Source organism: Nesoenas mayeri (genome assembly GCF_963082525.1).
Source record: "Nesoenas mayeri genome assembly, chromosome: 2".
In the NCBI taxonomy this organism is placed as follows: domain Eukaryota; kingdom Metazoa; phylum Chordata; class Aves; order Columbiformes; family Columbidae; genus Nesoenas; species Nesoenas mayeri.
Window position 1 is genome coordinate 109,068,427 of NC_137543.1, and position 144,179 is coordinate 109,212,605.

Sequence of the window (144,179 nt, forward strand, 5' to 3'; positions counted from 1 at the left end):
GCAACAGAAGCAAAAAGAAGATCTTATAACTCAAATAATTACAAAGACTATTTTTTTTAAACAAAATTTGATACATTTGACAAAAGAAAAAAGCTAACAAAAAAGGCTACAAATAATAATGTGAAAATGAAGAGATTTTGCTAGAGACACAGCAGTAGGAAATAAAAGACGGAACTCTGAGTCCTTAAATATTAAAGGCAAGCCATGTCCCTTTAGACCATAAACAATAATTGAAAGACAGATGCATTCTTTAGACAGCTGGTGGCCACAACAGACCTTGAAGCATTCAAATTGTTTCACTTCTCCCAGTTTCATTAGGATACAAAACTGCAAATAAATTCCGCTTCTTCATTTCTTTTCCTGTTTTCCGGCAGAGGACAAAAAAAGGTGAATCCCAGTGCATTTGAAAAACAAAACCAAACAAAACCCCAAAGAAACAAAAACCCCACAAACAAACAAACCCACAAAACCAAAACCAAATGCAACTGTATCAAATATCCTATATGTCATTAGACGGTACTTGCTTTCTGGAGACACAGAAGTATTAGGTTGCTATCTGTGTGCTCTGGCCTGAGGGTAAGCTAACTAAGCAGGACATGGAAAACCACTGGACACGACAAGAGAAATTGCTGAACTTGACAGAGAACAGCCCAAGAAGCTGACAAAAGGGGCAGTGTTGTGTAGAATGGCTGGATCTCCCAGAGGGTTATGGGGGAGTTATGCAAAAAAAGGCTGAACTTTATAGACAGTCAGAGGCAAATATTGGGGATGCAGAGTCTTGAAATGCCAATCATCACAACTCTTAATACCATATGAGGCTGAGATTAGCTAGAAAGCAGTACAAGAAATACAAAATGTGGGTACATAACTTTGGGTAGTGCCCCTGGACATGACAGCTGGAGCAGGACAACACATCAAACCTGTCAGTTTAGACCACACACAGCAGTCAAACCCATTTCTGCAGTCATGAGAACCTGCTGTTCTCCTTGGCTAACAGGACAGCACTCAGAGGTTAAAAATGTTACTCATTTAAGTTAAAAATCATATTCTTTAAGGTTAAATTATGCTCATTGAGGTTAAGAACTATATTCGTTAAGGTTACATTATGATCGTTGAGGTTAAAAATTATATTCATTGAGGACTGATCTCTTTGAACCATCTTGGCAAACTAGCATATACAATACAGGTGATGGTTATTGATATGGCAAGTATCAAAGTAGCTGGAGAACAAGTTAAATTTACCCATACTTGCATACCACTTCAGAGGATCACAACTTACATGCCAAAATGACCATTATTCAAAAGAACAAAGATATATAATTTAAAACTTTTAGAAAGCAAACTTCCCTTCTTGCTATAGTCTCACGCCAGTGCCTCAGCTCACCATGGTTCTGTTTCACAGACTGTGATCCCTTGAAAATGTGAAGGTCTCCACTGACTTCTTACAGCTCAATGTACTTTGAACAGCTCTTCTTATGAGAGGAATTTCAGCCTGGAAATGTCTCAGCTAAGGATGTCTCGAACAGAAATAAGAACAAAACTGGTGGATCCTTTTAGAAGAAAAATCATACCAAAGAAGTTCCAAAATTATACAGTAAATAAACTTTATTTTATCTCAGCTCTTGTCAGATTAGTGCTGTCAACAGTCACAGATCAGCATATGATACTGTTATGTATTAACTATTTACAATTTACAGTAACGTACTTTTCCTCCAGAAAATATAAGTACAAAAGCTAGGAGTAAACAAATGAGGTACTGCAATCTGTATTTATTGTAGGCAAAAGCATATAGAAGTGACCTTTAGCAAACAATCGTAAGATCAAATCGGGAGAGAGTAGTCATCAAGAGTGCCTAGTTCATCAGGAAAATCACCTCAACTGCTATCCATCCAAAAGTGTATTGCACAATTCATTCAGAAATAAAAAAATAAATAGAAGAAACAAACCATTTATTTCAACTCTTAAAAAACACCCAGTAAAGCCTGTATGGAGATACAGTAGTGGGCAATTCCTTCCTAGGATAAAGTCTTTTCTCTCCTTTAAAAAAATAACCTTTAACCCAAAATAGAAGACAGTGTTCAATAGAAGAGAAAAAAGACTCATCACCAGATAACCCCTGATTAGCGTTTCTTGTCAAGGCAGTTTTAACTATATTCATGGTCCAAAGGTGGTGCTGAGTTTTGGTTCTTGCTGTTCCATTTGTGACCTTGAATAACAGCTTTTCTTCGTGTCCCTTACAAGGGACAACAACAGAGATATGAACATATTTCTAAGCAGCAGTGCTATGAGACATTCTCATCACAAGTTCTTCAAGATGGTCGTAGCCATGACTAGAAGAATGAAATGAAATGAATAAATGTCACATTATTCAGAACAACTTAGAAGCACTTAATATTAAAATAATAAAGACATTATTGCTTATTAATCAGAATAGGAGATGGAAGAATTTCAGATAAGTCAATTTGCCAAATTATTAACTGATTTTGAGCAAATAATTCCATTGCAGTATCTGCAAAACAGTTGAGGAACTGGTGAAAATGAAAATAACCTGTAGGAATATGGTCAGGAGACTCACTGGAAATATATAGTCTACTGCATCTTAATCCAACAAAAACCAATGTTGTCCTCTCTGCCTAAGGCCTATTACCAAAACTGAAATGATTAAGTAAAACTTAGGGGCTAGGGAAAAGCCTCCTCTACCAAGAAAATATTTAGTGCTTTCACAATGAAGTCAGCATCATCAGGAAGAATATTATGCCATTTGGTGGCTATCTATTGACAGAAGTCGCAAAAATACTTGAGATAAAATAAGAAACTACAATCCAAAAATGAGGTTTGAACAGTTTCCATACACATTTGTTTAAGTTATGAAAGTAAAACAGGTAATTGCTGACATCAAGGTGAAAATCAAGCCCTTCTGTGACATGCTTCAAATGTGGCTGTAAAGGCCTGAATTTTTGATGCTGGTATCACAGCATGACAATAATTTAAGTTTCAAACATGCTTCCTGCAATAGTGTTGTAAACAGCTTTGTCCTATCACTCCCAAAAATTCAATTATTTTCAACAGAGCTGCTGATTCTGTCAAGATGTGATCAAGGCTGGGAGGCAAACAGTCCAAACTCTGTTGCATTTTAAGTGCAATAAAATGAATCTGCTACTGCATTCAAAGGTTTAAAGGAACACAAAATAAAGTAGAACCCATGACTGCTAAGATGGATAGGTTTTTTTCCTTTGAAAACGATATTATTTTGTACTAAAGGCTATATTTGGATGACTGCAAGTGAGGAAGATCGCCTGTCAGCTGCACAGTGATAAGTGTCAATGGAAACAGCCCAAGTCAGCCCATTTTGCCCCGGCGGTGGTGCAGGACAACGGCTGCATTTCATCCCACTGATAGCGATTGCTTCACCTGCACCGAACCAATTCCTGGCAACTGTGCAAAGGAGAAAGAGGAAAGTTGGGCTGAGTGTTTCCTATCTGAAGAGTTCAATAAATATCGTACACCACTAACAACTCAAATTATAATTTTATCATGCAGAGCAGAAGGTTTTAACTGTGAACTTCCATATCCTTCTCCTCTCTCAACTGTTACTGCTCGTGTGCTCCTTCTTTAGCTTGGCTAGTCTAATGCAACCTGCACCTCTAGGCCCAAATCAGCTGCTGCTTTTCCGTCACACCACAATTAGTGTCACAGATTCATAATGAAAGTAGCTTAATAAAACCTGAAAAAAGGCCCAGTAAACTGAGAGCATAAAGCTCCCCAAATTGTTCTCCCTTATTTCTCTGCTCTAGCTTCCCTTGGTACCAAGCCAAAACTCTGATTCAGAAAGTCACTGCTGTTTAAATGCAACCAAATTCTAATTCCTCCACATAGAATGTCTCATGAATGTTTTTAACATAATCCATTTTCATATTGATAAGATGTAATAATTCATTTCAAGCAGTATGGTGTATGTCTCCTATATATCTGAGGGAGCTCAGAAAGTGAATAAAGAGAAAACAAAGCCAAGTGCAATAAAATTTAGTATTACAGATTAATTGATTTAAAATTTGATTTGATTTTTCTACAACTGAGATTTCTGTAGCTCAATCAACAATTCAAGTTATGCTTGTAACTCAAAAAGATTTGTTTTGAATCAATATTTACCATTTTGAAACTTGGCTTTGTAACACAAAACATGATTACGAGTAGAATAAAGTTTATCATATACATATAGAACCAAAAAATTATTTTTTAAAGGAACAAAAGCAGGCAAGAAAAAAAAAAAACAACACAACAAAAACCAGAAGAATGATTAATCCATAGGTTTCATCTTTCAATAAAACAAGTATGTATTAGGCTTCACTCACCCACATGCTAACTAAGCACAGACTGATGGGATATTCAGAAGATACCACTGCGAGGTGAGGCAAACTACAAAGCCAGGAAGAAAACAGCTTATTTGACTACTTTGTTAATAGTGTAAATGAGAACTCTGTGGACATCTACTGCTTACAGATGAGAATGCTACGGTTAGATCACAACAACTATGTAGTAAAATCTAGATTAGTGAAGGAGATACATTGATCTAGCACATATTTATGGACCTAGGAATTTGTCAAAAGTTTTCAGAAACCTGTTAAATATATGTCCACTAAGAGGGTAAATAATTACTCACAGATACTTATTACTACACACACTTACTCTTTTCCAGTAGCACAGTTAATTAACTATTTACCCATTAATATTAGTTACAGATGTTTTGGCCATAAACTGAGATACAGAAACAACCAAGCTTTATATTAAAAAATGCACATTTATGTTGTAGATCAGCACTTTATTGCTCAGATCAAAATACTGGACATTTTAAAACACTAGCATCACTCCAATGTTAAGTGTGGAGAAGTACTAATGTCACGTTAGTAAATGTCAATAGACAAAAAACAAAAGCACAAGCATATTTCTTGATAGAATATCTTACTGAGACTCCTCCTACTTTTCAGTCCTAACAGAACTACAGAAGACTAGCCAGAAATATTGATTTGTGCTTCCGTAAACAAACTCAGTAACTTTGAAAGTGAAGAAACAAAATAATACATCCTCCATAATATGCCTACCATGCCCTAATATTTGAGTTTCCATAAGATATCTCATTTAATCTCTTGGTGGATTTTGAAAGGAGAAAATTCATATGTTAGATCTGAGCCAAGCAGGGACTGCTACATGAAACCAAAGAAGATTCTGATCAGGACATGAAGCTCTTTAAATTACAATATCCTTAAGAATCTAAGCACTTGCAGCCTGTAAAAAAACTCAGTAGCTAAAATGTTCTAGCCAAATTTAATACCAAGAACAAAAATCTGTTGTATGAATTCAAGTTAAAGTTTTATTTTGTAACAGAAGTTGGGAATGCCTGTTTGAAGGAGACCAGCTTTCAAGTATCGAAAAGCTGAAGGGACCGCAAACAAAGGTCCAAGACACTCCCAAAACTACTAAGTGTACAGGAAATTGCTAAAATATATACACTTTCCTCCTGTTTGATACTTCAAGCAAATAAATGCTAGAATTTATATTTTTTTTAACTGTTGTTTCAATGGATCAACAGGTCTTTAATGTAATTGCTTCAACTAAAATCTAAAAATGTTTAAAATTTTATCTTATTCTGTTTCTGCTAGTGTTAAATAAACATATATGTAGGCCAGTAAGAGAAAGATAATGCAATTCTTCCTTTCACTTTAATGCCTATGTGTTCTACTAAGCTGACTCACAAAGAGAGGGATTATTGTGTTGACTCCAGATACAATGCAGAGAAAACCATTACTGCAGTTTTCATCTTAATAAGAAATAGCTCTAATACATAAAATAGTAACAGTAATAGCGAATAAATGTTTATGCTCATATATTCTTCTTTTTTGTGTCTGCTTCTCAAACTCAAATTCATCTTTCTGGTAAACAGACCAAAGTGGAGAGAAGATCCTTTTCTTAAATTGTTTTTTAGAAGTCTTGTTAGGACACTCGCTTCAGATAGAATGACCTAAATCTACGTATCTCACTTCAAACACACACGCCCCAAGTGACTGAGCTAATCAGTTTTCTATTCTACAAGCAAAATGGCTATTGTTTTTGCCAGAAATTTTATCCCAAGGCTGAAATATCTCTCATGTTTTTAATGAAAACTGGTATGACTCCACAGAAACTTCTGAATTTAAACACATTTTTTTCTGTCAGATTACTTTTTTCATCAGAAAATTAATCTGAGGAATAGTAGTGATGAGTAAACTAGCTTTGTTCTGTTGTACCCAGAGTTATCAGAAATATGGCTTAACTGATTGTGAGAAACACTAGCTAAGAAAATATGCTTGCTTTTTTTCTCACTCCTCAAATCTACATCTGGAATGTGACATTCCACTGAAGAAGGAGGAAGGAGAGAGAAAAGGAGTTTCCTTGAATACAGACACAGGGAAAAAGAAGACTTAAAAGAAAGTTTCTAATTCCTTATTCTTGCAACCTAATCTCTTGCATAAACTTGATTTACATATATAACTTACCAATGGTCGAGCATCTTCTCGTTCTAGTATCTTCTGAGTCTGATCTGCTGGGAACTTCAGCACTGTTGTTATAACCTTGGCCATCGTCTAAAAAAAATATATCACCTATAAGTAATTTCATATGCACTAAAATGCTTTGTAATATTTTGAAAAGCATTTCACTTAAGAATACTATACAATACTATTTTAGTAATGTCAATGGAAAATACAGTGAAACCAGTACGATATCATCCCATACGCATAACATGTTACGTGAATTATATGAAAATCATTAAGAGTCTTCATTTCACATTGTCACAAACTGCAGCTATTGTAATACCATATAAGCTCTATGGTATCTGCTCAAATACTTGAAGTCCATTAACAAGCCAGTATACTGTTACAAATACTGCTTCTAGCACATTCGATCTTAGCGCGGCCTTTCTGAAAAGCACATTTCAAGCACATGGCACTTGAGAGAGTCCTTGTGGATTCAACTATATTCACATCATCCAAGTATTTTGTAAAGAAATGAAACATTGAGAAATCAGATCCAATGTCAGATGTGCAACTCCAGTTGTGTAAATATTTTTAGCGGATATGTAATAAGCCCATATTTAAACAGCAAATCATTTAGACATCCTCAGATGCAAGAATGTAAGAATATCAAAAGCTTTGTGTAGAACAGGCAATGATTATTTCCATTTTATCCCAAGGCTGAAATATCTCTCATATTTTTCATGAAAACAGATGAGTGGGAAGAAAAAACTCCAAAAGGCACAAAACAAGGTTCAGGTGACTTTTACAATAAAGGTCAAAGTAAGGGCTGCAGTTCAGCTAAAACAGAAGGTGATTCCTACAAACCCAGGAACTGCTGCTCTTAAAGAATGTGGATGAGATAAGATTGCTGCTCTCAATATCCACTGTTTACTACCAGTCTCACATGTGGAATGAAGAGGGAGGCTGCAGCAACAAAGCAGCTGCAGGACCCAAATGACTGCAGCTAAAAGTAAGAGGTGAAGCTTTAATTTGCAACAATTCTTTCAGTATATAACTTAAATAGGGATAAAAAAGAAAAGAAAACAAACAAACAAAAACCCAAGCCCTGTTGAATCCTTTCAGCTCAAAAAGGTTAATTTTAACATATTAATAGTTCCCGTAATTAAGAAGTGCCTCTACTGCAGTTCCCAGATATATGAAGGAATGTGCTCAGCGCTACAAACTAACATCACACTTTCCTAATTTCTCTTGCCAGAATCCTCATTGCCGTAATTCAGGACTGAAAGATTAGAAAGCATTGACTTTACAATCTGTTCAAACTGTTTGCAACAGAGCTATGAAGAAAGCCCACTCTTAACCATTTTCTGCAGGACACAATGGTATGCAACTGTTAAAGAAAAAATCTACAGACGCTGCAAATACTCCAAGAAAGTATGGATACTTATGTGCCAACCTAAATAGGGGCTATCTGAAACCTTATTTCCTGAAAATGACCATTTTGTAATTTATCACTAGCAGTGACTTGATATCTTCTCCAAGTTTTTGAGGCCACTAGGGAGATTTTGAAGCAGAATTATTCAACACTATTCAGAGTTGCATAGTTAATAAACAAGGATTGCAGATCTCAGGACAGTATGTTCAACACAGGCTTCTCTAACAGTCTATTCTACTATTAAAAACCCCTAATAACTCATTAAGTGTGTGAGTACACATACATGTTCCCAAGTGTGCATCTCTATTTCTACCTATAGAAAGACCCTGAGCTTTCCCAAATATAATAGTTAGTCTTGCTATAAGAGCTGATAGTTTGCATTCCCATTTCTTTCTATGAGGTTGATATATTCAGATATGTCATCTCTGAAAAGAATACTTTTACAATGATACCAATCAGTCCTCTCTATAATTCAAGAGCTGCTGGTCAAAGGCAGAACCTTTAAAATCCAAATTTTACAGAAATATCCCTTGTTTTTCTGCAGTGCACAAGAGCATGTCGAGGTGCCAGATAAAGATCTGCATAAATGTACTATCTCCGACACAGACGTATATTCCATTACATTCTTCCATGTACCTAGCTGGTATCAACACACACATTTACTATATATACAAACTTCAGACTGACTTTTCTGGCCTCAGAACAGACTCCAAAGAGCATAATGAATTTACAAGCAGAGCATCTAGGATTTCTGCAAGACTTAAGAACCGGTGTGCAGTACAGCTGGACAGTGCAACTATTCATGTGTCTATAGAAAATATTATTTAATTTGACCTAGTGGTGTATGCCATGTACTTCCAGATTCAGATATTCTGAACAAGTTGTGTGCTAAGAAAAAGCTGGCAATCTCATTTTGGTTATCCTGCCAAGGAAGAGGCAAAAATAAAGTTGGTCTGCAGGGCAAGACAGTAAAATCCCCCAGCAAAGACACATACAGTTTACAGAGAATGTGGTAGCTTACAAGTCTCACATTAGGACCATAATTCCTGACTCTTAGATACTGAGCCACGATCAACCCTCAACATTTTTCTTCTGTCTCCAGCACTGTATCACAACTGATGCATTCATTAATGTCTACTTAATATGATTCCAGGATCATTTACCAAGCTGCATAATTGGCACCGCCTCCCCTCCCCCCCCCCGATAATTTACACAGATTCTCTTGGAACTCCTTTCAGTAAAGGTGAATTAATGTCCATAGAGATCACTGATTCCACTGCTTTTGAGATATGGCATATTTATTTTTACTGTAAAAGGAGATTCTGCACAGCGAAAGGCCACCAGAATGATCTTACAAGGGAAAATTAGAAAAAAATTGCCTTGTCTGATCCAGGAAAACAAAAGCTGAGAGAAAGTTATGTCTGTACCATAGAGGCAAATCTCAACATAGATCTCTTAACTCGAGGAGTGTGCTGGGGAAAGAAGCACATGTTAATACTGTACTAACACACTTAGACTCTGTTTAAAAGATTTTATCAATCACATTGTCATTGCTCATGGTGCTCCAGCCAGTATAGCAGGATAAAACCAGTAGTTGAGATATGGTTCAGTAAATTTAACATTATACAATACTATCTCTATGAAATCAGACACTAAGGTCAGTGTCTTCTAGCACCACACCTAATTGCCGAAAGAAAACCAGCATATGAAATCGGCTTAAAAGCACTTTTTGAAGTCAAAGTGAAGACACCAAAGTATCTCTGTATTTACATTAGTAAAAATGCTAACATTCATTCCACTTTAATTTTCCATTAGTAAATGCCAGTACAGCTACAATCTTGAGCAGTTAGTAATAGCAAACTAGACAATAACAGAAATTCTTCCCTTCTTCCAATACATAAGAACATTTACCCTTGAGTAAGAATTGCTGAGGTAATCAAATTTGTATGAACACCCAATAGAGAGGAATACAATCACATTCACTTTTAAGAACTCTGTCATTCTCCCTTACCTATCTGCATCTAATTTGCCAAAGCTAAAAATTGTAGTGCTTTGATAATCATTTCTGCTGGTTGTTTGTTTAAATATATTTCCCCTTTCAATCATACAAACTTTTAAACTACGCCTTCCCAAGTTATTGTAGGAATCTGATGTTTCTCTTTTCTGATTTTTTTTTTTGTCCCAATATTCATCTGCTTTTAGGAGCCAGTGTGCAGGCAATCTTGTAATGGCATCCTCTGGTTAAATAAAAATTAATCTCCAGAGCAAATAAATACATGTATGGGTATACAAACATACAAATCTACACATATAAATGCATACATACATAAATTTATTACGCTCATTCATATAGCTTTTAATTAAAGCCACTGAAAGAAAGAGGAGAGACCTAAAGTCAATTTACTTTAGCAGCGATTGTTGTCGCTGTCATTGAAGAAGTCAACTGCAAATTTTAGTATATTACTGTTAAAAAGGAAAAAAACTCTCACAATTTTGCATTCACAGTTTTGAGGTAGGCATAGTAATGTGTTGAAGACCAGTGAGAAATAGCCTTAACGAGTGACAAAAGAGGTCTCAAACTAGGTATTCTGGTACGCAAATTTGTGACATCCACCACCTATTTGCAATAGCCATCTACTGCTGCCTCAAAACTTGTTGGAATGGAAACATCGCTGACAATGCTGTTTAGAATTTTCTCTTGTCCAAGTCCCTCACAATTCAAAATCATAAAATCATTCTTTAACGATTTCAGTTGTTTTTTATTAAAGTAGCAGAGGCATCCAATGAGCCACAGGCTTGCGAACAGCAGCTAACTTGTGATTCTAGGTTTTCTGGATCAGGGATTTTTATTTTTAATAAAAAAGGAATTAATATCAAAGTGAAAAATGAGATACAAAGTGAAAGGAAGAGGAATCTCATAAGGACAAGATGTCCTGCACAAACCAAGTTTTATTCTGCACAGAACGCAATGAGAACCAAGATAATTAATGTAGAAACCTGCATAAAACCTCTCTGCTTAACAGTAGTCCAAGTTGAAAGCAGTGCAACAAAGAATGGAGGAACTCCAGGAAGGAGAAAAAAAATCATCCACATAGTATTTATTGTCCAAGAAAAATGTTTGTGTTATGACATACTTTTTTTGAACATGGTCAATCTCTAAGCATCACTGCTGTTGCAAGCTAGTAAAATGTCAATGTAGGAATGATTGCACAAGCTTGCAGCATACAAGAAGCTGCCTACTGTGCAGTTTTCCACTGCTTTTAAGAGTAAATTTATATTATCTAGACAAGGCATACAGATTTGGGAGCCCTATAAAACATTTTTAAGAAGCAATTAAAGAGATATTTCACCATTTCAGAGCTACTAACAAACTATTATTTAATCCAACTGTTACTTACCATGTTTGCAACAAGGTGATAACAAATGAGCACTTTTGCTAGTATTGTGCATACCAGATTTCACAGTTCATAAAGTCTGACTGGCAACAGGGTATTTGCAAGTAAAACCATACCTACCTATAAAAGTTTTTGTCTCCATAGGTATACTAGTGAGAGATATGACAATGCCCCTTTCCCCTGTCAGTCATCTTGGCATGCCAACGAAGTTTTTAAGGTAGGGATCACGCTCCTTTGGAAAAAAACCTGAAAACCTGTTGAATCCCAGTGTCAGTAATAAACAGCATGTAATGAATCACAAACACATGGTACTTCAAATTTATAGAGCAAGGATGATAAACTCTGTTCTAACCTGAATCACATGCCACCATATAAAAGTTTCCATACCTTTGTCTCACGACCCATCATATATTCAAAGAGCACTTTCCTCAAGTATTCAAACTCAGTAGGCTCTCCAAAAAGGGAAACGTCAGTATGGTGAAGGTTTCCATCTGTGCAAACAAAACCAAGAGAAAATTTATACTGACAGTCACTCATATTAATCTAAATTTCACTAACGGCATGAAATTGAACAAGAGCAAATGCCGGATTCTGCAGCTGAGATGGAGTGATAGTGAACACAAATCTAAATGGGGAGAGGAGTGGCTAGAAAGCAGCCCTGCAGAAAGGGGTCTGGGGGTGCTGGTTGCCAGGAGGCTCAAGAGGAGTCAGCAGAGAGTGCCCTGGCATCCAGGAGGGCAAACCCCATCCTGGGGACATCAAATACACCATAACCAGCTGGTCAAAAGAGGTGATTATTGCCCCGCATTTAGCTCTGGAGTGGTCTCACCTTGAGTATTGTATGCAGTTCTGGGCCCCACCATTTAAGAACGATGTTAACATACTTGAACATGATGCCCTTGAAGGAGGGCATCAAAGCTGGTGAAGGGGCCAGAAGGCATGTCCCCTGAGGAATGGCTTGGGACATGGGGTTTGTCTTGTTCAGAGAGATGGAGGCTGAGGGGCAACTGAAAGGGTTTTGGTTTCCTCTGCATAAACCTAGCAGAAATGTAAGGAACAGGCAAGATTTCCACACCATTCCTTATCAATGCACAAAGGGACATTAAGTGACATTTGCTACTACACTGTTTATGGTGAGATTTTCTTCTTGGAAAAAAGTCCTGAACTGTTTTGTGTTATGCACCACATTCTTCCTTGCACTTCAGTAGGTCTTCTCCTCCTTTCACGAAAGTCATGGTAGCCCTCTCAGCCTTTGTCCTGCCCCTTCTATAGGCCATCCATGTCCCTGCTCAACTGCTTAGTCTTTGTTTGCATTCATATTTAAGAAACTTCTTTACTTTGAGGGTGCCAGAGCACTGGAACAGGCTGTCCAGGGAGGCTGTGGAGTCTCCTTCCCTGGAGACATTCAAAACCTGCCAGAGACATTCCTGTGTGATCTGCTCTGGGTGAACCTGCTTTAGCAGGTGGGTTGGACTAGATGATTTCCAGAGGTTCCTTCCAGCCCCAACCATTCTGTAATTCTGTGAAACCAATGTACTTAGTCCTGACGGGCCTCAACTTCTAGTTTTCTTATTTGTTTATAAAATACCTTATCTTAAAAGAGTGGAAGGATAACATGGTAAAATAGGGTAAGAGCAGATATAAGAAAAATGAAATATTATTGCAGTGTTAATATTGTTTTTTTCCACTGAAATATTATTTATCTGTGCTGCCTACAAGGTTGTCAAGGAATCTGAACAACTGTAGAACACGAGACAGAAAGACAAACTTTAGATACCTTTCAAACAACACATAATACAGGAGACGGAGGATACAAGCAAACAAGGAGTCCGGAGTAAACCAAAACACTACTGTTGAATATAATAGGCAGTGGAATACCAAACTTTAACTATAGGAATTGGGTTTTGCACTGACAACAGTGAAGGAAAATTTTGAGGAGAAACACCTATGGAGACTAAAGTTACTTGTTTTGCTTATTCTTACCAAGTAGAAATATGCATAATTTAATGAAAGGCCAGTAGCACAGGTCAAAAGCAAACTAAATTAGGTATTAGATTAATATGGGGAGTAAGGCCTTGAGACTAAGAGGTCTTGTTACGAAGAGGTGGTCTACAAGAGGTTAAAAACAACAATAATAATAAAGTGACATGGCTAAAGTAACACAGTGCAAAAAATATTTTTTATTGGAGTATTCTAAAAAGATATGAATAGAGCACGTATTAAACCAAGAAAAGTAATATTATTGTGATCAAATGTCAGAGCAGGGTATCTTGGAAAGGAACTCTAATCACAAGAAGGGTAAAAGCCCAGACACGTAACAAAAGAAAGGTCTCTAAAATCTAATATTTTTACAGTTAAGAATTTTAAAGAGTTATGAAATGTATATTTAACTAGCCAAGACAAATGGGTAATTCCTCGCCACCCACTTTCTAGTGTCGCTTGCCTGTAGCACACCCTCTGGGGATACAGAAAGCTGAAGAACTCTGATACAGAGCTATTCGAACTGTATGACATAAAACCAAACATCAAACAAAATGTCCTGTGGTTTGCTCATCTGAAATCACACATCAGCTCTCTTAGACAGGATAAAACAAGGGTAAGATGTCATAAAAACATTATATGAGTGTTTTAAAGAGACTGATATTTTCATAAATTGTCTAAACCAAAGCATAACTTTCAAGCAAACAAAACATTTATTTGTGTACTTACCTCCATACGGTGTTCCAACTGATGTGACATACATATTCTTCTCATAATTCTTCAGTCGGTCTTCCAGTACATGAATCTAAACCAAGAACAGTCAAAAAGACAAATAGTGTTCACTAGCAGCTAAAATAAGCATAACTGAGACACTTTTTAGCTAAAAATCATCACCTTCTATGAAAGCAAAATACATTTGCTTTCCGAGGAAGGAGAACATTGCAAACTGTGTTATTAAAAATTGTCCCGGAGCTACTGAAGGTCATTAATGTGTACACGTGTATATACACATAATGATATCCATAGCAAATTATATCTATATAACTATATCTATATATGTATTTTTACACATATATACATGTCTATTTTATACACATAAACATGGGTAAAAAATGACAAAAATACTACCTAACATCAAAAAGATTCAGTTTAGAAAAAGAAGAGATCCTCAGTTTCATGAAGACCACTGTTCATTTTTCACTGTGCAAATGTGCTAACTTGTATCCCAAGCGTGTGGTATTTTCATTTGCAGGCGACAGAGGAGTACTTGGAAAAGCGCACAGATCGCCTGAGAACAAGTCTGAGTCAAAACCATTTTAGGTGCATATTATTTCCATACTACCTGTGTGGAGATGTGCTACGTCATCGCTTGAAAAGAACAAACCGTTCAATATTGCAAACAGTATCAAGAATAGTTTTTTCTTGTTCAAACAGTGCCCTTACCTGCTCTTTCAACTCCTGCTCTTTCAGTTTTGAATCATTGACTAGTGTTGTCTTCTGTGCAATCTGTGCCTGCAAGGACAGCCACATGGAAATCATCAGGAAACTAAGGATACCTCATGGCTACCTTTTCAATAAACTTCTTTCCCTCTTTTAACACAAACTTATAAGCATTATTTCAGTTTTCAAACTGCTGTGAAACAGAATTACCCAGACACCAAAATCAATAAAATACAAGACCTACCTGAAGTTCTGCTACTGTGACCTAGAAAAACAACAAAAAAATTATATTACTATGTATGAAAAATACTGAATATATCAAGCACTGGATACAGGTATAAAAAGAAAGAAATATCAACCTCCTAGTTCCAATAGAATATATTAATTGAGGATGATAAAAATTGAAATAACCAAATTAAACATGTAAAAAATAAGTAGTCCTATAAATACAGTTTAACTTATTTGTATTGACAGTACATAAAGCTTATATTTAAATTTCTCATTTGATCTTTAAGACAATTATGAATATAACTTGAAGAACCTCATGTTTCCAAATATTTACAAAATGCATATTGGAGGTGAATGATAATTGAACAAGTACGAAGCACATGCCAGAAAATCCTAACTACTACTAATACTTTCATAATACTGTATCTTTTTCCTTCCTTCTAGAGGTTGCATTTGGAAATGTGAACATTTCCCTGAAAATGGACTTAGCTTAAGAGCTTCATGAGCTCTATATCTTGCAAAGACAACAATGTTTATGAAGTACAGAAACAATTCTCAGCTCAACTTTCTAGCTTTTCATGTTCCAACTCTACGGAAAATAATGCTTTAGCAGTCATATAGCTCAAGGTTGTAAAATCATTTTAACATCAAATAATTTGTGTGTGATTTTTTTATTTAAGGTAACCTAAACCTTAACACGGAGGTGGTAAATATTACTTCTTTTATCTTGACCCTCTTTGGAGTTCTCTTGAAAACTACTGCCCATCTCAGTAGGTTCATAAAACCTGTAGGTTTTCCTACACTCTGCCAACAGAATATAGGTGAAAATAATTTCTTTACGGAGCTTAAACCTGTAAGCACAATTCTTGCTTCTGGAGATCTCAATAATCTGATCAGATATTTATTTCCTCATTAAGAGAGAGAATTTCTGATATTTTTACACTGAACACTAACACTTAAGGATGTTAGTGTTTGCCAACTGCTTATCATAGTCAGACAAATATTGTTCAAATGTATAGTTATGCTTCATTGTCAAAGCAGATACGGTCTATGTGATGTTTGTCCTAGGCTGACAAGAAGCAGCACAGGAGCTTTTATAACACAAGTTTCTGTGAATTGGAAGACTCCAATGCTCCAACTTCAGACAACAAATGTATCAATTGCCCACAAAAAGTTGCTTCCAGACAATGAAAGACTTCTGAGCTGTTTTACTACTACTGCTGAAGGAGGGAAAAAAGGTGAGACAAAAGATACCATGGCAAATATGACAGAATTCATTTGAATGCACATGTGAAAACCAGACATGGATTTGTACACTTCTGCTCAGATATGTGGACAAGCTCCACAGGGCCCGTCCCATTTTCTCATTTAGCTACTGTATCAGTTGCAAATATATGCTGTTGTGCCAGGTAATAGCAAAATTGGTTTCCTACAAACATACTGAAGACAGGCAATGGACAAATTAAGACAGGTACGACTCAAGAAGAAGAACAGACCTTAACTTCTAAGGAAGAAAAAAGAAAACTACCTACTGACCCCAGAGGAGAATCTGTGACAGTGAGAATCCAATCCTGAAATGCTGATAAAACAGGAACTGGAAGCCCACTTACAGCACTCTAAATACATGAGCTTTGACTGGACCAGGAGACCTACCAGGAACTATCTGCACATTTAATATAATAATCTGACTATTAGAATAGTTATATTGTTCTGAGATGAAGTCACCTTTGTGAATAGCATGAAATATGAAATCTACATTCAGTTAAATCAGAGCTACCCAAAAGAAAGCTTGTGAATGAATTGTTAAATTTGAATTTACTTGGAATTCTCAAAATTACTCAAGAAAGACTGATGTCTGTATGCCAGTGAAATCATGGATATTTAACTGCCTTACACTCACCAAAACATCCCATCCTTGTTCTGCAAGTACTTTGAACCTCGATGTTTTAACTGTACTTAGGTACACACACTGATACACAATCTGGTTTTCCTCCCCTCCAAGTGAGACATCACTTCTCATTTAAAACAAAGCTATTTACCGGCAATGGAGTTCTCTCAACTGGTTTATACCAGCCAGAAATGGAACAACTCCCTTGAGTTTCTCCAAAGTATGCCATGGAAACTCCAAGGAGTAGAAAACTGCAGACAAGATTCCAAAGCCAGGCTAAATTAGCTGTTTATTTTGTTTCTTGTAAGCAGATTCATCTTTACATTGAGATGTATTATTTGCAATATTCAAGTATTTTACAGCTCCATGCTGTCATTTCAAATCTGTGCAATTAAATACCATTGCTGGTATATAGATTTGGTAAAACTTCCATGTGTTATCAGTTAATATGTAATCCTGAAGATGCATGCATAATAAGATACTAAGTGACTGCCTGTATTTATAGGAGACTTCTATAACAAAGTAAGTAGGGAAACAGTTAACACAGAAGTCCCAAAGTACTCTTCATACTTTTCAGAATCATGTTTTAGGGTTTCTTAAGGAATTTTCCTCCAGATAATAAGATTATTAAAGATTAATTTCAGTGGGTGGACAAGGGGTGATTAAGAATACAAGGCAGTCTGATACAAATACTTCTCCTTTTCCTGTTATGAAAACAACACTCATGTCATGGAATAGTTACTAGAATTAATGTGAAGGGTGTTGTAAGCAAGTGCAAGGGAGAAGGGACAAACATTAGGACAATGAGGTAATTTGTACCCTAAGTTTGTAGTGTCAAATAAATATATTTAGTATCCCCATTGCTGCCTGTTCTCAAAATGAATAATTTAAAAACAAGGTTAACATGAATTCTCATCAATGACTCAACACCTGATATACTCTTCCTCTCTCAGTTTAATAACTAGTAATATTTTTTCACCAAAGAATTCCTCAAACTAAAATGTGGCTTCAGAAAGAGAAAAGCATGCACTCAATCTTCTTTTAATGAAGACCTCTCAGTCAATAATTGATGTATTCAAGGTACTGTTTCAGAGTCCTTTGGAATTAAAAAAAAAAAATCATCACACTAAAAATGATCCAGTGTGACTTCATTTCCTTCTAAAGGGCTTCCAGTAAAATCAACATAAAGAACATACATAGGGAGGGAAACACTCCACCATAATAATCACAACAGAACTGGACTTTTTAACATACCATTTAAAAAGTAGCACCAAATACTGCAGATTCTAAAGATGTTCAGTTTTGAAGTTAACATCTAAAAGGACAGAAACTGTATGGGAAAGTGAAGGCCAGATATACAAATAAAATGCAACTAAGAGCAAACCACAACACTTTATGAAGGCTTAGCATTTCACACCTAAAAATACCAAAATAAATGTTAGCTCTAGCTCACCTTTTCATTGTGCCAACGTTGCTCTTCTGCCATCCTTTGTTTGTATTCCTTTTGCAAGTCTTCTAGCTGTGCCTGCAACTCATGAACTTTTGCTGTCATCTCTTCTTCACGAGCCTTCAAAATACAGGAAAAAATTTACTTACACAATCATCTAACCACTCAAAACTTCACTACAGTGGACAGTAAGCAATCAACAGAAGAGCTATGCTATATACAGAAAGAATATGCTGGAAATTTAGTATCAAGGCTAGTTATACTACAGGACTACAGAAAAGAGCAAGAGACAAACACAGGAGCTACACAAGATTTTGCAGGCCTTCAACAATTCAGATTACATAGTTAGGATTACAGTTAGCTTTTCAAAAATGGCAAAAAAAAGAGCTATTACTACCTCGCACTAAACCAGCATTTGAGTATAATCCGGGAAGTGTATGACTGCAGAGATTGTCTCTGCTCAGATGACCTTCATGAAAGGGACACATTAGGATACAGAGTTACTTCCTGTACTCTGGAAGTGACAAGGACTTAAATCCTTTCCTCAGTCACTCTCACAAAGATGTTCCTAAAGCAGTTTTAAGCACATTTTCAGAAACAATGACTTCCTCTTCACAAGGGTTTAGGGGGCACTAAAGAGCATGGAGACAAGGAGCAGCAGTGAGAACAGCAGAGTCATAAAATGGTTTTGGTTGGAAGGGATCTTAAAGATCATCTAGTTCCAACCCCCCCACCATGGGCAGAGAATCCTGCTTGTCCTCTGAAATGTAAAATACCCAACTACAGCTTAGTGCAGCTCAAGGCAACTGTCATTGCCATCATTAATGAGATGCAAAAAGTAACAGCATTCACGTCCTCCAGTTGCAAAGAAGTCAAATTAGCCTTAACCTTCAAGATCATGCATTGAGTACAGCATGTATGTTTCAGACGTATGCACAGATCGAATGCATCAGAAAACATAGAGGACTTACATCTGCATGACTTCAAATCACAGACCCATTTGGGCCTGTAGAGTAAGGACCAGAATGGCAATGCACTGCACATTTAGGTAATAAAAATAGAAATCTTCCAGAAATGCAGAATTTAGACCAATGATACAAAACCAACCAACCAACCAAACTCAACAATACACTACCACTATTCTAGTAAAGCTTAAATTTACCTCCCTCACTTTCCTCATTTTAATCTGGAAGACAAACTGCTGAAGGATAGAAGGACCTAACCGTATAATTTTTATTGACCGATTAGAGCTCGGGCTTAATTTTTGGTGTTCTCTCATGTTCATAAAACACAAAAGCAAACATTTTAATTGCAAGCTAAGTCACCACATATATCAAGTGCAATTCAAGCAGTAAGGTCCTCACTAGAAAGAATTATAGTTCTCTGCCTAGTTGTGCAATGAAAAAAGGGCAAGAGTTATTTAGAAATGTACATAGTCATATCACTTTTCAGAAAGATACCTCAAGGATTTCTTCATATTTTTTCACAGTTCTTTTTAGATCATCATCTTTTTCAGCAATTTTTTTATGCAACTGTGTTGTCTCTATGTGATGATTTTCTATCAATTCAGTTTCTACCTCCTGGGCTTTACCTGTAAAAAAACGTCAGGTGATATAAAAAAAGAGAACATATTTATTTTGCTAAATTATGTGACAACAGTATTTAAAAAAGCTTAAAGACAACTTTGGAAGGCATTTGTAAGGAAAACTTACCAAGAACATTCATTTTTCCACACTGTCAGTGACAATTACGAAGTTTGCTGTCTGTAGCTGGGTATCTGGAGCAATTTTTTTCTACCTGATGCTGGAACTTTTCTCTAAAAGTTAAGATCACAACCAATATTTATGAACTAATTCTGTCTCCTACTCTATCTAGAGAAGTGATTGAAACATCTGCAAATTTTCAGAAATTCATCACTTGTAGGTGTACCTCCAGTAACTGTGGTGTCAAAAGATTGTTCTGCCCACTTTTCCAACCTCCAGTTTACACTATGGGGACAAAAGATGGACAAGAAGCTGAAATGTGCTGTACTCTAGTTATAACCACGTGGTGCAGCAATCAGACTTCATATCCAGTTGGTACTTGGTGGTGGTTACAGTGAATGAAGTCTGCAAGGTACAGCTACGAAGATGCAGTCCTGATGCCCAGATGGATCTAAGTTTCTCTAAAAGGCATCCTTCAGTGTCATATATTCCATAATGGAGCACGAAAGGTTTGAACTGCTGAAGTCAAAGGAGTATTATAATGAAAACTTACCAATGTGCTTTCCCCAAAACAGCTGAAGGTTTGGTTTCTGGCTATTTTACTGATTAAAGTTATATTAATATTTCACTTACTGATCGTCTCTTTTACTGCTGTTTCCAATTCTCTTTCTTTTTGAGCCAACTGCGTATTGAACTCTCTCATTAACTGCTTTAAGGCGGAGTTGTGCTTTAACTCAATGTCTTCTTGTTCACATCTGTACAGAAATGTCAAAAAAACACAGTGAGAAAATAAAATGTTTAAAGACAGCGTGAGAACAGTTTAGCAAGGTAGGAAAGCTGGGAATGCCTCCAAAACTATTTTAGAATGGGATGGTTTTAAGTTATATGAATTCTGTGAGATTCATGGAGGGTTTTTGTTCCCTTCCTATTGAATTCACCTGGAAGGCATAGGTGTTTCATTTAAAAAACACTCCAGAACTGAACCCTTCCAAAAGACACAGAGTTTTAGCTGAGGGAGATGAAGAACTGGACATAATGTATGTGACACAAAAAAGCAGAGTTTTTAGGGAATTCCTTGCTTGAGAAGCCGTTAGAGCTGAGCAGTACCACATTTTTGTTCAGTACTTATGAACAATTTTTGATATCATTTGAACACGAAGATCTCACTGCTAAGTTTTAATAAACTTTGTTTCAATTACCTTTGTTTCCTGCTTGAGGAAAATAAAACTATATTTTATGTTCTGGCAATACTGAAAATGACCATCACTAAAACAAATCAAAAGTGGTATTTGCCAAAAGACAAACCACCTTTTAAACTGATGACTTAAATAGTGCTTTATGTGTTCATGAAGTGCTACTTTCAAGTAGCTCTTCTCTTGCTGTTTCTCTGAGTCTATTTAGAAAAATGACAGAATAATACCAGTCGTTATTTCATTGTTACAAATTGACCTTTAAAAAAGTATTCTTGAAGTTTTAGTGGTTAAAGATAGAGCAAAGAAATGGTAACAAGACCAGGAACAAATAATTTACCTGATTTTCTGCTCCATTTCTTCTAAGGACTCCTTCTTTATTATGTCAAGCTCTTGCTGATGCTCTTTTCGCAGAGTACGTAAGTCTTTTTGAAGATTATTTACTTCTTTGCGTAGTTTCTGTTTCTCTCTTTCTGTCTCTTCCAGTTTCGTCTGCAAGTCCTTTTGCTGGTTCTGCATATCACCCAGTAACTTCTGCAGCTCCAAACCAGATTTAGCCTTTTCTTCAGCATTTTCCTCAAAAGCTTTCAGACGGTCACTCCTTTCATCCAACTGTTGCTGTAAACTTTTTAGCTTTTCTTCATATCTCAAACTTGTATCTTCCATCTCAATCTTATGCGCTTCATTTTCCTTCACTAGACTATTTTCCAACTCTCTTATCTTCTGTTCTAAAGATTGACTGACTGCCTCCTTTTCCTGCAATTTTTTCTGGAAGTCTCCAACTAAATTCTGCATATCAAGATGTTTTTGTTCTTTAGCTTTTAATTCTTCCCTACTGCTTGCTAAATCACCACCACCACGAGCATGTTCATCTGCTAACAAGGAGTATTTTTTGGTTTGCTCCTCAAGTTCCTTCCTGAGGCTTTCAGTCCTACTCTGCTCCTCCTGATGGCTCTTCTCAATACATTCTAGTTTTTTAAGGAGTTCTTCCTGGGCTTTTTGCAGTTCTAGATGAGAGTTATTACTCTGTTGTTGTTCCTTTTCATACTTCTGTAACAATTCATCTTTTTCCGTTAAGCCCTTCTGTAGCACATGCATTTTCTCTTCGTATGTCTGTCGGACACTCTCAAGTATGTTATTTTTTTCTTGTTCTACAGAAGCTTTAACACACTCTACTCTTCGCAGCATTTCTAATTCTGTCGAATCTCTTGTTGACTTTATTTTTTCTTCTAAGGACTCAATTTTGGCCTCTCTCTCCTGCAGTTTTTGTTCCAAGTCTCTCAATTGATCTCTATCTTGCTTAAATTGCTGTTCTTTTTCTTCCATCTGACTCAGCCATTGCTTTTTAATAGAAGCGATTTTTTGCTCTGCCTTCTTTTTCAGATCTGCCAGCTTAGTGCTGTTCTCTGCATTCAGTCTCTCTTCTAATTCTTTCAGTTCTTGCTCTTTGCTTTTAAGTATCGCTGACTTCATTTGATCGAATTCCCTCTCTTTTGCTTCAATTTCAGCTTTCAGTGAACCTATTTGCTTCTCAAAATTAAGTACTTTTTCTTCAGCCTCCTTAAATCTATTGTCCTTTTCAAAAGCCGCCTTCTCTGCCTGCTGGAGTTGCCAAGCTATCTCCTTTTGCTCTGTGTCTTTTTGTTCATTATACTTTCTAAGTTCCTCCATCAAGGAATCATTTTCTGAAGTTTTCTGAGCAATGTGTTCTTCTAGTTCTGCAATTCTTTCTGTTTGTTTTTTTAACTTTGCAGTGAACTCACTTTCTTGCTTTTCCCTTCTGTTTTGCTTTTCTTCCAATTCAGTTTTTAAACTATCGAGATTCTTGCTTTGTTCAGCCAGCTGCTCCTTCAGGTTATTTAGCTCTTCATCTTTTTTGTTGGCTTCAATATTGCTTAATTCCAGTTTGCCCTGCAAATCTTTAATAGTGTCATGATTTTGTGTAAACCTGGTTTGTGCTTTTGTCTTCCACTCTGACAGCTTGGCAGTGCAATGATCTACTTGCTCAAGAGCTGATGATTTTTCTTGACTCAGCATCTCAACTCTGGACGATAACTCCTGTACCTGGTTTAACAACTGCAACCGATCCTCTTGATGTTGCTTGCTTAACAGAGACATGGCTGCTTCCTTCTCTGTTATCACGCTTTCAAGTCTAACATTAAGGTCATTAATTGTTTTGTTGAGAGCAGAGACCTCAGATTCTTTTTCCTGGAGTTCCTCCCTCATTGAGGTGACAGCATTGATATTTTCAGATAACTCTTTCCTCAGCTGTGTTATGCAAGTTTCTTTTTCCGACGCTGCTTGCTGCTGATGCCCTCCCTCTTTTTGCAGTTGTTCCTTTTCTGTTACAAGTCCTTCAATGTCAGCTCTCATAGACATAATTAAGTTGTCCTTCTCTTGCAGTTGTTGCATTGACTTTTGCAAAGAAGTACTTGCAGCAGAATGATGCTCTGTTACTTCTCTAAGCTGAGCTTCTAGTTCAGGAACCTTACTTGTTTTAATTAACACTGCTTCTTTAACTTTTGCAGTTAGATGCTCGCAATCTGCAATTTTGCATGTTATTATGCCAATTTTTTCATTACATTTTTCAATTAATTCATTGCTTTTTGTTTGCAATGAGGCTTCAACATTCTTCCAACAAGCATCTAACTGGGCCGCAAGTTCCTCTGACCACCTTTTAAGCTCAGTTTCTTTTAGCTGAACTGCCTCTATTTTTTTCTCATAATTTTCATGATCTTTAGACTGAGAAGACTGCACAGTTTGGAGTTTCTCTTCAAGTGTTTTCAGTGTATCAGCCAGCTCGGTAATTCTGGCTTTGTCTTTTTCTTCAACTGCTTTCTGTTTACTGAGCTGTTCCTCAAGTCCCGACTGCTCTTTCAGGGACTGATTAAGATCACTTTCCAGTTTTTTCACCTGTGTTTTCAGGTCACTTTCCTTATCCACCGACTGCCTTAGTTGTTCTTCCAATTCCTTCAGGAACTCCTCCCTTTTCACCTGTTCTTCCTTCAGTCGGGTTATTTCTGTTTGGGAGCTCTCCTTCTCCGCACTGAAGGTGGCAAGTTTCTGTTTCAGGTCTCCAACTTCCTGCTCTTTCTCTTGCAGTTCCATTTCATGTTTTTCCTGGAGCTCTTCAACCTGCTGATTGAGTTTCTTTTCCCAAATCTGGGTAACTTCTTCCAGCTCCCTCCTGTGAGCGTCAGCAAGGCTCTCCAGTTGCTCTTTCTGATTAGATTCCAGTTTTGACACAGCATCACTGATTCCGGCTGAACTGGCATGTGCCATTTCCAACATTTTCGCATTGAATTCACTCTCTTTCTGACTGAACTCCAACTGCTTGTTTTCAAGCTCTTTTTTCAGCTTAGCTTCCTGCTCAGCAAGTTTCTTTTTGAAAGCTTCCTGCATATCTTTTGATTTCTGCTTAATTTTCTCCATTTTGTTCTCCTGACGTTTCAGTTTACTCTCATATTCTCCTTGTAAAGCACTAATTCTCTCCTCAGCAGCTAACAGTTTCTGTGTAAGCTCTTCCACTTGCTTGTTTTGCAACTTCTTCATGTGTTCAATTTCATTTTCCTTCTCAGTTAGACTTCTCTTTGCCTCATCAGCCTCTCTTTGTAGATCCTTCAGTTGACATTCATATTGTTGCGTTAGAGAGGTTAATTTTTGTGTATTTTCACTGCTTTGCTCTTGTAAATGCTGCTTCAGATCATGCACCTGAGAGACGTTTGTCTCTAACTCATTCTTAACTTCATTCAGCTGGGATTCAGCTCTTTCAAGCTGCTCACTAAGTTGCAATTTTTCACCTTCAAGATCTGTCAGCTTTTGCTGCAGCTTTGCTAATTCCTCTTCATAAATCTTTGTCTGCTCATTTGAAGTACTCCGATGAGACTCTGAAAGCTCCTCTAGCTTTGCAGACACTTGGGCAAGTTCAGCTTTAGATCTTTCTGCAGATTCCTTCAGGTTCTGTTCATGTGCTTTTAGTTCTTCTAGATGTCTGTCCTTTTCCTCCAATGACTGCTTGAGTTTGTTGAGTTCCTCTTTGAGTACCTTCTCAACACCTTGAATAGACATTTCGTGCTCTTTTAACATCACTTTAACCTCTTCATTGTGCCGTTTCCTCTCTTCTTCCAATTCTTGCTTTGCTTCACACGCTTTACTATTCAATTCTGAGATCTCTTGTTCTAAATCATGACGTATTTTTAGTGCTTCTGATAGCTCAGAAGACAGTGCTTCTAATTCTGTTTGTTTCACATCAAGTTTTTCTAATGTTTTTTCATTCATCTCTTCTATGTGTGCACGGAAAACTGTTTCTTTCTCTTTCAAAATTGTATCTATCTCTTGTTCTTGTTTTTCTCTCATTTTTTCTATTTCCGTTACTTGTTGTTGCTTTAAGATTTGAAGTTTTTCTGTCCAGAGCTTTTCCTGCTGCTGTTTCATGTTCTCCAATTCTTTCTTGTGTTTTTCAACTATATCATTGATTTCCTTATTGTGCTGCTTTTTTTCAGACTCCATCAGAGTACTTAATTCCTCTGATGGCTTTCTGTCATCTTGGGAATACTTTGTAAGAGTGCTTTCCAGTTCAAGAATCCTCTGTTAGAGAATACAGTTTTAAAAGAATATGAATATTCAAAAGGTAACAAATTGATTAAATTTTTAAAAATCTCACCAGGCTCACAAAAACACAAGTAATTTATTCCATTATTTTTAGTGAATATTAACTTCATCTAGTTTGTTCTCAACTTTGCTTCCATTATGGTGAGTCAATTATTTAATAACATTTTCTCAATTTCACTGCAGTAAAAATAGATTCAATAAAAACGTGGAAAGAATTTAATTCAGATAAAATAATCCATATTCCATTTATGAGAGATATGTTCACATTTTCTTATTAAGCTAAAGTACCAATATGCGAGATGAAAGATATCGGGAGTCTACATGAGTATTATGGAGCTTTGCACTTATCTACTGATTTATCTAAATTCCACCTCTCATGGAAATGCTGCTGTAAAGTTAAAGCGCTTCTGTAGTTGAAACTTCCAAACTAATATTTGTGAAGTGGTAGAATAATGTATAAACTTGCATTAGCAGATAATACAATCTTACATACATAAAGCAAAGGACACTTCATAATTTAAGCAAATTTTTTACTTACTCAGGTGTCCTTATAAGTGTTTGTACAGTAGCAGTACCCAGAAGTTAAAGAATTTAAAGTTTAACTCTCCTGTATAACATACATAAAAATGATGTAGATGGATACAAATTCATATCCCATGAAATGATATAAAGTTAATGTATTCCTTGTATTTCTATATTTTGCCATTTAATCTTGTAAAAAGCTAGGGGCTGCAGCATACCATGGCAATACATTAAATTCCTGTCACTACAAGAAGCATTGTGAGATTAAAACAACTCACTCACAATAAATCTACAGTATTTGTAAACCCGTTACAGTTAAATATATGCTGAAAGAAAGTCTCATAAACCTTTACCCTTTTGGAATCTTTACTCACAGTTCTAAAAGTCTCTACTTCTTGATGCATCTTCTGAACTTTCTTGTCACACTCTGACTGGATTGCTTTCTTCTGCAGCTCTAATTCTTCTAAGGCTAGAGATTCTTGCTGCTCTTTTTCTTCCAGGGTTTTTAAACACTCGCTCTGATTTTTTTCCTGTATCAAAAATTACAATTAAAACAATAAACTATAAATATAGTCCATCATACCTTCAAAAACAGCGTAACAGGATATTTACAAACCAGTTAAGAGGATTCATATATTAGTCACCTGCATTTTCGACATACACACACACAGTTTGTACTTCTTGTGTGAAAATAAAATTGCTATAAATCATTTCAATTTTCTCTTATTGGGAATCCTTTGTCTTCTGCTTCCCTTTTTATGAAAAACATAATGCAATACAGTCCTTCATTTTGGTTTGTTTACCATGATTGAGAGCAACACCTTAGAGGAACAAAGGTCTGTCCTCACTTGATTCCACTGTTAATGTATTTTTAGGCTTCTATTCCTTATAATTAAAAAAAATAACTTGAGAAATAGGTAGAAAAATATAATCAGGAAGGGACTGGCAAAGTCCTTCAGTCCTGGTCACAAACCATGCACAAAAGTGAATCTAATATTTGTTAGGTAAAATTATGTGATGTTCTAAAGTGGATTACAGCTTATGAAAAAGAGCAAAGAATCCAAATGATTCCTCCCAGCCTGACCTAGAAGAAAATTATTTTCTGAGGTCAAACACTATGAATAGCTAACCCTGTTCACATAAGACAGCACAATCAGACATCATGATATCAACGCTTTCCAAGTAACCGCCTCAATCTTAGTACCTCTTTTACTCTAGTTGCTGTGGCTAATCACCAATGATCCAGAGGAAGAAATTAAATTAAAAAAAAAAATCTTAACAAAAAGAGTTTTCACAAAAAGAAGGCTTTCCCACAAGATGCAGCTGTTGGTGAGCTGTGATAGTGATTAATTATCATTATTCAGTCTGGATCTTTGTAGCTGCTTTCCCTTCATATTGCTGAAATTTCTGAGCTCTTTGACTTTTGGAGGACACTCGTGTCTTTGAGCACAGAAGGACTCTCATTGCAACACAGGGTCAGATTAAGACTTCTAGTCCCACCTCATACTTAGAGAATTGTTTTTCTATGTGCTTTAGGAACACTCACAAGAGCTGCCTTCATCTTCTCCTGGAACTCCTTTTCTTGGGCCTGTAATCTCTCATTTAGCTCCTGATCTTTGCTAGCCAATTCTTTTTTATGGCATTTTTCCAGTTCAGCAACACGCTCCTCTGAAGACTTCTGCGAAGCAAAGTCAGAAAAAAATAATTTTGAGATATTTAATAGCAAAACACTTTTATTTCTTAATACGAAAAGCAGTGCAACAGAAAGAGGAAACCAGAACCATCTCTTTGCCTCCTTTGAATAAGTATTAATCACTTGGAGTGCTTAATATTAAGCCCTGACAGTTCTTATTTTCAAGCCTGAAGTTATTCATCTTCCTTCTCAATTCTTTCATGGTTCTACTAAAAGGAACATCACATATTCTAAAGACACTTCCGCCAAGGTGAACTCAGTGCTTTCAGTTTCAGTTCAAATGTGATAATAAATTGGAAAAGTACTTCTGTCTGTAGCTTTTCCTGTATTCTTCTTATTTCATGAGCCAGAATGTCAAGTGGTATTTCTCTATGTAGACAGCTACCTACAATCTACATACTTTCTTTAAGAATAATGTAATGCAAGTTAGTCATCCCCCTAAAGCATCGGTGTATTTTCTTAGAAAAATTAATATTATAACAAATGTCAGCACAAGAACTGCAATTTAAAAGTGTTCACATTTACAGCTTTGCAAGGCATGTGCACTATTCCTGAAATTCCTACCTGAATATGCCAGATGAAGCAAATTTTAGTGATTCTTAACTATCAAACAGTTTGGCAACAAGTTCTTAAACATTTACAAATACTAGGTTAGCATAATCATTAAAAGTACTTAATATTAAAACCTAAAATCCTGTTGGAGATGTGTGAGCTGAGTGCCATTAATTTCTTCTCCTTGACTTCCTTTAAAGTTTGAAGTGTACTTTTAGTAACTAATTTTATTAAATACCGTGAAACAAAGAGCAATACTGTTCTTTTTTCACACGCCTCTAACATACCGATTTTAAACTTATTAGAGATAGACTGTATGGGGAGTTTTCTATTTTCACTTAAGTAAATCTTTAATCCCAGCAATTAATGTATATAGAACTTATTAAATAGGAAAAAATGTATAACAAAGTTCTGATATACTAATGCATTTTACAACCATAGTTTAATCATAACAGAATTAGATTAAAAGCCAATAATACAGGGTTTCAGCTTTTACCTTCATAATCTCAACCACCTCTTGTTTCACTCTGGTTAACTCCCGTTGAAGATTTACCCTCTCTTCCTCACTTGCCTTTTCTACTGCTTTGATTTTTTCATCCATTTCTGCCTGCAATTTTTTCCGGGCTTCCTCTGTCTTTTGGGCAGCACTCAGAGCCCTCTCAAGCTCCTCAAAAGCTGCAAAGAAAAAAAAAGTATATGATAACCGAGAAATATCTATGCCACATCATAGTAGAACAGAGTTCTCAGTAAATGCAAATTATACAAGTAACAGAAGAATGAACTTAGGAATCCATCAAGAATTCACATGGGTTTATTATCCAGAAAGGAAATAGAACTGACAAATAGCTGTGAATGTCTTCCAATACATCCCATAGCTTCTCTTTCTGCCCCTATAATCACTATAAAATACACAAACCATATAAACAAACTATGGCTCCTCTTCTGGCTATATGTGCTGAATAACTTTGAAGAAGAGGGAAAAAGTTGCAGGAAGAAAAGGCACTTCACAAGTTGTTCTTCCACTAAACCAAGCAGACACAAGCATAAACCAGGAATGACTGCTATGCGAGTCAGTTTATACTGAATGATGAGAGAGTTCCTCCTGAATATGACACTGAAGTATAAGACCAGGCAGTCTGTTTACCTAGGAGTTGTTCATTTCAAGCTCTACAACTCAGATAATCTCTTTAAACTGTGGGTTTGGTGCAGTCCATAGAGATGGCTTTGCTAATTTAATTATTTCACTTTTTACTTTTAATGTAAACTACTATCAATGCAATTCAGAGATACTGGAAAAAATGCTCGTGTGTCACAAAGACTGTCCTGTGCTTCTGAACTTTGCAAAATAAAATGTAAGAAAAAAATATTAAGGTTTGCTCCCCAAAAACTTGAATATCTACAAGGTGTTTCAAAAGAACACACACAGTGCAGTGATGAAATTTATTTATACTTGCATAAGATGCAAAAGTCTGCTGAAACATTTTAATTTACAAATGGAATGCAATAATTCCACAGCTTCTTCCCATGCTAATAAGCAGTATTCTCACATACTTCATTCACGGTATAGATGATCATTTAGATATAAAAAGAAAGCAAATAAATTCCTGTGTTGTGAGATGGTTAATAATAAAAAATACCAGGAAGTGAGTTCCTTGCTGAAACTGATGGTAGAATTTATAAAGAATTACACAAGACTAGAATCTGATCAGTATTAGTGAAATCTCTTTTCCTGAACAGATCGTGAATGTGGAACACTCCTGCTACATATCAAAGGAAAATTCAGTCTCAGAATAGTCTACTATATAGTTAATTTTTTACATAAAAGAACTTTGGCAAAATACCTCTGTAAAATTCAAAATCACAGTGCCAATTTCAAGACTGTAAATTATCAGAGCAGAAAAACCCTAGAAGTATATTATTCTACTATACCTTGGACACTTAGGTACTGTTCTGGAAGCAGAGAGAACAAAACTGATTTTAAACTGTTATTTAGTATGTTAAACTTTCTTCCACTTAGTTCTGTCACAAAAAGAAAATCCTAATAGACACACACATCTCTAGTTTCCTTGATTCACTGTTACTCAGCAGGCATTCACCGCAATTCCTGTAATCCTTGTCTTTTTGATACTACCTTTAATTACATTCAAGAATGAGTTTGAGAAGTGAATAGTGATTTCCATTCTCCATGTTCTGATAACATTAAAAACTGAAGCTTTTAACCATAATTTATACTTCTGAGTCAATGCTGCAAATACGTTTTCAAGCAACTTAATTCCCTCAAATTGCATTCACCCAAATTCTGACCTTTTCCAGAATTTTCTTCTGTTTTCTGAGGAAGACTTTCTCTGACTGCTCACAGCAACAATCACGTTTTAGGGCAAAACAGGGTTTTTATTTGCCCTGGCAATATCAAAGCACATTATTGTATCCATGTTTTCACTCCCAGTTCTACTTAAATAATAAATACTGAAACTCATGACAAAGAATTAAGAGAAAAAAAAAATAAGAGTTTATTTCAAACAGCAAAACAGTCTAAAACATAACGACAAGCATGCACAAGGTTTACAGCTCCTTACTTTCCAAGTACAGCTCCTGACAGTCCCCATTAAGAGAGGCATTTGCCACCTGGGACCTGCAGGACTCAAGTCACCCCTCCTCGCCACCTCGGCACAACTCGGTTATGAACGCAGCCTGCGCAAGCGCGTCCAGAGAACGGCACTGGCTTCCCTGATGCTCCTTTCAGCCCTAACAAAAGCACGCGCAGACAGCAAAATTGGCCAAGTCCTTCCGTATCACAGCATCGTAAATGGCTTAAAACAAAACAAAACAAACAAACAAAAAACCCCCAAACAGAACAATACAACCAAACCTACAGATCTGTACAAACTATAGCCTGAAAATAAAGCCTGCAAGTAAAAGATTAAGTCATTTCACTTTTCCATAAATGTTTTCCGATTCTTGTTCTGAGCGACATATATTTTATTTTCATTAAGAAACCTGTTACTTCTGCGAAAGGAAAGAGAATGCATTTGCCATAGCCCACAAATCTGCCAAAGAGAAGATCCAGGTTCACGCTAGGATTGACTACAGATATGTAACAGCTGAGCAACATGCAGTACAACAGCTGCATCACCGTAATCGCAAGCAGGATGCTAATACAAGAGCTAGACAAAAGCTGATGGATAAAAGGCCAAAGGGGTATGAAAGCACAAAGAAGCAACACTTCACAGAAACACACTTAGCTCTCTCTAAAAGTTAAATTATATGCATCTCAGGCACTTTCAGCACTTAAGCAAAACAGATCATTTTTATTCACAGCTGTTAATTCTAGTGTAGCGTGACACAACCACATTTCAAACCAGCAGAGGGCTACACTATCATCACGTTGACAAAACACAGTCTAAATTATTATTATTATTTTTTAATCTAACAGAGATTTTAATTCCAATGTGGAGAAAATCCTGGAATAAAAGTCTGTGATTTTTTCCAAATACATCTATTCTGAATGCAAAGAGTCAAGGCACTACTTGTGTTCTTCCCCAACCAGCAGAGCTACTGTTGAGAGAAGCTATTTGAACCAGGGTACTGGTTAAGTGAAGTATCACAAAGGCACAGCGGTAAATCGGGAACAATAACAAGCACACAGAGTCTCAGGTAAGTCTTGCACAATCTCATTTACATGACCAAGCTAGACAAGCTGGAAACCTTTCTGTGCAGTATGTAAGTTATACAAAATGAGTCTGAGCAGTTTAAGAAATGCAGGGTTGCAAACCTGATTTTTATAAAGCATGTGCTAGAGAGCTGACTGCTCTACATACGCTACGCTGAAGTATCAGTCTCGGTTCCCTTCGCCTTGCCTCTCCTGCCCAGTGTAACACCAGTTTGCACTGCAAAGTGTTGCTCACTCTCCTGTGCTGCAGATGGGTTATCTTCAACTCTAGGGCCATCTACTGTTGAAAATTGTGAAGAAAGCACTAAACAGGATGGCAAAGGAGGGATGTACATGTTTTCTTACTAAAGGCTGAGGGTGGGCATCTTGTCACAAGTTTGAGAACCAAAAGCTGAATTCACTTCCTATAGCTGATTTGTCCATCTAGGCAGGATTTTTAATGCACAGTCCAAACGTTTTGTTTCTCTCTAGAAAGGTGCAGAGCATACATTAACTAAGCTTCCAAAAGAAATGGCAAAGTAAAGCAAAATTAATTTGCTTTCTACAGACTTTGATAATTATTTTTTACTGTACAGAATGTAAATAAGTCAATAATCGGCATCCTGATAAGTCAGAAAGGACTTACGCCAAGTAGTCTCAGGAGGAACAAACTTCAGTTTACCAGTAAATTTACAAGTACAAATACTATAAATAGCTTTGTTGAAGTATAATGTAAATAACCTATGTATATTGCAAAACTTTGAAAAAAATCAGTTGCAGTTACTTCAAGTAAAAGTGCCTGAGAAGCACAGAATTTACTTTTTAGAGCCCAGTTCAAGCACCCAATGTGTGATGTAAGAAAGAAGAGCCCTTACCCCAGTCCTGTTCATACAAGGCTTGGGAAAGGCACCATGATTCACTTATTGGCATGTGTGGATGCACAAAAACAAAATGCTCTGTGAGATTTCAACATAAGGTACCTCTAGCTACAAAAAAAAAATGAACTTCAACTGGGGAGACCAAGTTACAGTTTACACAACACGCACAAAATAAGCATACGTATCTTTTCGCTGTTTCAGTACAAAAAAATGCATTAACTTTAAACTAAACACTGAAGCACTTCACTAAAATCACTAAATTATAAAGAAAAAAGCCAGACATGTAACTCTAGGTACGTTAAAAACATGAATGGAAAAATATACTACTTTTTAGCTTACAATATGCACTATGAACATAAATTCCAAGTAAAAGTGTATTATAATTCTCCTTATTTTGCCAGAACGTGAACAAAATTAACATTTCTACAAATACAATATTCCATGAAGTCAATTCTTCACTAAATCATCATATAGAAAAAGAGAAGTCTAGAATTTAAAGTAATCTCACATTTACTACCCAAGGAACAGAACTTTTAACCTGTTCACCTCAAATACATGAAACTGCCAAATTCTTAAAACTGGTACAACTCAAAGGTTGCGACCTACAAGTGATTTCAGGCTCCTCCAATACTGATGGTGGTTTTCTCAAATGCCGGAACAATTTAATTAAACTGTATTGAAATACACTTCTGCTGTACATTACAATATTTTTGAAATGCATAAAGCCAAGGAAGTAATAGGAAAATCTAAGAAAGGTCACCTTACAAATCTGCCTATGTTAGAAGTAGTATTAACTAATTTTCCAAGGGTTCCAACATTTATATATGCATGATTAACACAGTACAAAAATAAATGCACTCAAAGGCAAAGTAGATGCTTATACATCATAAAGGTTAGTAAAAGTACTTAAAAAATTTATTTAAGAGAGCATATTTAATCTCTCTCTCAGACAAACCTCCCCCTAGAAAAGTGCAGTGTACTCGATACATTGTTCATAAGTGAAATTACTTCTCACTACAATAGTTAAGTTTTCCAGGTATCCAGAGCATCATCTCTAACCCATTTTCAGCTTCTGTCTATGCAAACCCAAGGAAATTACTGTATTAACCAGAGCATGCAGATATTAGTTAATAATTAAAAGGTTTCTGCTGCTTAAAAAAACACTGTTTCAAACAACTATGACAATAATTCTGTAACTACAGAAGTATTAAGATATTCTTCAGCTTTCTTTTTTTTAATCGTGAAGAAAAGCTTCCTAGTCTCCAAGAAATAAATAAAGTTCAATTCTAGCAGGACTGACTTCTGAAACACAAACTTCCAGAGCTAAAAGACCACATGGAACCTGAAAGGGTAGGAGAGGAGGGCACCTAATCAAAATGTTTGCTAGTTTCCTAAGATGGATGTTCAAGATGCTTTTCTCTATTTCAGCAGAACAATCTACCCAAACTAATCTTTAAAATTGAAAATTCTGATCTAAATCTATGCAGATTTAAAATACACCACTATGAACTGAATTGTTTTAATTAGTCCTTGCTTTTTAGAGAAAGAAAATATACTTTATGTTTTGTGCAAATTAACCACATCTGAGCTTCTGCCAAAAGAGTGAACTCTTTTAGGTGTCCATGAGAGCAAACTAAATTCTTCTAAAACAATTTTCATAGATACAGCAAAAAACAATTTCATTGTTTAAAAATAAAGATGGGGCAGATCGACCTTCTAATTTAGTTTTAAGCAAAAGGAGAACTGCAAGCACACATAATTAATGTTACCTAATTTCCATCAAAAGCAAACTACAACATTAGTTACATAGCCACTAGGTTCCAAGCCTGAAGCGAAAGGAATCATCACTGATGTTTCACTAAAAATAAATCAGAAAAGCTTCCACTACAATTCTTGAAAGAAAATGCTTATTATGGTCACATCACATCCCCTTGTTTCTACTTCTTCCCAAACTCGTGCTCACTCACTACTATGTTTTCTATGTAAAATACCGGTGACATTACAATAATTTATAGACAGTTGCAAGTTTCCCTCCTAAAGTTTTACCAGCACAAAACTCTATCAATCTTTTCTCCTACAAACAGGAAAGTACAGCTCCCCTTCAGCAGTTTCCTTCCTAATTCCAGTTAAATTGGTAAAGAGACAACCCAGTCAAAAACATACCTAAACTCTGCTGAAGAGAAGTGAAGTTAGTAATAATGCTAGAAAGGGTGATATGTAGAATATTAGGAAAACTAGCATCTCTTAATATCCATTCCAAACAACAAGAGATGAAAGAGTGCAAAAAGACCATGCTGAAGCTTTCTCGTGTTTTAATGTGAAAGCTAATAATCTCTAGAATTTCTTACCAGCTCTTTCAGATTTTTCTTTCTGTTCTTTTAATTCCTCGCCTTTTGTAGTTATTTGTTTGATCCGAGCACGCAGTTGGGCTATCTCCTCCTCCTTCATTTCCAATGTTTCATGCATTTGTCGCTTTGTCTCTGCAATCACCATGCCCTATGGAAAAAGGTATTTGTGATAAAAAGCTAGCAAATAAACCATAGCTGAAACAATTTCAAGCCAGGACACAATCCTTGTCAGGAATAAACTTTAGGCTGTTACTACAAAACCAGAGATCATGGTATTTTTCTATGTCAGAAAATGCTAACAAAAAGAAGAACAGGAATTTTTTTGAAGAGTAGCCAAAATTTAGGTAGAGGTGAAAAGAACACCTCCAGCAACTAAGAACCAGCAGAAAACTTCCTCCTTCTGGTAAAGATACTTTTCTTTGCATTCTGTAAACAAACTCAAACTAAAAGCATTGTAGTGTGAGTGCTTCACCTTAGAGAACAAGCAAATATAATGAGCTTTAATCATGTTACTTATTACACCACCAGAAGATACTCCTATTGAGACTGAAAAGGAAAAGAAAAAACAACAAATAAAACCCTTTAAGAAACAAAAAACAGTGAGAAACTCTTCATATTCCTAAGAAATTACAGTTACTTTTTCTTCATTGATCATTTTTTGATTAATTTACATTGTGTCTCAGCTTCATTAGTGGCTAGGGGGGACTTTTTTAAGCTGGCATTGAGTAGTGTATTCAGCGTAATTGTTTCATCCTATAAAAAAGATCATCCTGCAGTATTAAGTACAATCTAACAGGTAAATACCCTAAAGTATCTATACAATAAAATTCTCAGGTAGCTTAAATTATTTGCTCATTAAAACATGAACCCAATCACATCAGACAACTGAGAATGGCTTCTACTACCAAGAAGCCAGATATTTTGAGTTTTAAACAATCTTCTTCAAAAATTATTAATAGTTTAAAGCATTTTTTTTTTACCTTGTCTTGTTCTAGCTGCTCAATTGAATTCTTTGCATCACGCAGCTGCGTAATCAGTTTTGTCTTCTCAGCCATGTGAAGGTCCTAAAACAAGACCGCAACCACAAGTTTAAAGCACTGCCACCTCTAAGAAAATACCTTCTTCTGACAAACAGCTTAGGTTTGGCTCTTACCCTGCACTATGCCTTGGAGGAAGAGCACAAACAGAATCCAGGGATATTAAAGTAGGCAGCTCTAAATTACTTTTAAATCTCCCAGTGCTAGGGCTGCCTCATGGCTTCCATAATAATTCAGATGTCTGAAGGCTTTGTTACAGCCTCCACAGTTCTCTCAGGGATCAGAGCTGCTACAGTAAAATGGGCGAGAAACATGCCTAAAGTACCTGCTCTATCACCTGCATCTTGGCTTACAAGAGGATCTCAGCAATGCAAGATAACTGCTAATTACTGGCCTTGTTCTGGAAAAGGTCCTTAAAATACTCAAGTCTTTCAGAGCTCTTTCAAACTGGGCTTGTGCTTGGAGACCAAGACAGAGAAGAGAACCTGATCTCCAGAACTGAAGCTGAGTACTGCTATACTTATCACATTTTCATGTTTTCATTATTATCAGCCACCTTACTTCTACTCCACACTCAGCATTAATGGCCTTAAAAGGAAAATTACGCAAAATATTAATTTAGCTTTGGCAATGCACTTATATTATCTTCACTATATTGTGCTCTCCACTGTCCTGCATTTCTGTGTTTTCTGTTGACTTATATAACTGATGCTTCTTCCTCTATGTCTTAAAGGTTTAGCTCCAGCTCCACTTTTCTTACTTTATCACCAGTGTGTCTGTGCTAGGACAGTCTTCTCCCCACTCCAGCATCCCACAGCTACTTTATTCCAGATACCATTTTGATGGTTATTCATATAGTAAAGTTTCATACCCTTCTTTACAGCTGAGTAATTGCTCAATGTCTTCATTTCAGGTGCAGTTTGCACCTTTAACTCCAAAGAAGCAAAGGGACAATTTATTTAATGGTCTGCTCTATTCATAGATTTTAGAAATACTGGCATTCTTACTGTGTTCTAGTAGCTACCTTTAAAGTTAAAAGCATTTTCCATACCTTCATTTTCTCCAGTTCTTGAAGCCTCTCATCTAACTGTTCTTGAAGTGCCTCTTTCTCATTGGTTAATTGGGCGCAGCGCTCTTTATGTGATCGAATCATCTCTTTACACCGTTGCAGCAAGTTCTCTTGGCGCTTCACCCTCTGATTAAGAGTTTCCAGTGTTTTAACAGAATCTTCATTACCCTCTACAAGAACACATGCCAACATTATCACATGCACACTGTTCCCAAAATGAAGATCTGCGTTCATCATTCACATTGTGGGCGACTCCCAGGTCTCTAAAAAAAGTTGTGCAAAGTCTGCAAAACTTCCTAGTGACTACTATAACCGCTAGAAACATGCTACACATACACAAAATATACAGTCTTTCACCCCAAATTAATTAAAAGACCCCCAGTTACTATACAAGCTTCTAAAACAAACTATTAATCAACAAGGTTTTCTATGCAATCAATAAGTCATCACCATTTATAAACCTGCCTGTTGGTACTAACAGAACAATCACAAGCAGGAAAAAACATGAAGCAAAGCAAATCACATCTCTCAAGCGTCAGGCACACAGATTCCTGCTTTTCCAGAGTGGGGTGTGATGTTAATTCTTAAATCTTCAGGTCGGCAATACTACATTCAGCAGCATAAAGGCCATGTCTAGCATCTTTCCAAGATGTGCGCCTCTCTGTATAACTAGCACACTGGGTTATATTTTACTGTGTGTTCTGCTCTGATGCTCTGGACCCTCAAAGAGTATTTGGCATGAAAATAGGATCAGACAAATTCAGAGGTTCACTTCATGACCATAAGTCTTATACACTATAGCCCAGAAGCAGATTCCAGCACAGGAAACATATTGAATGCTGATTCTTAGAGACTGGATACTCACATTATTTCCTAAGCACTACAAAAGATATGATGCTGGATGAGAAAATCTCTGATCTAACCCTTCATTCTATCATACAAAAATCATGGCAGATCCTGAACAAAGATAATTTCAAGATTATTTCACTTCCACCTAAACCCTGTCTTTATCAAGGATATCAACAAATGACACCTTCATTCTGTTATCAGGATTATAATGTTCCTTGCTCAGTAATTAAACACACATAATACTGGGAGTCCCATAACTCAGATAACCTCCTGATGTGAGGAACACTCAGATTATTCAACAGGATGAATATCAAAATCGATCTTTGCTTTTTTTTTTTTTTCTTACTTTTTCCTGAGGGGAATAAAAGAGAGACAGACAGATTGCCAGCTGGTCTCCTCTCTAAAGTCCTGGCATAGGTCCTGGCTTATTTATGAGGGATAGAATCTCTTAATCATATTAGGCCAGACAGAGTAACAACTCCTACCGACAAAAGCAAAAGTTGCAATAATATCATCATTATTGACAAAGCTAAGACACAATTGTCTCCTTCTAGAAAATACACCCTTGCTATAACATGTTCAGCCCACCATAAATAACAACAGGCTTACTCCCCAAAATTCAAGGTCTCTTGAAAAACCCACAATACCTACCATTGCTTCCTGGTTCCACAGTATTTTCTGTACCGATTTCTTTTGCTGGACTTTGAACTTGTGGTTCAGATGGGATATTTGGATCAGGCAATTCAGTGCCTATCTGACCGTTCTGTAACCTCTGTTTCAGCAGCGATACCTAAACAAAACGTTATTTTTGTTAAGAAAAATCTAAGTAGATCATGTTTTCATCTTCAAAACTAGAGAGAGTTAAGTAAAACTGATACCAGCAAGGATAAAAAAAAAAGGAAAAATCTGTCTGAATTTTTTTAGCTTTTTTAAAAATCAGAATTATGTTTCCAGGTAACAAAAATAGTATCTTTACGAGTGGAGAAACAAAGACCAATTAACCAATACACATAAATTTAGCCAAAGCCATTTTAGTGCAAACAGCTGCTAATGTTATGTTCTTTATAACAAAGACGTTACAAAGGTATTAAAGCACAAATCAAACAATCCTATTTAACGTGAGTGTTATTTTGCCAAGTTATCCTCTACTACAAAGACACACTTAATTTCTAGATAATCCTAAATTCTCAAGAAGCTTTACAACATCACAGCAATTATAATAAAACATGGACATGAATTATAGGAAATACGTAATTTAAAAATAATTTAAAAACACACAAAAACCAAGTAGGAAGAGCAGTTTTAAAGGACATCTTTGGGTAAGGTATCTTACCTGAGTTTGCAGGACACTAATAAGTTGATCCTTCTCTTCTAAGGAGGCATCGAATTCCTCTTGGAGATGTTTCTTAGCTTGTTGATCCATCTGGAGCTCCTGAAAACCATAAACAAATGCATCCCAAATGAAAACTGGAATGTGAATTTAAAAGGCTTGTCAAAATACAATGAAATAATATTAAAGATACCTCTGCACAGTTGTGACCCCAGAATAACACCATACAAGGGATATTTCTTTTACTGTCCAACATTCCACACAACAAAGCAAGAACACCCCATTATAATACCAGCATTGAAACAGCAAAAGTCTAGATTTTATGCAAAAGTATGAAGGATTCTTTCTTCTTGAGAATAACTTTGTGTATGGATCACTTCAAGCCTCCTCCTGAAAACTGGTTTCCATGAACTCATTTCTCCTGGAAGTTGAAGGCTGCACTTTAGTAAACCAGTTTCTTCATTTAGCCACCACATTAAGTCAACACAAATAGCAGAAATTTAAATTTCTCTTACGCTCATTCAATAGGCTAGCATTCCACTATGACAAATGGCATTTGTAAGAGCAGAAAGTTGGCTTTTTTATTCCTCAACTATGCCTCAAATGAGAAAGACAGAGAATGCCAAACAAGTTAACTACGTGGCTTTAGTTCCTATTTATTTGTGTTTATTTGGCTGAACCTCTTTAGAAACTTGCAGATGTTGCATTAGTAGAATCTACATAATCTTATAAAATACTGCCTTAGGGAGGTTTCTTTTATTTACTTCCAATGTTTTTAAAGTTTAAATACTTTAATTTCTCTAAATGATTATTGTTCTAATAGAAAATCAAGGTAGCATTAAAGTTACTCACATTTAAGCGCTTACTGACAGAATCAGAACCATACACATTTCATGCATGCACTATAAATAATTTCCCAAACTGGTATTTTAATTTTTAAAAATGTATATACTTCATCAATATAGATCTTCTCATGAATTCACCCCAGGCAAACAATGCCTCTGTGACCATTATTCTGCAAAGATTGCTCATATACAAGCAAGCACCACCCATAAATATGGGTTCTGTTGGCCAGGCAAAGAGAGAGGACAACAGAAAGAGGGGTGAAGAAGCAAATGAGACAAAACACAAGGCACTGGATGCTTCTTGCATTGCTTTCCTCCAACTCTGAATCTTGCTTGCACGCTGTTTTGCAACCCATGCCTCCCCTCCTCGGTGAATCCCAGCTGCCAGAGCTGGGCCTGACACCAGCTTTGGGAACTGCAGCAGCATGAGCAGAGCCCAACCAGTCGTGCACAGGCAGGACAACGCTGGAAGGTGCCACTGGGAAAACCATTCCTCAAACTTCCCAAGTTGCTGTATCCACTTTGACTCTGCATTGCCTCACGTTCTCAACAGCTGCTCATCAAGCTTCTGCCTTGTGCTCCCAAACTTTAGAAGCAACTCTTTCGAGCAAAGCAAAGCAGCACAGTGCAAGAATAAGTGCCAAAGAGATTTACTGAAAACAACATAGAAATAGTCCCCTTTGGATCCCTAAGTCCATTCTGATCCTTGTCTAAGAAGAACACTGAAGACTCCTTGAAGACTGCTGTTGAGGAATTGCTCTTAGCAGGAAAAAACTAAGGTATGCAAAAGACACATTGGTTTCCAGGGACTATTTCGCACTGTCAGCTTGGCCTCAAAGGAGACTTAGTTTATTCTTACATGGTCCTCGTAGAATAAACTTGTCTGATTCAATATATTTATGGGGAAAAGGGACTCTACGATGAGGAAAAAAATATTTTAGACATTCATTTCTGATTATATTACATCAATGAATGATCTGTTTTGTGCCATTTAAGCTTTCACAATGGAAATGTACCATTTTCTTTGTATTTTTTCTTTTAAGCCTGATTCACCTCATGCTATAACACTTGGGCTTCCAAAAGACCAAAAAACTACTTTTAAAAGTTTTTTAATTAGTATAAAAGAATTTTAGTGTTAGATTTGAAGGAATCTTTAAACCTACAAGATTTGTAAAAACTAACTTAAATTTTACATCAAATATATATACAAATCTATAAATATATCACAAATATATATATATGAATCAGAAAAACTATGAGAGAAGAAGTTAAAAATTAGTATGCACATGTCCAACCCTTCTTCATCATCAAAAGCTTTAACTCTGGTATGTGTATGCCTTCCAAACTGCACCAAGTACCAATAAGCTGGAAAACTAAGCCTACTGGAACATGCAGATATAGACTTAACACAAAATGAGCTTTCATTTGACCTTGCAATGAACTGGAAAAAAAATACTGGCAAGCCACTACTGTAACTAATGCTGCAGGTTTTCCCCTCCTATGGCCTGGAGTTTCGCTGAGGACAGAGCGACAGCCCACGCACAGGCTCCAGCTCAGATGAGCACAGATTCAAGCCAAAATGCTGCCCCCGTGGCACACTCAGCCTGCTCACCTGGATTACATCCCACATCGGTGAAGCAGAGCATCCCCCAGTTGGCCAGTGGCCTTCACCGTGCAGGTGAGCAGGAACCCTGGGTACTTGCACATTCAGATGCTCAGAGCTGCTGCCCCTTGTCCCCAAGGGACCGGCCTTGGCCCTTGTCTGGGCGTGAGAGGCCTGACTGTGGGGAGCTAGTCTGCCTTTGGGCAAGGTGGGACATCGCCATGGTTTGATGGCTCTGGCAAGCTCCAGGGCAGTGCTGCTGCTCGGCATGGCGTACATCAAATACAGGAGTACAGCCACAAAGGAAGCCCGTGGCTTTGAGCAAGCTGGTACCCAGCTCCCAGGCCACGTAAGAAGAACATGGGCAGAGAGGTCCTTGCACACCCATCTCCAAACCTGATGCTGCACTGGCTCTTGGGGCACTAAAGAGATTCACCAGGGTTTGTTGACACTATGGCTTTTGTGAACTTGCCCTTTTACTTTGCTCTGCCCAGTAATTTGCATATGTCTTTTCATTAATCCAAATGTGCGTATTATCAACACCAAATACATTAGAGCTTCTCCTTTTAATTTCACTATAACCTAAGGAGATAATAATCATAACAAGACCTACCTGATCTTATGACTGAAATCAAACTATACTGCAAATCCATAAAAAAATTGCAAATATTGTAACTGATATCAAGATGAGTATTTTTAAAATTTTATCCTCTTTTTGTATTGATAGTCATTAAAATCTTTCTTAAAAAGTGCCTATTACCTATATTTGCCTATTGCTGTATGATAGAAAATATACTATAAAGTGAACAAACGAATCAAAAGCTAGGCAAAGAAAGTTTCTGTGTATGTGTGGTATAAAGTAAATATTCAATCAATAAAGGAAAGTACCTCTCTCAGTTCTCCAATTCTGCGAAGTGCTTTATCCTGACTTTGACTCAGAATACCCTTAAAAAAAAAAAAAAGAAAAAAAAAGAATAAACACCAGGTGTGTTGAATGTAACTTTGGAGTATAAATAAATTCATAGAATTGTATTTCAGCAGAAGAATTAAAGACTGGTATTTCTCTTTCAAGTCAAACTCAATGTGTATTAATAATAAACTGCCACCTGCGGGTTGCCAATCTATCATCTGAATTCAGCTGATACAATTCAAAAGCTGGAGTACAACAACTTCACAGTTATTTTGACAAATCAGTATTAGCTTGGCTCCTTCAAAATTCCAACTAAGAAAGAGTATTTTGTTATACACACACACGCATATATACACAACATGTTGTGTAAACACACACACACAATGCACTGATATCAAATTTGTACTTGCACTATGCATTTAAAGGTTTGGAAAACTATTAAGGTAAGAGAGGACGAAAAGTAATGCTTACCTGTAGCTTCTTCTTCTCCCTCTGGATAACTTGATATGCAGACACTAGCTAAAATACAGAAATTTGGTATAATGATGATAATGCGTCTGCTTACAGCTATCAGAATAATTTGCCTAGTTGTATCACTATCTCAATTTTCAAACCTTTGAGCAAGCTCTTTTGACAGAAACATAGCTAAATATTCTCCGTGCTTCTTTTTTTTCAATTTATAAAATATCTCCAATGTGTTAAAAAAAATAGAGCCTACATGAGAAAACAATGAGGTTACTCAGCATTCATGCACAGTTTTCCCTTTGCTAAAAAGACTTCTAAGAACAGTCATGCTTCAACAAAGGCAGGGAAGAAAAACACTGCATCAGAAAGTTACAGCCCAGACAGATACCCTACAGAGACACACGTATAAGAGTACACATCCCAGAGAGCTTAACTAAAATTAATTTACAATGAGTAGGCAGTAAAAAAATACGCTTACAAGTGTAGTGAAAAAATGGCCATCTAATACTGAATGTTCTCATTCCATGTGCTTTGCATATACCCAGCAGACAAAGAAAGACTAGAAGTGAGTGGACAGTATTTCTCTTTGTAATCTGACAAAAGGACTTAATGAGTAACTGCAGAATTTAGCTTAATTAAAAACTTGACCACAATTGCCTAAGCTGTCCAAAGCTGAAGTAGCATAACGTCACTTGGAACTATAATATTCCATTTTCAAACTGCTGAAAAATTAAAGGAAAACAAATCCAAAACAACAAAACCAGAAATCTCTAAGTCAAAAGATAGCTTTAAACTATTATTTAAATTAGGACTTTTTTTCAGAATACAAAATTACTTTTCATTTCAGAGTCATACTTATTTTTCACTTAAAGAAAAAATAAGATGACTACGGATCGTTTCCCTTACAACACTTTTTGAGATGCTAACTCTGTATCCTACTTTAAAAGAGAAAAAAATTTTACATCCTAAATTCTCATTTTAGATTGAAACTACTTTCTGCCAAGCTCCAGCAAAACTATTTTTTCCAACTGAACTAAAGAAGCTCACAAAACAGAAAAAAAAAAAACCCAGACCTTTTTGACAGATAAAATTAAGACTTACTAGAAAGACTACACTAAACCAACCAACCAACCACAAAGAACCACTACAAACTGAATAATTTTTTGGCAATACTGTTTACATAAACTTTTAGAAAAATATATCTTATTATACTAGCTGGATGCAAATGAAAAAATAATGGGAGACAACAAATCCTAATTAAAAGAAGACAACTGTTTTTGCAGGGTTATGCTGAATACTGTAATTGTCATATAGTTATTTTAGATTCCAGAGATTTTGACAGTAATAGCCAAAAGCCTGCACAGGAAGTTTTGTATTTGAGGGTAGCAAACATTTAAAGAACTGCAAAAAACAGTGCAAATGCCAGTTTTAAATGGCCATACTTTTAAAACAAACAAACAAACCAAAACTAAACACCACCACTTGCAAAGCTTTACTTTTCCCAATTTGGAAAATTCAGTGGGAAAACTAAATAAATCATTGGTTTTCATTAAAATAACAAAGAAATAGTCTTTGAATGAATTCCTTCCAAGGAATATCTGGAAATTACAGCGAGTATAAATTATTAATTGAAAACAAAACGCTTGCTCATTGCACGTACATGGATTATAGACTGTGTACTACAAGAACAAGTTTCAGAAGAGAAGTAAATTCGCTGTTATGCAAATACAAGTCATGCCTACCTCTGAATTGAACTCCAGCCCTTGCTAAGGGCTTTCAGCAGAAACAATCACAGGTCTACTTTGTGTAACTACTACTTAATCTCTATTGCTGACAACACGAAATTATTTACAAACTAGAGAAGAAAGGGATTTCCACATTTTATTACCAGAAAAACATTCGGCCCATCTACAAGGCCAAAAATAACTAGTCTTGACTTCCATGTTAGCTCTAAGTTGAGCCATTTGCTCCAAACACAAAACCAGAAAGATTATCCACTACTGCAGTATCTGTTGGCCTCATCTTTTTCCCCTCTCCACCTCGGTAAGTCAGTAACAACATTGCCTACCTCTGCGTATTTGCCCCTGTAGTTGCCCAAACTGCGTTCCATTCTGCGCAGTCGCTGCAGCAGCTGCTCTTTGCTGAGGCTGTCCATGTTCCCCGGAGGCTCTTCTGTTTCACTTTCTATGTCGGAAGGTGGATCAAAGGTGGGACCAGCTGCATCCAAATCCAGTCGATTCAAGGAGTCTCTTGAAGAAGTTCGTACCAGGGACTCCTTAGAAGAAGAGCGGAACAGCGACTCTTTTACTGGGCTCCGAAACAAAGACTCCATGGAGGGAACTCGGAGTTGAAGCCTCTGGGCAAAAGATGGAGTGTCACTCAGCTGCAAAAATCCAAAGCAAGTAATTACTTCTACACCTCTTTTAGGCAGAGAGACGCATTAAAGCCCAGGAAAGAGAGACCTGACCTGGGCAAAGGACAACTGCTGCCTAACACATGCGTGACACCAAGTGGCTACCACTCCCTTAGAAGATTCATCTCCTTGTGCAGAACCATCAAGCATGCAACTACCAGATGTGGGCAATTTCCAACAGCAACTAAATCCAATAAACTACAGCTCTGATTTAAAGCCCTAAAAGAACATACTTTTGTGTATCCCTCTTAAAAAGTGAAGAATATGTAACTAAAATAAATAGTAAACAGTGACTCACTTCTTGAAGTATTATGGACTGTATTTATCTCAAAGACACATTTTTTTTTCCTGTGGTTAAAAGAACAAATTTATTGTAAAAGTCCTTGTATGATAGTTCTAGCACACCATCTTAGTACTTTTTAAAATTTTATATTAAATGGCTTTATGATTCTTACATAAAATGCAATTGTTGATTTATGCAGCTACGGTACTTATGTTGCTCTAAAACAAAAGGTTTTGGGCTATGGTACCATGTATTGTTGGTGCTACAGAAGTGACTGGAAAGCATGACTGCATGACAGTGCCCCCACAATCAAATGTTGGACGCACATGCTAGGAGCCACTGCTAATCCCACTCCAGAAAACCAAACTTTTTCTGAAGAATGACTTCCACTTTATCACTAGTGACAATTTTTTAAGCCTATCAATTCTTCTCCTTCAGGCAGAAATTAGCTTTCTCGCCATGCAAGATGCCCTCTACTTTTGCAAGTGAGGTTAACACTTTGCATCCTGTGTTGGATGTATCTGTGAGTGATGAGACGCAGCCCAAGGCAGGTACCCTGCAGCACGCCAACAGATACTGCCCACCCATCCCTACAAAAAAGCTCCACTCATCAGTGACAATGCACACTACCACCTAATGGGATGATACTTAACAAAACACCCTGGTGAATCCTGACAGGTGAGTACTTGTCATCCCTACTCCAACATGAAAATTTATACCTGCCACTCAGGCCAACATCTGGTAAAGAAAACGTGGCCAGTGGAGGAGGGAACAAACCCCCATATCTTCCAGTACCTGTGGGGAGGCTGATCCGCTGCTGTTGTTTTCTGTGGATCTGGGAAGGGGCTGCGTACTTGCATTCTACAGGAGGAAAAACAACCGTTAGAAGGACTAAAAGGACTGTAATTCTCCAGTTCCTGCTTTTTCCTTCACTGTGTTTTTAGTACTTTCTTTTCAATGTTTATTAAGATGTCTTCATGCAAACAAGCTAGTTTGTTAAATTCAAAACAGATTGCTGCAATATACAGAACTACAAAGCAGCTATGTGTGCATGGATTAGTAGGAGACATCTGCCAAAATGCTGACACCTCCAATTAAATTATTCATAATGATTATTTATGTAACATTTATACACAAATTAAAAAACAAAACCAAACAAACACAAACCATCAAAGAGGACAAATTGATAGCAGGAAAAATCTAATTGATGACCAGTGTCGTTTACAGCCAACATGAGTAACAGTGGAATCACACTGTTCTTCTCTGTTTCAGGACATTTTGGAGGGGTGTAAACTACCTGGGAAAAAAAAAGTGCTAGTAACAGGCTGTTTAAGACACCAAACGAGCACAGGGAAAAAAAATCAGGCTTTCTGAAAAAACATCCTGTGCAAAACTTCACACGTACATTCCTCTGCACTCCCAAACAAAGAAAATAAACAAAAAAAAACTCACCCAAAACAAACGCAACAGAAAACAATAGGAAGTGGAGGGGGGGAAGTGTGTTAGTGTGTTTGTTTGTTTGTTTGTAACAGAGTTCGGACATTTCTGTTACTAGTCTGTCTGTCCTGCTTGCCCTCTGTCCTGTGTTCATGTGTTTTCTAACCTGTACAAATCCAGATGACTTTGTGGTGTTTAAACCAGCTAAAACTGAAGGAGCAAAACATGCTAGAAACCATCTGGGATATGAATTTTTTCCAAGAGAACCAAAGCACTGAGACATATTGAACAAAGTATGAGGAATTCAGCTAAAATAAGTGTAACTTTTAATTCTTAATTAAGACGTACCCTTAGTTATATGAAAGCTGTAAAATCTAAGGTATCTATACAACTAAAGTATCAATCATAGTCATCCAGGTATATGCTACGTGATTACATCCACAGCTTCTACTCTGTGTGGATATGCAGATAAGCATCCATAAACATAAATGCAGAAGAGGAATGATTCAGTGTAAAAGGGCTTCAGAAAGGTTTCACATGGAGCAAATTGAAGGCAGTACAAAAATACCACAGAAGAAAGAGAAATCCAGACATTTATGGAAGCCAGAACAATGAGCAGTCACCCGTCCGGATTCAATAACCAGCCATACAAGAAGTCTGTTTGGATTTGGAAATTGCGCTTCACCTGGCTTGAACAAAATTTGCATTCTGCTTCAGAGCATTGCCCTGTTGCAGTGGATGTGTTCTTTCCCAGTGGATTAAGAGCTCTTCTTGGGTTTTCAACTAAAGCACTCCTACATTTATTCTTGGCTGCGTTACCTGTTCTTTTTTGTTTCCTAACTTGAAAGTTAATAAGAAGGGTAATCAAAATAAGAATTTATCTTCTGCTTTATAATTTACAGAGCACCTACCATGCTAGTACTTAACTGACAACAGAGGAAGGCAAATACTTTACCAGGAATTACAAACTAATTATAAAAACTTGTTTCTAAAATCATATATTGAGATACCCATGAAAAGAATTTAAGGAAACTATGGGGGCTTATATATCTAATTCATAATTTAATAATATTTAAGATCTATTTTAAAACACAAGATTACGTAGATTTATTAAATCTAATAAGGTGTTTATGAATATAAAAAAGTGGATGCTGTTCTTTTCTGTGAAGATCCTTAAAAAGCTACCATTTAAGGATCTATGAAAATCCTTAGAAAATGGCATTTCAAAACTACAAGTAATGTCTCCACTTCTAATTTTTTTCCTATTAATTGTACTGATACCTTTGTATTCGATCTCTGTGAAAAAAAATAGAACTTTATAACTTATATTTGGTATTAGACTTTCTTTTGACATAAATCATTAAAGGGATATACTGGCTAGATACCACCACAGGTATCCAGCTGCTGCAATTCTAAGTTACAGTGCTGTAGGGCAAAGGGTCATATTCTGGTGCCCACACAGTGAAAGGTAAGCATGAATGGAAGTTGCTATATATAAGTACGGATTCAAGAGGCTTTGAAGAGCTTAGAAGCCCGAGGCTTTCATAAGCCTGAAGAGACGTTTCAGCAAAACTAGAATCACAGAGCACTGGCTGGCACTTAGAAAGTCTTAAAACCAGCAGAGCTATGTCAAGGTTTCTGGAGACCAAGAGAGGACCAACAGAAGTATTTTCCTCCACAGAACATGCAAAACTGTATTTCTCTTCCAAGAGAGTGATACTTACAATCTCTAATTTAAAGGTTGCTTTTTGTTATTAAGATGTATAAACCAGAGCCCAGTTTTAACTGCAGCACATTAGGGCATTCTGGTGACACTTGTGCATCCTTATTTCCCTATTTCTGAAATGCAAATGAATCCATCTTATTTATGTCTCAAAGGTATAAAAAGAGTCATATGCCTAAAACTTAAGTGTCTTCATTTAAAAACATTTTACCGTTCTCCTTCCTTCTCAGCTTTTCCAAAAGTGAGTAAATTATGGAGGAAGGAGAGCTTAGTACACATTTTCTTCCCTCATTTTACTTTTTCTTTAAAAAAACCTCTGTTTCTTCATGCAACAAACCCCATCCAGCTTAGTTAGTTAAGAGTTTATATTAACCTCATCAGTGCCATTACAGTGATTACAATGCTCACTCTCTTAAGATCACATACCAGTTGTGCATGCACACAGTTAAAATACTAGTCTGTTTTAGCAGAATTAATATGTATTTGTGTGTGCTGATTAAACTTCCACTCTCTTAGATCTTTAGTTTACCTAGGTTTCCCAAGTCTACATAATGGCGTTTTTTAATATATATTTGTATATAATCAGCCCTCCTCTTCCCTATAAACTTTTATATAATTGTTTTCTTCCCCGCAATTCTTGCTGTGAGAAAACAGCTCTAGAGCTTTCAAAACGTTCAGAGAACAAAATCAGTTTTACAGGTAAGGTATTATTAATACACATTGGTAACACATTAACAGTAACCCTTACATTATCAGTCCTTCCTATGTATGCAGTCTTGTATGTAAATATGCGAGTGATTTCTGCCACTAAAGTTTATACTAAAAGATAACATAAAGACAACATTTGGGCATTCATAGAAATAGGTTTTTAGAAATGCGAGTATATCAGGGATATTCTGTAGTGTAAACAGCCCACAACTGTTTACTGCTCTAAGTGTAGAAAAGCTTAATTACATTTGCAGTGAAACTTTAAGTAGTGGTCACTGGACCTGGAATATGGTCAACATACCTAGAACTGGAAAAAAAAATAAATCTAGTGACTATTTCAAAACTACCGATTTTAGCAGAGTCTGAATGTCCTCTTCACTCCCCATCAAAAAGTTCAGTCTTGAGAAAACAAACGAGGACTTTCAACAGATCATCTTTTCAATCACTGTTTCGGGCCAATCTTGCTTAGCTTGAGAGAGTAAGTTCAACACAACATGGTGCGCTGTATTATGTCCATTTGCTGACCAAATTTGTATCCTGTTACAGCTTTCAGTGACTTGTCATTTTCGGCCTAAGCATGAGCAGCAAAATAGCACTTGCTAAACTGGAAAACCAAAGTAATTATGAAGTACAAGGATGACCTGGGACTCTAAAAAACACTGTGTTTTGCATCACTATGGACTCAGGAATGCCAGGCCTCTGCAGCATGTGAAAGATGCCATCCCAGTCCTGTGACAACAATCAGAAGATACAGCTTTGTGTGTGCATATGCTAGAAAGCAGAAGTCTGCTTTCCCCCCCTGTGCCTGCTTCTTTTTCCCCACATATCCTCTTCTCACTGAGCTTCTCCACTTGCATACTATGAAATGGGCAAATAAATATATATTTAAAATAAAATTTAATCATTAAAAAGGCTATTTATCCTCACAATAATAGCTGCCAAGTTACCAAGTAGAAGTAGCTGAATTTCAGTGTCCATGTGAGATAATTATTTCCTGCTACCATTAGTAGTAAATGACATTGTGAGGCTTTCAATGTACACAGCAAAAGGTTTTAGACAAAAACAATCTCAACGTTTATCACATTCATTTTTCTCTGAATACATACAGACATACATAAAAGTGCAGAGGAAGACTTTCAACACCATTCATGAACTCTAAGCAACAAACATACAAACTTGTGCAATTATTTAAAAGTTGTGTAGAGTACGGTTACCTGTATAACAGAAAACGTGTTAATTTTTTGATGTTACAGTAAATTCACATCATACAGCACACCAGCCAGGAGCTACCAGGTACTACCTCCAGGAAATTTAGTGCGGGGTTAGCAGCAGGGTAGTTAAGATAGATGTCTTGGTGAGAACAAGCCACAAGCAACACTAGGTTTGCCTTCTAGTACAGTGCTCTCCTCCCCCTGCTAAAGGCATCGCTAGGAGGGGTGGGAGGACTCACCACACCGTCACTCTGTGGCTTAGGTTGCTTGGTAGGATCCAAAGCAAAGATAGTATACTCAGAGAGAAAAGCAGGTTCTGCTATCATCCCGGCTAGCAGCTGTCATTCAATGCAAAAAGTAGGAAAATAAAAATAAATGAAGTAATAAGGTAAAGAATGTTGCACGATTTTACTCAATTTTTCCACACTATTAAAAACATCATCAAACAATATAGCAGTTTGTGAGACGACAGATACTGATAAAGGCAGAACATGACCCGAATATATGCATTACATAATTTCACAACAGCCAAAATACAGTTTTGATTATTTAGAAATAAAGAAACACACTTTAAAAAAAAAAAAAAAAAATCCTAGTTTAGCCAAAGGTAAAGACAATGTTTCAGGCACTGATATTGTAAATTTTTAAAACTTCTATGGATGAAACCTCCAGATAACACTGAGCCTTCTGTGCTCTGTTACATGTGAAAAACTCATTATTCTAAAATTTCTATCAGTATGTCGGTTATAAACAATATAAATTGCATGCTTTTGACTATTTCTCTTCTAGTGTTCTCACACACTAGAATTCTAACCACATTTAAAAAAAAATCCTTACAAAATTTTTCAAACTACTAGCAGACTGCTATTTTGTAAAAAGACCGCAAGTTCAATTAATCATTTATCAAGTCAGTATTGAGGAAGAGATTTACATTCCTACAGACTAAAAACATGAAGAGAAGATTCTGGAATTTGAATTCAAACTGGATATACACATATAATGTAATACAATCTAATGCTGTTAGGATGCTGTAACAGATTTAAACAAATATTCCTCTCATGATTTTACTTACACACAAAAGTTAATGGTTCCACTTTTTTATAGCCTCAGATTTCAGAACTGTGATCTCTGCTGACTGAACCAAAACACAATAAGCTTTTTCTTTCTCATTACTGCAGAACAATTTTGTTTTATTTTAAGTTACTAAATAGTATTTTTAAGAATCAAAGTGATTACAATATAAGTTAGGGATTGATTTTTCCTTTGGTGACTGCTGCAGTCACCAGTGCCCCAGCAGATGAATTACAGAAATTCAAATTGAAAGAGGAAAAATATTTGCATGTGTCTGGAATACTACATGACTTGGAATTTGTGTCCACCAAACCCTTTCAGAAAGTATATTAAGTGCATAATGTTCAGTGACAGCCATACACAATAGTTTCTGAATGTTGGTACTGACTTCTTATGTCTTTTCTCTCTAGTGTGTTTTTACGCAGGAAAAAAAATTACTGAAAAACAATTCTGAGATAAAGAAAGAAACAAGTTTATGAATATAAACTGATGCAGAACTGCTTGAGTCTGCAGACATACAATTCCAGGGTCTCTTTAAATAAAGGCAAGCACAAAAGTGAAGGAGCCAGCCCTACAAATCACAGAATGTCAGGGATTGGAAGGGACCTCAAAAGATCATCCAGTCCAATCCCTCTGCCAGAGCAGGAACACCTGGATGAGGCTACACAGGAATGTGTCCAGGTGGGTTTTGAATGTCTCCAGAGAAGGAGACTCCACAACCTCCCTGGGCAGCCTGTTCCAGTGCTCTGGCACCCTCACTGAGAAGAAGCTTCTTCTCATATCTAAGTGGAACCTTTTGTGTTCCAGTTTGAACCCATTGCCCCCTGTCCTATCATTGGTTGTCACCGAGAAGAGCCTGGCTCCATCCTCATCACACTCACCCTTTATATATTTAGAAACATTAATGAGGTCACCCCTCAGTCTCCTCTTCTCCAAGCTAAAGAGCCCCAGCTCCCTCAGCCTTTCCTCATAAGGGAGATGCTCCACTCCCTTAATCATCATTGTTGCTCTGTGCTGGACTCTCTCCAGCAGTTCCCTGTCCTTCTTGAACTGAGGGGCCCAGAACTGGACACAATATTCCAGATGTGGTCTCACCAGGGCAGAGTAGAGGGGAAGGAGAACCTCTCTCGATCTACTAACCACCCTCCTTCTAATACACCCCAGGATGCCATTGGCCTTCCTGGCCACAAGGGCACAGTGCTAGATCATGGTCATCCTGCTGTCCACCAGGACCCCCAGGTCCCTTTCCCCTACACTGCTCTCTCATAGGTTGTTACCCAACTTATATTGGAACCTGGTGTTGTTCCTACCCAGATGCAAGACTCTATGCTTTCCCTTGTTATATTTAATTAAATTTTTCCCTGTCCAACTCTCCAGCCTGTCCAGGTCTCACTGGATGGCAGCACAGCCTTCTGGTGTGTCAGCCACTCCCCTCAGCTTGGTGTCATCAGCAAACTTGCTGATAGTGCACTCTAAAATAAATAAAATAAATAAGATAAAGAAGGGCAGAAGACAACAATAGTGGGGCATAACAGTAATCACTGTATTGACATGAAATGGAAAATATTTGCTCCCCAGCAGCCAAGACAAGAGTTTCACACTTCAAATAGCTACCAAACACAGAACATACTCAGTCATGGTCCCAGAGTGGTATTTCCTTAGCACATTTAGAACTTGCTGCATCTTCTCATTAGCGAGTTCACCCTCCATTCTCAGATGTTGGGCACCCAACAATGAAAATGTTTAAGTACTTGCTCACAGTACTTCTGTTACTCCAGCAGCTCATTACCTGCTATATTTTTACAGCTAAATTATAGGCAGAGCTGTCTAATGAGTCCTGTAATTACATTACCTAATGCTTTCCAATATATTTTTATCTGCACTTCTAATTTTTTTTAATCAGCTATTCACTATGGCTTTAAAACTAGCTGTCTAGCTAACTTGAGGGGTGCAGGGGGTATTAAAAGTTACTAAAAATTATTCCCCTTTGCCCAGAAAAGAGGTAACAAACTTGCTAGTCTGCCAAAACTAAACAGATATAAATATTTCCACAATGGATTCTTGTACTTCAAGATTATCTTAGTAGCTTCAGAAACATTAAACATATCTAGTGCTATACTGTCTAATGTATCACTAGCACCACGTTAGTGCTATGCCAGTAACTTGATCAATAAAATTACATGAGCAGGGACTCCAGCTGGGCTGAAGCATACTGGGAACAGACAGAATGTGCACAGATGTAAATAATCTTTTAACTAACTTTCTCTAAGCCTTTGAATGCCATCAAATCATACTTGACATTCACTATAGAAATCCTACTAAAACCTTCCAACATTGTTTCAGGCATGCTCCCATACTGACCTTAATCTCAGGCACAAAATTAAGGCTATGATATTGCTGATCTTTTGTCACAATATTTAACACCTATTCTTTTTGTTGCAAGTAAAATTTTACTTTACTAACTAACAAACATTCCTATCTTGGAGAGAAAGTTATAAATTAGGTAAATTAGGTGATGAAGCCAGATACCAGGTGATGCTGTTTCCTTCAGAATTATCAAAGAATAATATACGAAATGTTTTAAAGAACCTTTGTTTTCTCAAATTTCGAAACCATTTTTGTAGCCCTCAAGTTTGGCCAAAGGGAAGCAGTCTTACTTGTTCTTCATGGACTTTCTGAACTCCAGAACCAGCTGTGTTCATATTGTTCTTGCTATTCCTCCTCCCTTTGAAGAACTGCCACACTCAAACCTTCCTTTGCTAAGATTCTGATGAGTGAGGCACAAAGGCCAAAGTACATGTGATCCCTAGATCAAAAGGCTTCCTTAATATGCTGTGAAACAAATACCAGAATTTAACAGGGCTTAGAGTCTGACCCAAGTCTCACGGCTCTGGAAATGGCAGTAGTTGAACCAATGCATGTTGCATATGTATAATACATGTTCGACTGCCAAAGGCAGTAATTTTTCACTGTCAGGGAAAAAAAATCAAAAATCAGTGGTTCCAAATTTCAGATTAAACGGATATCAAGTAAATTTGAAAATCTGTCCATTTTGTTAGCTAAGCGCATCATGATATATATGCATTTGTCGTGTGTTCATGCTTAAAAGGTTCTATAATTGTACAACGACAGTTTTGCTGTTATATACAGGCACAGTAAGTTAGAGGAAAAGGGATCACACCATAAGGTCAACTAAGGGACAAGCCAGTATTTGGTCATCTAGTTCAAGGAGCTGGAGATCAGGCTAAAGGTTTAAGCTCTTACAGACAAGTACCTCATTCCCTACAGGAAAATAAATAAATACATAATTTTGGGGAATGCCAGAAAAAAGTTGTGAATAATTCAGTAATTTGCTGATTTACACAAATATCTATTTATAGAAAGTTTGTGCACTCTGCAACGTAACCTTTTATGTCTCATCCCTGCTGTGCTTGGGGAATAGGAAAAACTGAAGAGCTGAAAGTTCAAGGTTTCTCTCTTCAGTTAAAAAAAGCCCCAGAATCTAATAGTTCAGAACTGCATTTTCAGAAAGAGGTAGTACAGAAACAAACCACAACTCTCTTCTGGTTTGTATTTCATTCTTATGAGCAATCAAAACATGCTGGTGTATGCATCAGGAGTTGTAAAATCCAAGCTTTAGATACAGAATAGGTTATACAGCCCCCAAAATTTAGTTTTAAATTTGCATGTCAGAAAGAAAAAAAAAAAAGACTTATCTGAACCACTACCATCTTTGCATGGCGATGTCTATTTAAGTACTTCAAATTAAGTATATGAATACAGGAAAGATATAGCATCAACCAAGGTACCGGAGGAATATTATTTCAGCTTTGCATCTCCTGCTTTATTAATAGCCCACACTAGAAAAACATTTCAATTAATTTAAAACCAGAGTCGTTACACAGGACTAAAGTGAGACTGAAAACCATCTTGGCTGGTTTATCTTCAGCTCTAAGAAGCACTATCTATATTGTGCTCTGCTGTCATTTCCATAACACTCACAAGGATGTGAGTGATATTTGGATCCACATGCTTGGCAGGTCACTGAGAGCACAGCAAGCTGTTCACTGCTTGCTCGCAGCCGATGGCTCTGAACTGTAACAGCTTTGTTATCTTCTGCAGCTGGGTTTGACTTGTAAATAAGTATATTATAGAACAGAAAGAAAATTTTGAACTTCTAGGAACTGTATTGAACGTAAGTAATGTATTTCACCTCATATTTTGTTTAAGAGTTGAAGCAGTAACAGTCTGAAAACCAAACACTATTCTTCCCTAGGGATAGCACTAAGTACCCGTTTTTATCATCCAGGGCTGTTTCAAATGGTACCACGTCCAACTCAGAAAGCATCTAATGTGCAAATTGTCTGAAGGAAGGTACTTCTGTAGAAATACCAATATATGCTTTTATGCCACACTGTAGTAATATTTTATGAGCTACTTACAAGAACAGAACATGGAAATAGACAAATTTCTGCTTTTTCCTTCTACACGAAAAAATTATGAGTTTCTCTGTAACACTGCCTCTGGAGATCCACAGCTCAACAAAAACAGAAGGAAGAAGTGGGCACAAAAAAGAAACTCACCTCATATTCCACGAATGGACCATACAACTTTGTGCTTTGTTGTGGTTTTACTAACTGAGAATGTTTTGGAATTTTGGAAAAAAAAATCTTTTAAATGCAGAACATAAAGCAAGAATGTTTGCCTGTATGTTTTATTATAATTCTTCGATCAGACCAACCCTGTCATTTACAAGTGTAATTCACTCTGAAGTTGTTTTTATTCTAAAAATGTTCTGAATATAAAATCAAAGCTTTTGCATGGAATACTTGCAACTTAGATATTACAGCACTAAAAATCCAGAAACCTGACCTATTGAAGACATTTTAAACAATGACAGCCCAGACGGAGGGCAGAGAACATACAAAATAACTACGAAGCACTGTGATATTCCTCAGCTTTCAGTACCAAAAGGGTTAGCAATTATTCACATACTATAAGAACGTTTTAGTATATGATATTCTTCAAAACCAAAACATCTTCAGTTTGTTAAATGGTGTCTAACTTTAGTTCATTATCATGCCATTGCCACCTGTACACAAAACTTCTGCCCGATCAAATGAGAACACTGCAAAAAAATGCCCCTCAAAAGACATAACACACCCATATAATCAGGGCATATATTTTCAAGCACAATATGGATTATCTGCATCTTTTTAATCATAACAATACTGCCACTGAACTGAATTTTATGGAAATCTAATCCAACAATCAAGTTTCTAAAATAATTTGATTTTAATCATTCTGTTAACATTTATAAGAAATACTTGGAGAAAGGAGATTTCATGGCTTGATCATTTAAATTTATCTTCATTTTAGTAAAATTTTCCATTTGACATAAATACCATCCTTACCAAAAAAAAAGAAAAAAAAAAAGAAAAAAAAAGATCTTTTCATTCCCTTAGCAGCTTCACTACTTTCTGAATTTCTAACTACAAGATATGTTTCAAAATTAAATTCTCAGAGCAGCTGCCTAAGCCCAAGGATAACTATAGATCTGAGGTCACTTTAGTACTGTTTCCACTCTTAATCTTCTTTCTCCTTCTGCCTCTCTGATCACTTCAGTGTAATCACTGTATTTAGAGCATAATGCTCTCCCAAGACAACTTGGTCTCTCCTGCAGGGAATTGTTTGCTTCCCCTGTTTGTCTGTAAAAGTAGTCTGAAAAAGAGTCTTCTGGTGGGCAACATATATCTAACCAAGTATTACAAGACAAACTGTAGTTCTCCATAGAAATTATGAACATTACAGAAAGCATTGATACATACAGCTGACATGGCAGTAGCACCCACCACCACTTGGAAATGCATTTATCTTTTAAACATGTTATCCAAATTGTAAAGAGATGTAGTACTTTTTACTAAATCAACTGACAAAACTGAAAAAGAGATAAGCTTACAGGCTCACAAACCTTTTTCAGAACTGGAACAGAAGTAGACATCCTTGAAAATATATACAAGAAAAGTATTGTCCCTCTCATTCATGCTATTTTGTTCATGCCTTTCATTCAAGCTATTTGAGCAGAAAAACAGTTGGTACTTTTATAATAAGAGGGATAACGTGTTAGCACTTAATCTTTCCCTTTATTTACCACTGAAAAGAGACAGGAAGATTTCATCCTTTTGTGTAGGCAGCACCAAGTTAACAATACACAAAAAAAAAAGTGAATGAGCTGCACGGAACATCATATTCCACTAAGCTTTTGGTGCTTAAAATTCTGAAAACCTTGGCCAAATCAGCCCTTTCACCTCCAGTACCTGCTACAATGGATACATATAATGTAAAAAAACAAAACCAAAAACAACCAACCGAACAAAAAACATCAAACAACCACAAGCGATCAAACAAACAAAACCAGCAAACTCTCCTTACTGAAACACTTAATTTATCCTAGGCGACAGTGATTGCTGACATTTTAGAGCATCGGTTAACAGAAAATCTCTCTCTGGGGACTGAGGGAAATCATTACATACATACATACATACGTACATACATGTAATAGTAGAGAAAAATCAGCATTTATTAGAAAAACTCAATACTGTAGTTCCAAAATGTGAACCAAATTCACGACATACTCTTTTATTTTATATTATCACTGCAGGAAGCAAACTACCAAGCTGTAATCACTGGAAGCATTAATAATGGTATCTAAGACAAATTTCAGATATAGCTGATCATCTCCTGAAGAAAAAGTGGTGTAAAAAATTTAAGTGGATTGTCCTACTGCAAGAAAGCACATATTTTTTTGTAGCAAAACCCAGCAACTGAATTTCTGGTTAGGAATTCAACATTTCCTTTCACAAAGTTCACAGAACCACAGCAGTCCTCTGCTTTACTCCACCAGCCTGTTTTCACACTCACAAAGCAAGGGCTTATATTGTCTGTTTGTTTTTTACTTTTTAATCAAGCCACTTCAAAAAGGCCACAGTGCTCAATATGAAAAAAAGTGAGAGTGGATAATCTCCTCTGTTTGTTCTATTATGCAAGTCACGGTTACCCATCATCCTGATCGTGATTTTAATGATATTTTACATTTCATGATTTAAACTCAGTTTGGTTTGTTGTTGTTTTTTTGTTGTTGGTTTTGTTTGGGCTTTTTTGTTGTTGTTGTTGTTCATTGTTTCATTTTGATTTGGTTTTTGGGGGGCTGTTTAAATTTAATAATTACTTGTATGATTAGAAACACCTAGAAGAGCTCTGTTTAAGCCTTTAGGCTCATCAACCTCAAGTTACCTATGTAGTTAACAGGATTCCACCAACTTTTCAACTGAAAGAGGAATAAAAAGCAAAGTTACTGTCTCTGACTGTAAATTCTGTCCCACTACCTCCCTGAGTTCAGTTCAGGGGTAAGATTTTTAAGACCTAAAGAATGACTTAAAAGGTTTCCTAACTGGGGGGTTAATCATTAATGCTTAAATGTCTGTTTTACTTAAACACTTCAGTATTTAACCTAAAAAATAGACTACTCATACCTATAAATGCACAGAAAAGAGTGAGATTAAGAAGTCAAAAAAGCAAAGTTAATAAAGGACATAAAGTTCGACTTTTCTTTTATTTTCTTGAAAGTTGAAAAATACAGAAAAACGGTTCTCAACTGACCTCTTTGTCTGGTGTTGAAGTGCTTTCATCGTTCTGATCTGTAAATGAAGATGTCCTGCTTCTGTTGCCAGTTGGTGGAGGGGATTTGGAAGGAACCTACACAAAGATCACATATATCAAATATTAAGTCCAGAGCTAATTATTCTGTACCATAATTCACTTCAAAAATTCCTAACTCTAACATCTCAGTAAAGCCTGGTCTGGATCATCCTTTTAAAGGAAACAACCAGTTCTATGTACTGTCTGTGACAAGTTCTACCTTACTACAAAGTCCCAGAAAGGAACACATCATGAATCCACAACGAGAGCATGCAACAAAATTAGTTATTTTGATTCTTTGCAACCCTGGTCTACTTAGACCAAATTTGAAACTCAAACCTCCTAATACTTCAGTACCATTGTACAGTTGCTTAAGGTTTAAAAGTTTTTCAAACTGACAGGGACATTTACATACAGAATATCAACTGATTCCCTTAGGACATAAACAAACAAAAAATGACAAAATTAGAAAAAAGTACGTATAAAATTGAATCTAAACGAAGAAAAAGAGCAAAATAAAATGACATATTTGATTATAACAAAGTGAACTTGGTCCTGTCAGCTGTGAACAGATATGCAAAGAAATTTCACAACTTCATGCTGAGTGAGGTTTCAACAACCCACTCCAACCCAAACCAACTGCAGTTTGCCAGGCTCATATTTCAAAATTAAAATATAAGATTTTAGTGTAAATGTAATGAAAATTAAAATATTAACAAACTTTTATGTACAAAGAAACTAATTAAGAAGATCTCTTGTTAGGTATATTCTCTAATATAACAGGAATGAACAGTGTGTTGAAAAAAACTCACAAAACCAAACAAATAAAGAACAACAAAAACCTCACAAACAAACAACTACAGAAATCATTTAAGACAGTAACATCATTAAGGCTGCATACAGAAATTCTGCCTTGCAAATGCCTGTCTCACAAGACAAGAGTTGGATCTTGTAAAGTATGACTGACAGAGTATCAGACCACTGAAAAGATATTACCAAAACCCACAGTTTTTTTGACATTTGCACTCACTTTGTAGCCTAAAATAATGAGTATGTTTAGTAAAATTTAGATACAAAGGAATTAACTCCAATATCATACGAAACACAATATTATTCTAAATCAGTCAGTTACAGGTCTCGCCAACTGGATCCAATGTTTCCACCTCAAAATTCAACTTCAAAGTCAAACACCTCACCGAGCACCAAGTAACCATTCATCTCTCTATATCCTGCTGAAAAACTGCACACCAAAACTGTTTCCAGGGTTTCAAAGAATCATAGAATGTCCTGAGTTGGAAGGGACCCACAAGGATCATCAAGTCCAACTCCCGTCTGCATAGGACAACCCCAAAATTCACACCACATGCCTGAGTGCATTGTCCAGTCTCTTCTTGAACACTGTCAGGCTTGGGGCCGTGACACCTCCCTGGGGAGCCTGTTCCAGTGCGCCACCACCCTCTGCAGGAAGAACCTTTTCCTCATGTCCAACCTAAACCTCCCCGGCACATCTTCCTGATGTTCCCTCGGGTACCATCCCTGGCTGCGTGAGAGATCAGTGCCCGTCCCTCCACCTTCCCTTGTGCAGGCCCTAATGAGGTCTCCCCTCAGTCTCCTCCGGGCTGAACAAGCCAAGTGACTTCAGCTGCTCCTCATACGGCTTCCTCTCCAAACGCTTCACCAACTTCGTTACCCTCCTCTGGACACTCTCTGGTAGCTTTATATCCTTTTTCTACTCTGGTGCCCAAAGCTGCAACAATCTACTCATGCCAGTAGTGTACTCTACTCCTTCCATTCCTACTTCCTAACCTAATGCCAGTGATTTAAAGAAGATTGCTTCTGGCGCTCACCACACAGAAGGGAAACGGTTTCCAAACATTCATCACCGCTTTCCTACTGTCTTAAACGAGTATGAAGGTATCTCTTGGTCCTGTCCTTAACAGTTCTCCAGTTTTCACTGCTGCATTCAGACCTCTTGTCCATTTAGAGCCAGGGCAGTGGCACTAAGCACTGCAGCACGAGTATTCGTTGACCTCACGCAACGAACAAAAAGATTATGTAACTGAAGTTGTCTAGAACAGGGGAGATGAAACAGGAGAGCACAGTTCAGGTCCAAGGGTCCTATGACAACAGCTATCTAGTCCAACTGCCTGACCACTTCAAGGGCTGACCGAAAGTTGAGACAAGGTAGTAAGGCCTTTGTCCAAATGTCTCTTCAACACTGACAGGCATGTGACACCTCCAGAAAGCCTGTTCCAGGGTTTGACCGCGCTCGTGTTAAAAAAGTGTTTCCTCATGTCAGTGAAGGAAGAGTTGGTACAGGAACTGCTACAGGAGCTCGACCCCTACAAATGGATGGGCCCTGACAATATTTGCCTGAGAGAGGCAGCTGACATTGTGAGGCTGCTCTCCAAAACCTCTGGGAAGTCATGGAGATCAGGGAATGTCCCAGAAGACTGGAAGAAGGCTAATATCACCTCATCTACAAGAAGGGCTTAAAGGAGGATCCAGGAAATTACAGACCAATCAGTCTGACTTCAGTCAGTGGAAAAGTTCTGGAATGAATCCTCCTGGAGGCCATCACAACTCAGTTGAAGCACATGACTGGGAATAGCCAGCGTGGATTCAAGAGGGGCAGCTTGTGCTTGACAAACCTGATCGCCTTCTATGGCATAGTAACCTGCTCAGTTCATGTGGGGCTAGTGGTGGACAATGTTTACCTGGATTTCTCCAAGGCTTTTGATACAGTCTCCCATGGCCTCCTTCTAGGGAAAATGTCACGTCACGGTCTAGACAAGAGGTCTCTGCGGCAGGTGGGGCAATGGGTGCAAGTAAATGGCTCCTTTTCAAAATGGAAACTTACCACAAGTAGGGTCTCCAGGGATCTATATTGGGCCAAACACCATTTAACATCTTCATAAGTGATGTGGATCAAGTGTACCCCACAAAGCCAAGTAGGGAAGTGGATACATCAGGAGAGCCACCCTGCAGGATGACCTGGATAGGCTGGAAGAGTGGGCTAATAAGAATCTTATGAAGCTCAACAAGGACAAGTGTAAGATCTTGCACCTGGGAAAACGTAATCCAGGAGTGCAGCACAGGCTGGGATCTTCCCAGCTGGGGAGCAGCCATGTGGAAAGGGTCCTGGTGGACAAGAAGCTCAACATGAGTGACCAGGGTACTGCTGCAGCAAAAGCAGCCAACAGGACACTGGGCTGCATCAGAGGGGGCATCACCAGCAGAGACAAAGAAGTCATCATCCCACTCAGTGCTTGTCAGACCACACGTGGAATACTGTGTTCAGTTTTGGTCCCTGCTACGCTCAGCAAAGTCATTACCGTGTGTGTGATACAAGATTGGTTTTCAAACTTTCTTTTATTAATTAAAAAAATAAGTTCCTTTGTATCTGAATGGTGTCATCGGTAATTTCATCACACCAACATTCTCAGGTGGTTTCAGGTGGGCATACAATAGGAAAATCTTCACTCCTCCTTTGCAGCCATCCTACTGGCACGTAGGGCCTCTTAAAGAGAGGCAGCTAGCTATCTTTCAGTCCTAGGTGGCCACCTGGCCAGCCACCTGCTCACCCATCTTAGAATAACCAGCAACAATCTTCCTCTTCACTAAACACCTGCAGAATTCATTCAAAAAAATCATCAGCAACCTTTATTCACACTCCTGGAGAGTCAAGCATGTCCCCACAGACAATCGTGCCACAAACCGCACTGCAGTCACCCAGCAGTGTTTTGTCTTTTGTAGCTTTTTCAGTGTCTGGTCTGATTTAGCATGTTCTCCAATGAAAACTCCAAAACAGGAGCTCAGTTAATGGTAGCTGTGGATATTTCATTCCCTGGGAAGCATATGGCCATTTTGAAAGTGACTGGACTGACACCACCACCTTCCAGCTCAGAGCCCACTCACACAGTCCACCTGTTGGCAGCCAGCTGGTTGAAGGCTGGTGGTGACTATGTGGAGATGGGCTCCAGCAGGCTGCTGATGGGTGAACGTCCCTTTAACACATCTCTGAGGCTCCACCTTTCATGCTGTCATCAAATGAATGAAAGAGTGAAATTCACGGTCAGGTCTTTTAAATTTGGATTGCAGAAAACCATAGTACAGTGGGGGAGCTGCTGCGGAGCTGATCCGAATCGGAGGCACGAGCGCCTGCACGAGCGGCAGCTTCGCGCACCGGCACGCTCTCCCGCGGCACGCGGCGGCCAGGGCCGCGCGGGGACCCGGCAACACTCGCGAGAGTCGTTGACGAGACCTGGGCGTTGCCGGGGCAACGGCGCGAGATGTAAACAGGCGGTAAGCAGCACCGCCAGGCAGCCGCCGAGCGGAGCCGATCCGAATCTGCAGCAAAAGCAGCAACTTTTGGGCGCCGACAAGGTTTTCCCGAGGCAGGGGACCGCCAGGGAAGCGCTAGGAGCCGCCAACTCTCGCGAGAGTCGCTGGCGAAACTTGGACTTGGCCGGTCACAGCGGTGACCACGCCTGTAAACAGCAGCCTGGGCACCGCTATGGAGCATGAGCGCTGCAAACACAGCGGGACAAGGCAGTTTGCACGGAAGGGTGCGCAGGAAAAGAAGCTCTGCCAGCTCGAGCAGGGACTGTGGTGTCCACCCGGCAGAAAGCCGTGGCGTCTGTAAGGTCGACCCGAACCACAAGTGATGCAGCTGCACAGACAGGGACCCAGTGGGAAGACGCTGCAGGATGCGCCCTGCTTTTACACCGATACTGTATGGCAGCGGTGAACACAGGTGTGGGAGGTGTGCCCAGGTAGAACAACTCCTCTGCTTAGTGACAGAGCTCAGGGAGGAGGTAAGCGGGTTGAGGAGCATCAGGGAGTGGGGGAGGGAAATCGACCAGTAGAGTAGCACCCGACCCTCCCTGACACAGGCCCAGCAGGTGGGCAGGGCACATGGTACAGGGGACTCCCTGCCCTCCTGTAGAGTCTCAAGGGAGAGGGGGCAATAGCAGCATGTTTGTTTTAACAGAGCAGCTATGCAGCTTTGTTTGAGTGGGATGTGGGGACATAACAGCAAAAGCAGCAATGGGCTATTTGTTACAGTTGGGAAGGGCTGTCATTTGCCTGGCTGTGCTTTGGGAACAGATCCAAATGCTCTAGGTCTGAAAATGACCAAGCTTTCCTGAATACCAATGTAACCTCTGCTCACTTATTTTTCAAGGCCTGTCTTAAATCAACAGTGATCTGTTGCCACCATCCATCCCAAACTATGGCTCTGCTTACACTTCTGCTTTCCTCGAGGCTCAGGTTGTCTGACACCCCTTACACTCCAAAAAAGGGGTTATGTCCCGAAAGATCGAGCCCCTGATCCACCTCACTGCCCGGCCTGATGGGTGTTAGCTGTGGCACAGACAGGGGATGGGTACTGGAGTGGTCACTGGGCCGCAGAGTTTCTCCTATGGCCTGAAAGAAGAGTAACAGCACAAGGTTTGTCCCTGGGAGCTGAATGGCCACCCAGCAGCTGTGCCCAGTGCATGGCCATCAAATGCATGGACAGCCCCCTGGGCCTCCTGAGCACAGGGACCGATTCAGGGCCAGCAACCCAAAGGCTTCCTCCCAAGGGTGCTGGGCGGAGTGCGGGCAGGCAGGGCTGCACACAGGGGCCCCGTCAACCCCATGTCATGATGCCAGCAGCTGGCAACGCAGCAGGCACAATGCCCTGGGCCAGATAAAAAGGAGCAGCCTCCTGTGTCCACTGCCAGAGCTGGCCTGGGGGCAGCCCCGACACATCCCCAAGGAAGCCCTTGAGAAGCCAGTGGAATTCCTTGGTGGGGGCTTAGGGAGGAGAAGACTGGAGGCTGGACACGGCTGCTGGAGGTTCTCTGCTGCAAGGGTCATCTGATGGATGGAAACCCTTCTCAGCTGGACAGCAGTGGTAAGACCAAGGGAATGACTTCTTGAAGAGCACTGCAGAGCAGACCATCCTGCTCCCCTGCCAGGCCAGGGGCAACACCGGTAAGAAACAGGATGCAGACATGTTGCCAGGGTGCTTCGGAGCATCCACTTGTGCGTTGACATGCACGGTAATGATTGTTGCCCCCAAGACTGATCACGCTGGGGGCATTTGGGCACTCTCCAAAAGAGATGGCTCCAGGTTAAGGCAGGATAGGGCTTGGGAAGCTCCTGGGAGGCCTGAGCAGCCTGTGGGACGAGGAGCCGGGTCTGGCTCACATGCTCAGGGAACAGCCGATCGCCAGCACTGGGGTCCGGAAGGAATTTTTTCCCCCGGGGCAGATTGGCACTGGTCTCCAGGGGTTTTTTGCCTTCCTCTGCAGCATGGAGCATGACCACTCTGCAGAGCTCCTCTGGGCCCTTTTGGCTCAGTTCCTGCCTGCTGTTCAAGCACCAGGAAGATGGCCTCTCGTGCCCTGCAGCTGAGGGGAGGAAGGCTTCTTTTCTTCCCCCAGGTGGGACAGCAAGCATCTCCAGGGTTATTTACCTTCCTCTGTAGCGTTAAGCACGGCCCCTTGCCACGGCTTCTTGGGGCCATTTCGGCTGGGTGCCTGCTTCTCATGCTGCATGATAGTGACCTTAAAATATCAAAAACAACCCACCTAAACCAACCAATACCAAGCACAAAAAAATAACCTACAATAACAACCACGGAAAACTTGAACCATTACTGAAAATTATCTAAATACACCAAGCTAAAAAGCAATCATCGACGACCAAACTTAAGAGATTCTAAAACACCCTAAAAATGAAAAAACCTGCAACCGAAAACCATCAAATGTTCCTAAAATCAAAAAAAAACAAGACATAAAAGCGCCTAACGGTATTACTAAATCAGAATATACAAGTAATGCAAGCTGAACTAATGAATTCAAACCCACCTAAAAAAACCAATAAAAAACATATAAGTATGTAAATACAGCATCATAAACCATAAAACCACCTAAATTTAAATCAAATACATAACATGAGGAACAAGCCCCTACGTAAAATGTACAAAAACAACCAACCTGATCAAAGAAAAAAGTAGAAGAAACTAACTAAACCTCCTAGTTATAAACCCATCCAAACCACCCAACTTCAAAAACCAAGCTACCACATCCTAAATCACCGAAACTCCCTAAGCCTAACCAAGCCACAGCCATCAAAAAACATGTACACCAATGCAACCAACAAACACCCTACCACCCATGCAAAGCCTCACCTGGTTGTGTCTGGAGACTTGCAACTTTCACTACCCTGTCTTCTCCTACTAATGGACCCTGAGCTTGTTTGGAGGTTCTCAAGCACAGAGCAGCTACCGTATACCCTTGACCTAGCAGTGGTTCGCCTCTAGCGGGGAAGCTCGTCCTCTTTGAGCAAGGCAGGGAAACACATGGAGCAGGGAAGGAGGAAGACGACAGCTTTTAAGACAGCACGTGTCCCAGCCAGATCGCCCCCTCACATCCAAATCATCCAGACACAACCTCAAACCAAAGAATGGCTCCTAAAAACAAAAAAAAATCACCTAAAACACTCTCAACATCCAGCCTAAAGCACCATTTCACAAATAACTTGTGCAAGCTAAACTGAACCCACCTCACACAACCTCAAGACACTTAAAAAGGGCCTAAAAAGATTAACCGCCTCAAACCACCCACCTAAACCTAATGCCTAAAATAACCAACCTAACCCTTCCTAAATAATACAAACATACACAACCTCACCAACATCAACCAAATGACCTAAACCAAGCTACCAAATGCACCTACACCTATACCCAGGGGCTGTAAGCCAATCTAAACCAACCCAACTTCAACAACCAAGCTACCACATCCTAAATAACCAAAACTCCCTAAGCCTAACCAAGCCACAGCCATCAAAAAACATCTACACCCATGCAACCAACAAACACCCTACCACCCATGCAAAGCCTCACCTGGTTGTGTCTGGAGACTTGCAACTTTCACTACCCTGTCTTCTCCTACTAATGGACCCTGAGCTTGTTTGGAGGTTCTCAAGCACAGAGCAGCTACCGTATACCCTTGACCTAGCAGTGGTTCTCCTCTAGCAGGGAAGCTCGTCCTCTTTGAGCAAGGCAGGGAAACACATGGAGCGGGGAAGGAGGAAGACGACAGCTTTTAAGACAGCACACGTCCCAGCCAGATCGCCCCCTCACATCCAAATCATCCAGACACAACCTCAAACCAAAGAATGGCTCCTAAAACCAAAAAACCATCACCTAAAACACCCTCAACATCCAGCCTAAAGCACCATTTCACAAATAACTTGTGCAAGCTAAACTGAACCCACCTCACACAACCTCAAGACACTTAAAAAGGGCCTAAAAAGATTAACCGCCTCAAACCACCCACCTAAACCTAATGCCTAAAATAACCAACCTAACCCTTCCTAAATAATACAAACATACACAACCTCACCAACATCAACCAAATAACCTAAACCAAGCTACCAAATGCACCTACACCTACACCCAGGGGCTGTAAGCCAATCTAAACCAACCCAACTTCAACAACCAAGCTACCACATCCTAAATAACCAAAACTCCCTAAGCCTAACCAAGCCACAGCCATCAAAAAACATCTATGCCCATGCAACCAACAAACACCCTACGACCCATGCAAAGCCTCACCTGGTTGTGTCTGGAGACTTGCAACTTTCACTACCCTGTCTTCTCCTACTAATGGACCCTGAGCTTGTTTGGAGGTTCTCAAGCACAGCGCAGCTACCGTATACCCTTGATCTCAAAGAACTTCAAGACACTTAAAAAGGGCCTAAAAAGATTAACCACCTCAAACCACCCACCTAAACCTAATGCCTAAAATAACCAACCTAACCCTTCCTAAATAATATCAATGGTTTGCCTCTAGCGGGGAAGGTCGTCCTCTTTAAGCAAGGGAGGGAAACGCAGGGAGTAGGGAAATAGGAAGGGGATATCTGCCTAACCAGCCAGATCAGCCCAGTCAATCTTGTCGTAGTGTTTGTCATAGTGAGATTGCTGTTCTCATCCAAATCATCTAGTCACCATCTGAAACCAACCAAAGACATTCTAAAACAGCCTTAATAAATGACTTACAATACCTAAGCCAAAGAATCTACAGCTTACCACCCAAATCTATCAGCCAACCTGCAGCAATCAACATACCTACAGACAAAATCAAACAAGAAAATAAGAATAAATAAAGTAAACAAAATCCTTTTTCCACTTCCATCCTTTTTTTTATGTGTCCTTGAAATTGTTTTTGGAGGTAAGAAGCCCTTGGCATTTCAGTCGTATAACAGTCTCACCAGTATTCGACCCCGGGTGAGCAGAGGCAACAGTTCACTTGGAAAGGACCTGCTAACATTATCTAGTCCAATTGGCTGACCAAACATCCAAACATTAAAGCATTGTATTAAGGACACTGTTAAAATGCCTCTTCATCACTGACAGGCGTGGGATCTCAACCACCTCTCCAGGAAGCCTATTCCAGGGCTATTCCTATTACCCTCTTGGTAAAAAATAAATACTTCCTTATGAAAAGTTTGAATCTCCCTGATGGACATAGCTTTTTTTGAGCCATTCCCACGCATCCTGGCACTGGGTACCAGGAAGAAGAGCTCAGTGCCTCCCTCTCCATTTCCTCTCCTCAGGAAGTTGGAGAGAGCAATGAGCTCACCCCTTAGCCTCCTTCTCTCCAAGGTAGACAGACGCAAGAGTTCTCAGCCACTCCCCAGAGCACATGTCTTCCAGTCCCTCCTTGGGATGCATTCAAGTATGTTAACATTCTTCTTAAATGGTGGTGCCCAGAACTGCCCACAGTACTTAAGGTGAGGCTGCACCAGTACTCAATTCAGAAGGACAATCACCTCTTTTGACCAGCTGGTTATGGTGTATTTGATGTCCCCAGGATGGGGTTTGCCCTCTTGGCTGCCAGGGCACTCTCTGCTGACTCCTCTTGAGCCTCCTGGCAATCAGCACCCCCAGACCCCTTTCTGCAGGGCTGCTCTCCAGCCACTCCTCTCCTCATTTAGACTTCTTTTCAGTGTCACTCCATCCCAGGTGCAGAATTCCACTTTTTTTCTTGTTCAGTTTCATGCCACAAATGGAAAGTTACTGTTCCTGCAGTCGTGGTCTTGCAATTCGCCTATCAGTGTTAAAGACTGAGGCAAAAAACCACAATGAATGTCTCTGCTTATTCTTCATCCCTATTTGTCAGGTGACTATCTTCAACAAGTATCAGTCCAAGAGATAACTGGAACTGCAATAGCATTTTTTTCCTCCCTGTCAGCAGTTAGAGTCTGATGTGTTCTTCAGCCTGTGAGGGGCAGAGTGCAGGTATTGTCAACCTGATGGACAACATTAGTTAGCTCACTATACATATGAAAGCGGGAGGCCTCCTCAGAAAACGTGTTGCACTTGAGAAATTTTACCTTCAGATTTTATCAGTCTCATCAGTAAATTTAGGCTTGGACACTATAAACCAGAGTACAAATGACAACTTTTAGGTCTCAAAGCAGAAGTTATGAATAGAGCAGAAAGGGTACAATAAGTTAAGTCTCCCTACAACAGGGGGGAAAAAACCAAAAGTAAACAAACAAACCAACCCCACAAACGAAAATAAACAAACAAAAAACACACACAGAAACCAGAAAACTACAAAAACAAACAAAACAAAACAAAACACAGTGAAAGAAAACAGTAAAAAGGAATACAAACAAAAGTCTCACAAAACCAAGAAATGTTATGTGTTTGGAAAATCTGGTTCAAAAATGTCTCAATATGAGCAGCTGATAATCTATATGATGACAGAATACCCAAGAAGTGGAATGTATTTTAGGGATCTGAATTACTAAAATCAAGGTAAAAAAAAGTCTATTCCACACTCTCTGCAAGACTCCAGTACATTTTACAGGCCTCAAAACCTTCTTACTCCTTCCTTATTTACAGAATCTGTTTTCAAATGATATGTGAGAAATGAGCACACTAGCCTATTTTCCTTTTAAGATCAAATTTACCTCCAACTTCCCTCTAGTGTTACTTGGGAGCAATGGGAATAAGCAATGCTGCAAGACAACTATTTTACACAAAACTAAAATTCTGTTATCATTTTCTGCTTCTGCCTTTCCATTCATGTCAGCCCTTGAGTTACATGATCTACGCTGTCCACACTATAGCTGACAGCGTATCATTTATCATAAGCTTCTGTATTAGGTTTCACAAAATTTGTCAATGTTAATTTTAACAGTCTAATAAAGAATGCAACATATTACGCTGCTGCGTGCACACATGCATTCAGGGCCAAATTTATTCACTAGGCTGATTTTCAGCAAGTACCAACTCTTTAACAGATGCACCAAGTTTTCTGAGCTAAGTGGGTTACAATACTGTGTGCAAAGTACCATAATTGAGCTGCTGTTTATTGAAAATAGTAACCTCTGCAGCTCAGTCTCTTTATACTGTACTCAAAGTTTACCACATGTGCCAATTCAGGACAGCACTCTAAACGGCCATTGACAAAAATATACTTCACTAACTCGAGAAGACCCAGAGCTAATATCTATGAAAGGGCTTAAAATAACAACGATCTACATAAAGCTTTACAGTAGATCCATTTCCAAAAATACTGCCCCTGTTTGACAAATGAGAGTTTTAAAAAGTACTACATAGCAGAATTTCAGTAGTGTTGAAACCATGGTCTAATACTGAGATTATGCATTGTCAGATCTCCCAGTGGTTCAAATTACATTCAGATCAAGCCCAGGCAACTGATCACCTATTTGTGAAATTAACCAAATTATCTTCCGACAGCTTAACATTCACATGATACAGAGTTTATACCAGTTTTATTCTTTTAGATTCCAAGATGAAAAGGATACTTAATGCAGCAAAAAGTCAAAGAGACATAGGCAGACATTATCTTTTTCAGTACAGGTTGTCAATACAACGTTAACTTGTCAAAGTCTTTCTACCTAAATCTGAACTGATAGAGTTTATTCTGCTTTGACACACACATGAAATCATCACAACATGGTTTTGGCCACTGTCACTTTCAGACATATTCCATACCCATGTCATATCTAATGTGGGTTATTATAATCTAAACCCAGTAGTTTCTGGAATTCAATGCTAATTATAATTTTGGAAAAGTACAAATATGAGATAATTATACAATTAAATTATGACCAAAAAAATATGCCTTGCTTTCAACTTTACACTATATTCTAAATTTTTCCACAGTTAAAAAAGTAAGAATTAGGCTAAGGTAAGCAGAGCAGCCCCCTAAACAATGGCAATAGAAGGGACTTGAAGGGACTGAAGGAACAAATATCAAGATGAAAGAAAAAGGTACCTAGCAATCTCAATGCTGGGTTGTTAGCCAGTGTACATGAAAGTGTCACTCCTTTAAACGCTAAAGAAGAAACCCACTTCTGTTTCATTCTGTTCGATATTCAAGCAAGCGATGGTTTTGACATTCCCCAGAAAGACAGCCTTTGTAGAGCGACCAAAGAACGGTCTCAGCAGCCTCTGGAGAGGCTCCCAGGACAGGAGGCGGCTCGGGAACAGCAAAGTTGGTCTTGGAAGTCGCAGCGCAGCCCATGGCAGAGCTGTCGGCCGGACAGCACGCACAGGACAGCAGGGCCTGCGCTGCGACACCGTCCCCCGGCCAGGGCGGCAGGACCGGCCCGACCCGACCCGACGCCAGCGCCACGCCAAGGCCTTCCCGGACACGCCTCCCCCCCGGGCGAGAGGCCACCGGCGCCCGGCCGGACACCACCAGCCGCCCATGGCTCCTTCTCGGCCCCCCCAGCGACCCGACGGACACCCCAAGGCCCGCGGTACCTGCGGCGTGAGGGGGGCGCCGCGTCCCCCCGCCCCGCGCGGCGGCGCCTGCTCCTCGCTGATCTTCTGCTTCAGCTTCTTGAACATGGTGGCGGGAGGGAGGAGGGGAGCGCAGTCCGGCTCCCCGGCTCGTTAGGCGAGTGGCGCCGGGGGTGCGGCTGAGCCCCGCTCGCCCCGACCCCGCGGAGCCGCTACTGCCGCCGCCTCTCCTTGCGCGGCTCCCCCGCCGCGGAGCAGGTGAACGCCGCGACTACCGCGCCTGCGCAGCCGACGTGGAGCCGAGCGCTCAGGACAGTACGGGGCGCGGCGAGGCACAAACTTCCCAGCGGAATGCCCGGTGCCATTCCTCCCCCGGCCCGGGGGCGGGCGCCGGTGGCGTGGCCGCCCGGCCGGGACTGGGAGCCGAGCCGGCGGCGCGGTGGTGCCGCCTCGCCTCGCCTCTCTCCGCGGGGCGGGAGGCGGCGCTGTGCCGGGAATGGCGCGAGCGGAAGGGAGGTGCTGCCCGCCCGCCGCGGAGTCACCGCCGTTCTGTCGGGAGGCGAGGGAAGCGGAGCCTAAGAAGCGCAACAGCCGCCGCTTTGCTGCGCCTTCCCCGCGCTGTGAGAGGGGTCGGAGTCGCCGTAACTGTGCGACCTGTCACCTTAATGCTCGCCTGCAGAGGGGCGCTCCGCCCCGGCGCGACGGGCCGCCCTGTCCAGCCCGGCCCAGCCCGGCCCAGCCCGGCCCCCGCACCACGCAAAGCGGAGAAGGGAGAAGGTGCGTCCCGACCGCCGCCTTCCCTGCGCCGCCCTGGGCAGCGAGCGAGCGGCTTTCTGCGGGGAAGGGGCGTGATTCTGCTGCTTCTGTAGTTTGCTTCCACAGCGAGCGCTCTCTGGACGGCTCGGTCCGTGATTACGAATAAATCCTTTTCATCTGAAGGGCGCACGGCAAATCAGTGCAAAGACTCGGTTTGCCAGAAGGCCAGTTAATACGGGGTTTGTAAGCCCCTACGTGACACAGTCCCGCTGTCTTGGTCAGTGAGTCTCACGCACAAGCTTTCCCAAACCGAGGAATCGGGCGCGTTGTTATCACGGCGTAATTACAAGGTGCTCGACTCTTGGGCTCGTGAAAGCTGCTGACTAAACATGCTCAAAAGTTGCTTTTTAAAACCGAAAACCTACCTGCTGATCAGCAAGTTCCATTGTTCTCATTTAGTCCACCCTGAAACCTTTGGAGTACTATTTGTAAGCCTGTCTATATTGTTTACAAATAGAGCACTATTAAAGGTGGAAAGGCAGCGTTTGCTACTGCTGTTACTATTCTTTGAAACTGGGGGGGAATGTTCTTGGCCGCTGTAGGTTACAACCTATAGCTTTAGAGCCCTTGCTGGATGAGATTTGTGTGTGTGCATTCAGTCCTGTCAGTGTGGATGCAGAGCTGTCAGCAGCAGCCGGCATTCAATCTCCAACAATGGGACTATTTCGAAACTTGCTGTGTTGACAGTGATGCTGTATGAAGGCTAGAAATAAGTTATGCTATTTGCAAGAAATGCTGAGCTATGCGGTCTTCTGTGTAGCACCATACTAAGGCGCTTGTATGCGGTAATCACAATCATCCAGAAAAGTTTTCACTGAAATACATTCCTGTCATCTTTAAGTAATTTGAGGAAAAAAAGTCAATATGAAACGGATCATTTGCTGTACACTGACGAAAAAGATTAACCAAGATACATCTACAGCAAACATGAACTGCTGTAAGTTTTTTTCGCATTTTTTGCTACATGTTAAAAGAAATTTTTTTAAAAATGGGTAATTTTCAGCAGCCTGTTTAGCTGTACAGAAACTGAGACTGGTAGTGATCCTTCTTTTTTTTTGTGTATGTTCCCATTAAGTCTACTATACATACCTTAGATGGGAGCAGTGACTTGCACACTCCACTGATTTCTAGTGAGAACTGTTGATTTGCAACACCTTCAAAACGCTAGTCTGAACCTACAAGCAGTAATATTCAGATAAGTATTTTGCACATTTTTATGTTCTCTTTTCTGTAGGTGAGCTTGAAACAGAAATATAGGAAAAAGTCTCCAGGACTAAAGGGACAAAACCAGCTGAATAGCAGTCCATGAGGAAATGAGATAAAATAGGCATTTAAGTTTACTGCAGCCATAAAAAGCAAAGATTCTCCATGTAGCAGCACAGCCATATGATTCAAAGGTTGGCAAGCGAGAGGGGCATTGCCTGATGAATGCTTTGGGAAACCCTGTAACAGCCTTCAGTCTCCTAATAAATCCATTATTCTCACACCTATGTGCTCTGTTACAAATGCTAGCTCATATTCTCTTCTTTTCTCTTCAGCATCTACAGATTACACGCTAATTTCAAATCTAGGTGACTAAAAGCAGTATGTGTTTTTGATGGGTAGATGCATAAGTGAAAGAACACTAGCTCTGACAGCTATCAAATAGAAAATAAGAGCTTTGTTAATTCTTTTGTTAAATGTATCCAATGCAAAAGAGAGCTCTGTATTATTTCCTTGGAAAATTTAAAGCTTGAGATATTATGTTCTGGCTGTTTCTCACAGTGCAGATGTTTTCATGGGACTGAAGGCTATGCAGGAGAGAACAAGTACCAGACCAGAAAGTATGATCAAGGTTATTCTTTCCTACACTAAAGTCTTAGTTGCTGCAGAAAATGGTGAGGTGATTAATTAATTGGAACTCTGTTAATGGGTTGCAGTAACACTAACTCAAAGTAGTAATCATATGGCAGTTAGATATTTTCCAGGGGATTTTTTTACTACAGCAAGGTTTGTTTGTTTTGTAAATTCCAGTGTACATAATCACCTCCTGTTCTCCATAGGAGATGCATACCTGAGTTTTAGGAAGAGGTGAAGTAATATTTATATGTATCATTTAATCATATATAGATTGGTAGCATTTTAAATACTCAAGGACAATGTGAATTTCTGTGCTTTTGAATTGGTACAAACCAGCAATATGTTGTGATACATGACAATGTGTCTACTGTTGCTCAGATAAAACAAAATGGTATCCCACATTAAGCAGTAGTATACAAATTCCGAAGATATATATATGATAACTCCACAAAACACTATCATAAACCTTTTAAAAGGGCTTTAAATATTTTAGCGTCTGGGCGAGTTTGATTTATACATATTGCAATATACAAAGCATTTACTCTAAATCCCATAGAAGTCCTGGGGGAAATTATCTGGAACCATATTCTTACATACACATGGTGTCAAAATCCCTTACTTAACTGAATAGTACCTCATTGCTAGAGCTCTGGTCGATCTGATCTTAGTGGATTCCTTTGTGAAGTTAAAAGTAGCAATTGAAAGTGAAGATCTTTCCCCTCCTTTTTTTATCTCCCTTAAGTACACCACTTAACATAAGCTAAACGAGAAATATGACATTGTTGCACTGTCTGTGGAAAATAAATGTATATCTGGAAACAGCACTGGTTATGGTAGATAATTAAATTTAATTCCAAATTAAATCTATGACAGTCGTTAATGCATTTCTGTGGGAAAGAGAGTAGAGCATAAATGTAACAGTGTTTTCACAGCAGTCTAGACCGCTCTAATTGCCAGCGACAGTGGCCCACACGTCCCTGCAGTTCCATTCCCTGCCCTGCACTAGCTCCAGTGCTTGTCAGACCTTTCCCTTAGTCACTTCTGCATATTGAGTCTGCAGAAAACTAACTTGACAAGAGAGCAAATAATTTTCTGCTGACTTACGGTCCTGAGTCCCCTGAGTACAGGAGCTTCTGCAAGAGAGACAGAGGCAGTGAGGAGCTGGATCGCTTTATGTTCCCAGGGTCATTTCAGATTGCCCAGGAATGTGCGGTTTTGCTAAGCAATTTGCTTAACTTAAAACTGAAGTAATCCCACCAAGTGCTACTTCCAGTTCGGCTAATGAGCAACTGTTACACAAAGAATTGATACTCTATCAACAAGTAACTATCTTTGTTGCTAATAGCAGCGAGTCTATGGCCTCCAGCCAGTCTATAATCTGATTTTTAAAATGCTGTCTTTAAGTTACTGCAGCTTTCTGGAAGTTGCAAGAAGTCCATGGACATAAATTATTAATATGGCTTTCAATATTCTTTTCTACACCTACAACTCCAGCTACTTTTTGAAAAATGTACGAATTTGCTAGTAGCTAGTTCTTTCAATCCAGTCATCCATCACAAGTACAAAAAGGCATAAAAGAAAGCAACATGACATACATAGTGTTTCTGATAACTTTTTAATGTTGGTTCTCATTTTGTTTGGAAAGAAGGTTTGGTATGTTTGAATTTTTCTTGACATCATAATCATGCTGTTAGAAACTAATGTTTAATAGAAAATATTCCTATTATTCCTACTGGATAATATTTGACATCAAGGAAGTTACTTTATAAATAAATGAACATGAACTGGTAGTAGAGTAAACAAACCTAAGCAAAAGGGAGCACTAATCATGTAACAGGAGTTACTGTTCAGAGCTTGTGTACAGGCCACTATTCTTTATGGACACCTTATGGAATGTTGCATTTGGTAATGACTGCAATTTTTTACTCTTACTTAAAAAATTCAAATACTAATGTTGATGTTAAAGCAGTCATACAGTGTAACATACATAGGTGGACAAGTAATCACTTTCAATTAGGAAGTATTCTAATCTTTACTTCAGCACAAAGGTTACAAACAACACATTATTTGATAGTGCAATGATAAACGTCACAGCTCATTGTACCTACACCCTACAGAAAGAGGAGAAATAGTTGTGTGAGGTAAATCCTGTGGAGTGCTATAATTAGAACCCTAAAAGCTTTAATATGAATAAAACAGATAATCAGAGCATTTGTCTACCTGATTTAATTTCCATTTTTGCTTTTGTATCTAAGTGTTGTGACTTATAACCACCACTAGATGACAGTGTTCTAGAAGATTATGACCGTGCCTCTCCAGAGTCATTGTCAGTATTACAAATGCAAAACTGTACCAACAGTGGTATGAGTTTCAAAACATTCATGTCAGGGAACTGACAAAACCCAAAGTTGCTACATCAGCTGTATAATTCTCCCATGTACTAAGTATGGGCTGCTCTAAGTAACTTGCTGGATATCGAACATTTAAATTCTTTACCATGTGGCTGACTTCGTGGTTGCTTAGCAAACAGTCCATTTGCTGATTATTTCTGTATTCATGTACTCACCTGTGGTGCCCAGATATTGGTCCGAGCTCAGCAAAGGTAAAACTGAGCAAAAAGATTCAATAACATACATTTAAAATGAGTGATTTAAGGGAAAAGTCAGATTTGTATGTTCAAAATGCACAAGGCTATGAAAAGAGCAGGGGCAGTGTCTGAGAAAACTGACAGGTAGCCTAAAGGCTGCAGTTGTTCAAACTGAGTAGACAAGAGGAATTAACTCACTTCAGTGTGGGGAAAAGCTGACAGGGATGGCTGCTCTGCACCTTGGGAGGGAAAGGAAGCTCTCTGCTCTTGTTGGAAAGTTGTTCAGAGATCACGTTTCATGTCACATAAACTCCTCTCTTTCCAAAAGTACAAAGTGCAAGGTCAGGCACTGAAGACTACTAAGAAACTGCAATAAACTGGGTCACTAGTTAGGACTGCAGGAGGAGGAAAATTATTTGGATTTATTCAGCTGAAAGACCACAAGCCATCTTTTTGTGAATGGGAATATAAGACATGGAGAAATTTAAAAGTGAGTGACGGGATTTGATCCTGCAAGAATCTTGCTTTCCTCAAACAAAAATCTTCATTTTATCACTACCTTGTTAAGCGGCATTTCCTTTCTTCTTTCTCTAGAGAAGAGGTGTCAAACTAATTTTCATCAGGGGCCACATCAGCCTCACGCTTGCTTTCTAAGGGCCGAATGCCATTTTAGGACTGTATAAATGTAACTACTCCTACACGTAACTACTCCAACATTATCCCTGGTTTAGAGCATTGAAACCTTTCTCCTAACTTCCATTTCACTTTAGTTGTACTGTAAAAGCTCTGAAAGCCACAAAAAGGCAGCCAATGATGCTATAAAACAGCAGATCCTTTACATCAACAGTGATGATAGTCACGAGTTTGATTTTAAATTAGCTGGCAACAGACTCTCATTTGAGTACTTTCCTTCTTCTGTAATCACAACAAAACAACAAACAAACAAAACCCACACACATAAAACCACCACCAACTCTATATGGGCAAGAACCTTATATCTAAAAACAAAGAAGAACTTGCTCCTGAAGACAGAGTTTCTTCATGGCAGAGGAGTGGTCTGGTTTCAAGGAAATCTGGTTTCTATTCCCAGCCCTCTCAGTGCCCTGCTCACCCACGCTGGGCAAGCTGTTTTGCATTTCAGTATTTCTATTGGTATTTTAATCGAGAACAGTGATGCTATCCAATTTCCTGCAAACACCTGGTTAGTTTTCCTCTTTGCTTGCCCAACTGCTGATAGAAAGCTCAAGGGAATGGGGGCTTATTTAGATGGTTTTTAAGAATAGTGAGATACACATTCATAAGAAACAATTATTTCCCTCTTGGGATTTTTCTGATTCTACGATAATGCTTTCCCCTTAAGCACTGTCATTAAGAAACAGCAAGTGATTTTGCTTAATCATTTTCAGTCAGCAGGGCTGGGAATACAAGCAACGATCTTCAGATACTGAGGTTATTCAGTTGGGAAGAGCTAAAAAACTGATTTAATTTCTGTGATGCCTTTAGCTAAAGTGTGGAACATCTAAAATCACATCACTGGGGATGCTACACCCAGAAGAATTCACTGCTAAGGAAAGTCGCTGAGTTATAGCATAACAAATTCTTAAAGAGGTATACTGAAGAACATTTGCAACTATCAAGGTACACATCTATTTCAAGGAGAATCAGGAAGTACTTTTTCTAATTACAATACTGTATAAGTTGATTGTCACTAAGGAAAACATTCACCTTCCTTCTGCAGTATCAAATTCATTAAAATGGTGGATGTAGAATACAAAAACCAGTGATTTAGGAATAATCGTACTACTTCCCTGCATCACAGTTTCCAGAATCTACAAAACAGAACAAATATGCATTTTTGTTCAGTGATTATGCAAAGGCATGACACAAAAGCACAAGGACAATAGTTGTATGTAGCTAGATATATGGATTAGTGCTGGAATTCAGGACACATAAAGGTTATGAAAGTAACAGATCTCTAAGAACATTCAATCACCAATTTCAGATTAGAAATTTGTCAGCATTTAAGATAATATCCTAATACTGACATATTGTTGCTTGAGTATTGTTGTACTCTAAACTCCCTACTACTTTTACTTTCCAAATATTTTGGAAAGAAGTGTTTCTCATCCTCCTTAACTCATTTTTTCTAGCTCCTGGGGTTTGCTACAAGATTTGCCAGCCACTGACTAGGGCGGAATATCAGGCTGAAGAGACCTGAGGGCTCTAGGCCTGAAATTCATGTCTGACTTACTTCTCAATGACAGGCCCATAGGGCACTTCTACATAAAGAAGAGTGACTTACCTTTCAGTTGAAAATAGAAAATACTTCATCACCTCTGCTGAACTAATAGAGGAGCAGAGTTATTCGGTATTGATTTGCATACATCATATCTGGCTTTCTTTAAGTGCTTTAGAAACAAATGCTCAGTAGCTGTGATGCTATGCCCATATAATAAACACAAGTCATTTCACAGGCAAGTCAATTGAGTTCTGGAAAACTCCGTGGTCTAGAAGACATTCTTACTTGTGTATAAATATAATGAAGCAAGACGCTCCCCTTGTTGTATTCTCATGCTATTTCATAATCTCTAGGAGTTCACCTGTACGTAAGAATGACATGCTGGCACGCTTCCTTTCTGTTATCCCCTCTTGTTTGCAAAGACATACTGCGAATGCAGAATCTTGAGATGTGAAGCACCTTTTTTTTGAGAAAACTATTATTTAAGAGGAAGTGATTACCAAATTGCTCAGAATGCTCCAACTATGTGATTTTGCAACTTCATCTGTTAAGATGCACTATTTCAAATTAAACTCAAATGTAATAGTTGAATTGTTCTCTCTCAGACTTTGCTCACGTTATCACGGCACTTAGATTCCACACTCATTAAGTTTTTCTCTGCTTATTCCAAAAAGGCCAGAGATATTTGGTTTAGCTTAACAAATACCAAATACAGCTCACAGCATATTTATGTTTAATTATTAATATAAAATATACCTTCTCAGTTTAATAATATAAAATATTCCTTATTGAATATGCAATATAAAATATTCCTTATTGATTAATGTATCTATTAAAACTGATCACTTGCCTTCTAAATGGCAAAATACTGGTTTTCCAACTACCCCAAGTAAATTCTGATGCCTGTAATTGAAGTATTACAATGTTACATTTACAGAGGAAAAAAAAACACTTCACATTAAAATATCCACACAGAACAGTGACAAGTCTTCACAAAAGTATTTCCTCTGGTAATTGGCTTCAGTCCACCTGGACTTTCCCATGGCTCTGAAAGCAGAGGGAGTGTTAACCTAAAGTTTGCAATGATGCAGTTCAATTCATAGTAAATGCAATATGAACTCAAACTACTATATCAAGAAAAATCAAGTTGACCTCGACTTATCCTCCAGCACCTCAAACTTCTTTTAGAATAAAACCTGGGGGAGATAATACAAAAAACTGCATTCAGTGTTTTTGGGTCAAATGGAGGTCACAATCTGAAAGTTCAGCTCTAGAAAGATACTAGCCATTTTACAGGTTTGTTTGTTACTACAACATAAAGCGAACCAGCTTGGCATAAAAGAGCAAGACAACCATGTCGTTTATTACTCTGTCTGGCTAAATTAAAGGTTTTCAGGCATTTTGATTATTATTTCCAACTGCCAGGTATTTTTTATAAAACGCAGCAGCAATTTGCGTGCAAAGAAACTCAGAGTTATGATGCAAGTCACTGTTAACTAGAGAATTTACAATATGATTTTTACTCTGTGAAACTTTCATATTAAATGCATGTGATAATACTTATTCACAGAAGTGCTACACTGAATTATTTATCAGAGATGATGTGCTCAGGTAGGAGGGTCTGCAGTGGATATTTGGGTTAGAATACACAGAACTCATGAGAACACTGTCATTCTACCTCCTACTGGTATTGACGAGAATAGAGACGAGTTATTCAGTCTTTCATTTCCAAGGATAAAGTGTCATGAACTGTTCTTCTATTATCCTACCTTATTCAGTTCATCCCTGTAACTATCCAAAATAGCAAGAAATACTATTTCTACATCATGTAGCTCCCTAAATCTCTGTTGAATTCATTCTTCAATATAAACTGCCACAATCCAAAGAACCAAGATAATTTTTCAGTTGGGACACTGAGAGAAGAGAAGAGGAAAAAGTGTTGTAAACAGTTAAATTTCATAATTATACTATAAATATGCACACAAATACTCACAAGGAAGGCGTAACTTCCTTTTGGTTCGGTTCAAATACTGTAAGAAAGATAACCCTTCACTTACTGTCATAATGCATTAACCATCGTCATGCTATTATATAATTCTTGTTCAAAGTGTACTCTAAATCTAACAGTTAGTACTGAAAATGTTTCATGCAGTATTTACTCCTCTTCCTCCATGTACTAAAAATTGCTTTCAAGTTCACCTAATTAACTCAATATGAAGGTTCATACATTCATTAATTTTATTATTTTAAATATATTTCTAGATACTTCATTCTTTACAGTCTAGTGGTCCAAATTTTTGCTAGTCCATTAGGGACAATACTAAGCAAGTAACATGCTGCAAGTAAGATCAAATTTTGTTCTTGCCAACCTTTGTTACAACCTTTTACTTTCTTATGGCTATGAAAAATGACAGTCAGTCTCATTGGGTAACATACTGCCCACAAGTCATGGGATCTTGTAGTGTTGTCCATTTAGCATGTGCTTAAGCAGGAGCCACACAGGAAGGTTAAGTACAGGGAGATAACTGTGGGCTATTATGAAATAAACCACTGTGAGTGAGGCTGCTTTAGCTTCTGTGGTGTCGGTAATCTAGTGTACACAATGCATACTTATAAAACATTCCCTTGTTGCCATCACCTTGCAGGCTGCAAATCAGCCATGAAGCTATCGAGCGGTTTTGGAAATGAGTTCTCTTACCTAAGCAGCCTCAAATACTTCAGAATCAAGATGGTACTTTGCGGGGAATACGAACGACGCACACTGGGACGCAAACAGAAATTCACGCAGAGGCAGAGATCTTGTTCAGAAAGGAGCGCAGAGCCTGGCCAAGCAGAGAGCTGACCTAGGCCTAGGCTGCTTTCTTTATTCACCATTTACAGTTTATAGGATTTACAGGTACAGGCCTGGACTAAAATGTTTACAAAAAGGTGTTTTTCCACTAATTGTTATTAAGAACACACTAAACTCATGTGATGTTTGTCTCACTTGTTTTTCCACTCATTCACAGACCAGGTCCAAGGACATTCACACATCCCAAGCACTTGGGGGCGGTTATCCGGCCTGAGATACCATTCTCACAAGTTTGGGCTATAACTTCTTACAATTACGAGAAATGTACTTCAAAGTAATCTATCCAAAGCCCTTTATATATTATTATGTTAGTATTATGTCTTTGACCGTCCGGATGGTCATGTTAGTATTGATCTTCCTTTATCATCCAGGTGGCTGGAACCATCTTGCTTTCCCACATTTTACTTTCCAACAGTACTTCCCTGGAGTTCAAAGGAGAAACTGCCGTTTCAGAAGACCTAGTCACCCAAACTGGAAAGGCAGACATCATACAGGTAAACAGAGCAGTTGCTCAACACAAGCCTCAGAGCAAAGAGAATAGTGGTAGACTGCAAACACAATTCATAGCAGAGAGATGAGTACATGAACAATTTTCAATTCACTCTTTGTCCGTAAGTGAATAAAATTTCTGAATTCTAAGTTCAAAGATCTGCACTTTTTGAATGCAGTTTTGTATTTTTTTAGCATTGATTTACATACAAATAAATCTTGTTGCATCATTCATGCAGAGGTGCCCTAAGAAGACAAAAGCAGAAAGCATTAAGTCAAAAGCTGTTATATGGTGCAAAGGAAATAATGAAGGGGGAGAGAGTTCCTTTATCCTTATTTGAGAAGATGACCACTGCAGACAAGAAATTTAACTCCTGTGAAGTAAAGTCCATTAATGACAACTAGTAATTTTGCTTCTAGTTAGGAAAACTAATTTCATTTTTGCTGTAGTGGAAGAAATTAGTAGTTTTGTTAATTTAGCCTAAGACTGGACTAAATTAAGTCTAAAACTGCTCAAAGATGAAGACTGCTGAAAGACAGAAATACTGAAAGCATAGAAAACTGAGGTTTGCCTCCAACGTTTCCAGAGATGACAATTTTTAGGAGGGGAGGGAGAAGAATGTAAATGCTGAATAAGCTTAAAAGGCTTCATGACTCAAATAAAATGCTTTCTTTAAGAATGGGAAACATATCAGGTGTGTTAGTCAACACAGAAAATATTTCTAGTCTTTAAAGCACAAACAATAATTGTTTGCTTTTTAACATCATCTTACTGACTGTTGCATTTTAAATACTTAAGTATCTTTTTATTTGTTGACATATTTGGACACAGGGGAAAGCATAAATAACGAAAATATAAACTGTTAACAGGATTTGAAACATGGGACTCAAAATCAGACCTCACGGTGCAAATATAGAAGAGAGAAAGGATCAGAAAATGGCATCACTGCAGAGATAACAGCTCAGTACTGACAAACGAGAGCAGCAGTATTGCCTATCGTAAAGGATACAAGTATCAGGTCTTCAGTACACTAGTGTGTATATATATATATATATAAAAATATATATATATATATATAAAATAACTTTCACATTGTGATACTGACTTTCCAAACGCTTTTATTACAGCAACCTGCACCAAGAGTATATTCCCTGCCAGTGAGAAGCTGCAAACAGCAGCAGTTTTCATCAGCTGACCAGGGATAACAGCTTACACTTATGCACCTACTTCTCTCTCTCCTTACCTTCACTAAACCCCTGCAAACTCCACTCCTTTGGCCTCTCTGTGCTAAGCCAAAGAGTTCTCACTCCTGGGTTTCGTCCAGCTGCCTCCTGGTGTGTTGCACCTCCACGCTCGCTGCTGGGGCACCTGGCAGACCAAATGCTGAGACCTTGTCCAGGCTTTGCATCCTGCCCGGCACGGGCTGGCATCAGAGCTGCTGGGCAAGACACCGCTGTCACTTTCCAGGCTCTGTGTTGGGCTCTAAGCTTTTATTTGTCATTATCAGGAGAATTATTTCAAATTTCAAGCCTCTGGATTTTTTACAAAATAAGCAAAACTCTCACATTTCTCATTTAAACCTAGCACTGTCAACAGAAGTAAAATAGATCCATTCAGTTTTGCCCTTTAGTCCTATGTTAAGTTGCCCAAAAATAGAGCCAGTAAGTAAAATAATTGCACTGAAGAATGATGGGTTTAAGTTCAAAGGCTTCCTTACAACTTTTTTCTTTATCTCAATAATTTCCGTGGTAACTTTTTACAGAACACTTCTCAGTAGCCTTTCTGGATGCTACTCCTTTAAATGTGACAAACATGAACAAGCACAGCCCTCAAATAACTAATTTGAAATAAGAGTTTTTACTGCTTTTCTTCATCTAACATAATCTCATCTTTCCTGGGGCTTTTTATTTTTTGAGGAAAAGGTCTGCATGTTTTAACAGTAACAACATCTAGGAAGCTACTTTTTTCCTGTTCTAGGTTATACTCCAGGCATTACTTCTGCCCTTATCAATGACGAACTACAAGAAACACAACTATTTTGTAGTTTCAGACAACCACATTTTAGTTGTATCAACTCATATTTTAATGTTTAGATAGCAGTTACGATCATTACTGATGACAGTCAGTCATCATTATTGGTTATGTTTGGTACCACCTTTTACAAGCAACGGAGCCAAATGTCCTCTCCATAACATACGACAGTAGATTAACGCAGATGCAGAACTGGTGGTTCTAAAAATGAACGCAGCTGCCTTGCTTACAAGGAATTGAGAGCTGTGGTATTTCCCTCAGGAAACAGGCAAAGCTTGAAAAGTCAGCACACGTTTCACTTGTGCTGCTTGGGTGACTATTTAATTTTTTTCTCAAAGGTTTTGAAGTAAAGCAGACATGGAGAGGTAGGAGAATATCATGACATCTTCAGTGAAGGAGCAACCTAACAGCATGGAATGGTTATTTAAATAATTGTTTGTCATCAGATGCTGCAAGCTGTTTGAGATTGATTTAGCCTAGCTTTAATACTTAATTTATCAGTATATGATGTTTTAGTTTATACATATTGTATGTATGTGTATTTTACATATATAAATAAAAGTTATAATTTCTGTTGGTGATTTGAAGGATTAATAAATTGGTGGATTAACCCATTCTATTTTCATTAATAAATCCTAAAAGTATTTGTTTTCAGCCATAAGTAATTAATCCGATGTCTATACAAAGTCACAAAACTAAGTTGTTGCATAAAAGATTAGGTATGGTTCAAAGTACAGCTTTGCTCTGAAAAATTACTGTAAAAACAGTAAGAAAAAATCCATATTTTTTGTGCCTTGGTTCTGACACCATATAAGCCTTTTGTAGCCATGTAGAGAGTTTGGGATTTTTTTGGGGGGTGGAAGGGATTCCCCATCCTGGCCCCAAATTGCCAGGCTCACAAACCCAATCTTGGCTCCTGTAGTCACCACCCAGTATTATTTCTTGCTCATGTCTCACTTCCTGCAACAAGAGTTCTCCCTGCCAAACAGTGTCCTCATTACAGTTGTGTAATCCCTTTTTTTAAAAGTGATGCCCTCACTGACACCTGTGCAAGCTGAGCTGAAGTTGCGTAAGTAACCAACTGGCTCCCTTAACTGGATGCTAATAAACAAGTCTGCACAAGAAACTATAATCTAGTTTGTGTGTGCGCTCTCTTTTTTAGCTGAGCTGGTCAGAATAGTTAATAAGTGTACAAAATATTCAGGCATGAATCATCACAAAAGTTACTGGATTTCCTTTCAAATGCTACAGAAATTTTGAGCAAGACTGTGGTGTCACTCTTCAGAATTCAATCATGCCTGGAAGTAGACTTGCCCAGTATATATTTAGAGTGATATCTGCTTGCTTTTATATTTGCTCAGCCTAGAAACAGCAGAAGACAGATTCTTCCTCTTACATCATCCCTAGCTTTGTTTACACTGTTTCAATCAGTTTGACTTCTGCTAACATAATTCAGGAAGTCTCATAGAGTTGCACAGGTATCATGCATAAGTGTAATTTAGGACATCCCTTAATCGAGATTATTTGCATGAGTGTCTTAAAAAGCCCTGAAAAGGCAAGACAAAACCTTAGAAATCACACACAATCTTTTCTTGTTCATTTATCAAATACAGAATTCAACAACATTAAGGGGTTTTTTATATCAGGACTGCACAATACATACAGAAACATAAATACTTAGGTCACAAAGGTTGAGCTGCTGTAACACTCAGAACATTCAACATGAAGTACATGTAGAGATACATTTGCTACAAAATCTAAGTAATCCTACGTTCAGGCTCTAAAATGCAATGTACATGTAAAGGAATACTATAAATTTAACTTAGGTTTGGGGTTAATTTTTATATTTTCAAATTATACATCCACTTTTCAGTTTGGCCAGTTCTAGTGTTACAACTAGACATCTGGAGTCTTGTAGCAGCTTCGCTTTCTAGCTGAATAAAAGATCCACGTATTGTTGCAAGAAAGACTGAAAAGGGATATGCTAATCCTGTATGAAGTAAGTTATTAAATTCAAGACAAATGTCAACAGGTTTGATTTTACAGATGAGTAAGACACTGTTTAAAACGTATTTTATTTAAATGAACTAAGTATTATGAACATTTCTGTGAACTTTTCACACTTTTCTTCTTCCTCATTTTCCAGTGGTTGAATTCCATTAACATAGCATTTCTCTAAAAAATTAAGAATATGAACTTTATTAAAAAAAAAAAAAAAAGTAGGATAGTCCTAAAATTTCAGACATTGGAGTTACTACCTGCTCTATGATCTGGCAAAGCTAGTTTTGCTGTAGATCTTGAGTGCATGTACCTTATAAACAAATATTACTTAATTCCCAGTCTTCTGATTTTCAGTTCAGTAAGTGGAGTTATTAAACACAATCTGCGTGATCTGAAATGGGCTGCTCCACTCAGCTGCCATTGACTGATGCAGCAGTGTCTGCTCAGGGGCTATAAAGAAACTGGACCAAAAGTGATGCTGATGAAGTCTACAAAGACACGAAGTTACCATTGACTGGCTTCTGTGAGCAATATACAGATTTGGCGATCTCCAAAGTAAAGGGAAGTTCAGAGCCTGACATTTGAAATTTAAATTTCAGAGTCCTTTTGCTTCCCCAGTTTAACAGCACTTGTATGAAGGAAACATCCACCTTCACCTTTATATAATGATGCAAATTAATGTCAGACATATAATACACCAAGGGAGAAGAAGTGCAGTGCAGCAGCAAGCAGCAGACAGGCTCAACACTGATGGAAAAGCACCTCTCTCAGTTTGGCTTTCAGTTATTCCATTTGATTGTGTTTTTTTAAATACATTAGACAGAGGGTCGAGTTTGTTACTGGAGAAAGTGAAAGCTGGTTTTGTTATATGGAGAACCTGGGCACTTGAGATTTTGAATAGAATTGTAAAGGAGTAGTTCCTTCGGGAAGCAAAAATAAAAGTGGTTTATTTTTTATTATATTTTCTAAAGAAGACAAAAAATCATAGTAGGTGTGTCTTAGTTATACTAATAATTTGTTCGCTTCTGTATACCTAGTGGGAACACTGTAGTAGGTGATGATAATTTGGGGTAAGGGGATATCAGGCATAGGAGAGTTCTGATAAAGGCCCATTAGGTTTTAGTGTGTTATAAAATCTAAATGTACTGAAAAGTCGTATTTAAACTTTACAGTCTAATGACACTTCTATATAAAAAAATATAAAGGGTGTCAGAAAGGTGACTAAGAAAAACATATGAGTATGTACTAAAAGATCCCCGTGTTTACCCACTTGTGCTTAATATAGACACTGCTTGTTAGTTCTGCAAACTCAACACAACTGTATAAGAGTGAGGTGATTTCCTCCTTGTGGCTTGTGTGTCATCACTAAAATCAACCAGCATTTCCACAATCTCTTTTGGGGGATATATAACACACAAAAAATAGGTCATGACTTCAGATTGAGTTTTCAAGAATTATATTCAGCATAGAAAACTGTCAGTATTTCTCTGTATATCAAACAGAACACAGAAACATTTAGAAGTACATCTATCAATTATGTAAGGATGACAATACTTGAATCTCTAGTTGTTTTTACAATGGAATAATGATTAAAAGCTATATATGAAAAACAAATACAGTGCTATGTATAATATAAAGCCCTTCAAATGTCAAAGTTACACTCCATTTTTTAAATTCCTTTTTTTTCAGACTATAGCTTCACTTCCGTAAAAAAAAATTCCTTACTAAATCTCAGTCCACAAACCTTGTTAAGGTATTTCATAGTTTATTTACATCTAAATGGGATCAATCCAAATAGTGCCAGTATCTTCCCCTTATTTCTTATTCAACAAGCTGATCTTTGGACACTGTTCAGAGCACTATAGTGCTCAAAATTTTACTGTACAAAAATTAAGACTAATCTATAGAAATTACAAAAATATTCCTATGAACACACTCTAGACATAAATCCCCAATATTTTATTGCTTACCTTATTTCTAAAAGACTAAAATACAAATACCTGACCAAACCAGTGAAAATAAATACCTAGAAAGCGGAGAGCATTCTGTTTTCAATTGTTTGGTGAATTAACAAATCTGTGTTAAAACAGATGTTTTCCACAAAAGAGTGCATTTACTTGGAAATGTAGATTTCTGGAAACCCACCCACATCTATTCAACACAGTCCAAGCCTTTCCCTGCTGAGGATGCAATAGATCTGAACCAGGAAAACTCTTATAATTCTACTGCTGGAAAACACCAGAATGATTTGTGGGTGCTAATCCCCGTAAAAATACATTGTATATGCATATTTCCTACTTTGCCCTACAAATTTTTGCATTATTAAAAGTAAATTAGGTGAAGGGGAAAACTAAATCTCACTGATTCTGCAGTTACTTAGCACTACCAGAAACCTCCTAGCCTAGATTAACCCCTACAACAACAGCTGTGAAATGTGCATATCCCTACAACAAACCACCAGGAATCCTAAATGCTTGTTTTTTTTCCACTACTTGGTAAACAACATATGGATGCAAAAATCTTATAGAGGAAGCCAGATAATAGTCCCTCAGTACTTCAATGAATTCTACAAAAGATTTAAGAATTTTGTGATTACATTCAGCAGACAGTCTGCATGCATTCTGCCTTACAACCATTTCAAATATTCTCTTTAAATTGTGTCACATCATTTAGATTTAAGATTCAGATTTAAGTCATGCAACCCTTTACTTGTTGCTTTGAGTGTAACTGAAAATTAACATTATTTTGAATAATGACAAGTGCTTCAACAGAGCTGGTACTGAATAATTTTAAAGATCTTTTTACTCTGCCACAGGATTGCCCAGTGTCTGTTTAGGGATTAAACTGTACTATAATCCTACATATGTGCCATCACTATTACATTCTTAACCAGAAACTGCAATAATCATGAAACAAAAGCTTCACGGGAAGATTAGACATGCTAAACAGAGGAGGGGGAGGGAGGGGAAAATATTTAAAACTGCACAAACATTACACAGGAAAACACCTTTTTCTGTAAACTCTCTCATCTAAGCTGTTTCAGTGACAAAATCTCTTTAAAATTGCATACAAATTATTGCAGGAAGTTGATATTGTTGAAGCTGTTCCCTATAACTGACTTACAGGTTCACCCTAGATATACTTCCTTAGGCGACCATTACTCTAAAAAGAACTAAGATTTTACCCATGGAATGTCTCAACTGAGCAAAACACCTTTAGAGAGAGCTTTCCAGAGAAAAGGGAAAGGAGAGAATAAATCAGATGTTCAATTACTTAAGACAAGCAACCTATACTAATCTACCACCTAGCAAGAAAACAGTAAGGAGAAAATACAAAGGCAGATCCAGTGATCATTCATTCATTCATTTATTTATTTCTTTTTAGCAGAAACCCATTATGATCAGAGCAGGCTTTATACTAGCTTCAATAAGAATTTGTTCAAGGCAGAATCATAAATTATTTTACAGTTTGTAACTCAAGCCATTTTACAGCAAAAGTTCTAACATAACTTTCATTTTCTGGCTTCTAATTAGAGGTTTATAATGAAACCGTATATAGCTTGACTGTCTAACTACTCATTAAGGATGCTGAACTCAGAATTGCTGCTGTGACATCCTGTACCACTGCCTGCAGTAACTGCGCTGTGTATTCGCTGCACTGTGCACCGCTTTTCAGTCAAGTAAACAATTGCTCTTTCAAGCCACAAAAATGCATGTCTGCTCTCAAGGAGACGTGTTTTGCTGCATCATTAAAGAAAAATTTGCAGCCTATGATACCAAAAGACTAAACGTATGCAGATAAACACTTCATTTAAGAAAAATGTACAAACAACCAAAACCATTTTTCCCTTTTACATAGCAATATATTAACAGAGAGTCATCCCCCACAGACCTGGGACATGCCACATTTCAGAAGATTCCACACAAACTCTCTCCACTCAAGAGGGAATGAAAGACTTCTTCCACCAGCTTGACCAAACCAAAGTGACCTGAGATGTTTTCAATGAAGACTCTCCAAAAAGCCCAGAAAAATCAGCAGGTGGGTCCTTCTGTAAGAATAAACTTCCAATAAAAATGTAGTTTTTAAGCCAGTAATTTTGTTAGGTCTTTCCTACTGATGTTCCACGAGAAACTTCCTGCTTCATCTCCCTGCGGTGAGATCACCATCGATTACTACAGAAGATAACTTGCTGTTAAAAATAAGCACAGTGAGGCTATGCTGTATGATCAACTGAGGAGAGAGACTGAGACAGTATAGAGTTTCTCAGACAAAGTTATAAAATACTCATAAAACTCAAGCTGTTTTACACCTACTGTAACACACTAAATTCACTTGCAAACTCCTTTTTCTTTATGCACATTCACTTGAGCTTATTTTAGTGAGACAACATTTGACCTCTGCCAAGGGCTCTGGTGAAGGTTCTTGTGTCCCCGCACTAGGCTTGTCATTCTAATGGTACTTTTTCATTCCCAGGTGATTTCTAACATACGAAACACTATTTCCTCCAGCCGTTTGATCATCTCTATGTTCTTACAGACACCCTCCACATACTGACAGAGGTGTTGAAAAGCAAATAACTACAGATCTGATCCCAAGTCTATTTCGCAGCAGTCTTACCCATACTTTTATGAATGCGAGCTGGCTCTTTGTGCATAAATTAGAATATATCCAATAGTAGAGCCATATATAGCATAGCCATTTCTTTATTTTCTATATGTTATCCTTCGGGATTCTGATGCTTGCTTGTATTTAAATCCTGATAGTACAGAAGCCTGGTCGCGCTTGGGCCAGTGTAAGATAAGGTGTAAATGCTTGCCGAGGATTTTTACCCACAAACCCTGCCTGGCACCCATCCACGTGAATCTGAGGCACCCGTGTGGCGTGCCAGACCAGAGCGGTGGCAGCAGGAGGCGGCCGGGTCGGGGACGACGCGAATCCGCTGGTGCCCGCGGGCTCCGGTTCCTCAGAGGCGGCTGCGGCCCCCAGGGGCTCCGGCTTTGGGCCGTTCCATGGGGAACGCCGCTCGATTTACAAAAAAAAAGAACCCCGGCTAAAATGGAGAAGCAAACATAAAGGAGAAGGTCGCAGACCTACCTCTCCCCGCCACGGGGGTGAGTCAGCCGGCCTGCCCGGTGATAAGGGGGGGCCGAGGCGTAGAGCTGGGCGCCGCTGCCCTCCCCACCGCAGGGCACGGCTCCCCCTCCCTTCGCCGCCTGCTGAGGAAAAGAGAAACGGGGGGAAAGGAGGACACGTCTCCTCCGGCAGCGCGTTTAACGCCGACTGCTGCCTCGCCGCCCCTGAGCGCAAAGGGCGCCTCAGGACACAGACACCCGCCCCCGAGCACCGGCTGCCCGGGACCCCGCCAGGGCCGCCGCCCCGCCCGCCCGCTCTGCGCATGTGCCCACACCGCCCGGTCCCCCCAGTTTCTCGGCGGGTGCGGCGCCTGCGCCGTTCTCCTCGCCGGCCTGTGTAAGGGGCTGGGGCGGGGTGGCTGCACGCCGTCTCGGCGGCAGCGTGGGTCGGGTACCGTTCTCGCAGCTGCTGCCCGCCGTCCACCCGCGGGACTCTGCGGGTGCTTTGCCATTAGCCGCTGTCTCCTACGCGGCTTCTCGGTGTGGCCGTAACCGTCCGGCATTGAAGGGGAGGAGGCAAGAGCGCGGGGCGGGGAAGAGGGCGGCCTGGAGCGGTGCGGCTCGTCTTTGCCCAAAGCTCCGGTTCCCGCGGCCCCTCACGGGGAAGGGGCGGGTGGGGGTTACGGAAAGGTGAAGGAAGGCAGCAACTGCCTTGCCGCGGCCCCTGGACGATCCGTGCCCGGCGGGCATTCGCGCTCGCCCTGGGGCGGCTTCTGTTCCTTGGACTCTGGGCGTGGGGAGTGAGGGAAGGAAGGAGCCTGAGTCGGTTCCGGGACCCAGTAGCCCCTCGCAGCCGTGGAAGGGGGGGAGAGGAGGAACACCCCCCCCGCCCCGTCCCTATTAAGGCGCTCCGGTACTGCAGCAGGCTGGCCCGCAGGTAAGGCTCCCTGGGGCCCGGGTAAGAACAGGGTGAGGGCCGGGAGGAGGGGGGGACAGGGGAGGGTGTCATACACACACAAACCCGGGCGGGGAGCGGGGTGAGAACCCGGTTCTTCGGGTTTAGAGAAGCGGGGAGGGCACGGCGGCTCAGCCGGGACTCCCTGGTCAAGAAGGTGAACCGAAAGGAAAACAATAAGGGCGGCAGCCGGGGGCGGTGGTGCGCGGTCCCCTGTCCCTGTCAGACCCGCTGCGGGCGGGCCAGGGGAAGCCCGGGCGGCCCGAGCTCTTCCGGCGGGCTCGATCCGAGCGCCCCGGTCCGCAGGCCTGTGGGAACGTGCGGTTCGCGCCTCGGTGCTGAGGGGAAACGGCGGAGTGAGGGCGGGGAGAGAGGAGAGAGTCAGAGACAGGAAGATGTCCTGAAATCACAGCTGTGTGTGTTTCGGCCCCTTTCTCTCCCGCACTTCTTGGAGCACTTTACCGCAGCCGCGCTGTTTCCCGGGGCGGCAGGGCGTGCCCTGCGCAGGGACCCGCCGTGCGGTTCCGACAGCCTTTCTGATTCCTAGTCGGGCTTATAAAAAAAAAATAAATAAAAATCAGACCGCGTTTATTTATTCTTAGTATGCCCCGCTGCTATAATTGCGAAGAGACTGTTGTTGATGATGAGATGAGCACGTTAATGAGTTTGGAAGGAGCCTGATAGCAGCCCTGAGTCATTTCCAGTTTGAATGCTGGCATGATACTCTGAAGAGCAGCTTTATGTGTTTCACCGATAATAAAAACGTTTTATCTCATCAGTGTTTATAAATCTCATCAGTATTTATAAATATCTCAAGGGTGGGTGTCAAGAGGATGGAACCAGACTCCTTTCAGTGTTGCCCAACGATAGCATGAGGGGCAACAGGCACAGATTGAAGCACAGGAGGTTCCATCTAAATATAAGGAAAAACTTCTTTACTTTGAGGGTGCCAGAGCACTGGAACAGGCTGCCCAGAGAGGTTGTGGAGTCTCCTTCTCTGGAGACATTCAAAACCCACCTGGATGCATTCCTGTGTGATCTACTCTAGGTGAACCTGCCTTAGGAGGTGGGTTGGACTAGATAATCTCCAAAGGTCCCTTCCAACTCCAAGTATTCTGTAATTCTGTGAAGTGGTCCTGCATTGTTTGTATGATCTACTCAGTGACTCCTTCGTTTTAGAGAGACTTGCAGATGATTTTGGCTTGAAATGAGGAAAGCCTAGGACCAATTTTATCCCTCTAAAGTACCAATGCTATCATCAAACATCTTTGGAGATGTGTGGGAGTTTTTGTTACAAATTTACTGTGAGATTAAATCAACACTTGTCTGGTGAGTTCTTCAAACATTCATTGTGTCTTGACTGTAAAGTGGTGTAATTAAATATATTGGGGCCCAGAAACAGTTATCTTCTTAATATACATCTGATTCTTTGTTTATTGTAATAGCTTAGCGATGATGTAAGAACAGATGAAAGGTGCTCTAGTTGTACAAAATAGTTTGACGTACGTGACATGCTTTTTCCATTGCTGTGCGTTACTTGGGCTTGGAGATGTTTACCTTAGAGTATGGAATCAGTCTTACCTGAATTGAATTCCTGGCTGTAGCTGAACACTTTTGAATAGAAGACAGTTGTGTGAAATAGGTGAAGTGTGAGCTTGTAGCCCTGTACATCAGTATTTCTGGTGAACTGACTCCAGAGGAGTGTAATTTTTCTATTTGTAATGACTCTTGTTGTCTCGGAAGATGACGTAGTGCTTTAGCATGTTAACTTTTAGAAAGTGCTGTTTAAACTGAACTCCAGCTAGTGAGCATCTGTAGAACATGTGAAGGTCTAGACTTTCACATAGCACACAAGTTATCATGTGTTTATACCCAAAAAAACCTAGGTTGGTATCATATATAATTTAATACCTCTGGTACATAATGCCAGCAGAGGATTAGAAACCAGTAACGGATTTGATACTGTGATGTTGTTTGTGTTTTTAAGTTCCTGCTGTGAAGGTGTGTGGTGATATGGGTCATTACAGTCTGGTAGTGTTACAAAAAATTATGAGAGATACTTTCTGAAAAAAGTAATCCAAATTTATTATTGTGAATGTCTGGAAACTAGGTAACATGGAAGTGTATGTAATGGACAATTTGTGTTTATACATTATGTGTCCTTGAAAATAGGTTATGTAAATAGTGCTGTTAGCTTCCAAAGATTATGAAGTTTGTGTATGTGTGTGGTTTGTTTTTTTTTTCTTCTTTTTGGATTAGAGATGCAGACTTAGAGCTGCTTTAAGGGAAGAGGTGAAGGGGCACCTCCCAAAGGGCCAGGTGGAAGCAAGTCTTTGGAAGCCTAGCAGCCTGCTACCTCAGCAGAGGGATAGTCAGCAGGAGTCATGTCAGCTGATGGCAGAAGCAGCAGGTGGAGAAGGCTCTAAGGGGTACTCAGGAGAATTTGTCCTGCTTGCTTTTCTTCGTTGTACTGTGACTGTAGCAGTAGTAGAAAAGAGTGTAGGAGTGTATTAAATTGGTAATGGAAAAATATCTTAAATAGTTGCAGCTTATTACTGAATGTGGGTTGTTACCATGGGGCTCTCTGTTTGTTTCATTTAAAAATGGAGCCTCAATATAGTAGCAGTGTTTTGTTTGGTCATATGTGTTTTTTGTTTTGTGGTGTGGTTGGTTTGGGGGCTTTGTTTTTTTTTTTTTTTTTGAGTTATGCATAATTCTTTTGCAAAATGACAGAAAAAGCTGACAGTGTAAGAAAAGATGGTTGTTTCATTTTAGAATAAACACTTATGGAAGATTCTTTTGACTTTTTTTTTTTTATTGTGCATTCCTGTCATTTTTCACAGTGCTCATTATAGTACTGTCATTTCCTCATATTTTAAAATCACATTTGATTTCTTAGTTTCTTCTTGGATCTTCATCATTTATGGTAGCACTGATTATAGAAGAGTTCAGTAGTGTTACACTGCTTCTCTGAAACCTACAGATGCTTTATGTTGTGCATTGAGAGATCCTCTGATGAGTGACCACTGTAAGAGCTTTGTAGATGCTACTTGTCACTGATGGTAATATCCTGTGTGTAGTGCTTTATTTTGTGGAATAATGGTATATCCAAGTGCAGCTGTTAGCAGCAGACAGGCAGAAAACTCATACTTCATAAAATAAATGCCACTGCTTGAAGTTTCATTACTGTGTGATGTCTTGGAATGGTGGTAAATTGTGAAGACTGAGGAAGGTCACCAAAGATAGCTTGATGGGTCTGGAGGTGCCTGGTAGTTCTAGAGGGCTGTAGGATATGTCAGTACAGTTGCTATCTTGCATTGCTCTAAGTTTACCAACAGTAACCAAGTGTGGTTACACTTTGTGGTTCCATCAGACAGCATGATGGCTTTTTGATTGTCTTAACTGGTGACTTTCTGTTCATCTATAGCTTCATAGCACCAACAAACTGAAGGATTTCAACCACATCTAAGGAGTTGTCATTCTATTGCGAAAACACCATGATGAACTCATAAGAAGTTGTATTTCTCAGATTTTCAAATGGCAAATAAACTGCAAACATGCTGCTTTAAAGGGGTAGATTGTGCAGTTGTCAGCCTGTACTGGACTCACTGTCAACTATCCAAAGAGTAACTTTTTCTTTCTTGAGGAAGCTGACAGGAGCTTGTCTGCTCAGAGCAGAAACTTTGTGCCAACGGTTTTTGAAGTGGGCCATGATTAGAGATGAACAGGTTTTTTTTACAAATGGAAACACTATTCATGAGCTGCAATAACTTTGCCTCCATCATAGTAGTAAGCACTATAATCTCTCGGCAGACAGTAATTGCATGCTTCTCTCAGTCTCTGCTTTTTCCCTTTAATGTTAGGCTCTTTTACTCATATTAGCAATTAACTCCTTTTTGCAATAGTTCTAGTTTCAGTTAGAATTTTCATTCAGAATAAGACTAAATGAATCCTTAAAACTATTGAATTAAAACCATGTTTATTTCCTTCTGACACTCTACACACAATCCTTTGTTGGGTCATGTTCACCTTGTGATCATGTAGCTTCTTTTCTTAGGTGTTTTTTGCACCCATGGACAGTCATGCTATTTCCAAAGAGTGTACCCTCATATAGGGGCATTCTTCTGGGGAACACACTTATGTTAGTCTTGTATAATTTTAACTCAAGTAAAGTAATATATTTTTAGTCTATGTCCTTTTATTTCTGTCTCTGCTTTAGAGTTTGCTTTGACATAACACTGAAGGTTAGGTAGATAAGATTGTGACTTCCCATGTTATTCTTTCTGCTTTTTCTCAAATGTGACTGCTACTTCTGCTGTTTTGCAATATTAATACCTCTGGCTTGTTTGTAGCTTTTTGTTGCTAGAGCTGCAGTTTCATGAGACAGTTCTTTAAAATTGCTAGGCTGAGTTTTCCCCTGTTCTTCTGAGCACATTAATTTTTAGAACTTTGTTTTAATTGTGGTTATGGTAGCTTCCATGCCTTAACGCATCAGCAGTATTTATTTCTTGAAGATCAAGTGTTCATTTAACTTATGAAGTATATTTAAGTTCTTTAATTTCAACTTCATCATAATTGCATAGCACTCCTGCTTCTTAGATCTTTCTTTTTAGTTAGATATCTGAAAAAGCTTTTGCTCTTTGTAGTGTATTTCACAGGTATATTTGTTAGTATATTTAACATTTGTGGAACTGTCAAACATCAAAGTAAACTACTACTGTAGGCTTTATCAGCAACCTGTGATTGGTTTGCTGGCGAGGAATGGGGTTTTTATCCTGCTTCTTAAATTCATTCTCCTTTTTTATTAATGTGTTTCTAACATTATTTGTCCAAGTAACCTTTCTTCAGATTTTTTCTGTTAGATTTTTAGACTGTTTGATTTCAAGAAATTCCAGCCTTCCTCTGTGTTAATGTTCTCCTGCCCCACTGGCTTCATTGCCTTTTTTTTTTTTCCTAATGAATTAAAAGAATTTAGCCACTAATTTAAATTGAATTGGCTTATAACTGAAATTGATCACACAGAGTGTTGGTTCATATTCTATAAAATCTTTGGATTTCGTTGAGAAAATGCTTAGTGCTATGTTTTGTTTGTTAAGAGACAGATTAAAATTTTGTGATGAACCTAGGTATTTATGTACTCTAATATCGTGAAATTACATTCAGGTGATATTTTAGAATTAATAACTTCCCAGTAGTATTCTTCTGTCTTATCACATGTTCAAGATATCAGTTTTCAGCAGCAGGGGCAGTTATCGCTATTGCAGTATTCTATAGAACCTCCTTTATGATCCACTTGATTCAGATATTTAAGAGTCTGTAGCAGCTAAAAACGCTAACTTTGCAAGTGGACAAGTGAAACCGCGAGAAATTTTGCCTGGGACAAAATCTGGAATTCCTTCTCAGGATTAAATGGTTTTACATATTTAAAGAAATAAACTGCTGGTTTGTGGCTTTAGACTTGAAATGCGGAGGCTGCTGGCTTATTTTCCAGTATTAATTGCGAAACTGAGGCTGATTCTAGAGCAGGGCTGTGCTTTTCTGTTGTTGGATCAAATATACAGAGGTTGTCTTTACACAGGTGAATTTTAATTATCTTGTAGTCTTACTTGAAAGAGAAAAGGAGAGTTTGAGTCTGTCTATTTATAGCCTGTTCACACTGCAGTATCTGAACGCCTTGCATGGGTGTGATGCCAAATCCACTGGCACAGACCCAGGCATCAGAACAGGTGGTGCCATTGAAGGTGGTGAGTGACAGGGCCTTAAATTGTAATTCAGCTTCTGTTTTATGTAAGACGGGTGACATTTTTTTCTAGGAAGCCCAAAGAAACAAAAGAAACCTTTAGTCAAAAGATAATAGGAAGAAGAGTAGATAACAAAACTTGGGGAAGAGATAAAATTTATATATGCCTAAAGTGACAATGAATGAGAGGGAACTTGAGGGATTTCCTTACAGGCTTTTCATTTTGTTTGGGGACTTTAGACGCTTCATTTTTTTTGAATGAAATGCAGCAGGATGTCACATAATCAGTTGTATAATACAACCTGTAACCCAGCCCTACAGTAAGAAATAAACATGTTATGGATGTGACACAGGAATTCTGAACAATAAATGCAACAGATTATAATGTACTTTCCTTTTATTATCTTTAGGAAGGCCAGTATAACAAACTGTTCTTTGTGTGGTTGCGTTTTGGTTTCAGGTTCTCTTTTGTTATTTTCTGTGAGAATTCTAATCTTACAGCATATATTAAATTCTTCATAACATGCAGTGAAATAATTTTTCCCATAATTAGCAAGCTGTGGAAGTCAGGACATTCTATGATTCTGTGAAAGTTAAGAGGGTGATTTATGTATTATTCTGGATATATCATGCTAGCATGTTTCTTTTTTCATTTCCCAAATTAGAAATCTTGTTAGGCGAAATAATCTTTGTCAAGAAACATTGTGTAAATAAGCCCCATTTACCTGCTTAGATGCTTTGAAAAGTTTCTGTCTGCTGAATTTATCTTTTCTGTTTTAGAGAGAGCTCTAATGAATGTGTAAGTTTAGTTCTTGAACCCATTGTTGAAATGAGTTTTCTTCAAGTCCATAAAATTATATGGATACTTATTTTTAGGAGATGCGAAAAGCAACAGGGTATTTAAGTATCTTCATTGAGCTAGGAACAGTTCACAGTTGTGTGTAACCTTGAAGCTGTAGATTCTGTTCAGTAGAAAAACTTCACTGTATGTGCACCTTGTAGGATGCAGTGGTGTTCTGTAAAGCTGTCACAAGATTTAGTGATAAGGTTTTCCCAGAAATGTAGCTGTTGGAGAAATGTGTGCCAATGGCATGTGGGTTTCTTGAGTATTATATAGCTAAATAATTGGAAAGTGTATTACATTTTGGGATGTGGGTTGTTTGTTTTTAATTCTGGATCTGAAAACTGAGCTTTTTCATGTCTGTTTTTGCAGATACAGGACCAGAGAATAAACATGGGAACTCCTGGATCAGGACGGAAGAGAACCCCAGTGAAAGACAGGTTTTCTGCAGAAGATGAAGCTCTGAGTAACATTGCCAGAGAGGTTTGTTAACTTCAAATTGTCTTAAATTCAGAAATACTGGCGAAACAAATCTCATTATCCAGAAAAAATTAAAATTAAGCTGTGCATTAAAAAGTGCAGTTAGCCAAAAATGTTGATAACTAATACCAACTAAGAGTATTTTTGATAAAAAAAATCACATTTACTTAAATGTTCTCACAATGATACATTAATTGTATGATTAATGTAACTTGACAGGATCACACTTAAAGTTTAGCAGATATTTCTACAGATATTTGTATGATTCAAATAGTTGTTATCTAAAGATAAATGAGAAATCCAGTTATCATCTCAGGTCTAAAACTAAAAAACAACATGATTATCCCATTGCAGTGTATAGTATTCTTAAGATAGTAAGTATGGTGTATTGGTGTTGAATAAGAAATAGTCATTATTAATAGGTATTTGTCATATAGTCTATTTCAATTGTAAAACCACGTTTCTTTCAAAAAAAAGCTTAATACATACACCATACCAGGACTCCTTAAGGGAGTTACCATGTGAAAAATAGAAAGCTGAAGTTAACCAGCCAAATATGCAAGTAACAAGAAGTTGATACAAAGGGCAATTTTGTATACAAAGGGGAATGTTGTCCCACCGGATATAGGAAGGAGGCAGCTGCAATTTAGTCTTACAGATGTCTATTTCGACTTGAGCTTTTCTGGGAGGAAATGCTGTGACTTGGAAACAAAAGCCTTAATACTGTTTGTATACAAATGGATGCAGAACCTTTGAGCTACACTATCTACAAATCTGTTAATCCGAGTTGATACAAATGAGTGCAAAATGCAGATTCTGGTTGGCATTGTAATGTAAACTATTGTCTATATATATGTGTGTGTATAGTATATACACATGCGTGTACACAAGATGAAATAGATAGGTGATAGGTCTTCGAAAACACAGCTTATGTGTGCATTTTCAAATGTTTTCATCATAGACTGTAGGCCAAGGGAGTGTTCTGCCAGTAAAAAAATAATTTTCATTTAGTTGGCAACTTTCCAGGAAGCTATGGTTCTCACCAAATCTAATGCAGATATGTTCTATGTGGGGCTTTGAATCATGTACAGTCTCATTCCTCAAGTTCCATCTCACATTTTGGGAGAAAACAGTTAACAAAGGAGGAGAAATCAGCCTTTAAATTTTTTTTTGAGTATTCTCTGTGTGGTTCCAGTACAGTAACATCAGCTTGCAATGTAGCCTAGAAAAAAAAGGACTCAATACCAAGGTGTTATAAGTATTATCTTGCTTTAAATTACTGTGGGGCTTTGTTCTCTTACATTGCTAACTGTCTCAATTAAAATTTGAGCATGAGTATAAATTAAGCAAAAATGAAGTGGTGTTGTTTTTCTCCCCCTTTTCCTCTTTCCCTGAATGCTAAATGAAACTAATACTAGGTCTTACAGCTAAAGATGTTATCTCACAAAGAAAACTGAGTTGAATATGTCTATTCCAGGGATTAATATCTATTAAGGCTTCCATACTCCTCTGTCAAAAATGAACTGGAAAACAACTTGCTGAAAATCTCGTAAAACTTGTGCAATATTCTGATATTAATCTAAATCTGATGTCGATAACTAAAATCATTATGCTCATCAGTGTATCATTTAAGGGGTAGGCATTTAATTGTTTCTTTAACTAATTTGTCTTAATGCTTAAAACTTACTGGAATTAAATTGTTCTAAATGTTCCTTCTGATTTTTCTTATCAGAATTATTTTTCACTTTCTAGTATACTGGCTTTTTTTTTTGTATTTTGAGGGTCACCTTTTGTGGCATGTTAAGAACAGAATTAAATGTATTTTGAAATAAAATGGTTTGTTACCTCTGCATACATGTTTTCAAGGCTGTGTACAGCACCATTTCTTCTTTTGTGTTGCCATATCCAGGTTTCACTTTAAGAGTCTCAAATTGTTATCCAATTTCAAAATAGTGTGAAAAGTTATTTGTCATCCTGAACGCTGTATCACCACAATATGTACTACTGTTAGGTTGTTAATCCCTTGGTCTGTGTAGGAGAAGCTGGCTTTCAGATCCCATGTCAGACAGCAGCTGTTGTCATTGATTTGGTAGCTGTAATTCATGCTATTAGGCACCTTATTCTAAAGAGAACTTTAAAGAAAGGGAACACATTTCTCAGGATATAACAGCAGAGTCCAGTGAACAAAGCTATGCTCTGTCTTTAACATCTGATTTTAGTGTGCCACACATAGGCACTATCATTTGAAGCTGGGGAAAATTTTCTGTTACCATGCTCACATAGTGCATGTCAGTTCTTACTGCATGAATGTATGGAGTAGGCATACTTTAACGTTCTGAAGCCATTATCTCCGCAGTGTGGCTTACTTATCTTTTTATTGTCAAAGGGTGCCTTGTTCCTCAACTTCCTCTTCTGAAATTACCTTTTTAGCAGATGTTATTAAAACAGTTGAGTTGAGCCCTGTAATCCATAAGTCAGATGTTTTGTGAGAAAAACATCCCTGAAAGGTGTTCTAGGTATCAAGAGATGGTAAACAGAATATGCGGAAACAAAAGGCTGGCACTCAGGATGATCTGCATGGAAAAACTGCATAGAAATGCTCTGGAATTCAGAGCAGTCACAAAATGGTGCTAGGAATTATCAGATTTTTTAATACTAACAAAGGCTTAGTGCAGGGTATGAAGTTTCAGAGTTTTTTCCTCCAAAAGATCAGATTTCAGAAAGCACTTGTCTTGTTCTTTCTTATCACTCTTAATTTGACAAAATTGAGATTTCTTTGTTTTATGGGATGCATTAAAATAAGTTGTGGTATCTTCATTTTGGTACCAACAAACATCTACTTTCTAGTAAACCTTGTGTAAACAACTCTTGGGTACTGATCCAATAAATTAATTTCTACGTAGTCATTTTTCTGCACTGGTTGAATCTGATGTGTCATCACAAAAATATTTAATGGAAGACAAGGGCACTACCATGAGATCTGAGGGATTTGGTCAAACTACTTCTTCCTTGTGAGGTTTCTTCCATTTTCTCCATCTTTCCTCTGCATCAGAAGACTTTTTCCTCAGTTGCTTGTGTCTCCTCCCCTTCACTTCTTGCAGCACTAGCACTGTTACGTAGAGACTTCTCTTAGCCTCTTTTCCTTGCTGTGGGAGTTTGCATTGAGGCAAACTCTTCTGCAGTGCCTCTGCATGGAGCAAGGCACAAGTACGCTAAAACATCACCGTTCAGTGAATTACTGTCTTATTCCAGGAACTTCTGAGGGACTAGACCTCTTTCTTTGGGGCCTACTTTGTATTAGATTATCCTTACTGGCATTGAATTCCATGTGCTTGCTGAAACTGAGGAAGAGTAAAGGTGATGTGCATATCAAGGGACAGGGATCTATGCGTCTTTCTCTGGAAGCATTGCGCTCTCCATATTATTCAGTATCTTAAGTGAGATTAGTTGCAGTTGATCTGTTTGGAAGTCTTACCTTGGTACAACAGAGAGGATTACCAGTTTATCCTGTTTGTTTCGAAAGCTGTGGGAACAGGTATAGGTCTAGTGTTCAGGTGTTTTCTGTGAGCAGTAGGGGGACTCTGAGTGTAAATGCACCCAGCTACATTAAAGTGAAGTATTTGCAAGTGTCTTCTGATTATAGCAAGGCTAATTTGAGGGGAGTTAATCTCCTGAAAATATAAAGAGCTCCTTTATACCACCTTCTGGTTCCTTCTCTAGCTGTTATAATGGATTCTGAAGCTGTTAGCTCTCTGATTGAGAAAGAAGGTGGTTTCTTCTGTCTTGTTCTGACTTTCCAAATAACAGGGATTGTCTAGTATGACTTCGGTCTCCTATCAAGATTAGGTTCTTATGTGGGAATCCTTTTTGTTTAACAAATAGCTAAATAAATAGCAGTTGAGGTTCATGTTCTCAGGGTTATATTCACAGTCTACACTGGATACAGCTGATATGATCTCAAGATCTGTTTTCCCTGTTCTTTTGTTGTGGAGATTCTCTGCTTCTAAAGCTGTTTTGTGGATGGAGTATCTTCAGCTGACATCTGCATCTCTGCTTCATTTGTCTTTGTAATTTACAGAGAAGCTGTTGTATTCATTTTAAATATTCAGCAGTAACCTGTTGTCACCAGGCCTCTCTTATGATTGCTTGAGACCTCCTTCTCCAAGACCTGCCTTACATGCAGGGACAGAGGTTTATCACTTCTGTGTTCTTACATTGACTTCAGTTCAAATTCAGATATAATGAACATCATGCCAGAAAGTGAAAAGAGTCTGACTCTTGTCATGTCACAAGCCTCAATTGGATAAGCAGCAGTTTGAAGGAACAATCAGGATTTACATTTTATATCTTTTCTTTCTGTGTTTGCATCAGCAACCTTTCCATTGTTCAGGGCTGAATAGATGACAAAGAACTGGAGTCCGTGGACAATGCATTGCTATTCATTTCCTTCTTGTAGCATCTTGTCTGTAGTTTTTCAGGAACCATTCTCTTGACTGTTTTCATTTTATAGCAGAAGCCTGGAAATTCTTACGAGGTGTTTTCTCATGTGAGAGAATAAGATTAATTTGGATTTAAAATTCACTCTCTAATGACTCAAACTTTGGGTAGTGTGTTGTTCTTTCTTAGGTAAACATGTCATGTTACTTAATTGCCAGGGTAGAAGGAGCCAAGAGTTCAATATTTGAAAATGTTTGAAGACTGCATAATGAATTTTTAAAAAGTTAACAACATAGTCTTTGCCATATTGAATCTGTTCAAAGTTCAGTGCATGTTTCTCTCTGCATACAGCTTCTGCTTTTCTTGAGAAAGCAAACAAAACCCCAAAGAACCCCATGCTTCTACAGAGATTGTAGATGCTAGATTATTTTTGAAATTGTTTTAATAAGAGATCACTTAAATATTTTTAAATCAAACATTTCTACTTCAGTATTACTTCAAAATTTTGTTTGCTGTTGTTTTCAATAGCACTTTTTCAATTCTTTCAATGCCCCGTGGCAGCGATGGAGTTTGGGTACCTTGGCAAGGGCAGCTGGTACCCTCGCTGTTGTCAGCTGTTGGAGGGAGGAAAGTCTTCCTTACTAGGGCCTCTTGCCTTGAAAATTGCAGGGTAATAACCCAGCATATCCCTCAACAGAGAGAGAAATGAATTATGCATATATGATAGCCCGTGGTAGCAATAATTCTAATTTTTCAACAAAAAGCATTCCTATTTTGTCAGAGGTGAATAACAAATTTTAGTATAGCCTGTGTTTTATCCTTATGAAGCTTTTATGCTGAATCTGATCTAATTAATTGCCTTCTCTACAGTATAAAAATATAAATCAAAATAGTATTGCTTTCTAGTGAATTCCTTCTTGCAGGCAAGGGGAAGGAGCAGGATGCCTGTCTACAGTACAAAGACAGATGTTATGATTCTCCTTGTTCAACATGCATGGAAGCTTCTACCATATCAATTCCATGTACTAGTATGCTTCTTAACTTGGTGAAAAACTAGATGGTTGCTCTGAAGAGACTAAGAAAAAAGCACTTCAGAAAGGAGAGACTATAGGCTCAATCTTTACAAAGACATTCAAATTAAAATCTGGTCTCTTTCCCTTTCTTCTTTCTTTCTTGACAAAAATATCTTGGATTTAACTGAAGAACTAAATGTTACCCTTGGAAATTGAGATAAAATGGCTTGGAAGGTTTTAAAAAAATTGTGTAAGAATATGTATTTAAAAAAAAAAAAGGAAAAAATGGAGTAAGCAGAGATAGTTTTCTAAATGTGACTGTAAGTAGTTGTTAGTAATTGGGTTTTAGGTGAAAATAAGCAAACTGACCATGCCATCTCTAATGGAAGGAGACCATTCTCTTGCTACCCTATATTTACTAAACATATGCAGTAAAAAAACTAATCAAAGTGAGCACTGCTTCAAGGTAGTAGCTTAACTGTGTGAAAACAGTAAGAATCATCATGTTCTTCTAGAATGAGATGCTGTTCATGCAGGTGCAAAGAAGCATTTTTTAATTTTTTTTTTTCTTCTCACGTGATGCTTTTTGGTACCTATTTTGAATGAAGAAATCCAGAACTCAGTGGTGAACAGATGGCTTTGTTTTGTTACCCAGAGCTGAGCTAATAACCAGAGAAATGCAGATATGGCACTTGGTTTAAAAATCACATATTTGTCCTTAAAGTAAAGGGTAAAAGATAAGAAGTAGAACCATGGAATTGTTTTTGTTGGAAAAGATTTTTAAGAACATGAAGTCCAGCTTTTAACCTAACACTGCCAAGTCCATCTCTAAACCATGTCGCTAAGAACCTCATCTAGACATCTTTTAAACACCTCTAGGGATGGTGGCTCCACCACTTCCTTGGGCAGCCTGTTGCAATGCCTGACAACCCTTTCCATGAAGAACTTTTTTCCTAATATCCAATCTAAGCCTCTCCTGGGGAAACTTAAGGCCATTTCCTCTTGTCCTGTCACTTGCCACTTGGGAGAAGAGACCAACACCCTCCATGCTACAACCTCCTTTCAGGTAGTTGTAGACAGCGATAAGGTCTCACCTCAAACTCATTTTCTCCAGGATAAATAGCCCCAGTTCCCTCAGCTGCTCGTCATAAGACTTGTGCTCCAGACCCATCACCAGCCTCATCACCCTTCTCTGAACTCTTTCCAGCATGTCAAGGTCTTTCCTGTAGTGAGGGGCCCAAAACTGAACACAGGATTCACGGTGGGGCCTCACCAGTGCTGAGCACAGTGGCACAATCACTTCCGTACCCGTGCTGGCCACACTATTCTTTCTTGAGACAAGCCAGGATGCTGTTGGCCTTTTTGGCCACCTGGACACACTGCTAGCTCATGTTCAGTTGGCTGTCAATCAACACCCCCAGATCCCTCTCTGCCAGGCAGCTCTACAGCCACTCTTCCCCGAGCCTGTAGCGCTGCCTGGGGTTGTTGTGACCCAAGTGCAGGACCCAGCACTTGGCCTTATTAAACCTCCGTACAATTGGCTTCAGCCAAAGGATCCCACTGGTCCAGATTGTACTGATAAGAGTTGTATGAGTGTGTTCATATACAAAAACAATCTACAGATTTAGTTATTAATCCTTTAGTCTTGAGGGCCTCTTCTTTGTGTTTCTTTCTACCCAATCCCTTTTCTTACAAATGTCTTTTCTGTAGTCCTCTATTTCCTTTCTTCACCACTTCTCTGAATGAATTCTGTGCAAACTTGTTGTATTTATACCTAATGATGAATCCTACTTGCCCTTCAGAATATCTAACCAAGTGATTTATTTCCATTTTAGCCACCAGTGTAAGTGTACTGGTATGGCTCTAACAGGTTTGGATACGTCATCTCTTATTTGCAGTTGAAGTGTTTGAGAAAATTCAGCTATTGCCTTCCTTTTTAGCAGCTGGTAATTCCCTTTGGGAACTTTTAAAATAAAGTGTCAGATTTGCTAGATTTTAGACAAGACACAGTTTAATTCTCAGTTCAGGAAAATAGGAATTTGGTATATGACTTTTTAACAAGCTGTATTTCAATTATATGACTTTGTAATAAATATATTAGTTATTATAAAGATATGTGTGTCTAAAGACTGTATAGAGAGCAACGACCAGTTAAATGGAAATCAAGGCTGTAGTGGCCTATCTGTAGTTTTCTAAGACTGGAATTTGTTTGATGCAACCTGTACTGACTCCCAAGTTCCTATGAGCAAAGAATAGTGATGTATTTAGAATAGTCTTCAATTCAAATAGTAATGGAATTAGAAAAGTGTTGTAACATGATTCCTTGTCTTTTTGCTGTGTTGTTTTTTGTGGGTGTTTGTTTGTTTTGGTTTTTCCAAAACAGAAAAAGTAGCTTAGAATTCCTTTCTGTGTTGGTTCTGTAGTCCAAACAGCTTCATCATTTCAACTCTGTTCTCTAGCGAAAGCTGTTGTGGCACTGTATTTGCCTTAGCAGATATTTTAAGACTTTATCTCAACATAGCTGAAGAATTTAATTTGCGAAGAGTTTGTTAGTGGAAATTGTTTCATAACTTTCATGGGCTTTTTTCAGTAATGCAACAGAGTGAACAACAGCACCCAGGAAGAAAGTGATGTCCTTTTGAATTATGGTTATTTCTCTGTTACTTTTAACTTTGTTTTTCAGTTACGTAGTTATCAAATTTGAGTGCTCTGTTAATAACATGGGGTCTTATCTCTAACAATTTTACTGAGAATAAAGAATTATTTGTTATGATGGCCTTTCAGATGGTAATGTGATTTGTCTCTTGCTCTAGGGCTTGCTGAAGGAAGCTCAAGACCTGCGGTCTCAGTTAACTTGCCAACTACTTTGCCTTTTTGAAATTGTGTACCTTTTAGAGGAACCTGATTGCTCAGATTAATAATTAATGTAATAGCAAACTTTTTCTAAAAAAAATTCTATAAGAAAAAAAATTATTTATTTGAATTCAGGCACCCATTTTATGACTAATGTTTGTAAAATTCAAGAGTTTAGTAAATTGGGAGAAATGGAGTTTCCCTTCTACTGTAGGAATGTGAAAGTTAGATCTGTGGCTACTGGACTAGGACAGAGTGAAATGTGAATTGATTTTCAGCATGAATCAGTAAACAAATGAACTTTCTATCTTTTGCAAGAAAGCCTTGCCAGAGTCTAAAGGCTAGATGTGTGTATCTGCTGATTTACAGGCAGAACTGAACCCAGACCTGTCAGCTGTGTGAGTCCTTTCTCTTTCTGTGCTGCATATACATCTGTGTCAAAGAATCACTTCATCTGAGTATGCAAAATATAGAAACACAATCTTAATGGGAGTCATTTGAAACCAATACAAACTGTTTTAAGTAACTTAAATGAGGCTATAATGTGTTTGCCTTCCTTCTTGTCATGGATAGGTATCTTTGTACTTGTACTGTAGTCATAATTTAAACTTTTTTCCTGAAGCACAGTAAAAAACAGTTATTTGCAATTGTCATGAATTTTGTAAGTTTCTAATACTTTACATAAACCTGTGCTGTGATGGTGGAAAAAGCAGAAAAAAATCTCTAACCAAAGGCAAAACTCCATTGGATTTTACATTTTTATGAAGTTCTATAAAATTAGATGTTTTGCATGGTACGAGTTCTGAACTTTTGGGTACTGATATTTCTCTTAAGTTTTTAAGCAACAGTAGATAGACAACAGGAAATCTTGATGGAAAACCTGTCTTCAGTGGCTTAATATTCCAAGAATTTAAGAGAAAATTTTCATGAGCTCATTTTACAAACATGAAAAAATGAGCATGTTTTCCTCAGCTATTTGCTTTATGTCAAAAATTATTGCCTCATAATTACTAACTGATTAGATTTGAGGTGGCATTTAGGACCTGAAAGACAATGTGTTTCTTTTTTGATTGAGGCTGGATAGAAAGCAAAGAAAATACATAGTTGTATATACCAATCACCAGGTTTTGATTATTTCTTTTTTTTTTCTTTAATATCTGTGGCCAAAGATTCTGCAGCTGCATTCATACCAGTATAAATCCTATGCATAGGTAGAGTCCTGTTAAAGTCTGCAAGATATGAATTTTTTGATTTAATGATAGTAGTATTTATGAACTTAGTTCTTTTATCAACACGTAATTCTTTGGACTTGTAATGATATCTGTAAAGACTTAAGTATGTATCCTTTCTGAAACTTCATTCACAGAACTCCAATTTCTTTACTACTTATGTATTGTGATGTTAGAATCTTAATGTGTTTTTGTAGAAAGTGCTCAATAATATCTTCACAAAAAATGTGGGTTTAATTTTCGGTATTTTCAATTTGCTTGTAGGCGGAAGCCAGACTTGCAGCCAAAAGGGCAGCTCGAGCAGAAGCAAGAGATATACGTATGAGAGAGCTGGAGCGACAGCAAAAAGAGGTAGTGTAAATCAGGAATTATTGCAAGTCTTTGCTAAATTCTTAATATTTTTCTGTACTTTTGTCTTTCGGTCTGCTAGTATTTACGGCATCAGGCAACTATTAGCTTCTTTATCTTCCCCCAGACCCAGCTCTTTTCCCTTAGGTTATCTGAAAAGGCAACTTGTTTGTAATTACCTGTGGATGGCACCTCACAAAATATTGATCTGACCATTCATTTTGAACTTCCTAAATAGTTGCACTCACTTTGTGGGAAAAATCTGCTATACAAAATAGGCTATTAGCACTCTTGCTTTCAAATTAAAAATGTTTTTAATGTGGTTTCAAATTCTAGGTTTACAGACATCATCAGGTGCTTGGATGTTTTACTTTTAACAAATGCACTAAATTCAAACCTAGCAATAAAAATTGGACAGAAATGAATCTAAATGTTTAGATATTTTAATTGTCAAGGCTTTCTTATTACTGCTTATTGGATTTTAAGTGAGCAGAAGGAGAGAACATAATGACAATGTCCAGAACTCGGGCTTGCATAAATAATTTTGCACCAAGAGGAACAATTGTCAGCTTCTAATGTGAAGTTTAATATTGTCTGGCTTTGAATTACTACACTTGTGGCTGAGTCAGCTGGTGACTTTTGTGCTTTTATAAGAGTTACTTAATACAAGGGGCAGTTTCTTTGCTTGTTGTTGGTGTGCAAGTGGTCCATGTAAATATGGATAACTGACAGCACAGCGTAAATAGTAAACATATACCCAAAACGTACACTGACTAGTGTATAGGATAAACAGCTATGAAAAAGTAGAGAATTATTTTGCTCTACTTTCCATGTGTAATATACTTAGTAATTGGATAATTTGGATTTGTAACTTTGGATATACTGTTTTCAGTCAGTTTCTTCCCATAGGAATTATACCAAGTGTTCACAATAATAAATACCTATTGTCAGGATTTTTATTTTTAAAAAATTAATAGATTTGGGATAATACTTACACATATGGTTGCGTGTTGTTCCAAACATTTATTAAAAAAAAAGTTTCATTTTTTTGAGCAAAAATACCTGGGAACTAGGTTTTCAACAGTCTGATTATTTCATGATTGTTGCATTTGGTTCAGGTTTCAATGTAGCATGCAAAAGATTGATAATTTATTATTTATCATTATTACATTCAAATCCATGTAAATGCTTATATTTGGGTTGTTTGTTGTTTGTTTGTTTTTCCTGTGGTAATAACAAGTACAATTACAAAACATGTTTTTGCCTCAATTTTACATGGCTCTCATTATTCCATATTTGTACTTCTCTAGCTGCCTCAGGTATCCAATAGTATACTGAAGACTACATGGCAATTAACTCAGATATTTCCAAATATTTTATTTAAGATTCCAGTCTTATGTGGTGAATAATCTATATTGTAAATGGTTTCTTTGTTTTTGTTTTCACATTCCGTAGTTTTCTCAGCATTCATATGATAGAAAATGGGCTCATATCCAGAAATGGATGGTAGGCTAAAACCACCTGTTGTGCATGTTTGTGCCACTCAGAGAACTAACACAGGATTTGGAGGAAGTAATTTACTAATGGTTTGCTGTGTGTCATTTCAAAGTGTTTTATTACCGAAAACAATTACATATAAACCATATATGGATGTGGATATGGAGGGTACTTCATGGCAGCAAAAGACAAACTATGAAATGAGATGCTCTTCTTAAAATGAAATGGTTTTTGTTTCTACCATGTACTGGTTTAAAGTCACCAATCTATTTAAAATGAAATTGCATTAGTTTCAATCCATGTAAACATCTTTTCAGTAGTAGATGTTTTAATTTCAGTTAACTTCTGTGGTTTGGGTTTTTTACTACTTTTATTTTTCTTAGCAGACTTGCATTTAATTTTTTCTTCTTTGAGCAATGTGGCAAATGCTAGTCTTTTCACTGATGATTGTCACTTCCATGACTTAAAAAGAAATTATTTACAAAAGATCTAAAAAACCCCAAACCAACAAAACACAAACCAAAAACCCCTCACAAGCAACTAAAAACACCCTGTGCATCACCTGCATCCTTTTACTCTTTGCCTCTCATTTTCAAATAATAATGATAAAATATTTGAATGTTCGTTTATTTATATTAAATGTAGTAAGTAGAAAGGAATAGAGATAGTTGAGTTACAATCTGAGAAAGCTGCTGTTCGATTTATCCTAATTTAGTGCAATGTTATATTAGAGAGTTCCTTTCGCAAACTACACCTGCCTCTTAAGGCGGCACATGGGACATGTGAGTTTGTTTGTTATTAGGGAAGTGTTCACTGTGCGGATGTTTTGAATCAGGAACATTTAAGAAATACATGCCAAGACTAACCATAATTTCAAATAGTTAAAACTACCATGAGAGTTAATCAGCGTTTCTGTTGAGAAATCCTAGAACTGTCATTAGAATTTTATTTGCAAAAGGTGTGCTGGCTTTGTATTGCCTCTTTGCCTAGCCGATATGTGTGTGTGTGCGTATTTGTTCCTGTGCCACTTATAAAGAACAACATAGGTTTATGTATCTGATGGTGGAATGCACATTTGAATGCTTTCCTGCTGGAGAGCAAGGGTTTCCTAACTGCAAAACACAAATTGCATTTGTGAGCAATTTCGATTTGAAGTTAATGCCACCCAATTGAACAACACCTTCTCTTTGCACTCGTAAGTGGCACATCTGCTGCAGGAGGTTTCTGAGAAGCACATGTGCACTCCTTTCATGGATCAGGAGACCTCACCTCTCTCTTAGATAAAGTACATATTTCAAACTTAAATTCTTAGAAACAAGCTTCATGGCTACCAGCAGCAGTTATCTACAGTACGTACTGCAGTACTTACTTTATCCTTCGACCTGAATATGCGGAACTCTTTAACACTGGCTTTCTATTTTCTGATTCTATGTCAGGAAGAGGCTTGTTGCCCTAAATAAACCTACAGAAAACTGTATTGGCAGTGATCTGACTATGTGTTGAAAAGTTACATAGCATAAATGTTTGTTTTAAATCTCAAAGTGGACACTATAGAGAGGAAGACTAAAATGTCATTATGAAATGAACTTTTTTTTTTGTCCTCTCCGTGGGGAAATTTTCTTGCAGAGTATCAACTAGGCCTCTTGAATAGTCACAAAATTATATTAAGCCAGTTAATATATCCAGTGATAATGTAGAAAATAAACACGTGACCATAAGCAGTTTGAAATCCAGCTTTAGACCATAGGTATCTATTTATGATCTGGAGGCCAAGCTTTTAACTCTGAAGATAACTGGCCAGCAATCTTTAGAATAGACATTGAAAACTGTAGAAAGCAAGTAATTTGAAGAAGGATTCCTAGTTTTAGAGCCCTGTTGTAGCCTTGAAATTGGATAGTTTAAAAATCTAATTCTTGATGAGCTTGTCTACAGTAATTCAAATTTTGAGAAGCTTATGGCATGTGAAGCGTTTTAATTTTTAGTTTTAAATCAGTTGCATTTTTGTCCTGCTGCTTCTCACATATTCCTTTTTGTGAACATTCCCTGATCTTCAACAGGACAAAAGATATTAAGGTGTCTTAGCTAGTTGTCCTCTCCCAAATTTTGTAATTTGGGTTTAATATTTTTCACTGTCATTGTGGAGCAGAACTACCTATAGAACTTATAACTGATCGATTTGCCTAAGAAACTTTGTTCCTTTAATAGGGGAGAAAATATAAAATATGTGTGAGGAAACTGAGAATGAACATCTCTATTAAAGCTAATATAACTTTGTAAAATGTTAACAATCTGACTGTAGTAATTATAAAGTAAATTTCTTACTAATGTACTTCTAATTCGGTTAAGCTTTTAAAAATGTTTTTACTTTAATTTCTTAATTTTACACATTTTTTACTTTTTGTGCATTAATATAGTAATCAGAAGAAAGATTGGCTACTAAACACTAATGATTAATTAAACTAACCTCCCTGTTTGCATCTCCTAATGTAGTGTGTTGGAATGCTTACCTAGATCAGGTGAAATCACAGTTCTTGTGACTTGAATGAGTTCACTTGCCATGATGGATTAGTCAAAATGATACATAACATTAAAAGTGCTAACAGCATGTTGCTCACCCTTGCTTGCTTTTACTTTGTCACTTTTCTTTTTTTTTATATATTTATTTTTTCTCCTATGAAATAACTCTGCATTTCTCCTTTCTCAGGAAGATTCAGAGAGGGCCAGGTATTCTCACCGGTCCAGTCGACATTCATATTTGGTTTGTGTTCAAACTGTGTTGTTTTCCATCGTGGCCTTCAGAAAAAAAAAAGGCGTGGGGGGTGGGTTCATTTGCTTGGGGAATGGATGATACTTTAAGTCTTCCAAGTATTAGCAGTTTTAGAGTCAGTATTTTAAGTTACATACAATATTAAAATTCATCTGGTATTTTATTTCCATCAATGTTAACAAGATACTTTATTTTTACGTATTTCAATCTTTGTATTTAAATAGAACCTTGTATGTCACATTTAAATTCTTTGATTCTTTTTACCATAAATACCTCAGGCTTTTTTCCCTCTACTACATATATTTATTTACAGTATATTTTCATTAGTGAAAATAACTGGATAGGCATTTGGAAACTGTTTGGAAATATATGTAGTTCAACAATCAATTATTTGAAATAAGATATTTAATTACAAGTTTTAAGTGTCATCTTTTAGTGTTATTCCAGTCTAATATAATTTACGTCTTTTTTTAAAAAGCTGAGTAAGTTGTACTCAGGCTTCAGATACTGCCAACTAGTAAGGATTAATTGGCTTGTCTAGAAATGGTAGAGTATGAACATTGATACATAAGTTGTCAATTGTCTTATGGTTACTACAGGGTGTTTCAAAAATATATACCCAATTTGAAATCACCATATATTTGAAATTTGGTTCATCTTTTTGAAATGCCCTGTACTACACATCAGATCTCTTGGTCATTTGTGAAGGTGCTGTTAATGATCAAACACTGGTCTAATTTAAAAAGTCTAATGGGAAAACATGTCTTTTCCATTTTCTCTGTCTGTCTCAAATTCTGCAAACAGGCTAATTTTTGTTTAGTAAAGTAAATACTACTGCTGACTTAGTCACCCTGAATTAATGCCACTTCCGAATCACTGTTACTTATCGACAGTAGCTTGTGCTTTCATTGCAAACTGATGCTAATGGTCATCTGCTCGCTGTTGTGTCTTTACTTGCACTTGTGTTTCTATAATATTTGTGGAAGAAAAAGTAGTAATACCTTTGGATACAATTTGAAGAAGAGTTTGGTATGATGTAGTGTTTTATTTCTATGAGAATATGGGGATATGTTATTTGTTAGTGGCAAAGACTTGCCTGAATGATGCGAGGTATCCCAAAGACTTCTGATAGAAGTATTTATCATATTGTGTAGGCTTTCTTCTATTCTCTTTAGGTCACATACAGTGCTAAAGAATGGTTTTATTGAGGGTTTGTAAATGTTTTCCTTGTATTAGTAGATCTACGTAGAAATCAGCTTGTCATTGATCTGGATATATAGACCAGGAGATAAACAAAATTAACCCTTTTATTTTAGCAATTTGTCTATTTGGAAAGGTGAGATAAGCTGTTTCTTTGCATGACTTAAAAAAAAAAAAGTTGTCATTTACTAAGAGGATTCAGCAATTAGATGCAGTCTTTGATTAACTGAATTTTGTTACATCTTGCAAGTTTTGGTGTTGTGTTTCTGCAATTTATCACACAGATATTTTTACTGAATAAATTGTTGAAATCAGGTACTGTTGACTACTTGCAAACAGTAAACGTTTTACAGAAAAAGCATGTAAATGTATTATGTGGCAACACTTACAAACTTGTGAGGTGGTACAGGTTTGCTCAGATCTGTTCATGTTTTGGTTAACATAAAAAATATGCTAAAATAGAGATGTAGTAATTTACCCTGAACTAAAGAATAGGGTTTGAACTCAGCAGGTAACTGAGCTCATTTTGAGGGGGATTACCCAGAATTTCTTTGACTGCTTTGATTATTTTGTGCCTTTCAGTGAAGATGAACAGTTATCATTAGAGTTTTTAAAAATTATTTGTTGATATATTTTTACAATTTCATTCCTAAGAGTTCTTTGGATGTCAGTGGGTCTCACAGGAACAGAGCAAGTACCTCCAGAAGGAGAGATCTCGTGGTGTGTAGCCTGGAATGAGCATGCTTGGATGTGTTCCCATTATAACATTTTCTGTGCCTACTTACCAAAGCAGTAGTTTAGTGAAAGCATGCTTCTTCATAGAAAATTGTATTAATTCGACTGATTGATTAATGTAATCAAAGGCTTTGTGATTGCAAGTTTGAAGGCTCAAAGTGTTGTGTTTGGTCTTTGAAGATAACTTCGAGTTTGAAGGGAATTAGTCTCAGGGAAGGGAACACAAACAGAAATTTCACTTCTTCAGAAATAGCTATTTCTGTTTATTTTGTGGTTTCCTAGTTTAAGCAAGTTAAATATAGTAGACTTAAGCTGTTAATAGTTAAGTAAAGATATAAGTTAAATCTTATGATGATGATAATCTGAGTGATCTCTCCATTCTCTGATAGTAAGGCTGCTTATTGGTAGCTAATAACTTAATTTATTTTTTTAAAAATATTTTTTATCTTAAGTTGGCTAAAACTGGTACAATGTCCTCTGGGTCCTGTATAGTTATACTTTTAAAAGCACAAAAAGGTACTATAGTCTGTAAATTATATTCATAATATTAAATTACTTTTTAATGTAGTATGAATATTGGATATATTGGAACTATTGAGATAATATTAAAAACAATATGAAATAATATGAACTAAACCTGGCCTGTATTTATTTATAAACAAATATAAAATCTGAAACTAGGGGATTTTTGGTGTTAATTTGATCTCTAGAAGGAATTTTCAGGTGTATCAATAGACAAGTAGAAATTATATTTTCTTGTAATTATCTCAGTAATTATCATGATGGAAATTACACTGGGTGATACTCTAGCATGTTGTTAGTCTGTAATGTTCTCAAGCTGCCTTTGATTTTTGTTTGTGGTTTTTTTTTTTTGTTTGTTTGTTTTAAGGAAGCATAGGATGATACTAAGTAACATTTTTGGATTGTGCATTACCTGCAGTCAGAATAGCTGTTATACCTGTGAAATTTTAAATTAACTGGAAAACATAAGCTTGCTTTGAAAATTTAAGATTTGTACACTAAAAAGAATGTGTAAACTCCACAGATTTTGCTGTTGTTGAGTGACAAGGCCCATGTGGACACTGGCTAAACTCTTACTACAAAGCTGTTTTTATAAATATTGAGTTGCTAAATTTGATAGATAGTCAGTGTCTTTACACAGAACTTCCATCCCACTATTCCTCCTTTTTCACACATTTGCTCCTTCTTCAAACAGCTGTATCTCCCTCCCTTTCCCCACCTTTGATTGCTCTCTAGGTTACCTTGCATCCCATCACGTCTTCCATACCCTGTAGGCAGTGACCTCCCTTGGTCTGTAAGGTGCCCTAAGACCCCCCCACATCCTGATGGGTTTCACACCTTGACATCAGGGTTGACTGATGGTCCTCTGGGCTCCTTTGCCTGTGTGGACATGAGCCTTTTATCACATCACCTAATAAACACACTCCCAGTTTAATATAATGTGTTGTACGAGACTTTGCGTAATTATTTAAAACACTGTTACCAAAAACACATGAAATATTTCATATAACCTACTGCTGTCCAAAATATTTTACTTTTCAGAAATTGAGATGCTGTTGGGGGAAAAATAGTCTTTAATAAACAGTGTTCCAACCTCAGAATGCCCTTTAGGTTGGATAAATGGCATTCCTCTATGCATACATTTTCATAATTAGTAGAATGTTGTATTGCAATTTCCTTTTAAGTATTTTTAGTCATTCTTTGGAAAAAAAAAAAAAGCTAATTTTGATATATATACATTTTTCATTTCATTATTTTAATTTCTTTTTTTTTTACTGCAGTATGACAGTGCTAAGGATCTATCTTCAAGACACTCGGTCCCTGTATGTTAACACTTTGCATGTCTTTCAGTGAAAACTTTAGTACTTTGTTTTTAAGATGTAGTGACACTAACTAGCTACTTTGAATTATTGATTTATTTTTTTTTTAAGTATATGAATTCGTACTATCCCAATTTCAGACCTAAAATAGCAGTACAATTCTAACACTTTCTATAGAATGCATGTATAAACTTTTTTCTGGGAGAAAATCTAATGAAGTCACATACTACAGATAACTGTCTTACAGTAAGCACTTTTTTGTATTTATTATTTCTGAACTTTATAGCAAAGTGATACATACAGATTAGAATTAAAACCAAAGTGTGTATATGCATATATTTGTATTCTCCATTTCCATATAGAAACTTTAACTAAAATTGTCCTGAGAAAAAACAGGTGGTTTATATAACTTTACTTAAAAAATCCTTGTTGTTATGAAGTAGTAGTAGTGTGCATCACATTCTTATTGGTATTATGCCAAGTAAAATTTGTGTATGTCTCCTAAGCAAAGACAAGCAGCGAGTACCACTAGAAATAATATGTAAGCAGCTTAAAAAGCTGAATTTGTTTAAACAGCAATGTTATCTGAATTAGCTACAGATAGGCAAACACAATATAATGCTTAGAATAATCTGTAATGTTAAGCTTTTTTAGTTTATTTACTGGTTACACTTTTTTTCTTTTTTTGTGAAATGTGAGCACTGTCTTAAGCTCAAGCCCCTGTTAATCAGAAATAGTATTGGTTATAGATTCACATATCGGTTCTTTTTTACACAGAGATAGAAGAATGGCCTATTATTCTAATAATGTAGTTAGAATTTTCTGTTGTGCTTCCATTGTAGGTGATAAAAATCTTAAATCCTTATGTTTGACTTATTTATGTTTTAAGATTGATGTTACTATATAGTAGCATTAATTCTCTAAATTTTATTCTTAGAGTCATGCTTACAGTGAATCTCATAGTTCAAAGAAGAAAGCTGCTTATTCACGTAAAGACTTATTGGTTAGTTTTTTACTATAATATTTATTATAAATATACTAATTGTGTAGAGTTACATACTGATAAATTTATGGATAGATTTATTAGCTTGCTGACATACACATAAATGTTTTCAGGAAAAAAGAGACCTCTTGTACTGACTAAATTCTGACCTGAAGTTGAGCATTTGAAACTGTGCTCATGGCAGTGGAATTCCATGAATGGAATCAGCTGAATAGAAATCACGTTCTGTTGGAGGCCTGGGGAAGGCTTTTGTGAATATGTAAATTGGCATTTCTGGATGAAAGTTTATTCAGTCAGGTTGGAGATATGTGCTCTATTATTTACACTTTATCCCCTATCACTTTAGAGATATTTTAAATGTAGATGTAAAGCAGATTGAATTTACCATTAACCCAGTGAACTATTGAAAAAGGCATGTGGATTATTGTGGTATTCTCAAAACTATTTTAGAAAGTTCAGTGTGTAACATATGTTAATATAGTGCCAAGAAATTATATATTTTGGATGTAATTTTTCAGAGGGTTTTGGCACTGATGAATCAGCAATTGCATCAGGGATTGGGGACATGGCCACCTGTGTTGAGGAAAGGCTGAAATAATTTGTGTATTTACTTGTTTGTATTACAGCATTTCTGTGTGCATTATTGAGGCACCATTTTTCTGTTTCCCCAATCCTTAAATACATGAGTAGGATGGATCTGTCTGCCTTTCATGGCCTATTGAGATATCAAGCACTACATGCTGAAAGCACTACTTTTTGCCATGTCTTCATCTCTCTGTTTTTCCTTCATTTTATGTATATATAATTTTTTTTCTCACATATACATTTATGTGCAATTTGTGTAGGAAGTGTCAAAAAACAACATAACTAAGCCAAAGTATAATTGCTAGGCTTTCAGCATGCACACTTGGTATAAGGAATGGTGCTAGGGTGCAGTCTAATGCTGATCACACAAACAGCCATTCCACTACTAAATTCTTAGGAATTTCTGTCATCTCTCCCCAAATGCTCTGATTCAGATTGGTATCTAATAGAAAAAAAAAAATCAAGCAAGTCATTGTACTAATTATTAGCAAGTTTTGTCAAATACATTCTTCATGTATTTCATACTGCACTTATCAGGGCTTAGGTAAACTTTTGGGGGCTTTGTTATTTGTTAGGGGGCGGGTGAAGGGACACAAAATAATTTACTACTTTGGACATGGTATTAAAAATACAGATAATGCTGATATATAGAATACATAAGTAGTTTGGGTTTTTTTATGCTTTACTTACTTCAGAATGTCATATATGGGTCAACCATAGGGGAAAATTTTTACAGCATTCTGTACAAGTTCTAAGCTTGGGAACTTTTGGGCAATTTTGAGATAGAACTTTTATTTACAAGATCTGTAGATGCAACTTTTCTCTTTTCTTCCCCCACAGAGTGGAATTTACTATGATCAAAGAAATTATAGCAGCCTTAGACATAGTAAACCAGTTCCTTCCTACCATACTCGGGTCTGTCTCCTCTTCTTATGTTAAGTTTTTCATGTATATAAAATACATATATTTGGATTTGCTTTCTTATGCTATATGAAACATACTTCTCTTTCTTTCCTTCTATAAGACTGCAAATTATTACAGCTAGTGGTAGTTGAAATTGTATTTCTTGCTCTTAAGGGTTGCCTTTTATAAAATGAATGGATAACGCTGTGTTCTGCATATGGTTTACTCTGTGTTCTGCGTATGTGGGGTTTTAAAATTAAAATTTCTGTTTCCTGATTGCTCTGTAATATAAAGAAAACAACTAGTAGCTGTGACACTTTTTCAAAGTCCTATTTTTAAAAAACAGCAACAACAGCAAAAAGTCTTTAAAGTTTGGTACCAATGTACTGCTTTTCTTCTACAGTAACAGGGAGAGATAAAGCAATGGTCTGTTGTAAGATGGTGGTATCTTCCAGTACCTGCAGCTGCTGGACAGGTTGAAATGAGTAGCTAGAGGAAATCAGCATGTCTTTTGAAAGCTACTTAATTTCTTATCATTCTTTTCTACAAATCTTATGATAAAAATACTAGATTGTTTTAATTAATGTTTTAGATTATGATTTCAAAGATAGTGGGTTTTCTCGGAGTGTGTATCCACACATTTCTTAAAATTCCTGTCTATTATAGATGTGAAATTTAATATTTCAATCCTTAGAACTTTTGGGGAGTATAAAGTAATAGATTAAAAAAAAATGTACACAGAACAGGTGTTTCTGACATTTTCTGTTCTTCACGCTGCAGTCGTCTTCTCTATACAGTGACCCAGTGGCAACAACTAGGAGTTACAGGGTTAGTACCACGTAAAATAACATTTTGCCTATCTTTAGATGTTTGAATGGCCTCAGAAATATAAAATTACACTTTTCTTCATAGGTGTCTCCTTCTGTAAACACTGGTTTGATAAGAAGTATCAGTTTGGTTCGTAAGCACCATTTGCATGGTTGCCTTAAAATTGTATTGTATGGCCATGAGGCTTGACAGTATTACATGTGCATTTTTTTCATATTTTTAAATAAAGCTGCTGCTTGTGTGCGTTGTTCTGTGGAGGCAGTCAGTTTAATGTTTTTAACATTTTAAAATTACGTCTCTAAAGAATTTTAGTAATTGCTGCTGTTTTACTGATCTTTTTACGGACAAGCATAAAGTTTATGAATACAACAATGATAATGATGATGAACATGGGTTGCAACAAGTTAATCTAAGTATACTAAATAGCAACTGCATGTATAATACTAAAAAAAAAGTATTTAAAGAACTTACTTAAGCATTTGAATAGGGAAAATCATTGTTAGGAGATAACAGAAATTTGTGGTAAATACACTTTAAATACTTTCAAATAAGATGCCATATTTAAATTTAATAGTAATACAAAAATGTAATAGGATGAAAACCTAATGTGCATCTTTACAAAATAAAAAGTATTATAGTGCCCTTTTAATGGCACTTCTAGTATAGCTGGAAGTGCCATTAAAATGACTAAGATAGCTCTACAAAAAGTAGTTGTCTTCAAAAAGTGACATGCATGCCTGAATCTTTATGCCTTTTGCTGCTACAATAATTCAAATCCAACTTATACTGCCGTTTAGAGACATGCTAAACCTATGTAGAGAATTGTCAAGTATTCTTATGTAATATTTTTACGTAGTTAGTGAGGTCTTGTTGTACGCTTGGATTGCAAACGGAGATAATTTACTTTTTTGGCTTTGTGCATGTTCTTCAAGGAAACATTATAAGATCCAGTGAGACATCAAGGTCATAATGACTGCTATTATCTATAATTCTAATCTACATATAATTCTGATTTCTACTAGAGATGTAGGAAGAAAGCAGCATGAGACTGTAGTTCATTTTTTTTTAAGTTGTGTTACCCAGAGCTCCTTTAAAAGATAAAGAGATTTCAGCCTTGCACTTTGAAACATTCTTCTTCAGGAAAACCTGCACGAACGAGAACAAAATAAAACTGATCAGTGTACAAGGTAGCTTCAGTTCCCAGCATGGATTAAAACTTCTGAAGGCTTCAGAACAGCGAAAACCAAATGGCAATTTAAATATTTTAATTCATTTTCTTCTGAAAATAGTTAAGCTTTGGGTTGTTTTGGTTTTTTTTTAACTCTTTTGCTATTGCGCAAGGAAAATCTTAGATTTATATTTGGAAATAAAAATCCCTAATAGTAGGAGGAAATGCTGCTGGAAATTTTTAAAAATTGTTTGTTCTTTCAAAAAGTATAATGTTAACTGCAAAATGTGTAGATGGAATAAGATAGAGTACATTAGAGTTTGTAAGAATTACAGTGTATAAGAGCATGGCATAATTCAGACTGAATATAAATGGTATTTCATTCCTTCTTTCTCAGGCATCTTTGTATGGTGATGGATTATATAGCTCATATAGTTCTCGCACTGTAAGTGTAACAGGCTTTTGGTTTCTTTCATTAACTTTGTTTTCTGGAGAGAAAAATCTATGAATATTGTGAAAATTTCCTTCATAACTTTTCTTTAGCCATCTGAATACAGTTATTCTTCAAGAGCAAGCTCAATTCGAAGTAGTCCTATGGTGAGCATTCCTTTTGCATGGTTTGCTAAATGCTTTGATACTGACGCACGATGATTGAGTGTTTACACTGGAGATCTTTTTACTGACCAAAACACAGACTCGATTTTTCAATTCTGCATCCAAAAAATGTAATTTCTCAAAGATTTGATTTTTAGTAAGATGTAAAGTTTTAGCAGGAAGACAGTAAAGTGGAGCAGCAATAAGGAATTTGTTTTTCTAAACATCTTTTAAGTGTTTGTAATATATATAAATAGAAGGAGTTGGAAACTGGAATATGGTACGTAGTTGGGGCAGGCACATTAATTTGTTTCTACAATACATGTGAAAAAGTCTCTCTTTTTGGGAAGGGGACTATAGCAAACTTTGTTATATTGTGCAGTAAGAAGTTGCTGGCTCTTTTTTTATGGTGACCAGTATTCAGAACAGAGAAATTTGATCTGTAATGTGTTAAAAGGATCTTTCCAAAGATGGCTTTTTGTGCTGCAGATTGATTTTAAATGCTTCTATTCTGTTTCTGCCACAGAACAACTGTCTTAGTTTCATTGGTACTGGTGCTTATTTGTCATGCTACATGAAAAAATTAATCAGTATTCTGGTATGCGCTACATTGAAATGTTCAATCACTTTTTTTTTCATTTTTAACCTATTCTAAACAATGTTATAGAGACTAAACAAAAACAGATTTGCAAAACTGGATGTTTTTAGCTACAACAGATGTTAGAGTGAATTTGAGAGTGTAGGAAAACAGGAATTTTGCTATTGCTTTAACGAAATTCCAAAACCTAACATCCATCTGCAAAGTCTCTTGAACTTGGTTCCTCTTAACATTGAGATTTATTTCTTAAAAGCATACACTTCATACTGAGATCTGATATTATACGTTGATATATATATATATATATGTGTGTGTATATATATATATGTATATGTGATACCAGTAATGCCAAGGTTCCATTCACTCACACTGGTGAATGTTTTAGAGTTCAAAGTATTTGTTTAATAAAATAATTCTGAAAAGCAGATTAAGTAAAAATCTTATTCATAGCTTTCCCTTTCTATTGTTTCTGTGGTTAATATTTTGGTTTCACTCTGGGTAGCGCATGGGAAGTCAGCTCAGTACTCACTGAAAATCAAAAGATAAAATAGGAAACAGTAGAAAATGCTGGTGAAAACCTGCATGTGTATATCCATCTTAAACTGTATCGGTTTTGATAAATCTATTGAGAAAGACATTAGAAGTACAAAAGGCATAGAAAGACAAGCAGTCAGGTTTATTGGATGTATGGACTTACCAACAGCAAAGGTAACTTGGTTTTGAATGAAAAGAGCTGTGTTGTGTTTGTAGCCCCTGAGTTGTTTTTCTTCTGCTGTAAGCATAATTTATACAAGCAGAATTCTGTTCAGCGTATTTCTACTTTGTGAAATGCAAGTCAAATAAGAAAGTGTAGCCAAATCTCTGACTGTGCAAATATATTTACTTTGATATAAAAAAAAATTCTTTGTCAGAGAAATAGAATATAACCTAGCAGTGAGAAAAAATACAATTCTGTAGTCCTAATCTGATACAGGTGTTCATCAGCAAACTGTTTTATATGTAACTGGTCATATTTGCATAAAAAGCATCTCACCGTCTTTTGGTCAGAATAAGATGAGGCCACATCACTCATGTACATCAAGTACGAAGAAATTAGAAGTATTTTTCTGAGTGGTGAAAATTAGATAGGAACAATATTTTCAAACTGTTCATTTAAAGCTTGTTCTCTTATAATTGCTTTTAAAAACCAAGTATGATGTTCACATTAAGTCAAGTCTTTTGAAGCAGGATGTTATCAGTACAACACTTTTGGTAAACCTACTGTTCTCAGCAAAAACTATGTTTAACATGAATAATGTTTTCTCAGTTAAATATTTCATTTGAATTCCTGTGGCAGGTGTATTTACTGTAGTGTGGTTAGATATATTTTATCTTTTTTACCACTCGTGTAGCATTAGCATTTTTTCCTGACATTTTTAGGTACTTCTGACATAAGCTTTGAGGAGTAAGCTTGTCTTCTGTTGTACTGCCTCTTAAAGTTCTAAATGAAGGAAGCCCAGATCATACTATGAGTATGTGTGGGGATGGTGTTAATTTGAAAAAAAAAAAAAGACAGCATTTGTAGAGGAAAATACTAACTCTTATTTATCAGCTTCTGATTCTGTAATGTTTTTATGTTCTACAGAATTTTTTAAAGTATATTTGTAGCTTGTTGGGTGCTATTTTAGTACTAAACCCTTTTGTATGTCTGTATTTTTTATTTTGCTCCAAATGAGGCAAATGAAACAATAATAAATGTTCATTGCTTTTCATTTTAGATACTGTCAACTATAAGAATAACAAACATGTGAAGAGAGTGTTTAAAAACAATGCATATGCTGACTAAAGTATTCATATCAGTGTGGCACACATTTTATTAATATAGACACATTTAAAATAGCAAACTTCTAGAAGAATAATTAAGATTTTTACAGCTGCTAAACTGTTAGAAAAACAAGAATAAATTGCAATAATGGAGATTTAACTTAGGATTTCTTGCTTGTTGGAGTTTGGTTTTCTTAAATAAACTTTTGTTCATTCTGTGGTATCATCTTCAGTTCTCTCTCACCTTTCTCCTTATCTTTTGAAGTCTTCTGATTTTTCTGATCAAAGTGAAACTGCTGCTGACTATTTTAGTCGTTCCAACCGCAGGGGAAGCGTTGTTTCCGATGCAGATGACATCCAAGATTTGAATAGTGTGAGTGCAATGCTGCTTGTTATACTGTGGTGAACACAGCAAATTTACTAACTGTGGATGTTCTTTTCATACTCTGTAATAATAAATACTGTGAAAGCATTCAGAGTTATTTAATAGCAAATAGATTTGGGGACATTTTTTGTATAAATATATCTGGAGTCTGAATTTTTAAAAAGCATGCTGCTTTATTTATTTTGAAGGGGATTTTGCCTGTTGCTAGGAGCATGTGATGTGTTAATGCTTCATATCTTGTGTGTGATGAGCTTAAGCACCTCTTAAATTTAAAAGGCTGGGGTTTTTTTCTTATGGAAATTAAGTGTCTAGGTTTTTTGTGTATTTTGGAATACTACTACTACTTGCTTTAGTGACAAAAATAAATACTTAGAACTGAGCCCTCATTGGTACATTTTAGGGTTCATTGATCCAAGTTAAGATTTTGTCAGGATCCACTACTGGAACTCTCATTGTTGGCTCTGCTCTTGTACTGAATCCCAAGTCAACAGACCATGGTACAGGAAAATTATCACTATGATTTTCCTGTGTATTCCTTTAGTCCGAACGTTGTTCACAACAAACCCAGCTGCCTTCTCTTTATTGCTACTACCAATTCTAGAAATTCTTAGAATCATAGAATTTCCTGATTTGGAAGGGATCCACAAGGATCATCGAGTCCAACTCCTATCCCTGCATATGACAACTCCAACAGTTCACACCATGTGCCTGAGGGTGTTGTCCAATTCCTTTTTGTTGCTTGCCGTCAAACTTTTTGTGTTTAACAGTGGAAAAAATAGTGATATTTTTGTTCTTTGGCATGTCTTTGAAATGACAGTCAGGGTTAACACATGCGGTAGGAGGAAAGCTTGAGAGAACTGGGCTTTATTGGGTTGGGCCAAGGGGACGCTACGTGGTGATCAGCAGCCTCCATTAAGCAAGAGCCAAACTCTGCACACCCATGCCATGCAGCACAAGAAGGGGCAGCAGCCTCATGTTGCAGCTTGAGAGGTTCAGATAAGCCACTGCAAGGAGCTCCACAAGGAGGTCAGTGTTGTGCTCTGTCAGGCTGCAACAAGGCTGGAGAACCTCCAGCTTTGGGAGCTGGTGGGACTTGGCTGGATAAAGCCACAGCTAACCTGGGCTCTTGGCAGCAGTTTGGCTTTGGGAGGCAGGACTAGGTGACTGCCGGAGCACCTTACCGCCGCTGTTTCCTTGGTTCTGCAATTAGATGATTTAATGTTCTTATAGTGCTTTGTAACTGGTATTGTAATAATGGATGCTTCAGATCAATTGATGTCATAACAGTTTACCATCACAGTAGTGACAAATATTTGCAATTTACAATTTCAGTACACCTCTGGAGATGGGGAATTTGCCATGGAAATGCAATGTTCCTTCTGCAGAAACCAAAATAGAAGGAAAATGAAAGATCTTGTAACATTTGTTTCTCCTTGTAGCAGATTTCCAAGTCTCTTGTCCTTGGACTGGGAGAAAAACAGGTGTTTTCAAAGAAGCCAGATGTTTGAGATACCATACTTGGTGTAACGTACTTGTTTTAGAAAATATGGTAACATATTAGTGTCTTCATTTGATTCCACCTATTTTAATTCATAGCAATGTAGAAAATACAATATGAGTCTCCTAAATAAGAAGAGGGGATAGTAGTTCTTTTGCTTAGGCTTCAATACATAAAATATGAATTGAAATTATTTTGAGTTGCTATTAATTAGTACACTTCAGTTCTGAGCTTTTACCAGAATTGTTTTTTCATCCTGATGTAACTAGAGGTTTCCCTAAAGCGATTAAAGGAACAAATGTGTTTTCTAATAACTAGGACATTTCACACTGATGCCACTGATTGTCTGAAGTGCACTTGCATGAAGCTTCATGTTTGTTGTGCCACCAAGTATTGTAGTCACTACCCTGTTGAAATAGTGTTGAATAGTGAGACAAATTTTGTTGTTCAGTACTTAAAGTTTTTAAGAAGTCATATACCAATATTCAAGAAAAGGTTTCTGACTTTTTCTTTACAAGTGTTCATTTATTTTCGCAATTGAGGTAAAACCTACTTTTTCATGCTGAATATTTTTTTCCTATCTTAATCTATGTTAACTTCTGGATTTTTTTTCATTATTTCATTTTTCATTCTTAAATATTTCTCAGTATCTTTGAACAGAAGATGGTGATTCAGTAGTGCCTCATTGGAAAAGGTGTATTGTGATCTCTTTCCCTTTTCTCTTTCAGCTAGAAGAAAAGAGTGAAAAATCACATTCAGAAATATTTTCAAGGGTAAGAGTTTTTAATTTAAAAATTATTGGAAGTCAGTGTTTATCCATAAATTTAAAAGGATTGAAGCAGTTCCAAAAGTATAAATGTTGTGTGGTTTTTAGCAGAGTATTTTAATCATTTTAAGAGCTTGCAAAGAGTTCTTTTTGGATATATGTTTTATCTACAAAATATTAGTGCTTTGTGTCTTTCATTTCCCGAGGAAATTATTGTATTCTTCAGTTTACTTTTAGCAAGTATTAGTTTTTTACAGAATTTATTTTCTATGTGAGAAGTATTTAGCAGGAAAGGTTGAATTTTAGCAGGCAAGGGCTATTAAAATTTATGTGCTAGATTCTGCTGGAAACTTTATTCTGAGTCCTGGGTGGCAGAAATTACAATTTTTAGAAATATTTTAAACTTCTACAGTTTTTCAGCACTAACAGCCTCCTTATGAAAGTCTTCTGAACAGGATTCTCAAACCTGTAATGTTACGTTAACTGATAAGTCATCAAAGGAAACAAACATTTCACAAAAAAACAGCAAAAGTGCTGGAAAATAATCAATGTAAAATATTGTCTATAAGCTAATATTAAGAAATGGTGTAAACAAGAGAGAGAAGTATTCTATGACTGTGAAGCAATTTATAGAAAGCAATGTCAAGTATACCAGATATGACAGCATAATTACTGATATAGTGTTTTTCTCTTTTTAAGCCATCATCTCGCAACTCAATAAGTGCAACTCCTCTGAGCGGCAACTCATCTAGGAGAGGAAGTGGAGACACAAGCAGTTTGGTGGATCCAGATGCATCCCTCAGTGAATTACGGGTAAACTGTGTTTTCAGTGAATTTGGAACTGGTTTAAAATTGTATTTTTGGTTAGGAGGAATTTTTTTTCTGCTATAGAACTTCTGATTTCTTAATACTAAGAAAAAGTTATGAGGATGTATTTTTTAATCACAAAATATTTCTGTATCTTAGTAATTGTTTATAAATATTTACAGTGTTAACAGTTTAGCATATATTAAAATAAGACTTTGTTTATGTCGAATTTGAAACAGTTCTGTCCTATTTGAGATGGCTTGGATTCAGGAATATAAACAAAATCTTAATTTCCATCAGGTTGTTGTGAAGTAACTGTGATTGCTGTGAATTATTGCAGGCTTTGGCATTTGACAGAAATGCATGTAAACTTTTTATTGCTTTTTCGACTATAAATTATTTCCCCATACTTCTTATGCAATGGTTCATTCCTATGTCCTGCAGGATATCTATGATCTTAAGGACCAGATACACGATGTAGAAGGGAGATACATGCAGGGACTTAAAGAACTAAAGGTATCAGGGCTCCTCCCAAGCATGCATTCTGTATGGGTGTTTTGGGGTAATGGAGATACCACTGATTCCACTAACTATATAAGGCTTTACTAACAAGATTTTAAATTTCTTTAAAGCATGTCTCTAACTTTTAATGTATAGAAAGTATCAACTTAAATTTGTCACATGAGTAATTCGTTAAGATATGTTTTAAACGTAAATGAGATAGCCTATGTTCATAATTTGGTTTATGTTAAAATAGTATTAAACTTTCAAATTTTTAGCAAGTGTTTTCTGTAAGGTAATGAGAAGTTGAATTTCTATTTTTCAGACTTTTGTGAGCAAGTAAATGGATACTCAAAGTAATTACTATGTATTGAGTGAGGAAGAAAGAAACAGGATATAGTTATGACAAATAATTTAAGAAATTAAGCATTAGTCTTCCAAGTTTCAGCAAAACTACATCTTATAAAGGAAAACCAAATTAATTTTGAAAGATGTGCTGAAATGTATCTGGGCATGCAGGCAAAGATTAAGGTTGTTTTAGTGCTTTGCCATTATGAAGGACTTTTTTTTTTAATATTTGGCTTACATTCCCATTATCTTTGTCAAAATTATAGGCTTGTATTTTCATATTAGATTAGTGAAGTCTATCTGTATTTTGACTGGTTTAAATTAGTGTGCATGCTTTTATTTTGCAAATTTTTACATAATTAGCAGTTTGCAGTTAAAGTATTATTGTTTTCCCCTCTTTGAAAGGAAACCGAATAGAGCAAGTGATGTGGCTTACAAATCTCTTTCAGGATATTTGTTCTGTTCTCTTTCCTGTAACCTGATTGTGAATGGTTCCTTGTAAAAGTAGAGACATCTTTCTATATTTGTTGTATATCCACATAGAGACTGAATTTAATGACAGCTCTTTGTACTAGAGCATGTAACAGTGATGTTTTTAATAGGTTCCTCGAATTTCCTTGATTAAACAGCATATTAGATGGTATAGTAAAGAGAAGATATGTAATTTGAGCTGTTGAGTGTAGCAAAAACTGTTTCCTCTTTAGAGGATAAGTAACTCTGAATCTGATAGCTATATGCTTACATGAAGTACATCTTGTTTTAATCATATTGCCATATGAATATTAAAAGGACTTCAAAGAGCAGTAGATTACAAGATTATTAGACATGGCTATGATTGTACTAAATTTGAATAAAATGCGAGATTCATATTTTCAGAATGGATCTAACTCTCACGCTTTTGCATATTTGCCAGCATCTCATGACTACTCTTCTGAATCATTACTAATGTGCTATTATTTGTTGTAATCCATTACAGTTACCAAAGAGCACAGGTGTGCAACAGACAGTAAGATCTTGATCTATGCTTGACTTACAAAATGGAATTGCATTTTATGCTATGGTTAATACTGAGTACTATCTTCCTAAGTTAATTTGCATTCTGCAGAGATTCTTTCAGTAACCCTTTGTAATTAGGAAGGTATTGCCTTTTCCCAACTTCTGCTTTAGCAGTTTTGTCTTGTGTGTGTTAGTTACTAGGATACCTGCTTTTACACTCCTTTTAAATGGTGGGGTTTTTTTCAATGGCTGAGTAACAGTGATATGTAATCATGCTAACTTTATTTCTGTGGTTGCCCATCCCTCGTGCTACAAAGAGTGTGGTTTTTACCTGGCTACAAATCTGCTGGGTGTCAGCAGAATAAACTCTAATGTGGATAGTTCTGATTTAGTGATTTAGTTAGGTCTTTTCATGTCTCAGTCCGATTCAGTTTTATTGATTCTTTCTATATTCCCTTGCATCAACTAGAAAGGAATCCTTTTTTTCCCTCAAAATGTTTCTTTTATGCAGTTAACAGAGCATTCTCTTGATGTCTGCTGGGTTTAATCATCTTATTCTAGCCAAGTGGGCTAATTTGCATAGCCCTTTGACTTTACTAAGAATTGTGGGTGGTACTACTTCATAGCTTTAGGTTATGTGGAGAGCCTTATTATCTGTTTTCATTCCAGCCTGTTCCCACTGCTTCATCCTTAGGCATTCCACTGCCTCATTCAAGTGCTTCAGAAATTCTTCCAAATCCATGTTGTTTCCCACCAAACTGGCAGATTACTGAAACTACATGGAATTCTGTAACCATGGGGAACATGTGTAATACTTTTCTTTGGAATTATTTCTTCTTTTCGAGTAGCCTTAGCAATGTTGCAATTTTTAAATTTTTTTTTTAACTCATTGGAGACTCTTTGGCATAGCTTTATTTTTTTTTTTTTTTTCTGGGTAGCAATTCTCACTCTTCTGTCTCAAAATCAATTTATTCCTCTTTCATAACTGCAGACTTTTTCCCCTATTAACTTGTTGATTAATGGCATTTTAATCTAATCTTTTAAGCCCTAACTTAGTCTTCTCTTTAAGGCTGAAGTCTTGGAGCACATGGCATACTGTAAGAGGCTGAGACAACTGAATTTGATAAGCCTTGGGCAGGGGGGTGGCATTATCATTGCCGTTTTCAGCTGCCCCGTAGAAGGCTGTAAAGATGACAGGCAGACTCCTTTCAGAGGTGCACAGTGACAAGGCGAGATGCAACAGGCAGAAGTGGCATTGTAAAGGCAGAAATTCCAATGAGACCTCAAGAAAAAGACTTTTCACAAGGGAGGCAGTCAAACACTGGAGCGGGTTGTCCAGCCAGGTTCTGCAGTCTGCATCTCTGGAGATACTTAAAATGAACTGGAGAAGTGCTGTGAGCAGCCTGATCTTGATTGACCCTGTTTAATTAGGAGATCGGAGCAGATGGTGTCCAGAGATCTCTGCGAACTGAAATTACAACATGACTCCACTCACCACACTCACGGAAACAATTAAGTTGGAATTTTTTCCTAGTTGTACTTTCACTGAATTTTCGTATCTCCTCACAAAAGGACTACAGCATTCATTTTAGTCCTGGTGTTTTCCTTCTTTTTCTCTAAATCAAATTATTCTTTGAAAGTCTTTGGAAGGTTTACTGTCTCTGACATTTTGTTTTACCAGTCTTTACAAGATTTGTCATGGTTCCACCATCACAAAAAATGGTTTCTTCAGTTTTAATCTAAAACTTAAAAATTACTGGAATGTACTTACATATGTCCTTTTTCATTTGCTTCTGTCTTATCATGAATCTTGTTTGCTATTTACTGCTGCCCAAATGATAATGGTAGTTTTCTTATCTTTCCACTACTTATATTTTTTTTGTCTCTTCTGATCTGTAGTCTATCAGGGTATGTCTTAAGTTATTTTTTTCTAGGGTTTCTAAAATAATGTTTTTCTCCAGCACAAAATTCTCCAGAATTTAGTGAATGGAACAGAGACATATAAATACGCATGACTAGGATAAAATTATAAAAGTTAATACATGTACTTTAAGGACAGCTTTCTCAAAATGGGGATTTATAACATGGAATAGGATTTTGGCACTGGGTTTTTTACATTTTCTTAGGAAACTTAGATTGTTACCATCCTCTCCCCTAGTATCTTAGTCCTACTGTACTGTTTTCTAGAAAACCCCAGCCTGATGCCCTTTCTATGCATGTACTTCTACTGTCATAATACAAATTAAACATGGAGGTTATGCTACCCATGCTTTGAAAGAACAGATTACATTAAATACTAGGGGATTAGTAGTAGGGCACAAACCTACTTGGGAAATGGAATGGCTTAATAGTTTTTATTTTCAGTTCTAAAATTAGGACTCAAACTCAACTTTTGTGTTTTTAGAAGCATGCATATTGAAATCATTACATGTTTTAAAAGTGTCTGGAGTGATAGTTGTTCTAGTATTTGAATAGAATCATAGAATCATAAAATCATTTTTGTTGGAAAAAAACTTTGAGGTCATCGAGGCCGAGCATTAACCTTGCACTGCCAAGTCCATCTCTAAACGGTGTCCCAAAGAACCTCATCTACACATCTTAAACACCTTCAGGGATGGCGACTCAACTGCTTCCCTGGGCAGCCTGTTCCAATGCAGAACAAATAGTTGACATTTGTTACAGTACTGAGGAAAAAGATAGGATAAAATAATATTGGTAAATTTGAAAGAATTGCGTAAGAGCATTTATAGCAAGGCACGTGCACATTCAGGTAGAGAATCAAGCGTGTCAATCTTTACATGCTGCTGCTTTTTTTAAAAAAAAATCTCAGTAAGAAAAAGAGAAAAAATGTTTTCTTAAACAAAGAATCATTACTTAAAGTGTGATTACCTTAATTTCAAAGTATAAAGCACTACTCAAATAATGGACATTAAGTTATAGTTACTTTTAGAGAGATTTCTGTGATCTTTTTTAGTTACCTGAGTGCTCTGTCAGATTTGTTGCCTCATTCTGAACTACTTTCTTGTGCATGCACTGAAAATACAATAAAGCTGTGATGTTACTACCCTGTGAGTTTAGTTGTGAAGGTGGCAGAGCAGAAACTGCAAGTGGAATATTATCTTGTAGTTATCATACTTTTATAATGATAACTTTTAATTGCTGTGTGTGACTTAACCTGAATAATGGAAATTGAACCATGACCTGGTATTTCTAAAGAGAAGACATGAATTACGATTCAGAAACAAAAATAGTTGTGTAATTTTACTGTAAAACAGGTAGTGCTCTTCAGCATTTTGGTGGTATTTTAACATTATAACAATGCATCAAAAAGTTAAACTAATGTAAGTCTTTCTACTGTCTGTAGGATTCGCTAGCTGAAGTTGAAGAGAAGTACAAGAAAGCTATGGTTTCCAATGCTCAACTAGACAATGAAAAAAACAACTTAGTTTACCAAGTGGATACTCTAAAGGACGTCATTGAGGAGAAAGAAGAACAGATAGCAGAGTTCTATAGGGAGAATGAAGAGAAGTCAAAGGTACGGATTATTATGACCTTTTTTTTTTTTCTAATTATAAAGATAAACCATAGAAGCCTGAATTACTTAGTAAGAACAGTTGAAAACTTCTGGGTCAGTAGAAAAGTCTGTCTATCTCAGTGGCCAAAGATCTTCTGGGTGTTGTTTTGTTTGTGTTGGGGGGTTGTTTGTTTGTTTGTTTTAAAAACAAAACAAAAACCCCCAACCACTCCCCACTAAAAATTAATAATTTTAAAAAACAAACAAACAAAAACAACAACAAAAACACACACAAAAAAACCCCAACAAAACCAAACACTAGTAACCTGAACACCATCCCACCAAAAGAAAACCCCAAAACACATCCCAACCCACCCCACACACACCACCCTTCCACCTCTGCACCAATTACATGCAAATTAATTGCACTTAATCAATGCAATACACTAATGATAAAATATGCATTTGAATTGAATAGGGCATGTTCAGACCCACTTTCTTGAAAAGGAAAGATCTGTGTGGCAGGTTTTTTCCAAGAATATTTATGTAAATTCAATATCTGAGCTTTTCTCATTAGTATTGTGCTTAAATTTTTATAGCATCTTTTCTGTCCACTCTAAATTTTATTTAATAAAGTCTTCTGTGTGGTAAATATCTGGAGAACTCACCTAAAACACTGATTCTGTGAATTTTAGACACTTGGTAGGTAGAATTTCTCAAATTGTTGCAGTAACTTTGTAGGTAACGTTATGTTAAGTGATATTACTAACTTTTCAATATTGGAAATTAGTGTCAAACCAAAAAGAAATAAAAATCATTAATTTGTTTAACATAGGAACTGGAAAGACAGAAACACACGTGCAGCGTTCTACAGCATAAGCTGGATGAACTTAAAGAGGGCCTTCGCCAGAGAGATGAATTGATAGAGGTATGTTCGTATAAGATAGTGTCGGATAGAACTTGCACAAATACATATGGTGTAAGACTTGAATGGGACCAACCATCATACATGAAGTGAGCTTAAATATTATCTTATGTTTTTAAGAAAGAATTAATCTTGTTTGACTGGGTAGGATTTAAGCTATCAATCTCTCTTAATTTGTAAAATTGAAAACGTCTCTTCAGGGTTTTCAAATGTGTAAAATCATTAATTCCTGTGAGAATCATAGTTCTCTCATGATTGTTACTTGTATCTTTCCTTCCTTGTGAGGGCAGAACTAATGTTTTTATGGCTAAAATATTTTGGATAGCCAGTAGTTCTGATGCATGAATATTGCAAAATAATATTATTTGACTTTCTGAAAGTTTTCTTTTCAGTTATTTCTGATTTTTGTGAGCATCAGCCACTGAAGTTTGCAGTAACTAATGTTTGCTTACCAGTCAGCATAAATGTAGAAGGCACTGGTCAGTGTGTTATTGGGTCATAACAATGTTGCTGGGTGCATGTTGTGTTACTTTCTTTTCCCCTCTCCCTCCTTTGATTTGTTTCCAGAAGAAATGTGCCCTAAAATCCCAGAGCTATTATCAGTCTTAATTTTAAAACAGTCCACAAAGATATATATTCTCAATAGTATGCAGGTGTCCATTTCCCATTGATTTTGGTTCTAGCACTGTAAGTGGTGGTTCAATTATACGTGATTTTCCTACTGCCTTTTGGTTTCAGTAAAAAATTGTGATTTTTAAGTGTATGGGCCAAAATTTCCACTACCTAATTTTCAAGAGCTATATAATATTGGTCTTCACTGATTGATTTCTTTCCCCATTAAGTTTTTGTGCTCTCCAGGCAGTAATGCAGTAACTCCAAAAGGCTTGTGGAAAGTCTCGGATCTGTTATGGTTACTGAGAAAATAATATGCTTCATGAACTGGAGTTGATATGACTTACTAGCAGAAGAAAAGGAGAAAGATTAGCCTAAACAGCAGGATTTTGCAGATTAATGCTGACAAGCAAAATCTTGGCAAATTCTGCTTGTAGCTCTGTCACTTGCTCTGGATTCTCTTTGACTTAACTGTGAAGGAAAAAAAGAACACTTTCTGCTTTCTACTTTAGTTGTGGTTGTTTGCTTTTTAAAGAAGTATGTGAATCAAGAATATGCAACAGATTTGCTGGAATGTGTGCTTTGGTAGAATGCAGGATATGTGTGTTGAATATTCACCAAATGCATGCCATCCCTTCAAAAGTAAAGACAGTTTGTTCCGTATTTAACATTTATTCGACTAACCTCTCTAGCTATTCACACTAGCAGATAATCTAGCTGAAGCCATTTAGCTTTTTGCAGAATCAAATTCACTCACTAGGAAGGCAAAAAGTTATCTCTAGCCATGGAAGTTCTTATATCATCTTAATACATAATTATATGAATGTAGCAAAGAATTTTAGTTAATGTTTGCAGGGCAAACAGCAGAATTCAGTGTTAGATAAAAACCAGGAGCACACTTGATATGTATTAATATAGTACTAGAGAGCAGTCAGCAGCTGGATATCACTTCCTGGACGCTTGATTCAAACTTTCTTCTTTATGCTTTCAAGGAGGTTTTCTCGTTTGTAAAATATTAATAAAACCACTTGTTAAAATAAGTGTTCACTTCCAAACAGTACTTGAAGGTATCTGGAAATAGCCACAGGGTGATTATTTTCCTAAAGAAAGGGCATATTACCCACAGTCTGCAATGGAAACTGTTACTGAAAAAAAGTAATTCTACGTGCACTAAATTCTCTCATCAACATTAAGTGATTGGCTAAAATTAATTACCATTCTCTTGCATTAATTCCTGAGGGAAATATTATGTTACACTTAGTAGCACCCTTTTTCTTTAACTTCATACTCATAACTCTTTGGTTGACTTTTACTATTTAATTTCCTTTCTCTATTTTAATGTTTTCCTTTTCTTTTCCATTTCCTTACTTCTCTTTTCTATTCTTCCCTCATCCTATTTACTACAGGAGAATCAACGCATGCAGCAGAATATAGACTCCATAACCAAAGAGGTGTTTGATCTCCAGGAGACAATTAATTGGAAAGATAAAAAAATAGGGGTATGAATCAAATATGGGGGGAAGGTATTTTTTCATTTCAGAAGTAGAGGGGTGCCCCCATGCTCCAAGGAATGCTGTGTGCTCCAAAGAAATGAAGGCCAATCCCAATTTAAATATTTCAAACGTTTTGCAGTCTTTTTCTTCTGTGGAAAATGAGCTCCACTTCATCTTTATGCAAACAAAGATGAATAATACTAATTAAATCTGTAACATAATAAACTGTTATGCACACAATTTTATAATTTTGTAATCTGATCCTAGGCGATAACAACACGGCCCTGCACTTGTGGCTGTTCTGTAGCACAAGTAGATTGCTTGGTGGTGAGAGAGGGAGTTCAGTGGAAAGTCTTTAGAAAAGCATTGTCTGCCTTTTAATAACTGTAGGGTGATCTCTCTCTGAGTTTTACACTGGGTTTTGACATGCACAGATTTCTTGGAAAATTGCTGTATTTTCTGGAGTTCAAGTCACTTTGAGTTCTCTTTTAACCAATGATGCCTAGTTTAAAAAAGCCCTTTTTAAGTCTTTTTTCAACCAGCGTTTATTTCACCTTTCAGTCCTTCAATCCATACTGCAGTCTTTTCTTCCATCATAATAGTTCAATATTTTTAATTTTTTTCTGAACATTCTTCTGACAGTTTTTTTAAAATCTTTAATTAACAGTATTCTTGCCATACTTACTCTTTACCTTTGGGTTCTGAACTGTTTCGATTTGTGCAGTCTTTTTTCTCTCTCAAATATGTTGCCAGAGTTTGCACAGAGCATTTATATAATGTTCAGAAAAACAATGACAAAAACGATATTTTTTTTCCTTCAAAATTTTCCTGCCAGTTTCTATATTCTTGTAAACACTGTTACTAGATTTTTTTTTTTGCCTTCTCAGAACTGAAGTCTTTTAGTTCTTAAAAGACAGTAGCATTTTTACATTTTCTTTCTCACTTCTGTTACTGAAAAACATTTGCAGTCTATTCTTAGCTTGCAGTTTTTGAGTCTTTCTCCCCAATGCTGAGTAGCTTTGCTCATTTTTACTCTGTTCCAGCTTCAGAAGTCTCTGAGAAGCTTCACAAAGTATTTTATAACTAGAATTTTAAACCGGTTTTAAAATATATGCAGGACTGCTGCCTCAGAGGAAGAACGGGAGGCAAGCAGAACAGAGGCAGCACGAGTTTGTTTTACACTTGCCTTCATATAGTGTCCTGTTTCTACAAAGTGATTGAAGTGTGCAGTTGTACTTGTTCTTAAATTAGATCAGTTTGAGGACACTGAACTCCCAGGTTATATTCCTGAAATATACAGCTGTTTTAATGTTTGGTGACTCCAAATTGTACGTGCATTAGCAATGGCATGTCTGAGTTTGGTATAGATTTTGTGGAGGTTTTTGGAATACTTAGAAAATAGGACCCCAGACAAGTATACTTTCTGCCAAATGATCAGATGTTAACCATACTGGTTTGTTAAAATGTGTCTGCAGAGCTTAGTTGTCATGGTTTCTTCCCTCTGCTCCAATAGAAGAATTGCAGAAGTATATTTAGTACAAAATTCATGTTGTATATCATAATCTCCAAGCACACGAATAGCAGTTTAATAAAACTTTTTCAATGTTGAATACTGATTAATAATTTCTCCATAACTAAAGATATATGGTTGTATCAGTTTCACATCCTTCCCCATTAAAGTTTTCTGATTTCCAATGCTTGTGCACAGGGGGTGAGGACAGAAGGGCTGTTTTGGGAAGGTCAGCAGCATCACAGGGCACTGCCAAGTCCCCAGGATCTGTGTGTCCATTCTCTCAAGTGAGCGAGCTCCGGCTCTGCCACTATTCTTTGAAAATCGCAAAGGTGTTTGTATCTTTAAATGGAATACAAAATGATATAATGATTAAAGTTCATCACACTGTTTCTAATGTAGTTAGAGATCAGGTATGTGTTAAGAAATAAAGGGACGTTTTATGAATTGTTAAACTATGATGTGACAGCTAATGCCTTCACACATTTTGAATTACCAGCATTTTAAATGTTACACTTCCATACTAATAAATCAAGTGCAACAGCACTTCTTAATTTCAACAGAAAAAAATTAAGAGTAATGCATTAAAACATTGCTCTAGTATACAGATTCTAGATAACTATTGAAATTCAGCACACTGCAATTATTATGTTGGGCATTTATAACACAAAGTTTTACACCTTCATTTCTTTCTTGTTATCAGTCCATTCCTAAACATTCACGCATGACATAAGGTTTAGTTGGATCATTTTCTCAACAAAATGTGTGTACACTTTTGTTGTCGCTGTATGGTCAGGATCATTTGTAATGCATTGCAGTATTGAATTGTAATGGAATACTGGGATGCAGCTCAGTTCAGTGAAAATGTCTGATTAACTGCCAGGTAACACAGCTCCAGCATAGGTAGGCAAAGCCATGTCTGTCTATGTTGTAATTTTAGCTGCAATACTTTTTTGTGCTAAAATAGTGCTGTTAGTGTTTGCTGCTTTTTTCCACCTCTAAAACCTATGGCTTTGGTTTTAGTAAAGGGTGGTTGTAGTAGTTAAGCAAGTAGTAAATGAACTAGTATTTGTATTGGATGGCAGGCTTTTACATCCAAGGTCTTTTATGAGGTAAGATTTCTACTTCCATACTCTGTAAAAGGTAGAAAAATTAGTTCAATGGACATGATGTTTTAGGATCTTTGCCAGTTCAGTTCCAGGAAATTTTATTTCTGACCACAGAGTGCCTGTATTAAGAAGAAGCACTTACTCTTCTGGTATTTGATATAGTTTATCAAAATCTACCAAAAATAGAACCCACTAAATAAAAATCTATTATAGAATCTACTAAGACTTGCCTGGGAAAAAATTATGTCATGACAAACATGCAGCAATGAGGCTACATATCAGACTTGTAAAAGGTAGTTATCAGAGATGTATGTTTATATATATTAAATAACTTTTAATTTATTTTATTGAGCTCTTTGTATTTACTTGTAGAAAATCTCTCTGCTGTCTGTCATATGCTTTTTCTCTGTGCCATTCTTTTTCTTGCTATCTGCCTGAACGCAGGCCCTAGAAAGACAGAAAGATTACTTTGACTGCATTAAGAATGAGCGAGATGAGCTCAGAGAGGAGTTGGCTGACCTGAAGGAAGCAATGACGAGAGGAGAGGTATGTTGGTAGCAGATACTTTACAGTAACAGAAATCCAGGAATAGGGCATGAAATCAAGGTCAATGAAAAAGAAGAATGGTTACTATTCTTGTGCAGTCTCAAAACCTGAGCTTAGGGTCAGATAAATGCTGCATTTCGTTGTAACTGTTTTGATAATCTTGAAAAGCTTTTTAAAAACTTTTCTGTCCAATTATATTCCAGTACTGCTCTTCTATGAGGTTCTTTTTTTCTTTTTTGTATTTTTAGAAACATGGATTAGTTATAATTCCAGATGGCACACCAAATGGTGATGTAAACCATGAATCAGTGGTTGGTGCAATAACAGTTGTATCACAGGAAGCTGCTCAAGTCTTGGAATCTGCAGGAGAAGGACCACTAGGTAAAAATATCCTAATACACTTTATAGAGTATTTGAAGTCTTTGTTTCCCTCCTATTTACAGTTAGTTGTGATTTACAGACACAAAAAGATACCTGTGATGCTTCTGGAGTACATGTTTATGCAACTTTCGAGGTTGTGGGGTTGTTTTTGTTTAGTTTGTGCTTTTTTGTTTGTTTGTTTATGCTGAGTAAAAAGACCGATGTATCTTTTGAGTAAAAAAATAATAGTATATGCTTGGATGTTTGTAACTAATTACATCCCTTGCTCCACTTTCTCTTTTACTGCTGTCAGAAAATACCTTCTCTTTTGGAATAGCATGGTTTTCATTGCGTTTCATGAAAAAAAAATCTTTAAAAGTATGTATAATCAATGAAAGAATTTCCATTACAGAAAACAATGTATTGTATGTTCTTTCCCTTTCCTGGAAATACTTCTGCCTTTATTAGTGTAAAGCAAGTTCAGTGTTTCATCACAATCATGAAGGGAAAGAAACCCAAAGTTTTAATAACAATCAAAAAACAACACAGACAACAGAAAGATACAGATTTGGGGGTGGGGGGTGTTTTAATTTGCTTTTATTTTTAGATTGAACAAGTTACTGTATGTGTAGTCAATCCACTGTAAAACTCAGTTAACATGCAAAGAAATATCTCTATAGACTTGCATTGTATTTGTACAGATTTTTTGGATAGAGATAAGACTTGATACATGTTTCTGCTGTGGCCCAATCATAGTGAAATGCAGATGTCTTTGTGCTTTGTTTCTGTCAAAGTTACAACTTCCAAGGGAGCTGTTCTAATCTAGGCATGGTGTTGCTTGACAGACTTTTGTAGCCATTGCTGATTTCTGACTGGGTAGAGATAGGGCAACATTCCTGTGGGTCCTTTCCCAAGTACTTTTCTTGTGGTTTGAGAACACTGTCTACAAACTTTCTAAGTGTATGAGGAAGCTTAGTGCCTTCCCTGAAGACACAGCAGTTTTTAAGAAGAAGGGAAAAGAGTATACAATGAAAAGACAACTTTGTTGGAAATGACCGTTGTAGATATTGGGACAAAACTGTGTTTTATTTTTATTAAAAACAAACAAAACCACAAAAACAAAACAAAAAACCCACATACCACTCAGTTGTTAATTTAGTTTGAAGAATTACTGAACTCAGAGGTCTTGCTTTTAAATTTGTTACACTAAAATAGTGTGAATGAAAAAAAAAAATCCTATTTTTCCTGCTATTAACTGGTATGTTGTTTTTAGTGAGATACCAAATTTTTATGCTCCCAGTGCTATTAGCTTTAATTGTGAAGAGCATTTGAAAATGAACAAAAAATTATGACATGTTCTTAGTTACAGATTTCTCAGGTTTTTAACTGGATTCTTTGGTTTTTAGATGTCCGGCTACGAAAACTGGCTGGAGAAAAGGAGGAATTGTTGTCCCAGGTAAAATAAACTATTCTTTCCAGAAACAGACCTTTTTGTATCCTTTTGCAGACTATTAATATGTTAGCAATAAAGAAATATTAAGCACCCTAAGCTGCTTAATCAAATACTAAAGTGCTAAAGCAAAATACAATACCCAACTTCTTACCTGGCTGGCTACCACAAATTATCAGCACCTCTCACTAATGTCCTTATCCATGTGACTTTGATCTTAGATGGTGAAGAAGCCTCATTTCACTAGCTGGTTAGCTGAAATATAATTTGCTGCTGACTCAACTATTAGTGCATGTACTTACAGTTGTTCTTTCTTTTATTTTGTCTTAAGTGGAAATACTGAACCCAATGAAATGAGCTTCCCAGTTGCTAAGTGATGCTATTTCTTTGATCATTTCAGCCACTGAAATAGAAAATTAATATTAGCAAAGTAGTTGTATTTTAATACAGTTCATTATTGAGAAGAGAGGACTCAAGAAAACATACAGCTGTTGAACAATTGTTAATAATAACATTGGTTTTGGGCTTCTAGTTGAACACACTACGAATTTTAAGTCATACACAGCAAAATCAGATGTAGACAACATATACCTTAATTTTAATGTAGATATCTGGTTTAGAATGCAAATAGATTACAGTGTTGAATCAAGGCTATTATATATATGCATAGAAAGATGTATATGGATATTTGTCACCATATAATTTTAGAAATCACTGTTAAAATATTTGATTTATATCTGAATGGGAGTTTTCCAAGTATAACTCTCGTACCACTCATCTGTAGGACAGTATTTTGATAATAGAATCAAAAAAGTAGCTCCCACTTCTTTCATAAAGTGCAGACACAAAGGATGTAGCTGAGGAATCTGTGTCCCCCGACTACTGGAAAAATCCTGAGACAGCTACTGTAGCATGAAATTGAACCATTTAAGACTATTGTGCACCACAGACTTGCCTAGGACCTTACTTCCAGATGGAGTAAAAGAGAGGATCCCCAAAAAGCCGTGTATTATTCTTTCTGTAAACTCGCCAGGATATTGTTAATAACTTTCATAAGTGTTTAGAGTCTAAAAGGTATACTGGCTGGCTCTGCTGATCGCTCGCACAGAACCGCCACAGC

General features: G+C 37.5%; 2 protein-coding genes across 7 annotated transcripts in view; one reads left to right on the forward strand and one right to left on the reverse strand.

Annotated features, from left to right (window-relative positions):
* Positions 1–1,595: 1,595 nt before the first annotated feature.
* GOLGA4 (golgin A4) lies at positions 1,596–73,168 on the reverse strand. 3 transcript variants are annotated; one of them, XM_080340653.1, is made up of 25 exons: positions 72,917–73,168; positions 60,079–60,174; positions 51,588–51,686; positions 47,065–47,130; positions 45,642–45,956; positions 43,580–43,627; positions 43,087–43,143; positions 39,754–39,852; positions 39,072–39,210; positions 37,554–37,741; positions 36,446–36,529; positions 35,466–35,613; positions 29,087–29,265; positions 27,892–28,023; positions 26,720–26,875; positions 21,553–25,799; positions 20,656–20,777; positions 19,780–19,910; positions 18,326–18,439; positions 15,001–15,021; positions 14,760–14,828; positions 14,046–14,121; positions 11,724–11,827; positions 6,531–6,617; positions 1,596–2,330 (listed from the first exon to the last, which is right to left on the reverse strand). In XM_080340653.1, exons 1-25 carry the CDS (start codon positions 73,001–73,003, stop codon positions 2,310–2,312), a joined length of 6,885 nt encoding a protein of 2,294 aa, XP_080196779.1. In that variant the 5' UTR covers positions 73,004–73,168; the 3' UTR covers positions 1,596–2,309. The 3 variants fall into 3 exon arrangements, 2 of the variants coding, with proteins under 2 accessions (XP_080196779.1, XP_080196778.1); XM_080340652.1 differs by lacking the exon at positions 1,596–2,330 and adding an exon at positions 3,813–4,416; XR_013921909.1 differs by lacking the exon at positions 1,596–2,330 and adding an exon at positions 11,457–11,590.
* A 27,582-nt stretch (positions 73,169–100,750) lies between these two features.
* The window catches only part of LRRFIP2 (LRR binding FLII interacting protein 2), a gene marked incomplete at its 5' end in the record, with an annotated part of 47,695 nt that continues 4,266 nt past the window's right edge, over positions 100,751–144,179 (forward strand). The window contains 22 exons of one of the 4 annotated variants that reach the window (XM_080340459.1): positions 100,751–100,840; positions 110,634–110,720; positions 112,173–112,223; positions 114,919–114,972; positions 116,836–116,901; positions 118,719–118,760; positions 119,695–119,760; positions 121,186–121,260; positions 122,029–122,076; positions 122,161–122,205; positions 123,642–123,689; positions 123,788–123,841; positions 126,505–126,612; positions 128,851–128,895; positions 129,588–129,701; positions 130,140–130,211; positions 134,905–135,075; positions 135,890–135,982; positions 137,998–138,090; positions 141,148–141,249; positions 141,498–141,630; positions 143,016–143,065. In XM_080340459.1, the coding sequence (XP_080196585.1) occupies positions 100,751–100,840; positions 110,634–110,720; positions 112,173–112,223; positions 114,919–114,972; positions 116,836–116,901; positions 118,719–118,760; positions 119,695–119,760; positions 121,186–121,260; positions 122,029–122,076; positions 122,161–122,205; positions 123,642–123,689; positions 123,788–123,841; positions 126,505–126,612; positions 128,851–128,895; positions 129,588–129,701; positions 130,140–130,211; positions 134,905–135,075; positions 135,890–135,982; positions 137,998–138,090; positions 141,148–141,249; positions 141,498–141,630; positions 143,016–143,065 (1,707 nt within the window). The remainder of the gene's footprint in view (positions 100,841–110,633; positions 110,721–112,172; positions 112,224–114,918; positions 114,973–116,835; positions 116,902–118,718; positions 118,761–119,694; positions 119,761–121,185; positions 121,261–122,028; positions 122,077–122,160; positions 122,206–123,641; positions 123,690–123,787; positions 123,842–126,504; positions 126,613–128,850; positions 128,896–129,587; positions 129,702–130,139; positions 130,212–134,904; positions 135,076–135,889; positions 135,983–137,997; positions 138,091–141,147; positions 141,250–141,497; positions 141,631–143,015; positions 143,066–144,179) is intronic. The other 3 variants (XM_080340460.1, XM_080340461.1, XM_080340462.1) reach the window with 3 other exon arrangements.

Bases quoted from the DNA above. Each gene is read 5' to 3' on its own strand.
- GOLGA4 (XM_080340652.1), bottom strand. From the start codon at position 73,003: ATGTTCAAGAAGCTGAAGCAGAAGATCAGCGAGGAGCAGGCGCCGCCG. The intron at 51,687-60,078 runs GTCAGTTGAGAA...ATTGAATGACAG, and splicing joins CTTCAACACCAGACAAAGAG to CTGCTAGCCGGGATGATAGC. The intron at 29,266-35,465 runs GTAAGAAATTCT...TTTTCTTTGCAG, and splicing joins AGAAAAATCTGAAAGAGCTG to CTTTTGAGGAGCTTGAGAGG.